We start from the raw sequence: 144179 nt of genomic DNA on the forward strand, positions 1-144179 counted from the left end.
GTACTATCGAGTCTTTAGAGCTACAGGAAGCTGAGAAAAGCTGAGCAGGCATAATAGCAGGCCTTACATCTATGACGCACTCCGGAGTTTTCTTCACAGAGGAGTTTTTCGGACGAATCTGATGAGTAGGAAGGTCTCTCTCCAGATGGTCATAGAGATTAGAGGGATCGCCCTGAGCCGAAGGTAGGCTGGCAGAGGGAAGGTCTGGTAAAGCTCTTTTTGTAGATGGAGATCTCTCGCTATTCGCTGATAACCTACATGTACATGAAAAGCTAGCAACATTGTTTGTTAAAAATAGCAACAGTAACATATTATCAGTAGCAAAATGGCTAAAAACTTTACTGGGTGCAGTCAATAGTTCCACTCTGTCGATAGCAACAGGATAAAAGAAGGCGGTAAAGTCACCGATACCATACAAGATTAAGGTAAACATTTCTCCTGGATATTTATAAGATAACGAAGGAAGATAAGACTATGGCCATATCATTTCTCAACCTATTCCCCCGTCCTCATGTGCATAAATACAAGCACTAAACATGTTATCAGAATAACGTCTACACTCTAAAACAAACATATAATTATTTCCTGAACAAGCCAGAGACAAACAACTCCAAATATAAGCTGCTACGCAGTATGAAAGAGTCAGTCTAAGTGCATGACAGTTAGTCAGACTTAGCAGGATTTAGTGATCAGAATAAAAAATGCAAACCGAGTGAGTAATAGCCTATGAGATAAATTATCAAATGGTGGCCTTATTTCAACTGATTTATTGAGTCAATATTTATTAGTAATAGATAAGAATATGACACTCACGCAGTTAGTGACATACTAGCACACGCCTTGCTTACAAAGGCTGCACGTGATCTTTGCTCTTTACAATAAAACCTAATGAAATTCAAAGGCCTCAACGCAGTTAGCGAGTGTAAGGGTAGTTATCTAGTGCTTACTTCCTCTTTGATGCCCTAGCAGCGATTTCTGTTATAGCCACTAACCTTGCATTCTGCTCTTGGGGTACATCAGGCAACGCCCTGTCTTGTGAGCTCAGTCTCGACTGCCCTCCAGAAGCACGAGAACTCCTCTGGCTGTTAGACGGCGATACCTCATTAACAACCGATGCTCTTGGAGTCACAGCACCCCCTAAATTGCGAAATGAGAGTGTGCATAATCATCAAACGGTCTCAAGTCACAGACCAGGACCACACAACGGATTGATTAATACCTGAGGAGCAAATACACGCAAGAATTAAACTGAAGTAATTTAGAGAAACTGAGTAGTTGTTTCATAGCCGGTCTCTTAGATGTAGTGGAAGGATGGAAAGATCGAGTCAGTGCAATCATAATCTTGTGCATGCGTCTATAGAGCCACAATAACATAATATAAATTACAACCAAAGGGAAGAACATATTAGTAATACAACCATAGTACCCACTCAGATAGAGTGCAAGACAGACAAATACATGTATATACCATTAGTCAGAGTGTCATTCACATCAGCGACTGGCTGTGATTCTGTCTCATGCAAATTGGCAGAAGAGCGAGGCGTTTCCTCTTTCTTAGCAGTGACTGCGTTACCATTGACTATGACGGTGGCATCCCCTGAGTCATCAGCCTTTTTCTACGAGTCATATAAGGAGGCAAACTGAATAATGAAGAATGGGCAATGAATACACCCATTTGATGTAACCCGAGATGTCTCTATTATGTGAGGCATAAGGATAAATATCCAGTCACTAACAAGACCTGTCCCTAATGATTTGTTATTGGACCTATTAGCTAATCACTCTGAGGCTAAACTCCATCATCCAGACATTGCAATGACAGCAATGCAAACATATAAACCTTGTTATATCATTAAGCTGATGGAATGGATATGAAACAAAATCTGAGGTTTTCTGAGGTTTCGATATTTGCATTGAATGTCACAACCTTAATATGCTGGAACAAATATTTTTATAGGAATACATTAAATTTCATTTAATTTAGTCAACTTGACAATAAATGCTCTAGGTGATCAATTAGCCTTTTTGATACAATTGATACAAAACTGTAAAAACTAAATAACATAATAATAAGTTGAAAGAACCTTTTGTTGCCATTATACCTTCATGTAAGAGACAAGCTAATTGAAGGGTAGCCAAGACAAAACACGGAAGGAAAGATGTATAGGAAGGTGGCCCGGGATGTACACGGGTGGGTAGGTGGCACTGCGCATATGGTGCTTGCCTAAACTAGAACAAGTGAACTTCAAATTAACGTAGCTTGTTGTTCATTTATGTTTTGATATTGTATATTATTTACATTTTATTTTCATTTATCAAGACAATTCTCCTAAATTTCACGTATCTTGGTCTTTTTTGCTGCGTATCACTTTCACTTTTGGCCTCGCGACGACTGCTGGATGGTTCTGTGGATTTGTTAAAAAAGTGATCAGATCTCTGCTCAAGTGTTTAAGTATTTGTTTTTTTTCCAAGGTTAAACTTGTAAAATAAATCCAGATGTAAATGATGAAGCTCATATTCTAAAAGAAAGTGGAGTTATGTTTCTCATTAGAACATCAGAACATGATGTTTTTTACACGAATATAAAAACTTTACTCTAGTGAATGCGTAAGAACCTTGAGTGATCTATAACGTTCATAATAATTGACAATATCTGTAGTAGATATGCAGCTGGATCTTTGCAGTCAGAAGCTAACATGATAACTGAACAAAGCTACCACCTCATGTCACCACTGACAACTCACCTTACGAGTTGAATTCTCCTGAGCCTTTTTTGATTCCTTCTTTTTGTGAGACGTAAGCTGAGGTTCAAGACTACTACAAACATGGCAGAACCAACAGTAAAAAAATTACTAAGGAAGGGAAAACACGAGAAAAGCCCAAATTAGCAAAAGCATTACATAAAACTTGAATTATTCTAGCGACCAGGCTGAATGGTAGAGCAGAGACTGCCATGCTCAATACAATAGAACACGAGACTAAAATTGGCCTGGCTAAAGCATGAGCAAACAGCCTTGCAACGGTAAATAGCGAGAACAACCACATATTTGAGAGAAAAATATTGTATCATGAGTGACAAGCCTTTATGCAATCTATGCTCACAGACTTTTATTGCAAACGAAGGAGTAAAGTTGGGCGCTACCGGCGCTTGTTATAAACTTTAACTTAATCCATTGAATGGTTACTGAGAGAAAACAATTACAAATCAAGTCCGTAGCAAATGAAGCAGTGCCATTATTGGTCAAATAAAATGTGGCACTTGTCACTACGTTTGTATATCTCATCTTAAAACTCAAAAAGTGCTAAGAATAACGACTGCTGTCTAACTGGTTACTGCCTTTATCTCAAACTTGCAAAATAAAACAAGTGGATAACACTACATGGGAGACTCAGGACAAAAACTAAAAGGATAAAAGCAAAAATAATAAACACAAGAATACCAGTAAAACGACTGATTAGAGTGAGAGAGTAGGATGGCAAAATTAGAACTAGCATAACATATTCTTGCTAACTTACGTCTGTTTTTTGTCCAGACACAGAAAGAGAAAGGCAGGAATGACGAATAATCCCGCAATAGCTAGCCCCAAAACTGCCAGAACAACCATTGCGGCTCAAAGTCAGTGTGCACGGATAGAATTTGTTATGAAGCTCATTTCTTGTTGTTCACAGTTATGACCGGTTTCAACAACCATTGCTCTAGTCTGCCATCTACAAATGATACTTCAATGAATAGCAGGTAAGATCGTTTTAGCATACATGGAAACAATGACCGTGTATTGCTTCTCAACTTTAATGCATAGCTTATGTTATGACATTCTGTGATAAAAGTATAAACAGAATCAGCCAGTGCAACTATTGTCTCAGTAGAGTCAGTAGCCATGCAAGTTCAAAACAATTACTAGCTCAGAGGCGTTACTGGAATTCCTTCGCCAGCATATCATACATATAAAAAATTAAATGAATACAAACATTTGCACTGTATAAAGCCCTTTCGAATGAACATTATTGATAATTTGATTCAAGAAATACACTTACAAAATTTTACAATCTGTTTACATCAAAAATTTACTATTGATCTTTCAGAGCTTGTCTCAAACGATGAGAAAAAACTTGACCAATGCAAAATATTAAACTAAACAGAATTCAAAGTTGAATAGACAAAAAATTTGCTTTATTAGCTATGCATTACACTTCTTTGTAATTGCAATTAGTGTTGGCAATTAGTGGTCTTGGCCGAGCTCACACCTCTGTAGATGATGATTATCAATATTAGCAGCCATTTAAAAAAGTAAACAAATCTAGTAAGTCAAATTTAAAAAACGAACAGACAGTAGCTGCTCTCCAGCTGCTCAACGTTTTTTAAATACACTAGGTGAAATGTGAATAATTCGTAGAACCAACACCTACAAAGACCTTTTACACAAGAATAAACTTGTAATGCATGAAAAAAATGCTCACCGATACTTATTTCTCTTATGAGCAACACCAGGAAAAGTGAAGTGCTGCTAATATTTCCAGGTAAAACGGTTCATTAAAAAGGTACGGAAGATATGCCTGACAAAAGCCTAAAATCGTTGAGAACAGCTTCACAATTTTATTCGGCATCTCACTTGACAAGACATATGCTAGCTCAACTGTAGAATATTACTTTCTCTGATTCTTATCTCAGCCAATTGCAGGTTATTTGTGGAGGACTTACGATTGCCACAAAATCTCCACACGGAATACTCACTGCACTTATAAACACGCGTGACATATTATTGCACGAATTATACAATACTCAGTTGAATGTGAGTAAACATTTAACAAGAATAACACGCGTCTATTCATATCACGTATTGTAAACTTACAGCTAGTAAGTTGTATAAAATCACTTCCTTCCAAATGCAAGCTTTTATCACTGTTCAGTTTCTGAATTATGTATAAAATGAGATCATTATAAATCTATAAGTATTCTGTCGATTAGGTCAAGTAGGAGCTCATTGAGCGACCCCAAAATATTAGCCATATATCTTAGTAATGAATACGTCGACCCGATTAGCGAATTATCTTCTTACTGCGGATTGTGGGCAACCTCTCTTGTATGCTGCGCTATCTGAAGCAAAGCCGAAACTAGACAGAAAACTTTGCTGGTGTTGGAAAACTTTACCTGTTACATGCGAATTAAAATTTCTGAACAATTATGTTTGCATAAATCAACAAATATAACAAGGCTGCTACGTTTAAGAAAGTTAGAATATTGAAGTTGTACGAATGCGACGTGCGAAATTATTCTAGCTTTGAAGGCCGTACACATGTACAGTCAAACATGGATAACTCGAACTTCAAGGGACCGAGCAAAAGTGTTCGAATTATCAGAGCATTCAAGTTATCAGAGCACTGTCACAAGTCCATGTATTTACTTATTTATTAGTAGATACATGTACATATGCAAACTATAATATAAATCAAAAGCACAAATGGCTTGTTTCGAATTAAATGCTTCTAATGTAAAGTTTAAAACGTTTTTATCAAAGAATATAGAGATTTTTCTATCACTTGAGATTGGTTTGTTGTTTGAGGTGATGTTATTGCCAGGACGTTTTTTTAGATTGACATTGGCAAAACTTGATCGTTGTTGAAATGCTCAAAAGAAAAGACATCTTTTTCTTTTGAGCGTTTTACCCACGATCAATTTTGCCGAGTTTTCTTGAAGTTTATGCAACTTCAAGAAAAAGTTACCAAAGAAAAATCCCTTACTTTACCTGGGATTCGTTAAGAGCAACACTCCGAGGCAGTTCAATTAAAAGTTTTACGAGGTTTAACGGTACATTGTATATCACTCACGCTTTTTGAATGGATAGTTATTGAATGTACACACGTATTCTGTGTTTAGGTCAAACGATGAATAGTTTTTTAGCTATGACAACGTATACGTTTAATAAAAACAATTTTAAGACGTTTTAAACATTCAACACTCCGACGTTGATTCAACACGGAATCAACGTCGGAAAACTATTCGTCACGGGCTAGCCGGGTCACGCACTCAAGGATTTTCGCCACGCACATACAAAACAACATGCTGTTTTTGTTTTGTATGTGCGTGGCGAAAATCCTTGCGCGCGTGACCCGACAAGCCCATGCTATTAATCGTATAGCAGTATAAATCAAATTTGACCAAACCTTTAGAAAAGTCGTTGACAAAATTATTTTGCCGATGGTGGTAATAACAACGCTTATGAATTACGAAAAGATGAGGTTTACCTCTATGGCTTTGAATAAAGTGATTTTCTAAAGCGATAACAACCGTTTCGGTAGCCGTTGGGCAAAAAAACAGTTCGAATTAACAGTGTTGAGTTCGAGTTATCTATAGCAATTTATCATTACGTGGGAACGGACCAAAGAAACCGTTCGAATTAACCATGTTTTCGAGCTATCCGTGGCCGAGTTATCCATGTTTGACTGTATATAGTTATTGGCCATTATTATCTTGTCGGACGCCAGTACATCCAGGATTTTCTAACATAAAATTCCTTTCGAACTGCTTTGGCCAATTGGGGTTTTCACCTAATGCCTCGTCCTACTCTCGCTCCATTCTCTTCTGATATTATGCCAACCTACAGTGGGCATAATAGAGTTGCCTACAATTCTCTTACAAATTGTGTCGAGAGCGAACAACTTCTACACACACACACACACACGTATACACACACACGTATACACACACACGTATACACACACACGTATATATGTGTATGTGTGTGTATATATACACACATATATACAAACGTATATATATACGTGTATATATATATTGTATACAGATATGTGGGCACTGTGCCAAACTCACCAACATACTGATATATTGATAATAGTTATTTTTGCCATTAATTCTATACTCATGTCTGGCCTGAATATTAACCATATGATATAGGTGCATGTATTCGAGGTTAATTTTGGTTTCCTATGTTGGTCTTATGGTAAAAAAAAAGAAGCAGTACATCCAATAGCAAGCAACCTTGTTTATAAATGGGAGTTGTAACATGCTGTCTCATGCCTAAACCTAACCTAGGTTACTTCAGATTCTTCAGATATAAAAATTTCTTACTCCATATATTTAAGTTATCAACAATGGGAAATGAATGTTCATCAAAAACTAGACTCATGATACAATTTTTCTAATTAAATGTCTTACTTCTAAAATATATCACTCTTTGTGTCCTGATAGGTGATGTTTGCAGTCTATTTCGTCTTAATATCTTTAAGCATTTTTATATTGCTTTCCTGTTTTTAACTTGTATTTTTATGACAAAAAACTGCATACACTATTCTGAACTACTCAGTTCATTCTCTCAGTAAAAAGAAACATCAGTGAGATAATAAAATAATTAAAATTAATTATTTTAATTAATTTCAATTAATTAAAATAATTAAAATCAGTTTACTACTTCGTATCAACTACGGGTATAAATCTTTTGAACATATGATTTAAAATTTGACCCTGAAAGATATAAAAAATAAAATGTAAAACATATGGAGATACTACTAAAATACATAGCATAGCTTACTATAACTTAGCTAACTAACATAACTTAATATATCGCTATAATCTCATTTACCTCTAAACCCACACTTCTGTTCATGAGTCTTCAATAACAACACCAACTTCTTTATTGATTCTCACATGGTTATATATAATGAATTTGTTTATTGGCATGTGTAACCCTCGTAGTTAATATTATGGAGTTATTGATTTCTGGGCTATGTCCTGAATTACAGTGTATTCATTTGTGAAGAGTTGCTCCAACATGCAATGGTTTTAACATTAATAAATTTAATTTTGTGCCGGTGTGCGTGCCTGCGTGTGTGTACGCGTGCATGGGTGCATGTATGTGTATTAGTCTGCATAAAAATGCGTTTTCACATTTTTTGGCCGACTTGGTCCAAATTTCAAAAACATGCTCTCTGCTTTTTACCATTTCACCAAAGGGATTTGGTGTCAAGACTCGGTCTGGTTCCCAAGAACCATTCTTGTAAACACTAGAGCTGCACGATAGCTCGATAGTCGACTGCAATCGTCGGTAGTTGTCTTCTCGATATGAATATAATGCCTATTTCTAGCCAATCAAAATATCCGAAACTTATATATCGTTATCGAATAATACGGTAAAAAAGAATATAACCCTATAGTTTTGCAGATATGTAGTTTTTGTTGTTTTTTCTGTTGATTTTTTCTGCTGCTTTTTCTTTTCCTATCCCTCGATCCTAATCCTCAATCTTTTCTTGCATGATTATACGATAGTTTTACTAGCTGCCAAGTCACGCGATAACTATCGGTGAACTCTGTCTGCTTCTAGATAGTTCGATAGCTTTCGCTATCGGTAGAACAACTCCAATGATAGTCGATCACACCTTTCCAAACTACAAATGCCCTCCCTAGTAAACACCCATCTGTGGGCTATTTGATTAAAAAAAAAAAAAAAAAGGAAAGAAATTTCAGGCACTGCCAGCTTACTGCTAGTACTGGCAGTTGTAGCAGGCTAGTAGCTGGCACTGCTAGTACTAACTAAAGTCTGGAATGAATGTATTTAGAAGTTTGACAGTATGTGTTCAGATCTAACGTTTTATTATTCATATACTATGTTCTTGTCATTTTGTTTTGCACTCTCATTATAGTCACACTTGCACGTGCCAGTCTCGAGCATATTTCATAGAAGAGAGATAGGAAAGGTTATCATCATTATAGTGATAACCTATCTAACATAGGTAGTGCCTATCGGATAGCAAGTTATCTGGTTATCTGTTATCTGGTTTCTATGTAAAAAGCAACTAGGCCTCAGTGAATTTAAAAATTAATTTTTCAAATTGTATGCTGTCTTTCTCTACTTCTTTGCTAAAATTGTCTTTGTACATTTATATGCAAATGAACTCAGCATATCTACATGTGTAAGATCACTAACATAACCTCTAGGTTTTGCCTGTGAACATGTCAATAGATTTAACACCTTCAGAGTAACAGTGTTCTTAGGCTAAGTCTTACTGGAGTCTCTCTGCTGGTTTGACCGAAAGTGGGATCAGCTGGTTGGACTGAATAGAAATTCTACATATGCTTATAGTGGTGAATAGTGCTGCAGTTCTATGAAATATCTACAAAGCTTAGATGAGAGGTGTTGGCATAATAACATGCCGGTACATACAGTAAAGCTAAAAGTAAAAGTACATTGCAGGGGAGTACTATAGCAAATATATGTTAGACAAAAGTTGTATATGTGATACCCATGTGCAAAAGACTAGGTTTATGCCAAAATTATGTTTTGGAACCCAATAACAATTTACTTGTGGTCATTATAAACATAAAAAAAAACTATGCAGTTGCAACCTGAATCGCAAGCTATCCAACTGTTTGTGCATTCTAGCAAATTTTCACATTGATTGTTTAATCACACTAGACAATCTAAAAATAAATAGACTATGTAGAATACTTTCTGAAAAGATAGCTGTAGTATTTAAATACATGTATGCTAGTTAATGTCTATCAATATTCGAGTTCGTGAGTGTGTCTTCAAATGATGGTATGATTTTAGTTGTGGTTGAGGTGTTATTTGCAGTTAGCCAACTATTGCTGGCATCTATAAGATAAATTAATCTATCTGACAAAGAAAACTTGCAATATTTTATATTTATAAAATTGCACATGCCTTATTGCTTGCTGTAGATAATCTAAGACAAATAAGTGCTTTTGGAATCAATGTGGTGTCTATAGCTGCATATAAGGCTTTTGGCTGTTCAGCTCACAATACAACACAAAAATATTGTAAAATGCCTAAAATGTGATTTTCCAAAAAAGATCTTTGTTTATGGCAGCATTCCCATTCTGATAATGTTGCTAATGGGCATCATATTTGGAAAAAGAATGCTGCTATAAAGACAGCTATGAAAACTGATTTTTTTATAAAATAGAATTTCTGTGTCTTGTTTAAATTGTTGGAAATGGAAAGGAGCTTACGACAACATCTGCTAATGTTTTTGTATTGTTTCTGTAATGTATGCCATCAGGCACTGGCTGATTCGATCTGACCAAGCGGGACCTGGCTGTAGTTGTCCTCTCTACAGTTTCAAGGGCACATGTCTAACACGCGCCACTACGACGAGACGTAGCGATTGGATAAATTCTCCGATTCCGATATTCAACGAATCGTTGTCCATCTCTGCAGGTTTTCTAGCGATCATAAAAATATTTATAAAATTGGCACATGTTCTGCGTGCATTCTGAACAGCCAGTATGAAGACATTGATTAGGTAGTATTTCAATTTATTATTACAGAACTTGGAGCTAGCTAACTGGTCAGTTTACTAAATAGACCGGCGTTAATGAGAACTAAAAAAACAATCGCCGACATTACTGAGCGTAGTGTAAATGTTCAAGTATCCCTACGTTCACTATAACATAACGTTGCAAGATTCGTCACGACATCTATGAATAAACAAGAATCTTTATGAAATCAACAGTTTCCAAACAAAGAGTATACAGGTTTACCGACACTTTCAAGGATACTCGTCAATATTGTCATACACCAGCAATAGTGAGGAACAATATGCTATCTGTGTTATACTGAATAGTTGTATCTGCATATATAGTCTATCAGGGGCAGACATTAGAAAAAATTGTGCGGTGCAAAATTTGTGTAATATATCTGGTCTGGCTCTGCGCTAGCGGAACTTTTTGAAATTTAGGCATCTTACAAAGAAGGAGAAGTGTGTTTGAGCCCAAAAATGTGTAATTATTTGTTTGCAGCAAACAACAAGTTTAGAGGTAAAAATTGACATTAGATATGATTGATTAAATTGGTGTTTTATAATGTTTATTATACTATGTATATCAAGATTACATGTAAACAGAAAGTTAACAAACAATTGTGCAATAAAATAAAATCGAGTTTCCAAGCGCGCAAGCAACGCAAAGATCTATTATGTACATGTACATCTATAGCTATAAACTGATACAAATGCAGAAAAATTACTGAATAATGTTTGTCTTTAAACAAAGATATACTGCATGTTGTTTAGATGACTAGACAAACTGTCTGCTAAACTACGAAACGGCAAAGAGAGAAAACAAAATCCATCACCACAAGGACATCTCTATTGTCATTCTTCTTGGCTTAGCATTGGCAAATCTAGCTGCAATTTCTTTGTAATCCATAGAAAAGTTGGAGTGAACAAATAGCAGCGCTAAGCTTGAGAGCCAGTTTTAAGATGTAGTGGTCCTCAGACATGTTTTGAGCAGTTTTACCTAAGAATTTCCTCAACCCACCTCGCGTGTAGTTACAGGCACTGTCAACAAAATTTTCAGCAGCTTGTGAACATTAGGGTAAATGTCCACATCACACTTTGCGGCAAAGTCACTAATGGTGTCAGGAAGTTTATTTTCTTGGAGGCATCCTTCAATCTATCTAGAATACTGTACTCTATATTCATTTGCGATGGTGAAGGAAGATCATTATAGTAAAAGAGCTCTAGCTTTTCCAGTTTTTCAGAACTTAATGGTGGGTTAGTACCATCAGGACAAAGCTTGCACAATAAATTCATTCTAACTCTGCTCTCCGTGAACCTGCTTTCCATCTCACTCAGAATATGGTCTGGAAAAGGGGTGAAGATTGTCACCCGAAAGTAATCTTCAGCAGGGTCACAATGATGCTTTCTTTGGTGAACCTGTCTTGCAGCAGTCTTTGTTTTGGCCAGTACGTCATAAACACTTTCATCCAATTTCTCAGCCTCAGAATACCAATCAGCAAAGCTTGTTTCATCAAAACTACGCAGGTTCCTAACCGTGGCATCCACCAACTGGTTTGCTTTCAACACATCTATGGTTTCACCCTGCAACTTTATACTTAATGGCTGTACAACTGTCAGAACATTGTTTAGAACCACGGAAGCAATTATAAACTCTGAATTTCTCATGGCCTTATCAAAAGAGGCAGCCTTTGCACGAACATTTGGATCAAATGAAGGATCTAATTGCATGCTGTCAAATGCAGTAACAAGGATGGTAAACAGTTCTACAATGGTAGCATAGGTTTCATGCCTCTGAGCCCCGCATGTTCTGCACACGTCTTTCAGTTTTCTCCGCTTTCTTTCCGGGGCATTTTCTGTAATGATGATGTCCAAATATTTCTCATTTTTTGGAGAATTGGAGAATTTTTAGATAAATTGAGAAATCTCACCCATCACTGCAATCACATTCCTGATTGTTGAAATGCTACAAACACTAACTATAGCTAAGATCAGTTTGTGGGAATTATAGTGGGAATAGATAGCAAGGTCATTTTGAGCTAGTATTCTTCCTGATACTCTTTTTCTCATTGAAGACATGTTTGCTGCACCATCACATCCTTGTCCTCTCACTTGCATCTAATTCTAGGTCTAAGTCTAGCTTTTCGATCAAAGAAATTATGTTGGTAGCCAACACCTCACCCGTTATTCCCTCAACCTCTATAAAATCTACAAACTCTTCACAAACTGTATGGGTCCCTTTTATAATGTCAACAAACCGAAAACACACACACAACTGTTCTTGGTTAGCAGCATCGGTCACCCTCATCTGCTGAAATAGTGAAGTTTTCAGCCTTTACTCGTCTCACAATGGCTTCTCTGACCATCTAACCCATGATTTCCAGCAATTCATTTTGGATAGTCTTACTGGTGTACCTCTGATTTTTCTTACAACTCTTTGAATGCTTTGCCAACAAAAAATCATTATCAGCACAATTGTGAAGCAGCTGAATAAAATTCCCCCAAGTTGCAGTGTCACTAGTGCTATATTGTCTCGGTGTCCACGAATTCCTAGTCCTTTTCATGCAAGAGAATGAAGCTTGCTAATCGCTATGCCTAAAATGTGCAGGTTCTCCTTACCAATCTTTTCTGATGTCACACTCAGTTGGTTAGTAATTTTCAGACTAGCATTCTTGGTTGTTTTAGCAAAATTCTTAGCATCTTCCATGGCTTGCATATGTGACTTATCTTTCCTGTGCCTGTTAAAAGCTTCCCCACACTTTTGAAACTCACGAAACACAGTTGTGACAAATATTTTAGCATTTGAGTTTCTGGCAAAGAGGGAGCAGTAAATACAAAAGCCTCTATCCTGAGTAGGTGAATATCTGAGCCATGGTTCTTTTGTCAACCTATCCAATTTGAATCTTCTCTTACCTCCAGCAAAAAATTTGAAAGGAAACTCATATGAAAGTACAGGTTGAAAGTGGTTTTCAAGGAGAAGTCGCTGAACATCATTCAATCTTATCCTACTAGCCAAAGCCTGGCCAACGTCTGTAAACATAACAAACACTGCTAAGGCTGGTTCAGCTAACTGTTCAACATCACTTTGCGAAACTGGAGCTTCAGCAACAGAAATTAACACTGAGTCTACAATAAGAAGGTGATTGAAAAAATCTAAAGATGTGGTTCAGTCCCTTAGGCCTACTATATGTTTGCCAAAAAAAATAAAAACTTAGCTCTCTCTTTTGTGCTCAACAGAACATACATATTAAAATAAATGGTCCCTGATGCCACTTGTTTCACGTAACCATTATTGTTTAAAGTTTATTACAATCGCATGCTCAACAGCATTCTTGCTTTCCATTAGACTCACCTCAATTTGGATTCATAATTAAAACTACGCAAATGACTGGTATTTGCAAACCTATCACATTTTATACATAGCTAACTTTATCAGACATGAAATCGATGAAAAAGCTCTGCCGCATTCTGAAAAATTTGAAGGTCTTCAATTTCTCCTACTAGCTAATAAACATTATTGATAGTCATGAGAACATGGGCAAAATCAACTATCATATCTTGACTATAATTTGTCAAAGATTCAAGTCAAGCTTTAACTTCAACAAAAAACTAACAACATGTATTTTTTAGCAGTGAGGAAAGATAAGGAAAAGTGGAAAGCAAATAAATTCAAACTTTATTAATAAGTAGCCTACTGAAGTTCTCAAGAGCAATTGTGGCCTTTATGACCATGACCAGTTTGGCAGCAAACATGCAAATAACTATAAAAATGATTGCAAAAACGTAGCCATGCAATTCTAAATAACATTTCAATTTGATAAACTATTTTAAAAAGAGATTGTTACGTTTAACTATGTATGCATGTCTTAGGCAAGCAATTGGGAACTAAGCTAACGGTAAGCAAACGAAGGAACTTCCAAATATGCAAAGCACTTACCATCACTGGTACGGCTGTGTCTTTTGATATCCTTAAGGAAGACCAAAGCTCAATATTGTGTTGAGCATGCCTACTAAAAACACTATTACATTGCAGAGAGAGAATAAAGCTAAAGCTTTTTATAAAATGACGACAGACGGGTGCCCTGTTTGGCGGATATTGGTAAGACCAAAAACAATGTTCTTCAGTCTTAATCTTTGTCTTGTAAATATGTGTACTCCAGCAGAAATTGTTGTGACAGGTATGTGTTTGAAGACGCTTTCAACTTCAAAATGCTTATCATACAATTGTTAGTATACAGAGACACCAACCCCTGACAAAAAACCACAATTTGACATTGTCTTACGTTGAAAGTCATTATCCAGTTAGTAGTAGCTAGAACTCAAGAAGACTGGACTAGAGTAGAAGTGAAATTGATCTTTCAATTTTTTTATTCTTTCACACAAAAGTGCATTACATTCCACTGTCCCAGCTTTTATCATTCATTCTTTTTAATTTCCCCCTCCCCTCTACCGTCTATAAATTGATCAGTCCAGTTGTGCTGGTGTGGCTATATTAATTCAGCCAACGCTATGAGCCTAACTCATGGGCCTCCAGGTAAACTGTTAATGCTCCTGTAGGGAGGTGATTGATACAAAAAATTACCAGATCCTCCGGGGCCCATGGTATAACTATTAACCCTTTGACAGGGGAAACGACCAGAATGTCGTTTACCGGTTGCGTGGGGAAACGACATTTATGTCTATTTCGGTAGACGTTTATAAAGCTGCCGTCTAGTAACGTTAAACAAAGGATATGAACACTAGTAAGTTTTAAATATCATCAACAAGATATCAGTCGATGATTTACAATATGAAACGATTATCTGAGAGGCGTTGCTTTATGCTAAAAGCTAAACAAATCGCAATTCCTTGGAAAAGATTAAAAGTTGGAAAAACCAGTCAACATCGGCTCGACTTTCAAAACGGTAAAATAAAAGATTATTTTATCCTGCGATCGTTAGTGATTTTTTGTCTGATCAGAATAAAATTAATTCAAATGATAGAAGTGATGTAAACTTTTTTGGACTTTTAATATACTTGGAATATGCAGAGAAAACGATCGTTATGATGGCTCGCACGGCTACGTTATAGCGTTTGACTCTACCGAAAAAAATGCTTCCAAGCATTTCATACAGGGACAACTGCACATGGTTGTAATTTTTTTTGAGTAGTAGATATGTGAATAAATGTATATGTACAAAAAATTTTGTTCATTGAACTAAATTTAAGATTTGAGCTATGCATGTTCATAAAATATCGATTTTATTGAATTTTTGAAAATAAATTACACGAGTCTCAGTTGTTTTTGGGGGGGCTTATACCTGGTCAAAGGGTTAATAATTATAAATGAAACAATAAAACAAGTTTATTGGTGACTCACAAAACCTCAACAGCCATTTGGTTTGGATTTGCAAAAATAAGCCATCATTTCTGCAAGCTACCATTAAAAATGTTCTGTAGTATTAGTTACACAACGATGCTCTTATAAAACAAATTTAGTAGGGCATATAATTTTTGAAATTGTTTTGTTGTTGAAAAAAATGATCCAAAGTTCATTTTTGGCCTTTCTTCTGAGACATCTTGCTTTTAAATTGCTTGTAGTACTTCTTTCAAAAAAGTTGTGGCTCAATTGGGGATGTCTATTGGGACCACCCTCATTTGTTTATAAGTTAAACAAGTTCAGGTCCAGGTTATTAAAACTTGATCGTTATAATGAGCTCTACTAGGCTGTTTTTGTTCATTTCCCCCCAAAGCAAGTTCCCAGTGAAATGAAATGCAATTCACTCAATTCTTGATGGGTTTTAAATCTTTATTTTTTGCCATATTTAGGGTGGTGCATTTGCACCATACGCACCACAGTAAATCTGCCCCTGCCTACATTATTTTCAGAAACGTCTCATTATGAGACATTTAGACATTTCATTATAAACAAAACCCGAACTTGTGAATATTATGCAGTAAACCTAATCTATCGAGTAATCAAAACGGATGAAACGTGAATTGATTGAAATACTTTTTATTTTGATATTTACTGTAGATAGCAGCTGGCCTTACGTGGGATAAGACTGTTATTGTTTTTCAAGTGCATTTGCTTTAATACTTTTTGGTGGGCATGGTAGCTGGCTATGCTCAAATTGGTATAAGTCTATTGTACTTACTTATTTGCAAGAATGATAAATCTGCTCTATTATAGGTAGATTGGAAAAATTATGTTATGCATAGCTAATCCAAATCCACAAACAACATCAGTGTTGAATTTGCTTTGTCATCTTATTCTATTTTGACTATGTTTAGGCTGTGCAGTTTTTCTTAGCTTATGGGAGCTAATACGATTATTACTGGTTCAAGTAGGCCTACTAATGAAGGTGGTTAAGCAATTGTAAGCAATACTGATATGTACCAGTAAAAGTTGTTTTTTATTCTTCAAGTCCAACAACTAAAATACACAACTAACAACATTCTAAAATAATACCAATGACAAAAGGTTAAAATAGCTAATGAATGTTACACCCTTACTCGAACAGTCGTCTAGGTTCGTTTGCTCAGTTCCATACAGCTTGAGTCTTGACAGTCAAACAAGAGTCATGACAGTCCATTGGTAGAGAGTTTCAGAAAGTAGTCAGGTAAAATAAACTCCACAGGCAGGCGAGAGAGAGGCTCCTCAGCAAGCAGAGGGGAGAATGCCTAAGCAGGCCCTAATGAATGAAACCGAGTCTTTAGAGCTATTCTCTTTTATAGATGTTTAGCATGTGGGAAGGCTAGCCTGTGGGAGTAGGTTGAGTGTTAGGGTTCAATGCTTTATGTCAGATGTGTGAAGATATTTTCTTTGTGTAGTTCTTCAGCTAGTGTACGTGATGTAGACATGTAAAGTGGAGCTTGTGACTTACTCATGGTATCTAGGTCATGTCTGACAGAGAATGGCAGATCTGTATAAGTGTAATAATTTGATTAATCTCCAATGTTTCTTTAATGGTTTTCAGGTGGTAGTTGGTAGATTCAATTGCTTCTGCATCCCTTTGGCTGTTTCTCCAGCTGGTGTTAACACAATTTTTATGATCATCCCTCCAATTTTGGAGTTCCTAATTTACCTTTGACGTTTTCTAATTATTGGATCTTTTGATGTTTTTGGGAGTCATACTGCTTGTACGTAGTGTACGTTTATCTTGTGGTCTGTCTACATTCCCTTTTGGTACGTTGTTTTCGTAATATTTCCATTTAACAGTGTTTAAGGAAAATCTAAATGTACCGCTTGAACAAAACAGGAAGACAACAAAACTGAAAACTTGTCTTCATGTTTGGCTCGAAAGCTGAAAATGGGTAAATAACTCATACGAAAAAGTCCATAACATTTCCCTGTTTCTTGGTACGCTGAACTGTGCCTAAAATTCTGCTAACATCATTATACTTCACCATCTACCATGGCTCACTCAGAACAATGCAGGTGAATATTGCGTTCAACTTGTCTTTTGTATAGAGGAATCGAATTATTTGGAGATTTAGCTTTTCTGCATTTTGCACTTTTCGGACATTTTTGACTGACAAAAATCATTTGTCTTCTAAACATTTTTAGACAATAACTTTTAGTCAATGGTAATAAGCCTTTAGTCATTTGAGGTTAGTGTGTTATATGGGCTATATGTTCTAACCTAGCCCTAACTTTTACACTATTGGCGATACGTGATGCATGCGCCATATTGGAGAGTTAACCGTGTACTAATGTAAGCAATACTATTTATGTAAACAAACAGTGGAAAATGACAGAAACGTACATGTTAAATGGTTATTTTCCACTAGGTTGTTATTGACAACTCCTCCTACACAACGTTTAGAGCGCCCTGATAGAAGAAAACTTACAACATATAGAGTAGGATATAATAAATGATAAGTAGATGCAAAATACATTTTAGTGGACCATATTATTCATACAAACTGCTGTATTACGGATGCATAAACCCAGCAAACGATGTATTCAGGCAAATAACAACTGTTCCATTATATTACAGATGCATAAATCATGATGGAAAAACTTAGCGCATGAAGTATTTTGATAAAAGCCGCACATTTGCTGCGAAAAAAGAAACTGCTTTCATGATTTAAGTGATAATAGCTCATAAATGTATAAAATGTATGATACAGTATCTGTAAAATGTGGAATAAACTAATGCAACAACTAAACGGAAATTAAAAACAGCTGTAATAGTGGATACTAGAAATAATGCAAACAATGAAATGCAGGAAGTAGTGTAATCAGATGATTAAACCTATACATACACATTACAGAAACTGTGTAAAAGGAGATTTGTATATTACTGGATATTGAGCCAAAGTTTATTAGAGTTTCATAGAACTAAATCAAATGGCAGTACAACAGCTACAGATGAATATTACAGAGATTACATTGTTACTGGCCTTTAAAAAGTACTTCTTTAGTATTCTTATGTCGCAAAGATGCACCTTGCAGTTTGAATGTACGGTTGTTAGCATAATGATGCTGTCTGAGATCATAAAATGACTGAATGAGGTTTCTCATCAATGAAGACCAGTGGTTGAATATGTCATCTGCTGTGTCCGTAATGTGTTTCCCAAGGCATAGCGCATCACTAGATCCTACACTACTGATAACATACACTGCACAATGAAGTGGATCTGGCTTTGCGTTAATACGAAAGTATCAATCTGCAGCTAGCAGGATCCTGATGACACCGTCTGATAGATGCACCAAGCCTCCATTGTTTTTTCGCTCGAGTAGAATATAGAGTTGTCAGTACTGGATACTTGACTTAGTGGTAATCAGTGACTGACGACAATTGTTACATGACGGCACTTTAGTTAGTTTTCGCAAAATGTAGCCAGCTATATAGACTATACTGTTACCTATAACAGAAGTTTTGGCATCTGAAATCATTGTGGGCTCCACAAACTGATCAACTTCTGGAGTAGCCTGTATCATGAGAATCTCGTCTTGAGCAGTAAAATTACCTGTCTCCCTAGCATCCAATTCTGCACCACATCTACTGATAAGTTTGCAAAAAGTAGACTTAAACCGAGTAACAGTAGGAATATTATTCCAATCACCTAAACAAAAATATCAATTATAACAATTACATAAAATCAACAAAAATGGATGTCTTCACACAGTACAATTAAGATACAATAATACACATGTTTTCAAAGCAGTTTAAAAAAAGAAAAATGAAAAATATGAAAATTAAAGAAGTTGAAAAATTATGTTAAAAATTCAAAATTTTTTATGACAAAAAACTGAGCACTTTTGAGTGTATCTGCATTTATTTTTTAAGGCTTCATACGTGATACTCAAAAGCTGATATTATTTATATACAACGCAAAAGGAATATTTGACACTCCATTAAGTATCACCGTTTTAATCGTAAATCAAGACAGAAAATGACTTCTTAGGCTACCATAAGTTATAGAAAAAAGTTCACCTGTTCAATTATTGTTTATGCTAGCTAGGCAGTAATATATGTTTTTATTAATTATTATTCTATTCTCTTGATTTTTTCTGATACTTTGTCTGGTATTTGACTAAAACATGATTGTTATGCATAAAACCTGTATCAATTGGAATCACATCTGTGACTTTTTTTGTATTTTATGGTAAGTTTTATTCTCAGAACCACTGACACAGCTAAAATGCAGCTCTTGACAGGCACCACTTTGCACACAATGAATTTGTTGAGTCCCTTTTGCTCCTACGACACCTTCCCATGTTTGGTTTAAAAAGACTCCACTTTTGCTAGTTTTCTCAGGCTTGATGACAATAATGCTTGCCTCTGATGATAAACCTTGAGCATTGCAAGAATCTGCATCTTTTACATTAGCTCCACCAAGGACCTTTTGTCTTCCCAACCTTTTGAAGCTCCCTCCCAGGCCATCTACAGGCCATTTTCCATGACCAGCGGCGAAGAAGTTCTACTTACCTAAATTCCACCTCACTTTCAAACCAGCTTATGTTTAAAAAGAGGTAGCAAATTTTTAACAGCCAGGCACTCCCATCCGAAACTACTTTCATCTACTTCTGGACATAGCTTTGATTTTTCAGATATAATACTCATGAATTAGAGCAGACACTTTCCTATGGTGAATATGGTTCGAATATTACACAGATTCTATTTACACCTTGAGGTGTTTGAACATAGCAATTTTCAATGTATCTTCAAGCTCTCTCAACATTAGTTTTACCCAGGTTGGCTCATAAGTGAAACTGATAGTGTAGCAAATGCACTATAAAAGCTGAAAGTTATAGTGTTAGTTCTGTTGTATTTATGGAGAAAGAATTCACTGAATATTTTGCTTCTTACAGCTAAACTATATTAGAGTCATCTTGATGATCCTCTCACCAATTATGACACACGAACATAATTCCAAAATTCAGATTCATAAATGGATTAAATCAATATAACTCATTAAACTAGGGGTGTCACATCATACATATGTATGAGGCCCCTAGTTTAATGAGTTTTGTCACATCATACATATGTATGACGTGACAAAATTAGATATTCCTTTATTGAAACTTGATGAGGCCAGCAAAGAAACTCTTTGGTATATTTTAGATTAGTATTGTAAAGATCTGGCCCCGGTAGCTGAGCCAGCTTTACTTTTCCTAGCAAGGCAGTGCAGTCTGAACACTGGGCCTTCCCCTCGTCGGCCTGCCTGACACACCTAGTGGTCGGGTCAGGCCGCGGCTGGGTATCCGCAGTTCAGGCTCACTTGGAAGGCTAGCACGGCCTGCTCTCTGAGACCCTATCTTGGCTAGTTTAGGTCCCGACTACTTACTGGAGGGCCTGATCCCCAATGCTATCGCATTTCTGATCCGGTCCGATCGTAACGTAGCCCACCCCTAGCCTTCCTTAGGTGTCTCCCCCAAGCAGTTCGTGTTTCGAAGCCAGAGCAGTTCTGGCGGAAGGATCCTCCTTATGCCAACCAGGCAGGCATCAAACGTAGGCAGTTTATAAGAATAAGTATAGTGTATTTAGCGTATATCAGTACATGTATAACTTCGTCTTGACAGTATAAAATCCGTTAGCAGAATCCCAAAGAGTTGGCTTATGCCTTCTCCTTTTATACTATTTGCTCCGCCCACAATTATATAACATTCATTGTTTCACATCAGGCCTGTGAGGCAGGCCCAGACAATAGGCATAATGGGGTGCTAGCAGGCCTGTGAAGCAGGCCCAAAAATGTAGTATTATATAATGGTTTTACCAGGGTATTATCATACCCGGTTAAGAAATAGGTTAAGAAATATACAACAGGTTACAGTTAACAGGTTAAGAAATATACATAAGTGACTAGGCATAATGTGGTCTCAAGCACAAACATATGGTTTAGTATAGTCCCGTCCTCCACACACTCCCCCCCAATTGTTTGGCCTGGGGTCAACAATTTACCCGAGGTGGAGTCATAGATGCCTAGTGATATTGGTTTACACAGTTGCGTAAGCGCTGTACCTCTTGGTAGCTAGCTCAGGCTAAGCTTTGATATCGCCGGTACTCCTTTTCCTCACGGTCGGCCCGGCGGAGATAGATTTCCCTCTTGTTGGAGTGGTGAGGCTTTTTCTCTCCGCTGGTTGGCCTGTATACCTTTGTGATTGGTTCCTCTACTATTCCCTCCTTATCCGCCGCGCTGGCATGGATTTCCAACATTGGCTCTTTTTGTTGAGTATCTCCTCGTTTTATTTTTTTTGGAATAGTGTATCCCGAGAGGAAGGATCGACTTGGTTCCTCCCTGCCTTTGGTATCCTGGCGATTTTGTACTCGGACTGTCAGGTTTGGAATATCTGTCCCTGGTTCTGTGGCAATCGTTGGTTTTGTGGTTTCTATTTTTCTCTTTGCCGTCCATCCTTTCCCATCTTTGACCGGCATGCAGGTGCCGAAAGGAGGGCGGTTCTCCCACCCAATGTATTTGCAGAATTCCTGAAAAGACTCTTCGTCCACCTGAAAAACCACGCGCGAGTGATTCTCGATGTCTTCCTCCGTCCGTTGGTGCTTATAGATGGAGAGAAATGAAGAATTCTTCTGGCATTTGCACCAAAATCGCCAGAAGTGTTGCCTGATGTGGCGTCGCATCACCGGGCTTTCTCTATTCTGGAATCCACATAATCGACACTCTCCCTTTTCCTTGTCCTCTGCGGCCTCCATCTTTTTATAGGATTCGGGCGTATACCAAACGTTCCTGGGAGAGTCCTTTCGTTTGGCCGGGTTCTGGCTTCGTGTCGGCTTTTCCTTGGCTGATGTCGTTCCTAGCCGGATCACTCGCACATTCATCTCATCGTCCTGATTTGGTTTGGTCCCTTTATATGCCATTGGTGTGGCCTTTGGATTTGTTGAAGATACGCTGACACGGCGCTCTGGATCTATGCCTGTCTGTGTGGCTGTTGTCCCCGTCTCCTCAAGTATTCCATCAAGCTCCGTGAGTAATTGCTGCAATTCTTTATCTTCATACTGGGTACTTCTCGGGTCCATGTGGCTAACGTAGCTGCGAACTGTCTGGGACAGAGAGCAGTCGTGAAATGACGTGTATGCGAATTGGCTAGGAGCAGCATTGTGGTTGACTGAGCGCAATGGCGGCCAGTTTCCGGTGGAGCCCCGTCCTTGACCCGGGTCAACTGTGTCGCCAGTAGTCACCGGTCCAGATCGTCCCTGGCCGGAAAATCTCTCTCTCGGAGATTTCTCCGGCCTCTGGCATCTGCGATTCCAGATCGTTCGTCCTTTCTCACTTGTTTTGGTGGTTTGGATCTCTGCAGTCATCGCCCTCTCCAACTCCTCCATAGAGTCTTTCAACGTTCGATATTGTAACTCTCCTTCCTCGTCGAGGACAATGTTTCCTTCTTTCAGCAGCTCATCTATGTCCTCCAAACGGCTCCTTAACAACTCGTATCTCTCTCTCTGGCTGCTGGGCTACTCTTCACCTCTTCTGAGAGTTGGAATTCTTCCATCTGTTCCCTTTCTCCTGTTCCCGTGTTCTGGCTATTGGTGGTCAATGTTGCCTCTAACTCTTCCATGGAGTCCCTCAATGCTCGGTACTGTAATTCCCCTTCTTTGTCGAGGCTAATGCTCCCCCTTTCGAGAAGCTTTTCGATGTCCTCCACTCTCGCTCTCAGTATCTCGTACCTTTCTCTGTTTTCCTGTGTGTTTCTAATCTCTTCCGAGTATCGGCATTGTTCTTCCTCTTTCTTCTCGGGTTTGACCTGGTGACACACCGCCTGCCCATACCGGATGGGTGGTCTCGTAATTCTTCGGGGCCTCCCATCTCTTCTCAACTCCACGGCTCTGTTGGTTCCAGTGGGCTCCGTCTCCACCTGCATTTCTCCCCCGGTCGGAACCGGTCTAGAGTTCATGGTGGGGGTCGGTTCTGCCTGTTCAGTCTCTGCAGGGGCCTGTGGTTCTATAGTCAATTCCTCTCCCTGTCCACCCGGTCTGTGAAGATCGAGGGGGGCCATGGGATCGGACTCGGCTCCCAGGTCATCTTGTCCTAACTCCGAGGGGTCTGTGCATCCTGGCGCATTGACGGGCTCCTCCTCAATACTGCTATCCACGGGAAGGGGATGCTCCTCCTCCGTCAGGGCTTCCAGTAGTCGCCTCCGGAACGTTTCCCCCTTACTGGGTGCGGGAAGAGGGTGCCTGTCCCTAGGCTGCAGGGGTGGTTGGAAAGCGGGTTCCCTCGCGTGGAACTCCAGGGTAGGCAACAACTCGATCGGTTCTTCTCTACTTCTCCTATTGCCGGTAGCTCCTCTCATGTTGGGGCGCCGAGCCGGTTCCCTGGTGGCCGGGGCCCTACCATCTGCTTCTGGGCATGCAATATAGGGCTTCAGGCGTTCCTCGTTCTGAACGGACACCTGACCCTGCCGTTCTACTTGATAGGTATTATTAGAGTGACGCTTGGTGACCGTGTACGGCCCCACGTATTTGGGTTGGAGTTTGGGGTTTTCACCCCTCCTTCGCCGCTTATTCACTAACAACACCAAATCTCCCACTTCAAACAGGGGCGGCTCTTCCTCATCCTCTACCCTTACTTTCATCTGGCGCTCTCGGAGAATCTCGTGAGTTTCTTCTAGCCGACCGGCCAATTCCAACACGTAGGGCTGGATGGCTTGGTTGTCCGTGGCTACTGGTTCGGATAGCTGGTCGGGCAGACGCAGCTCCCTGCCCATCATCATGAAGTTCGCAGTTTCTCCGGTGGCGGAGTGAGGTGTGGCCCGAAACGCCCTCATGATTTGGGGTAACAACAGGTCCCATTCTGTTGGTCCTCGGCGGAGAAGTAGGGCCCTCAACGAGTCTCCCAGGCTACGGTTGTTTCGCTCTACGATTCCATTTCCTTGAGGGTGGTATGGGGTAGTCCGTGTCTTGGTTACATTCCATAACTTGCACAACTCGCTCATGAGTTTAGATTCAAACTGGGCTCCTTGGTCCGAATGCAACTCCTCCGGCAGGCCGAAGTAGCAGAGTACCCTCTCATCCAGGGTCGTGGCCACTACCGGGGCAGTTGCATCCGGAATGGCTATGGCGTCCTGCCATCTTGAGAAGTGATCACTGATCACGAGAATCCACTTGTTCCCCTTCTCAGTCTCTGGCATCGGTCCCACCAGATCCACTGCCAACTTCTGCCAAGGTCGCCCGGCATAGAGTCGGTGCCGGCTCTTGGTGGCGTGGTTCCCCCCGGTCTTGGCTACCTGGCAGACCTCGCACGTCTTGATCAGGCGACGTATGTCTACACATAGGCCCGGCCAGTACCAATTTAGTAGGACTCTCTTCGTTGTCTTGTGCACCCCTGCATGGGCTAGCCGATGAGTTTCCCAGATGACCCAGTTTCGGTCTGCTCGGGGGCATAGGGTGCACCATCGAGAGTGGCCGTTCGTTATTAGCCGGATCTCCAGGACACCGTTGGTTGATAGCCGCATGGCTTCTCGCCTTCTGTGTAAGATTCGGAGCTCATTGTTTCCCAATGTCAGTTCTTCCTCCGTCAATTCTTGGTCATTTTTTACAGCCCAGTACATTCGGGCCACGGCCTGGTTCCCTTCCATCTGGCTTTGTACCAATTGACGGAAGTTCCGCTCTCCGAGCAATTTGATTGCGGCCACCTTGTTAGGGTCTTCCTTCATCATAGCCTGCTTACTTGGACCTCCGTCTCTCTCTCTTCTATGCGGGTGCATTGCCGGCAGTCCTCCGGGCAGGCTTGCCGACTCAAACCGTCGGCGTTCCCGTGTTTGGCCCCGGGTCGGTGTTCCAGTTGATAGGTGAACTCCGACAGGATCTCCAACCACCGGGCTACCTGAGCCGACGGTTCCCTTCGTCGGCACAATCATCTCAAGGAGGCATGGTCCGTTCTGAGTAGGAAGCGTTGTCCATATAAATAAGGTCGAAAGTGTTTTACGGCCTTTACCACCGCTAACAGTTCCTCACGGGTGACACAGTAATTCTGTTCTGCAGGGCTGAGCGTTTTACTGTAGTACGCTACTACTGTCTCCCTACCATTCTGGTTCTGAGACAACACCGCCCCCCACTCCCACGTTACTAGCATCGGTATCCAAGATATACTGGTTCCCGGGGTTGGGATAACCCAGGACCGGTGCTGTGACCAACCCCCGTTGGAGTGTCTCGAATGCCGCTTGCTCCTTGTTGCCCCACTGCCAGGCTTTCCCTTTTCCTGTCAGAACAGTGAGTGGCTTGGCGATAGTGGCATAGTCCTTCAGATACTGTCGATAGTATCCAGTCGTCCCTAAAAATGCTTGTAACTGTTTCACATTCTGTGGAACTCGCCATTCTGCCACCGCCTTGATCTTCTCCGGGTCAGTGGATACTCCTTGCGGGCTCACCACATGTCCGAGATATCTCTCCTTCTCCTGGAGGAGTTCACACTTGGAGGGCTTTAGCTTCAACCTGGCCGTTGCCAGCCTCCGGAAGACTTCTTCCAGACGAGCCAGGTGTGTTTCAAAATCGGGGGCGATGACGATAATGTCGTCCAGGTAGAGCAAGAGAGTCTTCCAGTGGAGTCCTTGCAACACAGATTCCATCAATCTCTGAAAGGTGGTGGGAGCCGATGTTAGTCCGAACGGCAGCACTTTCCACTTCCATAGCCCACTTCGGGTGGTAAAGGCAGATCTTTCCTGGGCTTCCTGGTCCATTGGCACTTGCCAGTATCCGCTGGTCAGGTCTAGTGTGCTAAAGAATCGACTTCCAGCCAGGGCGTCCAGGCTCTCATCGATTCTTGGGATTGGATAGGCGTCCTGTTGTGTGATGGCATTTAGTTGCCGGTAGTCCACGCAGAACCGCCACCCGCCGTCCTTCTTCCGAACCATCACCACTGGTGAGCTCCAGGCCCCATTGGCAGGTTCGATCAGGCCCTTTTCCAATAGGTCGGTCACCTGTCTGTCCGCCTCTGCCTCCTTGAGGGGCCCCAACCTATGGGGAGGTTGTCTAATGGGCCTGGCTCCTTCAATCAGCGGGATACTGTGTTTTACCAGATCGGTCCGCCCCACATCGCCCTCGTACTTACTGAAGACATTCTGGTATTTAGCCAGCAGGGCGGCCAACTTCCGCCTTTCCTGGTTGTGCGAGCAACCCCGGACGGCCTGATCGTAGAGCTCGACTAGATGTTTGGGCACTACTTCTCCAGCGTATACAGCTGTACACCCTACTCCAGTTACTTCGGTGTTGAAGTTTTTTGGTTCTGTCCAGGGTTCGGCCTGCACATCTTCTGCCCCGATGGCAGTGTACAAGCCTATCACTTGTCCAGCCGCCAATTCGATGGGGTGGTTACCCGGGTTTAGGCATTGCACGGCCACGGCGCCCTGGTCTCCGGGCTGATTCAGGCTACGTGCCACCGGAAGGTGCGGGTCGGCTCCCTCTATTATGCCTACGGGTACGTAATTTCGGGCTGACACCCTTCCTGCTACCGTTACTTCAGACAATGGTGGAATGGTGACCTTCTTCCAGGTGTGTACCTTCGACACCATCAGTCTGCCGTATCTATCGGTACAGGAGAGTCTTCTGTCCCCGATGGAGATGACGGGTTGGTCGAAGTCCATGTGACATTGGTGTGAGATCAGGAAGGGCATCCCCAGGATGGTGTCCTCGCTGATTTGGCTCACAATGAAGTTCTCCTTGATCGGTACATCGCGGACTCTCCCGGTTAGTCGGATTAGTCCGTAGAATTGGAGCTTACTCCCGTCTGCCATCAGACCGTATCGGTCATTTTCCTCCAGTTGATCTCTAATCTGGGCTGGCATTTGGTCGAACACCTTCTTTGACAACAGGTTCGTATTGCAGCCGGTATCTATGAGAAAGAGCAGGTCCTGTCTCTCCATTTTCCCGGGCAAGAAGTAGCTAGATTTGTGGGGCTTTTCCAAGGCTCCGATTCTTGGTAACTCATTCCTTTCGCAGGTGTCGTTAGGCGCCCCTTTGGAATATCTTTTTCGTGGCAGACGCCGAGGCCTGTCCGGTGGTGGACTCTCATCGAGCTGGTCCGCCAGGCTTTCCTCGGGAGCAGCTGGCGTTGTGCTCTCCCCGTACCGGCCTGTCGGACCCGACACCGGGCTCAGGCATTGGCCTGGGTCTCCACCCCGGAACGGGTCGACTTGGTTCGACTTCCGTCCTTCTTCCACTCCTGATCCTGGGGAGCAGTAGGCTCGATCCCAACCCCACCCATTCCTGGATCTGCGACCCCTTTGTCTCTGGAATTGCTCCACCATAGCTGGTTCTTCTTCTACTCCCGATCTGGAGGGTATAGATCTCTGGAGAAGCTCAGCTCCGGATGAACTGGCTCTCGCTCCCAATCTACCCTGTCCAAATCTCTGGGAAGGATTAGCACTGGCTGGGCCTTTTTCCCCCGACCTAGGTCATCCTGGTTCCTGGAAGCGTTCGCTCGAGATTAACTTCTCCTTCTTTCCCGATCTGCGTTTAGGTCTCTCGAGAGCTCCAGCTGATGCTGGATCGGCTCTTGGTCCCGACCCTCGCGGTCCAGATCTCTTGGAGTAGTTTTTCCCGATTGTACCTTCCTCTAGACTACCGACATCTCCTGATGTCGCTTTTTGTCTAGCTTGCCTTTGGGTTTGGCAGACATACCGCCTCTGGGCCTGTCGGGCCTCCTGCGGCGATACTCGAGGATCCATCTCCATGTCTTCTTCGTCTTCGGCTAGGCCTTCTAAGCTCTGGTAGTGGTTGTAGGTGGGAACCTTCCCTACCGGAGGCCTCTGCGTGATAGCTACCGAATTCGCGGAGTAGGACCAGCCTTCCGGGTCCACCTCCGCCTTCCTTCGGCCTGCCCCTCTCACCTTTTTGTAATTATTGGTTCTTGGTGCCCTATTGCAGCCAGCAGGTTGCCCTACTGCTGCGGGCGGTTGGCGTTTCCCTGGTTCTGTCCCTGGGTGGTGCGGCTACGGGGTTGGTTCTTGGGGCAGTTCCTCCTCCAGTGGCCTGCCTGATCACACCCCCAGCATTTCCTTACTCCTTTTTCCCGAGTCACTTGCTGTGGGGGACCTTGTGAGTAACCGACTTGTCTCTTGAGATCGGCCATTTCCTTTTTTAGATCCTCCATCGTGGTCAGGAGTAAACCCAACGAGTCGGGGGCAGCACGGACTACTACGGCCTGCTCTACCTCCGCCTGCTCCTCCATGGCCTGCTCGAGCTCGTCCGGCTGGACTGCCCTTACCCCGGATCTCGCTGGATGGTTCTGTCGAATGGTCATCTCGGGCCGTATCTGTAGGTACTCATTTCCTGCTCTCACGGCGGCCTCCAGGGTGGGGGTGGGTACTGCCAAAAGGTGTCTTTGTAGGTATATGTTACCCAAGGACCCGCAGAAGGTATCCACTGCCATCTCCTCCCTCATTCGATCGGACAACTCCTCGAATGCAATGCCCGTAAGTCTTTCTATACGGGCAGCATGCTCGAATAACGTAGTGCAAGTTTCCTTCCTCAGGCCCTGCAGTTCCGACCTTGCCTCCTTGGGGGTCATACTGAACCTTGCCCGGAGGGTGTTGAACACCGCCTGTAGTGTATGTCCATGCCCACATTCCTTGGCCTGTTCTTTCAGCCTTCCTCGAATGTGTAATAGGGCGGATCTGGCTCCCCAGTCATTGGCGACAGCCACATCATTGAACTGCCTTATGAAGGCCTCCACATCACCGTTCCCATCGTACTCAGGAGCCTTGAATGTCTCTCTGGGTACCGGTGGCTCCGGATTCCTTTGTGCCTCTTGGTTCACAAGCACCCTCTCTAGCACATTCGTTAATCGCTCTAGTCTCTCTAGTCCTTCCCTTTGGGGGACTCCCGGTCGTCTTGCGCTACGAGTGCGTCTTGCCATGATTGTGCCTTGCTAGTTATCTTTGTGGGTTTTCTTTATCCCACTGCTGCCACCAGTGTAAAGGTCTGGCCCCGGTAGCTGAGCCAGCTTTACTTTTCCTAGCAAGGCAGTGCAGTCTGAACACTTGGCCTTCCCCTCGTCGGCCTGCCTGACACACCTAGTGGTCGGGTCAGGCCGCGGCTGGGTATCCGCAGTTCAGGCTTACTTGGAAGGCTAGCACGGCCTGCTCTCTGAGACCCTATCTTGGCTAGTTTAGGTCCCGACTACTTACTGGAGGGCCTGATCCCCAATGCTATCGCATTTCTGATCCGGTCCGATCGTAACATAGCCCACCCCTAGCCTTCCTTAGGTGTCTCCCCCAAGCAGTTCGTGTTTCGAAGCCAGAGCAGTTCTGGCGGAAGGATCCTCCTTATGCCAACCAGACAGGCATCAAACTTAGGCAGTTTATAAGAATAAGTATAGTGTATTTAGCGTATATCAGTACATGTATAACTTCGTCTTGACAGTATAAAATCCGTTAGCAGAATCCCAAAGAGTTGGCTTATGCCGTCTCCTTTTATACTATTTGCTCCGCCCACAATTATATAACGTTCATTGTTTCACATCAGGCCTGTGAGGCAGGCCCAGACAATAGGCATAATGGGGTGCTAGCAGGCCTGTGAAGCAGGCCCAAAAATGTAGTATTATATAACAGTTTTACCAGGGTATTATCATACCCGGTTAAGAAATAGGTTAAGAAATATACAACAGGTTACGGTTAACAGTTAACAGGTTAAGAAATATACATAAGTGACTAGGCATAATGTGGTCTCAAGCACAAACATATGGTTTAGTATAGTCCCGTCCTCCACAGTATTATCATCTTACAAGAGACAATGCCAAAGTTTATATTCTAAGTTAAATTTGTTCACGTTGCATCAACTTTTATATATTTATCATGTATGATGTGACAAACATATTTCTTTTTATTTCATCAATTGGACCAGAGACAAGTTTTCAATGCAATTATGCTTTTCTATCCTGATTTTAACAAATCTCAATATTACCTAAACAAAGATTTAATGAATGTAATATGAGTTAGACTTTGTTTAAAATCTGCTATAGAACCACAATATAATAAGAAGAAAATGTTCACATTTTTAGAGCTGTTGATCCTAATTTTGTGAAATTTTAAGCATGCATTCGTGAATATGTTTATAATAAGCATACAAAAAAATCCAGCTTAACTCATGTTTGCAAAATGACCTCTCGGCCCCATATTTGATGGCCCCATTTGTCTCTAGAAATGCATATTCACCAATCCAATTTATGGGCTTGTCTAATCTACTTGCAAGAGCAATTCCCTTTATACCAGACCATCTGTAATTGTAGACTTCTTACCACTCCAGTTAACTGTTGACCCCACGTCGGATTTCCATATTTTACTGACCCACAGACTCCCACCTCAATGTTACTCCCCTTGTTGCAAAACTTCTGTCTTCAAACTGTTTTACATAAGTGAAGTACCATCCATAAACACATCCTTCATGTATACATGTCGAGCTTTGTAGAATGGAGATATGTAGGTGCCTCCAGGATTAATATACCAGGTACCAGTATTGTCGTATTCAGTTTTGTTGGATAGCTTCTGGTGGAACAGTAACCTTTTTTATACACACACGGTTCTATGCAAGAATTATTATTATTCTACATATTCAAGATTTTTATTTTGTTTTCTCAGTTCGTATTAATTGTATCATTACCGAATCATCTTTTATTGTAATCATAGCAAAACCAATTTATCTTAGCTACTGTTAAATATTTCACATTTACTTCTAAAGTTTTTTATAGTCATTTTAATTTTTTTAATTGATTTGACCTGCACGAGACATTTTTCTCATGATATGAAGTTTAAAAGTTGTTTGACAAAGTCTGATAACCTTTACAGTGGTTTTTATTTTTTCTCTTGATTTATTTCAATTACACAAAACGCTTTTCTCATGATATGTAGTTTGAAAGTTAGAATGGCAAATGTTGTTACATGTGACCTCTCATGTGAAAATCAACCAAAATGAGGGATTTTCAGATTTTGAGTTAGTAACACAGCCAGATGCAGAATTTTGTAGAGAATTTAAAGCATTTTGAGTTAGCTTAAGTAGTTCATGAGATATTGCGAATTTTTGGAAGGCACGTCAGCCAAGACTTTCAAAATCTAAAACGGAGAAACTGGCGAATAAAGACGCGACGCACAGAAATAGGTTGTTTACGTTAGGTTCTCCTTGGATACGGCCATTTGTATTTCACTGACTGAGGTGAAACTTGGTCTATAGGGTAAGTAAGCATGCTGAAACAGCTGGTGTACACCATTTTAAGGGCAAGACAACAGAAGACTGATAAACTCTGCTCTCAAATTGAAAAAAAGCTGAACATTTTTACGCATCCGTACTTTGCACTCACCGCACATTAGGAATAAGATGAGAAGCTCTTAGGTATATCACCATTAACTGATAGGCTTCAGGATTTAACATCACATCTGAAATCTGTACTGAGATTTATTTTGCCAAAACAGTGAGTCTAAAAAACACAAGGGGTATCAGACCTAAAACCACGATTACATTCCTACTCACATCGAACTCAGATAAAGGCTAAAATTCATGCTATGGTCACGTTTTACGTCTTTTATCATGAGGCTTCAGGCAAACTAAATCCTCAGTGCCAGGACGGCAAAATCCTCGAATGTTAGTATGCAAGTATTCTTGGCGGTCATAGTTTAAACCTTCAGGTTTTATCACATTCGGCATTCCATTGATACCTGCAAATCTTACATTATACATCACGGCAGGGGAGTCTAGATACGTCTGAACTTTTAATTTTCCTAAACAAAACAAAAGCATGGCTGTGCATCAAAGTGAGCATGGTTAGCAAACAGTACGCAAAACAATCTATGAGAATAACCTGTCATTGTACCGGGGTAAGCTTGGCTGAATGAAAACTTGTGAAAGCTCTTAATTCCAGTAATATTTTTAGCGCTGTGGAAGTATGAGGCCCAGTCATAGACGGGTATAATTTGCTCACCACTCTGTGAGCCGACAAGCTGCGCCAAATTAGGCCGAGCAGACTTCTCCACTACCCAAAAGTATCAGCCATGTATCTCCAGGCTACAAGTTCTTCTCTCTATATGGTGTGAACAAAAATTAAAAACAGTCCCATAACTATACTCACCTGTACCAAATCATCCAATGATGAAACCATTGTTCGTCGGCAGGTCTTCTTTACGGCACCAAAAAGAGCATCGCAAGCAAACTTTGTGTGGCCCGCAACCAAGAAGTTCATTTCTACCTCTGCATGTAGATTCTGTTGTCATCTCCAAACCAAGTAAAACATCATGAAGTTGTTTTTATTCTGTCCACTGAAAAGATAAAGGGAGCTGTGATAATAGGAGTCTGGTTCAGTCGAGAGTATTGCCCTCCTATGGGGAGGTCTCAGGGGCACACTGAGTGAGAGGAGAAAAATCATTACTGGAGCTTGGAAAGCTTAACAAGAAGTCAAGCTAAAGAAAAATAGCACTTCTACCAACCAGCAGTTGTCAGCATGAAGAATAAGCTTTTTTTCTCTCAGGCCATAATGGTCCAAAAAGTGATGGATGTATGAAATAACAGCATTGGCTCCCTTAGTGGTCAGTGATGCCTCGTCTATTAGTTAGTTGACTTTTTGTGGCACAGACTCATTGCAGACTCCAAACAAGCCAGTTAAAATAGATTGGACCCGGTTGCTGGGGATCATTACGGTAGTGGACCTGCAACATGCATGAAAGAAAAAATTATAATTACTGAATGAGGAATGGGGTGGGGAGAAGGTACTCTTTATCAAAGATTGTGCAGGGCATCACAGTGGGCTCGGAAAGAAAGCTGTTTAAAGCGACATGTATGTGAGTACATTGGTATGTGTGACAAACGCTAATCCCAGCAATTAGCCACTAATCCTGTTCTTAAAAAGCACATAATACACTCAACACCACAGGAAAATCATAATGAGAAAGTAATACTGGCATTATTAAAAGCGTAATCTCCCATATAGCTACACATGTGCACACAAAGTGGTATGATAAACTCACAAATGATTGTAGAGGCTGAAAAAGAAGGTATCACACTTGTATGAGAACCACGTACTAAGGGAAATCAAAAAGAGTGACTTTACTGACATTAAGGATGGACTACTATCCAACAAGACTACATACTTGCTGAGCACAGTCAAAACTGTAGTGAGCGGTTGCTAGACCAGACAATGGTTGGTTGCACCCAAGAACTTTTTTAGCAGGAAGTTGACCCTTAGTCTCACAAGCACTGATTCATGTATTCTCGAGCAGCCTTAGCATGGCGCAAATGGTCAGAATGATCTTGCAGTAACTTTAGCTTCTCCTCATCAGTGTATGTCACAGATCTACAAGTTGGTTCAAAGAATTAAATCTCTCCTTCAATATTTCGAACTGAGGTTTTTAGAGTGTCAACTTGGCAAGGTGATGTTGGAATCCTTACCTAGAAATGTAAGTGTTGTTTCGATGGCATGTCCAGCAGAGATCTGTACTGGGCTTGGAGATCAAGAGGAATGGAAGAACTTCCAACCACACCTTGCGGAATGTGGTGATACCACGGGCTACTACACCATCCTCAGTACATGCATTTGTATAGTCATCGTGCAAGGAAGCTATAGTAAGACAACTAGGCAAGACTTTGACTTCCTCTTTTTTGAAACCTAAAGCAAAATTACCATCCACTTTATTCTTACAGTCAGCTACATGTGCAGACAAGTTAAAATTACCCATGGACTGGATGGGAAAAGCTAACATAGATTGGTTACCTACCTGGAACACGGCCTGGTAGAGCCAGAGCATTAGCCTCCGCTGTGTTATTGAGAAAGTCAACAATCCTCTGAGATTCTTCCAATGAAATGGACTTGTGAGCACCACTTTTGTAAAAGAGGTCTCTTGGAGTCACACCAGGATTCGACTCATAGGCTGCTTTCAGTGCCTTGAATCTACTGCTCTTGATAGAATTTACAAAGAGGAAAAATTCTCTGCACACAACAGTGTCTGAAAAAAACAACCAGAATGGAACGTATTTAGATTGGGAAAATCTAAAGAATGAGCTAATGAGGTGATCGGCAACACATTCTGGCTCTGAGACACCTTTACGAGTAATAGTCTTACTGGCCTAGTGATTGTGTGACCAAGGGACTGATTGCTCATGCCATAGGATTAATGTGAGCAGGCAAAAAATAAACACAAGCATTAACACATTGATTAAGTCATGTTGTAACTGGCAATCAATTATGAGTGAAGACATACCTACCTCAGGCCAGTGAGTACGACTGATCACTGAGTCATGTATTGTATGATGTAATTTTATGTGACACAGGGAGGCATGCACTGGGCCAGCAACTAGTAGGCTACTACACCCATACTATTACTACCAAAAATAAACAGGGGAGATCAGAAAAATTCAATAAAACTCACCATGATATCTAAAGCTGCATCTTGCCCTTTTTCTGATCTTCTCCTTATGCTTGAAAGGTTTTATGGTGTTCCCATCATCCACACAAGTAGAAATTCGACCCATGATAACCAAATCTAGCGCTGTCTTTGACACTCCTTTATTGTAAGTCAGCCAACTGGAAATCAGAGTTCTGTCAAACTTGTTGATGCACTCACACTTGCAACTGAAGCTAATATGTTCATCAGGCACCTTAAGATGAGTTGGTAAACTGGTGATTCGGAGTCATTAACCGGAGTACTATACGAGTGAGTAACAGTTAATCCTTCGGTAGGTTTAACATCGTCTTTTCATCGTCAATAAATTCGGGCATCCGAGCTTGCAGGTTATCAGTAACACGAAAATCTGGATCTCTAGACATTGTTTATCCATTATCAGCATCAATTTCATCGAGCAATGTGCCAAGTTCCTCAGATTCATCCAGATTAAAAAAGTTTTTCGAAGTTTTATAATCTCCACGAGTCGCCATTTTGATGACGTCATGATCGCATAGCAACGATTACGATCGCAAAGTTTTGGCATAAGGAGCCAATGAAATCACTTATTGACTTCAGAATTAAATTCCTCACACTCTGATTGGTTTAGGGTGAAAAAATAAACAAAGTAGCCATGTGCTCCCCAATAAACCTAATGCAAACTTCGAAGCTCCATTACTAACAATAAAGAATGCCGACATTTGGTCGATTTTCACATGAGAGGTCACATATGTTTAATACAAATCAATTTTCTGACCAAATACTTCTTTATTTCCTGGGCAATGCCGGGTAGCAAAGCTAGTAGTGGTATATGAGGCAAAATCCAAATATTATATACAGTTTTAATTCTTTTTCAACCGTAAATAATATACTTTACTATAAGAATTTTGTTATCATACATTCTGTATTATATATAACCTTCGGGGTGGTGTCCATAAAATACCTCACAGTTTAGTTCTCGGTGAAGTAGTGTTAGCAGTCTTTCATGTGTCACATGTTTTAATCCAATGAAATGCGTCGTATATAAAAGTGAGAAAAACAGAAAGCATCAAATAATCAGATTGCAACAGTATAAACAAGGTATAAACAAAGTTACATAGAACAAAAAAGTAGGCAACTTCAATGCATATATATATGGTATAATGTTGTGTAAAGTCGATAGAGCAGGGGTGTCAAACTCATTTTCACCGAGGGCCACATCAGCGTAATGGCTGTCCTCAAAGGGCCAGATGTAACTTATAATATTAACGACATGTAATCGAATAATGTAAAATAAATTTAACTACTCTTTGATATTAAATAACTCTGACTTGATTACTTAAAGTTGCAAACAGAACAGTTGCACAGCAAAACATGCAGAACACTTTTTTTCGGGAAAAAAATCAAAAAAATTACACAATACCCATTAGCATGGGCATAATTTCAGTAAAATAAAAAATTGGGAGCTGCTAAGAACATAAATTTGTCTGCACACACACATTAAACCTGCAAACACTAAATAATTGCAACAGCAGCGACACAAAATCAGTATGTAAGCAGCTAAAAACAAAAAACTAAAGGTGGACTTAGTTCACAGCTACATTGTTCAAATTAAGTTCAGGAGGAGATGCTGCCTGTCCTTGAACACACCAAGTAGATCTCCTCACTAGCATTCATTGATCATGTTCTGAAAATAACAGAAAACAAAATGCACGCACAAACTTTAAATTCTTTTTCTTGTTTGAATTAAATTCAACTACATTCTAATCAAGTTGAAAAAATGCTTACCTTTGTGTTTTATGGCTGGATGTCTTACATCGTTTTCCTGTTACCAGTGTGTCAATATCTGGTTTTAGATCTTGGGCTGAAGCAATCCTTAGGATGGCATGGAGTTTGTCATCAGTGAGGCGGGATCTGTGCTTGTTTTTGTTCAGATTCATTGTGGAAAACATCTGTTTGCACAGATGTTTTCTCTCAAACATGTACAGAACGCGGGCAGCATGAAGTCGAAGCTGTGGCATTAAACTAGGGGCAGAAAACGATAAAAGTCCTGGGATGGATTTTCCTGGACTTTTGCTCTCAGGCCATTCCCACTTTGAAGCTCAATTAACTCCATCTGAAGATGTTAGGGTGCAATTAATATATCGGTGGTGAAAAGATTGTCAAATATGTCAAAGACAGCCTGCTGTGCTCCGAATTCAGAAAAGCATCGCATGAACTCAGCCTGTAACTGGCTCAGTTTGGTAGCCAACTGGGGACATGAAAAAGTTTCGTGAAATGAGGCTGACACTCTGACAAACAGGAAAGTGGGCAAGGTTTTCCTGTTTCACATCGTGCATCCATAGGTCCAGCTTGCGCTGAAAAGCCATGATAGTGGTGGACATCTGTGTGATAACTTGTTTGCGTCCCGGAAACCTTTGATTCAGTTGGGTGAGATGCTTGGTTATGTCACACAACACCGCAAAGTTACACAGCCACTTTGGATCTGACAGTTCAGACAAGGGTTTACCTTTACTCTGCATAAAAAGAGCAATGTCCTCCCTGAGCTCAAAAAATTGCTTGAAGACTGCTTCTGCTCAGCCACCACACCTCTGTGTGGTGCGGCACATCTCCGGTCTCTGAGCCTATTTCCTGCAAAAACAGCTGGAACTGACGGTGATTCAGGGCTTGCACCCGACTAAAGTTCACTGTGTTCATTACTGTGGTCATTATGTCATCCATCCCTAGTACTTTCCTACACAAAGCTTCTTGATGGATAATGCAATGATACGTTATTAAGGGTGTGTGACAGTTCATTTGTTGCATTTTACACTCAATTAGTCTAACCAAGCCGACTATTCCTCCACACATTTCCGGTGCACCGTCTGTGGTTAATTCTACCAACTTTTTCCAGGGTAATGTATTTTTACGTGTGGACTTCTCTACCGCATCAAAAGTTCCCTGCCCCGTCGTGTTCCCGTGCATTGTAGTTACATCAAACAGCTCCTCAGTGATAGTGAGATCCGGCTTCACGCTTTTAATAAAAATAGATAACTGCGCCGTATCCGTGTTATCTGTGCTTTCATCCGCAGCTAAGGAAAAAGCAACGTAACTGCGCGTCTCCTCAGCCAGTTGTACTTCAAGAATTTCTGCTAGTTCCTTATCTTGCCTGACAATGGTATTTCTTGATAAGCTGACATTTTTAATATCTCCAACTAGTCAACACACACTTGTTCACACACCTTCAGCATGCACTGCTTCAAAAACGATAATTCTGAAAAACATTTAGAAGCGTGAGCGATTTCTTCAGCCACAATAAAACTAGCTTTTACTGCCGTATTGTTTTTGGCTGTGAATTTCGTTAACACACGCTGTTGTAACTGCAGTTTGCTTTTTAATTCTTGGGCAGTTTCTTGTTTTTCTTGAAGACTAGCTTTTTCACACTTCGCTCAGTTTTTGGTGTGAAAATGCTGATGCAGATTGTACTCTTTGACAGCTGACACCGCCTCGTAACACAAAAGATACACCGGTCTTTCTCATTGAAGCACAAACAAGTACTCGTCTTCATATCTATCTTGAAGCAGTCTTCTGTCAGCATCAAATTTTCTCTTTGACACTTTGGGATCTCACTTCCACTCATCAGCATTTAGCAGCGGAGAAACACTCCCGCCCAGTGGCACTGAACTGCCACTCCGTGGGTTTTGGCATTGAAAGACATTGTGGGACTTGTAGTTTTTTGTTAAATCGCTCTTGTAACCTATTTATTTTTACACAATTAAACCTTTCAAGCTTTCGCGGGCCACATAAAATGTCATGGCCCCCGTGGGCCTTGTGATTGACACATGTGATATAGAGGTATACAACATTATGCAGATGGTACAGTCCTATGATAGATTTCATTAACAGTTTTGTGGATTGCTGGCTCTTGTTTTTGTTAATTGATTCAGGATTTTCTTCTTTTCCAAAAATATTTTCCATTGTACATTTTTAAATATAACTTTGTTGGAAATCTTTGTGGCCTTGAACTTTAGTAAAAAACAAATTGTGGCGTGTAGTTTGTAGTATGGAATTGCTTTAGGAATACCAGTCAACAGTTGATTTGCTTTATAGATGTCTACTCTAAAGATTGCAACATGAGCTTCTTCTCTTCCATGCTGTACAGATACGTTTGATTTGTGCCTATGGTTTTTTCATGTTTTATGTTGTTATATGAACATTCACCAGTTTCTACGGTGAATGGAAAAGAAAGCTCTTCAATATGCCATGATATATATACACATGGCGTTCAAAGGTTGAAAGGCTATTGGCGCCCTATGCACCAGGCACTCAGCCGAGCTAGTTCTGGGTAGTGAGAATAGTAATCGATGACATTGGAATACACCTGCCCATTGAAGTGCCGGAGATCAGTTCCAAGCATTTGCTGGAACCAAATAACAGTTGCAGTTGGTTGAAAAGGGTTCAAACGGCTTGGTAGCATGTGTTCTGCATATATTACAACGTCCACCATCTCTTCAATAGCTTCAGACATGCCTGGTCACCAATGGAGGCTCCTAACTTATGATTGGCGTTTTGTAACACCGAGACGTACTCTGCGGAGATTTTTCAGCATTTGTTCTCTTCAATTCGGTGGCATTACTAATTGAGAACTGAGCATCAAAAACCCTTTATTCATTGTTAACAGAGATTTTCTCTTGTAATAGGGTTTCTGTAATGTATTTTCTTCAATCCACTTGATCACCCAAGAAGATGTAATATCTTCTCTCTGGTGTACTCTTAACCTTCCTAATCGAAAGGCTTTTTAATGGGCCTTTTTATCTTGCCTATACACACCTCATCATTGCCCTTTAGAACTGCTGATGTGGCTCAGGATGTGATGTTCATCACTCCCATGGTGTGTTTCATGTTATGCTGAAATCTCTGCAGCCTACGTTTAAAGCAGTCACTAACAACTGATGATTCATTTCAGTTGTTACAATACATTGTCCATACCAAGAACATATTTCTAGATTTGCCTAGCATACTGCTAAGCCTCCCTTTTCAATGGTAACACATCTTTGCGCTGTCTCCATCACTGAACGACCTTCAGCAAAAACAAACCTTCAAATACTATCTTCTTGAATCTGCACCTTGGCTAACTTTGCTAGCATTTTAGGTCACTATGGTCTTCCGGTTTAAATTGGTATAGAACACAGCATTTGCATCAAAACATTTCAGCTGCATTATGCAGCAGCTGAGAAGTCACTTATAGTCCGAGTTGTGTATTACTTCATCATCATTGCATGCTATCAGACTTGCTATGAAGTTTCTTGCCAGCTGATCCAGTTTTTTCACCAAATCGTGGCTGTCCTTCAATTTTGCTGACTTTACACCTAGCTGTGATGTATATAGAGGGTCAACTGGATAAGATACTTTAGCGGTCTGGATGTTTCCTTCGCATTTTCTTTCTTGTCTTCACTTACATCCACTTATGACTCTGTCCTTTGTGGTATCTGAACACTTCTTATTGCTAACCTTCCAGTTTTTGGTACTCTTTTTATATTGGTGCTGTACATCTTATTGATATCCTTTTATGTCTTTACCAGGCATTTCTACCACATCAAAATTTTCACTAATGAGATCATTCCAGCCGGTGTAGAGTTCTACATGGTCCCGCTGTTGTTGGACCCGCTAAATTCTACCTAAATCTGTTGTAAACCCAGATTGGAAGGCCGTGTTTCACATATTCCAGTTTATCAATAACTACAAGAGCATATAGGAACTGCACCATTTTTTTCGGTTTGGCATAGACAACCATCTGAAAACAAATACAAACATTTCACACTATCAAGTAAGCAGTTTTCTATATAGTGTTGCATACAGCTGGCGACCTCGTTAACGCCATGTTTGGCTTGTTTTTTTGCCATGAGTTGATTTTAATTTTGTTTCAATATGTTCCAAAAACACAGAGCCACCGTTTTCACATGTAGAACACATCGTGGGTGGCATTATCGGCCAAGAAATGTTTTGCAAGTTTGATGCTTGTTTTCAGTTCTTTCCATGTTGTACAGAAACCTCACTGGGGCTGCCAAAACCGCAGTTGAAGTTACCCTTGTAATGCTCGTAGTATAATCGGTACTTAACTTCACAACTCAGCTTGTTAGGATTTTCCTTGTTTTATATCGAAAAAATGTTCATGGTAGTTCGCCTCCAAGGACATAGTGTGCATTTTCAGAATGTTAAGTTTGCATGATAAATACTGGTATTTGTTCCTTCGTCTAGCATAATGACAGACGCGAAAAGGAAAGGCCCTGATATGAGGATCTACTTTTTGCCGAGTATTATCAGGGATGTGAGTGTGAAAGTTATGCTTCCCTCTCTTTTCTTGCGATGTTTGGCCAACAGCTGCTTGATCTCTTACTCTCACTCTTTTCATCCTTATTCCATAAAAACTAACAAATCCTTTTCTCATACAACCCTTTTGGCTTCTCCAATTTTCACCTTGTAAGAAAACTTGAATGCCTGACTTTGGGAAAGCTTTTCATCTGCAATGCGAAAATTTATATTAGTCGAGTTGGTAAACTTAAGCCCATTGTTAATTTTGATAATGACCGCTTGTTTCACAATGCTAGTTGATCATATTGCTGAGTAATACTTGGCTATGATAGGGCTACCTACCCAAAACACCTGGGCGTCTTATTGTTGGGGCTAACAGTGCCCACAAGTGGGAATTTCGGCCATCTTTAGTACCAGTAGCATGGAAATTTTTCAAAACCTGATTCTTTGACGCCTTTAACAGATTGGAAAAACACTCTCTTTTGCATCTGCAAAAAACAGTATTAAAAATATCAATCAGTCATGTAGCTATTATTACACTCTTGATACATTGATAATAGTTACATCATTATGATTTACACTTTGTTTATTCGTATTAGATATCATTCTTGTATATATAGTAGGATTGCTACTAATCCTACTAATCATTCTTGCTATACAATTTTTCTCATTCATTGGTAGCAAGTAAAGAGACACCCGACCAATAATACTTAATAATAGCATAGACATGAAAATAGGATGACATTCTGGTAGCTGTGTTATTATTATTTATTGATATTAACGTATAGAGAATTATATTTCTACATGACAAAGCAAGCTATCCTGGCCTCTTTGTCAGATTTTTTGTATTTGTTATCTATATTGATTTGAGTTTTTTTGGCATGGGTTAACTGTGAACCCTGATCCAGATAAACGACTCTTGGTCAGCTTTTTATATTTGTGAATCATAACGCCATCAGAAAAGAGCTGGTATCTTAAAAGAGCACCTGTTCAATAAGGTAGTTCTTTTATTTTCCTTACCTACAAGCAGCTCTTGTCTTTTTGACTTTTGAACACCTTTGCTATTGGTGTATGCTTTCCCTTTTGATCTACGCTTTTTGCGGCATTGCTGGCCCACTCTGCTTCATTCCTTTTTTGGTCTGATTCCATCATTTTCTTTTTCATTGATATTGCCAACTTGCTCCATCGCTGTTATCTTGATCTAAACAGGATAGCAGGAGCCTTCCAGTGGCCAATTTTTATTGCCTACTAGAAGGCTTGGCGGCAATTTCGCACAGCAACACTCTTGCGGTGCTAGGCTCTGTGATTTATGTTCACATAAACCACCCAGCCGAACCATCATCAGCGAACTATGTCGCTGATGATCGCCAGGCCACTATGGAATGTCAATTCCACTCTGCGTCATCAACAAGTCTCAAGATATTCGCGTGACATCAGGATTTAATTTTCTTTTTCAATTTCTGCTCTTTGCGTATTAAGGCCATGCAAAAAAATGTCTCACTTTGTTTTTGTTTTTTTGATTGTTTAAAGAATAGCCAGATTATTTTTGTATAGCTTATTTGATATAGTATATGGCATCTGTGAACAACAAACAAAATATGCTGAGTTGTCTAGTTTATATTACCTCTTGACTGTCTAGCTTCTGCCATGTTCTTTTTCTTGCCTGAGGTGCCAGAAAAGGTAGTATTTTTTATGTCGCAGATGTAAATATGTCGGATAGGGTGTCTCCGCTGGTGCAGAGCCAGGTGTGGAAAATTCATCAGACTGGCGGCAATGAAGATTGCTTTACTGCTCTCATCTTCTCTGTCTCATTCGACTTGAGCTTCCAGTTCTTAATATGTGTAATGAAGAATCTTGCCGCCTCAAACTCTGGCTTTGGTTGGCTGATATCCTTTGCTCCAGATCTAAAAGCACTGAGAGATATTCCACAGTTCATCTGGTTAATAGTTAGCTTTTGAATCAACATAGAAAATGCTATAGGTCTTCTAGAAAAACTACTAATCCGTATCATTCAACTACCTCTTCTATCTTTCAAGTATTTAGAGAACCTTGCCCGCAAGTTCCTATATCTTGTTTTGCACTCCTGTGCGCTCAGTGCTAACTTGTCAGAAAGCTCCTAGGTATTTGCCAATGTGTTTGACTTTTTTAGAATTTATCTGCAATATTTGAATTTAGTTACAGAAATGCCCCATACTAAACACTACATACACATTTGACAAAGTCTTCTATATGCATACACCAATAAATGAATTAATATAGCCATACATATACAGATATATATTATATATAATTTAAATTTTTATATGATAGTATACTGTTTGCATGTGTTTTCAGTAATAGTTCATGGTTGTGTCGTGGTGTATATATATATATATGTGCATCTCGTTGTCCGTTATTATTATCACAATTTTTAATATTTTCTATGTGTATAAATACAAATTCTACTTCTTTTTTTCATCTACCACCACCACTATTATGATACTAACTAACTCCTATCTAATTGTAGAAATCTTGGCTTGTGTTTTGCTTTTGTGAAAATACGATTGACCTCCACTCACCATGCTTTTGGCCTCCTTGGCCTAAATGGCCACTGTTTTAAGACTCCATGGTGTAAGGTACCTTGATAAAGAGATTTTGTTTCTAGATAATCATTACGTTATAACTTGAATAATTATCCTTTGACTTTAAAGATACTAAATTACCATTAAATAGTTGGCTTTTACAGAGGAATTTGCAGGAAAGTATGAGCATGAAATGAAATAAATATGAATACCTATAACATCTATACTCAGCCATGGGTGTATGCATATGAATGGAACGGAAAATATATATCTTAGTAGTATATAACATAATTTCCTTCACAGATGTATGACTGGATTAAAATACACTATAACTTTATTACAATCTGAAAGATGTGAATTGGTAATTTAGCTGTCATATTGATCAGATTTACTCATAGTAGATCAGATTTACTCATAGTAAGTCTCTTCATTTTTGTAGTTAACTGGCAAAAGTTGGCTGTGTTTGTTATCTCTCAAAGATGGCTGCCAGCCATGAATTGGTGGACAATCAAGATGAAGACGCTAATGGTGAGAAGGCTCAAGAGATTCTGTTCAATCCTCCATTATATATTCAGAGATATGACGCTGTCTGTAAACTGGTAACAAAATACCATGACCGTGGAATGAAGGCTGAACAGGTATTGATTAGTTAATGCACCTGCTATAGAACATCGATTGAGTGTACATATCATCATTAGACTGGGCTTCTTGTTTTTTGTTGTTTGTTCATCTTCACTGTTGGATATTGCTCATCATCATCATTATTATACCATAGTATTTAACTGAAATACTATATGAAGGCTTACATCGCTGAAATCTGTAAAACTTACAATCTGCGAATTCATGACTACTACGATACCATGTATCTCATCATAATTATTAGCTTCTTTATCGGGAATATTTATGTTTGAAAATTACTAGCTATCATAGCTGCCTGCTTTTCAAATGTTTCAGAGATTAAATTTAGGATGCGTTTGTGTGTGTCTATGCAACAAATAACATCTGGTCATTGCCTTGAGGTATTTTTGCATTGTCACTTACACAAGCAATGATCTTTGTGGGCCTTCGAAAGTAAAATGTTCTGAATCTTCCTAAACTGAGGTTGGTATCAAGCGGATCTGCACTCTATTTCTGAATTTTTCATATAACGTTATTGTTCTCAAATTATATTGGCTATATTTATTTAAATACAGCTCCTAGATGTCGGCTGTGCAGAATGCAAGTTTTTGAAGAGAGCAGTTAAGCTGCCCTTTCTGAAGACGGCCTATGGTCTAGATATTGATAAGGAACTTCTCCAACAAAAGGCAGGTGTGACCCCTAACTGTCATAACCATCTTTGCTTCAAGGGCTCCTAAAGTAAAAGTACTAACAGTTTACCATCGTTCTAGCTTACCGCCTGCTGCGATTGAATGTAGGAACCTTGGAGCCTCTGATAACAGACCATGTGCGTAAGAGAAGGTTTGATCTTGATGTGAAGGTCTTTGCTGGGAGTATCGTTGATCAGGACCCACGTATACTTGGCACAGATGTAGTTACAGCTATTGAAGTGTAAGTCTTCTCTGATTATCTGATAAACTGTCAGGGCTTACAGTCAAACCTCTACTTACACTCATCGCAGCATAGGAATTTTTAGCGTATGATGTGAAATATCAACAAATACTTGATTCTGCAACAAAATAATTTTGTTGTCATCTGACACTTTTCTAGAAACATTGCTATTATAAGAGTAAAAGTGAAAAGCTGATGAAAACTACTAATCAGCAAAATTGAATATAACAGTTATCAAAAAGTCATACGCTAAAATAGTTTTAGCATGATCCTAACCTAGATGAATTAGAGTAGTTAAGCAGTATGTTTCTATTACCATCTTTACTGTATTTTTGAACTTATACATTGCCAAATCTATACAAGTTTCCAACTTGATTATTATTTTAATTTAGTATTTTCCTTATAATTTACCGTAAAACATTTATTTGAATGCCATGGCGCTGTATTTTCAACCTTTGCACTATAATGTTGTTTAATTAAAGGTGACGTTCAATTAGAAGGCGGCGTTCAATTAAACATTGAACGCCGCCTTCTAATTCTGGTGTATTAGAGGGTGGCGTTCAATTCAATAGTTCTCTCTAATTCATGATACTGGCCATTGACATGTAAGACAACCAAGTTCATGACTATATTGAGTAACTATGCGTAGGTTTAATTTACCGCAAAACCTCTATTTGAATGCCATGGCGTTCTATTTTTAACCCTTGCACTATAATAATGGCGTTTAATTAGAAGTGATGTTCAATTAAAGAGTGGACCTCTAATTAGAAGGTGGTGTCCAGTTAGAAGGTGCCATTCAATTTTCAACTAGCTGATCAGAGTTTTGGGAAGATAAATTTATTGATAACATCTAACATATAATTATTTTACAAGAAATATACTTCAAAATAACATGATGATTAGTGGTAAATAATCAAAAATTCACTTAGAAAAATCAAATGACACGTCGCTATTGCAGGTTGCAGCCATTCTCTTCCTTCTCAAGACCTTCTGTATCAGCGTCGAGTAGTTGAATACTTTCATATTTATTGGGAATGCCAGCATTGGCTCGCGCTTGCTGGGGAAGTTGTGGTGTAATCTTAATCAGGATGTTTGACCTGAAACAGTGGATCTTGTTATCCTCAGCCGTTGAGGTCGGCCCACATCCCCATCCCATTCAGTAATTGACTCCAAGCATTGACTATCTATTTCAAATAAACTTCCATTGATTCTGCTCGCATGTGCTGTGTAGCTCTTGTCATCGTACATCATCCAATTCTTGTAGAACTGTCGGATTTTACTCTTTAATGGAGCGCTCCAGTAAATGCCGGGGGCTTGTAGATGTCGGTAGATGTCCAGTAAATGTCGGGGGCTTGTATAAACTTGATGCAGCCTGTTCTGATAATCCAAATAGACGGCTGTCTCGTTTGCAGCATAGATGTATATATAGTGTGGCACTGCTGTTTGACGAAAAGTTAGCAATTAATGATCTTCTCGGCATACTCCTGGCTCCTTTTGGCAACTCATCGTTGGAAGACGTGAGACTAAGTTGTGACGAAGCAAAGACATTTTCAATCAGCCATTGCTTGCTTGGAAATGTTTTTTTGTCATTAAAGTGAGCGCTTCTCTTTCTCTGAATCGTCATTCGACTAACACAGAGTTCCTTCTAATGTTGCTGACGAATCCGGTTGATTTCAGTTGGAATCCAGTTCGACATTCAGAGGATGTCCTGCACCTTGGAGTCGCTTGCTCGATGAGATAGTATAAGAAGATGACGGTTTCAATTGAATCTTGAGTTGTACTTTTTGTTTCATTCAAGCTTAGAGACATGAATGAGGAACCTTCTTGTCTTTTGCAGCCTTTGATTTATGGTATTGTGTCTCAGCGCACGCAACAACATCCAGCTTCAAGTGCAGATCATATTCCATTCGTTTCAAAAGATTAGAGTTCGCTCCAGATTCATAACTGGAGCGACTCCAGATTCATAACTTCGTGCTTTGCGGAAGTTTAGTACATAAATATACGGTTGGTATATTTTAATTGAATGACAAGTTTTCAATCTAGGCTACCGTGCGCATGACCCATGAGTGTTTACCACATGTTTGATGCGTGATCAATGCATAGCATATTGGTCCACAAGACTCAAAGTATTAAAGTCTAGCGAAACAGCAATGATCCTCTATTACAGTACACGTAGGTTAGTACCTTTGATTACTAATCAGCATCATGAATGTCAAAGTGACCATCTAATAGAGGTGGCGTTTAATTAAAGGTGGCATTTAATTAAAGGTGGCGCGGTATTTTCTAACCTTTTTTATAGTGTGGCGTTCTATTAGAGATGGCATTCAAATAAAAATATAGGTTTTACAGTATATTTTCACATCTTTTCTCATTTTATAGAATGCGTGTGTTTCAACGCTAAATGCTATTTGTGATCAGCTGTAGTATTTATCCAAGAATCATCATCTATTTTTAGCGGTGGAATAGTTTAAAGGAGTAAGTGCCTTAGGGGAATGTTCGCTTCAACATATAACAGTTTTAATATACAAACCAGAACTGGAACAAGTAACCTTCGTATGTAGAGGTTTTGTTGTATATCGCATGGGTTAGCTATCATTTCTGCAAGGTTGCGCTAATTACTTTGAATTGTTTCTTATTTAGCTATCGGCCAGGTGATACCTAAACCTTGAAAACATTTCGGAAGATCTTTTGCCTGTCTTTGTAGAATAGAACACCTGCATGAGCCAATCTTAGATGGTTTTGTGGAGACAGTGTTTTCCTATATTCATCCCAAGCTCATCATCATTACAACTCCAAATTCAGAATTCAATGTCCTATTCTCTAACTTCTCCGGCCTCAGACATTGGGATCACAAATTTGAGTGGACGAGAGATCAATTCAGGGAATGGTAGGCTTATGTCTTATTCTTCCACCTCTGATACCTTGTAACAATCCTGTCTCTAGCAGAACCTTCTATATTAATTGCTGACTTCAGTCATAAGATTTTAGCATTTTCTCTGCTGTAGTACTAATGGGTCAGGATCTTATTTAGTTAGTTATGGTCTTGTTTGTAGCTATTTGCGTAGTGATAGACGACTTATTATACTTTTTAGTTTTTACATACTCTCTAGCTGATATATTTAAGACCTGCTGCGACAAAACCTGGAAGGTCGTGCACATATCTTTTTTACAGGAACTACTGAAGTATACAGAAAAACATCTTACACTTTTTCTTTGCCAACTCTAAAAACACTTGCGAAACATTTGTATATGTTCTCAATCCAATCGGAATACTCCAAATACCGAAATTTGGCATTTCAACCCGTTGCTACGTGAATTTCCAGTTTCCATTACAGCGGCCTGTGGTCGTTTTGCGGCTCATGATGTGCTTAGAGTTTTGATAGTTGTTCTGCTGAAAGTGATTACGACGATTCTGAAATAGGTTTCAACAACCGAACAATTTTCTCAACTTAATTTTGACATTCAGCCTACGAACAGACCAAATAGTGTAGGATTTCTGGCAAGTACAAGTATCTTTGTTAATATACACATTGGATGTAGCTGTACGATAATTGCTTCAATTGCTTTAATCAATTACTAATATACGGACTGCCCAGATGTCGATCTTAAGAAAATTGTCATTGCATCAACTGTAAAATTGCAAGCTTTAACCCGCGTCGACAGTTTAACTAGTGTTATACTTTTTAATTAGTGTTATAGCGTTTTTACTAGTTATTATTGCTGTCATAATAATTGATTATGACAGCAATCAATTATTGCTGTCATAATCAATTACCTGATTGATTATAACAGCAATAATCAATCAGGTAATTACCTGTTACCTTGACTTTTTTTAAAACTTCACATGAATGGTAAAGATACGCTAGGCAACATTGTGATCATCAGTTTAAAAAGTGAACGGCTGACTGTTGGTAAAAATTCTGGTGGCAGACAAATTAATAGTAAGGCTCTATCTTCAACTACTACTGAAAGTGTATTTAATTTGCAATCTCTGTGAGGAGCATGGTATCAAGTTTCTTGGCAGAATCCCTGCCTTTAAAAACTACCGCATGACTTTGCTTCCCATGCCCTAGCTGCTTCCCAGCATTAATCTATGTTGTTCATTTACACGCCCTTGCGATTTTTCCATGTAGGTGTAGTTGTGAGCCCAATGGTTTATTTCTATGCACACATAATTTTATCTAAGGCAAAACTGGTTATTATGATACGAAATGAAAAAGGTTTATTTCAGTTAGAAAACAATTTTTTGCTGAAAAAGTTGATGTAGAGTTGTTATATGCAAAATAAAACAGGATATTCATAACTGCAGAGAACGTATATGTATGTAAGCAATAATTTCTGCCACTATTTTTAATCTCTAGTTTTAACTGCAAGTTTACCCACGTTACGACTGCCTATTGCATATGAGGTCCTGTCATTCTTTTTAGTATAACTTTTGATAGTTTGAATAGTCAAACCAAATAGAAACCAAAACAATTAGGCTTTCTGAAGATACCGAATAATGCAAATGTGAAATTTGTCCAACATTCTGTCACAACAGGTCTTACATCTATTTAATAGAAGAATAGACTTTAATAACAGGCATGTGGGTAAAATTCAGTCAACCTTAGCATTAGGCATATTTTCACTCAATAATCAATTGTTACGAACAGGTGTAGCCAAGTCAGTAAGAAACATGGCTACAGAGTCGAATATGATGGAGTAGGGGATCCTCCTGTTGAGTCGTCCTCTCTTGGACCTTGCTCACAAATAGCAGTGTTTAAGTTGGCTGATGAGGCTGTAGCCGCTGGTATATCTAGCTCCTCTGACAAGTATGAGCAGGTGGGTATTGTTAATTTGTCATCATATTAAGCCAACTCATCCAATGTATGCCTAACTAACATTTTTAGGACAAAGCTTGTCTCTATCAAGCAACTAATTGGTCTGATTAAGATATATTAAATGTGTAATCTATTTTAGATATACTCTGCTGTGTATCCTGGCATCAATATGACTGATTCACAGCTGTTAGACATGGATATAGAATACCACCTCAACTCTCTGTCGTTTAACTACATACAGGAGAATATTATTGACGACCTATCGCAAACTCCAATTCCTCTCTCGTTCCTTCTTAAATCTAGTTCCAGTCTCAAGGAGCAACTGAACATAACTGATTTGTGTGAGCGTCTAGATAAGTTAGGATACATTTTAACTGCTGATAGACAGTCAGTAATACTAGATATGGAGAAGTCATCATCTTCTGTTTCCTCTGATGAAGAATATGTTTGTCCAGAGCAAATGGATTCTTCTCGCTGTCTTGAAGATGTGACTGAAGAATTGTGGGATTGATGCAACGTAACTGTTATCTTACAATTGTCCAGGTTTGCTTATCATGCAGAGAAAACAATATATTCACATTTTGATCAGTTACATATTATAACCATTTGAGCATGGGCCTGCTTGAAGGTAATTCTCTTGTCTCACCACAAGTACAACAAAATAGGTTGTTACAACTTTTCTCTCCATATAGATGAAAGATGCGTTTTGGGTGCGTATAAGCTACACGCATTTTATTACGCTGTACACCTTGAGATACGAGCATAATGCATGCCGAGCCCATATGCTTGTATGTCAATTCACGCGTATATCGAATCAAATTCTATATAAACTAGCTAAATACAAATTAATCCGCTCCCATCTTTTGAAAAAAAATTAAAGACAAGATATTACAATGAAAAACATGATTTGAATTGGTGTAACTCATCACCTACACTAACCATGTATTAAATACCTATTTAGTGATTATGTACAGTACTGTATGGAGTTCTTACCTTTGAAACAAACGGTAGTGGCTAAGTGTTGTGCAAGTGGCTTGACATCAACACTTTCTTGATAGTTTTAAACTCTCGAGCAGTTAAGCAAAATGGAGCTTGTTTTCAATTATGCTATAACGAGCTCATATTTGCAGTATAGATATTTAGGAATTAGTTGTAGCAGGTAGTATGTTGACAGAACCTAAAGAGCTACATGTACTTGCCTTCTGAGGAATATCTAAAAAGTAACTCTCAACAGGCTTTTTAGTGTAGTTTGCTAATGAAACGCTAGATCATTGAATTAGACTTCAGAGGCTGTGGTTAGCCCTAACTTATTGTATAACAATCGCTGGTAATCTACATGCTATTGTAGTCCTCTTTGCACATAGCTTTATCGTGAGAAGTGTGTTGTTTCATTTTCTTATTTTTTAATTGGGCACTTCATAGTGTATAGACCAAAGTAATTCATCGTTTTATTAATATTTGTGTGCCACCAGCTATCGTATATCATAGGTAAACTATAGTTAATGTAAGATTCGTGCTCAATTTTTCTGTCTACTGTTGTCTACTACATTCTACTATGTCATATTAGTCATTATGCAAATTGTAGAATATGACTGACAACTCTATATGTACATGATACATCTGTAAATTAAATGTAAATCTTCAAAGTAGTTTGTAAAAAAAATTGTTTAGTTTTTGTTGATTGTTTTTACCTTTTGTGGTATTGAAAAGACCATCGATTCTTATTTTGTATTGATGCTAAGTCATTGTGAGATTATCAATATTATGTATTGAGAAGCTGTTATAATAAAAAGCTTGGGACAGTTTTATTAGTCTTATGAATAAATGGAGCAATACGATTTTGTCTGAATCAAGCATGGTGAACACAACAGCAAACCGCTGAAGGAGTGCGCATGTGAAGGCAATGATTGAAACTCATGCACCCACCCACCACAATTGTGGCTCACCCAACTAAGACGGCCCTAAGCTACTATATTAAATTCAAGATATTGGGTTTGGAGTCAGAGACATATATTTTACCAGTTGCTTGGCTAGCATTAACTAACGGCAAAAGAACATAAGAATAAAGCCAGAGTGAGGACTAGGTGCAACTTTGATTGTAAAAAAGTAACAACCCTAGAAGTAAATATGCCAGCATTTAGAATGCTTTATAAGTTCTAATTGTATACATGAAAATGTGCAATTTTAATTGAGAGCCTATACTGATCACTGGTTTATTTCTATCTGCTTTTAATAACCAGAATGAAAATTATGCTGTTCACTACATAATTTAGCGAATCTTGGAAAGCTTTAGTTCACTTTCTATGCTTGGTCACGCATAAAATCTGAATTTTGCGTGACTGGGTGTTTTGCTTCAAGTTTCATTTTACTTATCTATGAAAATGAAAAAAGTGAGTGCCGCCTGTGGAGGTGTTTTTAAAGTTATGATGTACATGTATTTGCAAATTAGAAGTGTTGGTGACAAGTGTCGGCAGTCTGTATATTATCTATATAGCAGCACTAGGAACTGACACATCGCAGCAATTTAGTGAAGATTCTTATCTAAGGGGATGCACACTGACGGCTATTATTTAAAAATGATAGCCAATATAAAAACTCACAAAAAATTATTTTTCTGTAAACATTTTGGCAATAACAAGACCGCGCAACCTCTTTAATAAGTTAGGCCAAGGAGTGGCTTGTCTGTGTCACGGGGGACATCAGTTTATATGAATATATACATCTCAGGGAGAACCGCCTATCAACTAGCGCATAATCTAGATAGTTTGAACACCGTGACAATTTAGAAAGAGAAATATATGTCCCAACCACTCATAGTCCATTGAACGCTTCCATCAATAGCCAGACTTTTCATCCTCTTTGTCGCCATCATTTTATGGAAACAAATTGCTAACAGCAAAAAGAAGTCGGTGTAACCATTAGATCTAACCTATTACAACTACAAATTCTGATGAGCCCATCAAATGAGTCAGTCTCAACATGGTTTTTTGGTTTTTAAGTTATTTCTCTTAGAATGCTAAAGAACACAATATACATTTTTTCAAGCCTGAAATACTTGACTATTTATTTAATTTCAAATTATGTTTAGTTATTTACGTTCGTTTATTATTTCTTAAATGACATACATTTATTTACAAGGGCCCATAGTTGAAGGCCAAAAGTTGCTTATATGAAAGTGCTCTATTGCAATATTTTTGGCAAAGACAGACAGGCAAATTGCATCCATTAAAAATATACATAATCTCAAAATGAAATGTGCTCAGTAATTGAGGCAGGTTAGTGTTACAAGTGTGTCTGGCACCTCAGAGCTAACAGGCGCTGTGTATGGTCCCGATCAAGTCATGGCAAGTTCGAAGTGAGAGAGTCATTTTCTATAATACGGCCCAGTAGTGGGTAAAGGCGGTACGTCAAGCTATACACATCTAAAGACATACAGGAATAGATTCTAAAACTAGATTCAGCAAGAGGAATGGAGTTATTTATAAACGTCTTCACACGATGTTGACAGCCAAGATGCTGAAAACTGCAATGGTTTAATCCGGTATCACCATGTGACGAGGAGATCTCTTGAACAAGGAAATATCAGATGGATTTGCTTCCTGTGGTTCATAACCTGAGCTCCATAAAGCAACACGGCCTGGACTTGCCTTTTGGCGTTGCCAGGAAGGAGTCATGGGATCGCCTACAAAGCATGCTATAAACTAGCAATAAGGATTTAACGTATTCGAAAGAAATTCATGAGACTGAATAAATGAGGCTTGAAAATTACTGGATCCACTTTTGCCAAAGTCTATGGATGGAAGGCTATCTATTATTCTTTATTAGAATGCTATTTGCTATTCAAATGTTATTCGATTCTTACAAAGCTTTTCAACAATCAATAAGACTGCAAAGATGTACCTGCTGGGCTAGCAGATGGTGACCGAGTTGGAGAGCCATGAAATGTTCTGGTGTCATTCAATGAGGCATTAGCTGCTGAATTCCGAGCACCAAACACCGCAAAGTAACCTAAAATATTTTCGATTGACAAATGAAAAAAACAATAGCATTTTGAGCTTGACATAGACTCAAAACACTTGACCTGGCAAAATACATTATACAAGCCACAAGGTTGGCTTGGTTTAAACCAATGGTTTAAACCAATGGTTTAAACCGAGTGGTTTAAACCCAGCCCGAAAAAACCGGGTTTTATGGTTTTTCATTATTTTTTGTGAAAAACATAATATTTTAAGCTCCTAGTGGTTCATGTGCGGTAGAAATGCAATTATATGTAATTATCAGCTGTGGAAGTTTATTTAGGACACAGTAGTAAATTGATGGCAGAGCTCAAGTTGAAACTACTTGAAATCCTAGCACAACAATGAATTAGTGAAATTCATTTTCAATTGGTTTTGTCAAGTGATATGATGATCTCTTTACTGATGAAATATAAAAACCATGTGAAATATACTAATCCAATAATCGTCTCTAATAATGAATGAATACTTTCTCAAGTCTGGCCAGTGAGAAGGGATTACTTATAATTAGAAATTAAAACAATAAAATCCTTTTAGGCAAAAGCTTCGAGTTTGCAAACTAATATTTCATTTATTGGGCACAAGCCAAAGTAGTTGGATTGTTAGAATTCATTTTATAATGTGTTTTGAAAAGTCAAAGTTGTGCCTCAAATTTCCAACATGCCTCGCAAACAGGATCCCGTTTGGAAGTTTTTCACTCGAACTGCAAAAAGCAAAGGTTTTAAGGCAAAACGTAATAGGTGTGCCATCGTAACGCGAGGTCACGCAGATAGGCTTAAAGCTCACGTAGCAAAATGTCAAGCTGACAACACCATGTTAGACAGTGATGCTAGTATTCAGGTGATAGAAGTTGAGTCATCTGCCACGGCTCCAAACACTAGCAATGCATCTGGATTATGCTCTGCTCTACACTACCACACGATTAAATTTGGATTAAAGTTCCTACTTATACATAGAGCTGTATGTAAAATATTCACTTTATGTGATAAGATTTCTGCTCTGTATTTCATCGACCATGTTTGATTTAAGATTCATTCTAAAATTTCCATTTGTTTTCTCTCTTTTTTTTCATAACAACTCCCACAGTACCATCTTTAACAGATGATTCCACATATGTATGTTCAATACTCAATCATGCAGCTATAGGAAGTGATGTTAATTAGATTTGAAATTGCAAAAACTTTGGTAAAATTATAAAAACCATAAAAACCGGTTTAAACCAAAAAAACCTGGTTTTTTCATAAAAACGGTGGTTTTTTCCAACCCTGACAAGCCAAAAGGTTTGTGTGGATTAAAATTCTTAACTATACTGTTTGACATAAGCCATAACCATATACACAGTCAAACCTCTACTTATGATCACCTTCGAATACAATTTTTTTTAGTTTCATACAGTTTACATCTAGTTTGGTCTTTTACATAGTCTGTCTAGTTTAGTCATTTACATAATTTGATATAGTACATGTTTCAATGGTATATATAGTTACCCAAGTATTTCTTCTTAGAAGTAAAGTAGTTCTCAAGTATAAACCTCAGGACCAATAACTTTTCATGTGGAGGGTTTGGCGGTATTTGGAATTGTCTTCATTATTTTTAGCTAGTAAATAAGATGCTTTGATTGCTACTGATATGGCAATTCTTGCTTTGGCCTACATAACTGACCTTGTTTTTTACAAAAGCTGTCACATACCTTGGCTGACTTTGGTGATGCAAAGAGAATAAACAATAAACAAAATAAATATTATCTTCACGGAAAAGATAAAATATGGCTGCAGATTTCATAATTATACACCCACTAACTCCAGCGATGCACAAAGGTTCTGCAGTCAATGACTAAACATAGAATCAGTTCTACAGTGAGATATTCTATAGAGATGTTGGGTGAAATAATAATCTGAATACAGAACTTATATGAGACTAACCGAATGCCTGGCGTTGTAGAGGTATTAAAAACAGCTTATAAATAGTGGCAGGTAATGTAGTTGCCTTGCACTTGCCATTAGCCTGGCACATTGCCAATGACTAATTTGAGTAGGCTATTATTCGTATTACTAAACATACCAACAAGAGCCATGAGGGCAAGCTTTAGTGACGTTGCGTAACGGAGCGTGCTATGCATATTTTAACCGAGATAATGACTGAAATCGCCTAGTGAATCCATTGCATCTCGTGTAGCTCAATTGGTTAGGTTATCGCCTGGTGAACGGGAGGTTCCGAGATCACATCCAGCGCAAAGGGGATTTTCTATTCCAAGACTTTAATAGCTATTATAGCGGTACAGACTGAATGACAACAGACTTAGAGATTTATATACAGATGTATGTAATCAAATAAGTACTGGAAGGGTATCCGTAGTACAAAAGGTTTGTCAAAATGAGCTACTGTAATGTTGTGCGTGAATACAACGTCATTTCACATTCACAACTGTTGAGATTCAAATGATTAACGCTAAAGGATCAGTAAAAGAAACAATCCTGAATAAAATGTAAGGAATTTGTTGGGCTGTGAGTCAGACAATAAGTGACATACATGCTTGCAGTTGTACTAACCTAAGAGAAGGCAAACTGTCATCACTACAATGCAGGCTATGACAAACATGAGTAGGTCAGTGTTGTTCCAAAGCAAATAGCCAACTCCTGTAGCCTGAGGATCTGCAAAATAGAGTCATACAGTGTACTGCGACGTTTAAGTCTTCATGTACCATTTTATACATTCTATAGATTGCTAAATCAAAGGAAAACACAAAAAGGTAGATGAAATGGAGTTAGAAGCAATGTTTAGATATCTTTGCAACTACATGTAGTTTAGCTGTAGAGCATTTTATTAGACAAGTTTCACAGGCTTCACTTTTGTCACTATGGCACCTGGTAATAATCATATTATTAACAATTTAAACCACACTTGAGACTAATATTACTAGTGTCACCATATTTTGGCAGAGGGAACGTAAATACGCCAATAAGGTATCTATAGCAACTATATCTGCAAACTTGGCCAAATCCTTGTAACAAAACGGCCAAGGTATGGGTAGCATAGCTTTAAAATAGAGAAAGAGACGTTGGAGTACCTGCAGTGACATGCACAGCTATGTCATAGACCTGGCCTGTGAGCTTATCCTGCAAGGTGATGCTACCCTCGGTTGTCGCTCCATAGTAAGTCGACCATCGCACGAGTACTCTATATAAACCACTACTCAGACGTTTCGCTTCTGAATGATGCAACACCGAGGAGAGTCGACCTTCAATCTATATTTGATAAATACGACGTCAAGTATGGCTTTAACAGATATGGGTGACACGGGCTTCACTCTTATAAGCACGAATGAACAAAGAGAAAATCGAGGTCTGACTGTCTACCTTAACACTGAGGTAAGAGATGGAGCTTTCCGTAGCAGAGAGATCAATGTGAGATACCGGCTCAGCACTAGTAAGATATATCTCTTTGGTAAGAACGTGAAATGGAGGTACAAAAGAGAGACTGAGTGGATCAGACGATAATAGGTCATCATATCTGACAGCTGTGAGAGATAGTGAGGCATCCACAGTGCTCAGTAGTGCCTTGAGTTGTGATGATATATCTTTGGCAATCAAAGAGCACCCGTACACGCCTGCAGAATAGAACTCGCACTAAATATAGGAGCAAAAACTAGCACGGCTTTAAATAAACCACAGCAGGAAGCTATGTGTCAGCCTATGCATTGAAGGGTTTACGTTTAAAAGGCTAACACATATTCAGATTGCTAACGTGTTATCAAGGGAAGATTAGCATTGCTCATTACAGCGAATAGAAAAGCCCTAGGCTGTTGAAATTTACTCACCGGTCTCCTTAGACCAGGTAGGAGTGGTGGTGAATAACTGGTTTACATTGTACTGATTCTGAGACTCTTGCGTAGAGAAATCAGCAGACAATTGGCATCTGTATGGGAAAGAGTCGACAGGCCGAGGCACGCCATGACAAGGGGCTAAGAGAAATAGCATTATAGAATGGAAAAAACGTGATATGGGATCTACTTAGTGTGACATTAGTCTGGTTAAAAAGACCCTCAGAAATGCCAGCCCCACTGAAGGCAACCATAAATAATGCATTCATCAACCATACACAAACAGGGAGATTTAAAATATGCATAGAAATAGTGGGTGATAGATGCGAGTTATGCACTCACTTTTCGAGGCGCCGTTGAGAATGACGGAGACACTATATGTGTCCCCAGCAAGTGTGACCGAGTGGTTGAAGGTCGTTTCCAAACTCAGACTGTCAACTTCATCGATTCGCACCTTCAATTTAATCAGATCTGCTGTATGGTCAGTATTTTAAAAGTGACTGGAAAAAAATAAACATGTGTGAGAAGCTGCCCTCGTTACTCACCTGGTTAGATGTAACCTGTAGGGTCATGTTATAGTTGACAGACACAGTACCAGGTGCAAGGGCTAGGCCATGACCGCTTACTCGATCGATATGGAGTGAGTTAGGGTCGCTGGAGCTCCAAGAGCCTGACTCACCTACAAGAGTGAACTTTCCTACAGATAATGAGTCATAAATCCTTCATCTATGTAAACCTTGAATATCGCTATAATTATGAAACATGAGCTCTGAGCAGACCAAATTTATATATAGCAAATATGCTTAAAAACTCATAGTTACCGTACTTTTTGGACTATAAACCACACCCCTATATAAGCTGCATCTGCCTTATTTTCCAAAAACCCGATAATAAAACAATACATAGGCCGCACCTTTGTATAGGCCGCAGAACTTAGGATGGTGATCTTTAACATGGCAGCAACTTTGCTCTTTAAAACGGGACAGTGCCTGACGGCACTGTTTCGTATTAACCGACGCTTTTTAACCTAGTGCCTAACGAAACAGTACCGCTAGGCATTGTTTCGTTTTTTCTTTCACCGCCAAAGGCACATTAACTGGAGATTCCGTTTAATGCGACCTAGCGGTGAAAGAAAAAGCCACAGAATATTCGCACCCTTATATAAGCCGCATGGCTCAAATCATCAACCAAATAAAAACTTGAGATAACACAGAATGTAAGTCGTACCATGTACATAGTTAAAACCAACCTGACGAGGCGAGAAATTTGGTGGAGAAGCATATAACATCCCCAACAACATAACTAGGAGAAGCGATGATACCGCTCTGTACGTTTATATTAACATAGTCAGCTATTCTTGGCTGTCTGGCATCCCAAGCCTGAAAAAAATGTGTAATTCGATGTATGGACAGCAGCCAGCCAATCACAGCCTGTTTAATAAATTTTCAAGCTAACTCATCAGTTAACCAGACATACAGAAGTTTATGCTTAAAGCTAGTAACATCACATGTTATTCTCACACATTAGCCAAGCCATTTGTTTATTTTTTTAGAGATTGATGATATATTCACAGAATTGCAGCGCTTGAAAAATACCCTTACACTGAGTGATCGCAAAGGAATGACTGCAAGCGGGTTTCAAAACAGAAAAGATCATGTGTAACCAAATTTTATAAATTTTAGCTAATTATTGTATCCAAACCAAAGCAAATGTATGACCAAATAAGTGGCATTCACATTTTTCTTAGATGTTAACCTGTTCCTGTTATCTACAATGGCAGTGGTAGCCTTTAGGAGTCTATCAATGGGGTTCCATACAAAATTACATTAAATTTTCTTTTAATAATAGGAACTTGATATGAATAGCCACAGCCGAAATTACATCATGACGCTTTGAGCAAAGACTGAATATGGCTCTTGGCAATTGAAATATTTGAGAACTTAGTCTATTGATGAAGTGATCTTTTGTAAGATATCTTGTAAAACCTTGAGATAAAAGCTTTCGTTGATGTTTTAAATCTTCATATTTTCGTACATTTCCATGCAATGAACAGCCGATCCTTTAAACACGGAACCACAGTTAACGTACGCTTACGATTTGATTGTCAGCTAAGGCTCTGCTCAGGTTCAGTGTTGCAGGTTTTTCAATGCAAGTTCAAATCGGTTAATCATTCTTAACAAGATCCTGAACTCCTTTCTATTTATGAGTTTTTATACGTAAAACATTGGTGACAGAGAGATGGTGATAAAGAAAACTTCAAAAACAAGTCCTGAGAAACACTGATATTCAAGCAATAAATTACTACAAATCATTTGCTCATTCAGATACCTGAGACTGATAAACATAGTTGATATTCAATAATAGAAATGAAATGCTCCCTGATATGTCCTTTGTTGAATACAATCATCACATTATTGTGAATCAGCCACACGTAAGTTTCGTTATTCCATTGTTTGTCTCTAATTGCACTAAACACTTCCTCATTGCACATAAATAACAGTAAAGGTGCTGACAGCTTCTCTGTCCATAACTAGATGAAGATCAGATGTTACAAACTTCTACTACCTTGAGGATGGTGCCTCCCCATCTAAATGGTGAGACACTGGGAGCCCTCACAATAACTGTACGATTCTCCGGCCCTGAAGTTACTTGCAGCAAATCAAACCTGCGAACAATCCAAACAGCTGATAAGTTCTAAGGAATGAATACTAGCTCGTAACCTAATTTGTAAAATGGTTTCTAAGAATAAATTTGCTGCAAAGAAAGAATTCATGAATGTGCACTTTTAGCAAAGTCCAATGATATAACCACCAGACAGAACATTGAGCCTAGAATTTATACAGAAATCATCTATTAAAATTTTCCTCAAAACAATCTACCTAAATATTTCTGCTATATTTCTCAGAAAAGCTGACAGAACAGATTTTGCTACAGTTGTTTTGTTTCTCTGCCGTTATCCTGTTTGTTGTATAAATTACCGTATGGTAAGGCCTGTCTTATTTTAGACAAGCGATGCTAACCAAGTGACCTAGATAAAATAAAATGTACTTTGGGTAAGGCCAACTTTGTTACTTTCACAACACGTTTACTTCTCCTGCTGCTATTTCCATCAGTACGTCCCTTGTCGGTAACGAGTAGAATATGTCATTTACATAAAATTCTTTCTAAAAAATCACAGCTCTGACAAAGATCAAACTGGAATAGCGATTATCAGAATCTATAACATACTTCAAGTCGACCTGGGAAGCATTCTCAGTTGCCTCTTCAGCAACTACTTCATAGCATATAGAATATTGACACTCACCTGTTTGGTCTGAAGCGAATCTGTGAGTTGGTAAAATCAAACCGCTGACCAGACTCGTCATGGCTGCTGACCCTGAATTGGAGGACTGAGCCAACAGGTATGAAACCTAATGGTATAGCTGTGTTCAGTTCTGTCTCACAGTTCAGCATTATGTAGCACACCGGCTTCACCTGACAGTCCACGAACGTATGCACCCATTTTAATGAGTTTACCAACACTGATATAACTGTAGGTTAAATTTCATGAGGTTCCGATTCTACTAACCAACCACAAAACCCATTCTAAATCATACGTTAGAAACCTTCACACCGATTCACAGCTATTATAATGGTAGGTTTACATATATATTTACAGACATTGAACTGGCCATGAAGCAAGTCCAGGTAAAGAGCCTAAATTGGAAGGTATTTGTGATATGGTTTCAGGTATTTCATATGCACTTTCTATTAATGATTAAATTACAGAGTTAATAAGAAATGTGACCCTATGAACTTCTAAATATAAACACAGGTAGGAATAATCATACAGATTTACCAAACAGGGAGCATGCAGAGCAAGTTTTTATTAGAAAACTTCAGAAGCGCTGATGTCGTAAGTGAGTCACTTGAAGGTACAGGACTTGATACATCCTATGAGCACACATGTTTTGCTGCAGTGTGGACATGTACATAGTGGTGTAGACATGTACAGAGTAGTGTAGACATGTACAGAGTAATGTAGACGTGTACAGAGTAGTGTAGACATGTCCAGAGTAGTGTAGATGTGTACAGAGCACTGTAGACGTTTACATAGTAGTGTAGATATGTACAGAGTCATGTAAACATGTACATAGTAGTGTAGATATGTGCATAGAAGTGTAAACACATACTGTGTGTCCTAGGATTACAATGTCCCTATTATACAATTTTTCCGCCTCACGAAGTGGACCACGATAGTTTTGCTTCCTCAAACAAATCCTATTTCGCCATACGAATTCAACAGAAATTTCGGTTGAAATTCAAATTTGGAAGTCGTTGTGCTTATTACATCAAAATAACGAAGATGCTGATATGTTGTTCACTCAAAAACCTTCTCACAATGCCTGAATGAGATACGATGACCAATTGCTGCTCTCAGTTCAGCATTCCTCGTGTGAAAAGTGGTAATTCTTTCCCTTTAAAACCAGTAGCAAGGTTGGAGTTGCCATCCCTTCAAACAGAGGGTCAGGGATCAGACAACTTCCCTTAGTCTGCGAATAGAAATCCACTTCATTACGTATTAAATTTATTTTCAAGTGTACAGCAACATAATTAGCATTATTACGTTTTTTGTCTCCTCTCTGCTCTACTCGCTACATGTACCAGCCAAGTCACATCACTTCAAAGATACAGCAAGAAAAATTCATTTTTCCTTTTGATGGCCATTAAATGGTCAAGTATGCAAAAAGTCGCATTCGAGAACAGCATCGCTCGGGTTTTATTGTCAAATTAAGTTGGAAAAGATTTTAATGAGGTCAGCTAAAAGTTACAATGAAAACGAAGCTGGAAGCCAATAGATGATAACATTATAGCGATGAAAAAGATGAAGTTAAGTAAAATAGTTAAAATACATACTAAAACTTAGCTTTCAATGTGTGTTCAGTAAGCTAAATTTATTTAAGTTAAATTCAAAGTTAATGTTATTCATCTGTCTCGAAGGTAAAAACTCCCCACAGTACATACTGCTGCTACTGCACACACATGTTGTACATTGTAATGTTACATTTTATTGCAGATCATAACTACTAAATACACTAAGTTACTGTTAGTAACTATAATTACCAAGGTTAACATATTATTTTGTTATTTTTTAATACATGTATGTACAGTACTCAAATAAAATTTCGCTGATTTTTACCAAGAGATGCTTGCATTATGTAATTACTATGGATTTCTATACCCTTCTATACATTTTCGGTATATGTCAACCCAGGACCGGATTAAAACCGTATGGCAAGGGGGCACTGTACATAGTGTTTTAAACCTGTACATATTAGTGTAGACCTGTACATAGTAGTGTAAACCTGTACATATTAGTGTAGACCTGTACATAGTAGTGTAAACCTGTACATATTAGTGTAGACATTTACTTAGTAGTTTAAAGATGTATACAAATAAAAGGAATTTATGTTACTCTGATAGAGAGGCACCATTTAAACATTTTCATGGATCAAAGAACTACAACTAAATAATAAAACAGAAGGCATTTACCACACTTACATTGATGAGCAAAAGGAGGGTTTGATTGGTTCGAAAGCTCTCAATAGCTGTGACTATAACAGACACACTCCCAGCCTGGTCACCACTCACAATCTCTCCTACCAAAACAAGATGGATATAAGAATTAATATCAAATCAAGTTTCAGACCATCAGGATTTTCACATCGCTTACCTTGAAAGGTACTCCACCTTCCGATCACAAAGCTGTCTTATCCATTCAGTTAATAAAATCACCAAATATTAACCACAAATTCATGTTTTGCGGTTACGTAGAATGTATGCGGAGTGTAAAAACTTTCAGAATTTGTTAAGCAACATTGAAAATATATAAAAACAGATTGCTCAAGAGCAGTGCAAACAAGACTAGCAACAGCTAGCAGTAATAACCCACTACTAATGACTTGCAACAGCTACCAGTAATAACCCACTACTAATGACTAACAACAGCTACCAGTAATAACCCACTACTAATGACTTGCAACAGCTAGCAGTAATAACCCACTACTAATGACTAGCAACCGCTAGCAGTAATAACCCACTACTAATGACTAGCAACAGCTACCAGTAATAACCCACCACTAATGACTAGCAACAGCTACCATTAATAACCCACTACTAATAACTAGCAACAGCTACCAGTAATAACCCACTACTAATGACTAGCAACAGCTACCAGTAATAGCCCACTACTAATGACTTGCAACAGCTACCAGTAATAACCCACTAATAATGACTAGCAACAGCTACCAGTAATAACCCACTACTAATGACTAACAACAGCTACCAGTAATAACCCACCACTAATGACTAGCAACCGCTACCATTAATAACCCACTACTAATGACTAGCAACAGCTACCAGTAATAACCCACTACTAATGACTAGCAACAGCTACCAGTAATAGCCCACTACTAATGACTTGCAACAGCTACCAGTAATAACCCACTAATAATGACTAGCAACAGCTACCAGTAATAACCCACTACTAATGACTAGCAACCGCTAGCAGTAATAACCCACTACTAATGACTAGCAACAGCTACCAGTAATAACCCACTACTAATGACTTGCAACAGCTAGCAGTAATAACCCACTACTAATGACTAGCAACAGCTACCAGTAATAACCCACTACTAATGACTAGCAACCGCTAGCAGTAATAAACCACTAATAAAACGCTGATCCAACTCACAATTTTATTTTGACATCAGATTCGATATCATAAACACTGCGACTCTCAAACTAATGCAAAGCCTCTATCTGTGATACGAGTCTTGATTTTTGGCCACTATCCAACCGCAAATGCAAATGATTCTACCAACCTTTGTCAGCTTTTACCAAAATACTATCGAGACATTTCGTCGGGTAACAAATAATAAGCCCTGATCTCTGCAAGCCAGTGATAAAATTAGAAACATCAAAAATATGTTTTGAGCATTATGCATGTTAACAAGTAGGTAATCATTTGACACTAGCAACAACAAAAAACAAAAACTGAGATTGATCAAACTTTTGTGGGAAAAGCTGTATTATGTTCACACATTTGAGTAAATCTGTTTTTAATTCAACGTGTATTGGTTTTTAATTCAATGTGTATTGGTTTTTAATTCAATGTGTATTGCACCCTCAGAATTAGCATGAGCAGTCAGCAAGATCTGTCATACTGTAAGAATATGAACAAGCGCATACCGTTTGGTCCAACAGTTACTAGGTCGCTTTGACCTTGAACCTTGTAGGACATAGTAGCCGAGCTATCTCTGTTTGTTCTCAGTCGAGCTTCAGTGTTAGGAGTCATCAGCACTTGCCCAGAGCAAGTAGCAGGAGTTAGCAACTCCAAAGTGTCAAACACCTAGAAAGTGAAGACAAAATAAAAACAAGCTATGTTCAGTGCGAGAAAACGCTAATGCCAAACCCCTCCAACATCATTAAACCATAAGGAACAAGACAATGAAACATTTATTCAGGTATTCCATAACGTTTCCACCAAAGCCATCCTTGTAATTCTTTGTCGATAGCGTTAAGCAACTTCTTGTTTGGCCATGATACAGCCAAGCTTGAAGAAAGTACAGCAACACAGGCTGTTCTTTACACGTCATCAACTGTGAGAAGGAAAACTAAATGAGTAAGGCGGAAAAAGAAATGATAAAGGCGGAAAAAGATGAGAGAGTTGATCTTTGATGAGCTCAAGTAATCAAGGATCTGTTTACAAGGATTTGGGCAAGAGAAAACTTCATACTTGACCCTTTGGTGGGTGAATTTATCTCCAGAGTTTCCCCTCTGTGAGCAAATCAATTTGGTAAGAACTATCAAGATGTTTTACGTTCATCCCCTTGTTTTATCACCTGTCACAACTCAACAACGCTTTGTTTGATCATTATGAATCCACAATTAAAACTGATCACAAGAAAATCCTTACTTACCTATAAATTAATACTAACAATGACTAGATTGCATTAATATACATAAAATATTATCGCTGTTATCGTGGTTGCCTTAGTTTTAGTAACTGTGTACCCGAGAGGGTTGATTGTCAAAGTCATCAGAGCTACACTCTGATTCGGAGTCACTAAGGTGTACATCCAATCCATTGTTTTCAGATTTGTCCAAAATCTGACCTGAAGACTTTAAAATGTTTAAATGAATGATTAGAATGCTCTTCAGGAGTGGCGTACGGCGTATTTCAACTCCAAAGTTTTAGTTTTTCTCAAAATTTAGAAAGAAACATGATCGAAATGAATAATACTCTAGTATTCAAACATGTTTTACTTGAAATAGTTCCCTGTTACTTGAAGTAGTTCCCTAATTAACTCGGTCTGATACATTGACAGATATGAAAAACTGTTTTAAAACAAATGCTTACGCCGGTGACATGAACGTCGCTATGCCTGTTATAAGGTTAAAGATTGACTTGCAACAAAGTTCACATTACAGTTATTTTGGTATCAAAAGATTCACCATGTCTTACTCTGTTGTGTTGTAGGTGCCAAATATGTGGAAATGTGATTACAAGCTCTTAAAAGCTCAAAAACGAAAAGCCGCCGTAGATTGGAATCAGTTTATTTCTCTGACGTAGTCATGACAGTTTGGTTAGTGTCTTGTCACGTGATGTTCTCACATGAATTGAAAAGCCAATAAAAAGCTCAATATAAAACTTATTGTAGCACTAGTTTATGACAAACACTTCGGGTTTTACCGAGGACCCTGTATCAAATATAGATGCTCGCTACTTTAAAGTTTTGTTTCGGCTTAATCTAATCGTCAAGTCGTAATCTGATCATGGGACCCAATACTTCGCAAATAATCTTTGCAGCACTTTTCGATTATCACAGGTGACCAACAGGCTCGTCATGATTATCAGACAATGATATGTACTCCTTCGAGTTAAGGTTAAAAAGTTAAATGAATTTTTACGGTAAGTTAAGATACCAGTGCTAAAAGTGACAGCATTACAATGACGATGAAATAGACGCGTAAGAACAATAGAAATGGTTTTATTGAATGCGTGAAGTATATTTGTGAAAAGATTTCGACAAATGAGGTTGCATGAAAGCGTAAACAAAAACCATCTCCCACAACTACGCCACATTTGAACCGTTTTGGAAAGAGAATCCAAACTACGGCGGTCTCGCGTGGCTGCGATTAACTGTTCGTTTTTGAGCTTTTAAGAGCTTGTAATCACATTCCCACATATTTTGCACCTACAACAGATTAAGACATGGTGAATCTTTTGATATCAAATAACTGTAATGTAAATTTTGTTGCAAGTCAACGTTAAGGACAGCTGGCTTTGGAGGAAATCTGACCTGAATGTGTGCATCATCACTGATTGGTTGATTGTTGTTAATCTGCTGCAGTGCAGGCTTGGCTCCTATCTCCTGCACCTTCACCTCGAGTTTCACAGTGACATGACCTTCTCTTCGAGTGACAAGCTGCTGAGAGAATCGCGACTCTTCCGGCATTTCGATATTACTGCTGTGATAGACAGACTGCAGAACTGCCACCTCTCTGCCAAACACACGAATACATGTCAGACCAGTCATGCTTCTGCAGTCTTGATATTGTACCTTTTGTGTTGGAGGTAACAATTGACATGACGCCGATTCCCAGAGTAGCTCCACCCACTCGTCACGTGACCAAGCAACTAGTCGACCTCCGACAAGCATAAACTAAAATGGCGGCGGCTAGATGAAGTTTACATTGTTTACCGAGTGATTTTGGTGAAAGCTTTTTACCGTATATTCCAACTCTTAGGCAACGCATTCAAGGAAGAAAGTATGCAAATGAAAGCTTCTTTGCATCAGTGAATGTGTTTGTTAAAAAAAAATGATGAAGAAAGTACTGTAAAGGCGACAACATACCGGTCACAGCGAAAGAATGAGAAGCCGCTGAAGGTCACTGATGCACACTGTTCTTGTAAAGCGGGGTGAATTAACTTTTTAATTCTTACAAAAATAAGTGTATGTTTTAGTAATATTCACCATGACTGCCTCATTTTCGTTCCATGAGTCCGATCTATACCAGGTACAGCACCTGTCATGATTAGACCAAATAATTTGTATGTTGACAGTTTTTTTTACGATTTTTGATATGGCAAATGGGAGATTGAAAGAATTTTGTGCAACATGTTTATTGATATTATTTTAGGCACGTTACTGTCAAGATGTGCATTAATTGATACATTTAATTTTTGATTGAATTTAATTGAGGCCCATTATTTCATAATAAGACATTTAAATTTCAGAGCTGGCGAGGAATGAGTCCATGTCTTGGGACTAGTTCTCAAGTTGACGGACTGGCTAACCAGTGGCCAGCAAGAAGTTCCCAGTGAACCAGCTTGCACATCAAAACCGCAGGAATGGGACAGGCCAAAGGGGAGAAAAATCATTGCAGAGCCAGTGTCCTCCATGATCATCAGTCGGCTGGTAAATGAAGACCGAAAGAAACGCCCACTGACTGCAGACATAACTGACAATAGGTATAAAATTGAAAAAAAGTAGGGAGTTTCAACACTTTATTGAAGACACTGTGTTTATAAATAAAACACATGTGTTTTAGTTACAATGCTATGAATAAATAGTCAACAATTCTTCAAGTATGAATTGAAAAAGCGTTCCTTATAGTAATAAAATTTTAATGTTAAATCTCTAAAATATATACAAAGTGTGATAATACATTCTGTTTCACTTTATTTCAGAAAAGTTCAGCTGTTGAACAGGGACATTGAGCTTCTCGTCGCTATGAGGGGTACACCATTTGGGTACTCAACATCCAAGCCATACAAGACAGTGGCCACCAGCAGTGGTGAACAGAATGCTGTCTCAACGCTAGAGCTAAATATATTGGATGTATATATATATATAGCCGAAATATATTGACAATATTCATTTCTCTTTAATGTACTTGTGTCCAATTATTTATATGTGTGTTTCAAGTGACCGGCTATTTTTCTCATTCGGATAAAAAAATGACTGTTGGAATAATGATTACTTCTGCCCTTAGCATAATGTACATGTATGTATGTTAATGTTTGTTCTGTTTATTGTATGAAGTCAATATTTTGTAGAAATTATTTTATTGAAATTCAAATAAATTCACAAAGTCGAAAACGATGTCAACGGAGTCACAAAGACCCCATTGACATCGTTTCAAAACTTTAAATCGTCAAATAAACGGTAAAAGTAGAAACAAAATTAACGATCAAAACAACATTCACTATTGTTGTTTGTCGGAGGTCATGGCGGATAGCAACATCGGTTGCTAAGCCTCGTCGTATCTGGACGCTGATTGGTCAATAGGTTAGTTTGATTGACATGTCACGTCATGTCAATTGGGTAGGGCTTTATGATAAACTTACACCAAATTTTGGTAGATTTGATCATAGAATATCGGTATTTTTCTATCATTTGTGATTGTTTTTGCTGTTTGAGGTGATCTGACTGCCAGGATAGAATGTTTCAGGATCAAAATCGAAAAAAGCTTGACTGAGATTAAAACGCTCAGAAGAAAAATTTGCCGAAATGACGTCTCCAGTAGGGCGACTACTTGTCTCTTCGGTTATTAATATCAGCTAATGCGTTCAAATTGCAACATTATTCTGTCAGTCTCTATGCCAAAGGGCAACTATATACGTCATAATCGCACTTTTGCTCGACTCTTAGCGTTTTGATCAAGTATTGTCGATTTTATTTTGAAGCATCCTGGCAGTGAGATCACCTCAAACATAAAAAAGAATCACCAATGATAGAAAAATACCAATACTGTCTGATAAAATCTGTTAGAATTTTATGTACGTTCGTCTTTAATGCCTAACACAAGTAGTAGACTCAAATTTTTATCCTTCGAAACCAAATCAGTGTTGGTAGTACCATGCATAGTTAATCAAAAACATACATATACAAAATTCTGTTGCCATGTTGACTTGCCTCTGTAGTTGATCAGCTCCCATAACAAAGATAATACATATAATAACATATTCTACGGTGCAACTTAACTATTGTAAGTTAAGTTTGCTTAAAATACCAGCAAACTTAACTTACAATGATCCAGCATTTAGACTTATAACATAAAAGAGATATTAACCTGTCTCCCTCGTTATATAGCTAATCTTTAAGTAATAAAAAAACCACAAGATAACAAATAATTTGGTAAAACTCTTACCTCATTGAAAATTATCTCATGTTAGATGCTATACTTGGCATAACACAAAGCATATTGTCTCATGCTGGTAGCAGGTAAACATTCATGTCTTGTTACAAGGTACAGATGATAGCTTGCAGAAAATTGATGGTTTAAGGAAACAGGCCATACCATATGCGAAATCTTGTTTAAGAAAACGGGCCATATGTAAAATTATGTTTGGGAAAACAAGCTATATATCTGCACAACTCTGTTTAGGAAAACAGGAGACAGGGGCAACTTTGTTTAGGAAAAAAGGCCATACAAAAAACTTTAAGAATACAGACTACATGCAGAACTCTCTCACTCAAGATCTCTCACTCAAGGTGAGTGAGAGATCTTTTTGTTAGAAGTATTGCTCCAAGTTGATTGAAACAAACTTTTCACTTGATATAATGAACTTCCATTTCATGAAACAGAATTTATTTGAACCAAAAATATTCATGCTGTTTCTAAAAACCTTAAAGCACATAAATTAAATAATTTTTTTATTATATATTTCAATACATCAGAGTCTTGGCATTCGAATGAGCCCATATTCAATACACCAAGGATAATAGAATTATGAAAAACAGGGTGTCAAAAGTATAACCTGCCAAAAAAACACTTGGTTCAGGTTCTCAAAATGTGATGTCACAATTATTATTTAGCCATAGGTAGTCGATCCCTTTCGCTGCTATTGAGGCTGTGCTTTTCTGTGACAATCGGTGCTGTTAAACCAAGAGAGCGCTAATAATAAACTAGGATTCTAGATAATCAACAATGCCCGAAATCGTGCTAATGCCCGACCAATACAAACACATGTTCTGGGTTAATTAATTATGCTTCAATAAATGTACTGTCGTTGATAAAGGTAATGAAATCACATCAATTACATTGTGACCTGCGCTTGCGTGGCCCTAAGACTACATGTCAATCGCACTTTTGCGAGATCACGCAATGCTTGAAACTAATTAGTCTCAGTCGCGACCCTCAACATCACAATAAAATGAGAGGGCTAGTGCATAATATCATCGGGAAAACATAGTATGGTGCTTGGAATCTGCGTTATTTATTATAGAAATAATCTGTACATGGAGAATTAATGACACTGATTCCTTTGTCATCTTCATTGGTTCTCTGGAGTTGTCCTATCTTCGCCTGACACTAGCGTCATTATCGTAGTTGATAAATATAAGCGGTAAGCAATAAAATAGGCGGTAAGAGCACACAACACCGCATAAGAAAATTGTGACGTCACAATTTCCGAGCCTATGCCGGTAAACATTTTTGCGGTAGAGCTCTGGGGAAGTCCTATAAACACCAACCAATGTCTGTCTCACCATGGCAAACAATAGCTCATTCGAAAGCCAAGACTCTGATGTAATGAAATATACAATAAAAAAATTATGTAATTTATGTGCTTTAAACAGTAGCCATAGAGCAAGCACCTCCCCAGTCATAGAGTTAATGTGGAAAAATTGGTCAGGCAAGCACCTCCCCAGCCATAGAGTTAATATGGAGAAATTGGTCAGGCAAGCACCTCCCCAGCCATAGAGTTAATATGGAGAAATTGGTCAGGCAAGCACCTCCCCAGCCATAGAGTTAATATGGAGAAATTGGTCAGGCAAGCACCTCCCCAGCCATAGAGTTACTATGGAGAAATTGGTCAGGCAAGCAGCGAACCAAGCCATGCTTAAAATGTTAATGATTAACTGACAATTTAGGTGTAAGAAATGTAGGTGTAGGGAATGTAGGTGTAGGGAATGTAGGTGTAGGGAATGTAGGTGTAGGGAATGTAGGTGTAGGGAATGTAGGTGTAGGGAATGTAGGTGTAGGGAATGTAGGTGTAGGGAATGTAGGTGTAGGGAATGTAGGTGTAGGGAATGTAGGTGTAGGGAATGTAGGTGTAGGGAATGTAGGTGTAGGGAATGTAGGGGTAGGGAATGTAGGTGTAGGGAATGTAGGTGTAAGGGATGTAGGTGTAAGGGATGTAGGTATAAGGGATGTAGGTGTACGGAATGTAGGTGTAAGGGATGTAGGTGTAAGGAATGTAGGTGTAAGGGATGCAGGTGTAAGGGATGTAGGTGTAAGGAATGTAGGTGTAAGGGATGCAGGTGTAAGAGATGTAGGTGTAAGGGATGTAGGTGTAAGGGATGTAGGTGTACGGAATGTAGGTGTAAGGGATGTAGGTGTAAGGGATGCAGGTGTAAGGAATGTAGGTGTAAGGAATGTAGGTGTAAGGGATGTAGGTGTAAGGGATGTAGGTATAAGGGATGCAGGTGTAAGGAATGTAGGTGTAAGGAATAAAGGTATGCGTTAAAGGCCAGCCGATATCAAGTAACCACACCTTACCCTATTTGATTACTACAACATATGAAGCATGCTAGCCTTTGACACCAGTCATGACACCAGAAACAACAGTTTGTTATACAAATCAGCCGGGTGAGGCAGCACAATATCAAGCAGCGTAGCAGCATGACTCACCTATTGGTGATGGACCACTTGAATGTTAGTGGAGGAAAAACGTTGCCAAAACTGAATGGTGTTTGCTGTTCATCCAAGCCCATAGCGTAGAGAGGCATCTTGGTGTTGGTCTGCAGCCTCGAGAGAGGCGCATACAACTTCACTCCGGTCATCTTGACAACATGAATCTATAAACAGACTAAATTTGCTGATCCGCTGTATAACAAGTCAGCATGATGGGTGTTGACCACTCCCTACTAGCAGCAGCAATAGCCAGACAGAACAAAATTAACAATAGCAATAAAGAAGAGTTCAGTTTCCATGAATAAGTCAGTTCTTTTTAGTAGAAAAGCAATATTTCCAGCCATATAAGTCGTAACAGGCTCACAGCCAGAGAGTCAGAAAGACGCAAGGACAAGGAGACAGCAGTAGACAAGGACAGAATGGGACGGGTGATTGAGTTAAGCTCTGGGTGATGGCAAACATGAAACATAAAAAATAATAAAAAGGACATTGCTTTTAGACCAATTTTTTTACATCAAATATTAGAAACTGTAGAGCGGGTGAAGGATGAGGCGTATTATCTTGGAATGAATAGAAAACCAGCGGGAACATTTCAAATTATTAATCGTATGAGTCGCCAAAACATTGCAGGGATGCTAAGCAATCCAGATGACATTGTTGCTGGGTCTTGTTAACATTCCCTTTAAACAACACAGACACAAGAGTGACAAGTAAGGAAACAGGTCAAAAAATCAAACTGAAGCTAAAGAAATAAAAGCAGACTATTACCTCCCCCTGATCTTCAGAATAAACTATCAACTCTCCTGTTTCATCGTCGGTTCCAATAGCCTGAGCTTTTATCCTCATTGAGCCTATCGCGGACGTCTCCACAAGTCCATTACCAGATACGGTGGCTACACCTTCATGCTTTCCCAGCAACATGTATTTGATGGATGATTGGGGATGGGGGCCCCCTACAGCTTGTACCTGGAGAGCTGCTCCAACTAACAGTGTAACATTATGTGGCTCGAGACGCAGAGGGGGAAACACCTGACGGGTAAATCAACAGAACTGTATGCATATCAACATAAGAACAGTATCACAAACTCATAAAGAAAAGCTCTAGAGGCACCGTTATAACAAAGGATACCACAAAACACTAGTAACATAATATGGCTGCCATGGATGTATGTGGTTGTATCCTGATAAGGGGTTTATCGCTCAGTTAGTCAATAAATGTTTAGTGCAAGCAACACCAACCTGCACTTCTTGCACATTGCTAGTTATGAGAGAAGGCAGCTGCGCTACGAATGATAGGCCTGCTGTTCCCAGCTGAACACCGATCACTTTAAACATGGCGGTATATTCATCATCAGTCGTCTCCTCTTTGACTGAGATATATCGGCGGGATGCTGTATCCAGTTTAGGCTTCAGGTTCATCAGCCGAAAATGGCTGGCAGGCAGGGGATTTCCATCATGATCGAGTACTTGCACTGATGCAAGAAGAGAGTTTCCCTGTTGAACCTGAACGTATGCATCCATTGAGAAGGTGAAATGAGGAAAATAGGCACATTGCATACACTAGTCTACAGAAATGGGTCAGATGTAATACAAAATCTACTTTAAAACAAATAACAACAAGCTGGCAAGTCAATAAATAATTGCTGACTAAAACATGAATTGGCAGCAAACCACTTACTCTATTCTACAAAAGAAACTGGTTAAATGACAGGCATGTGGAACACATGGACCCCTTATGAGTAGACATACCAGCCTTTAATAAAGATTCTAAAAGGTAGGTGGAAAATCTTTACGAAAATCAAATATTCACCCAACCAGCTGCCACAAAACCAGATATAAGACTTGAGTCTATTGAGACTATAGAAGTCTGAACTATTCAAAGAAAGAGATGTCAAAACCACTAGAGCGTAAATTACAAACCTTATTTCTAACTTGTAGGAGAATTCTGTGGGCACCAGATATGCGCACAGCGGATGTGCTAGGAGGCTGAGAGAACAGACACAAATCGTGCACATGAACACGCAGGTTGCCATCTCGTACTGGACTGATCAAGACTTGACGTGACTGTTCAACGTACTTGACCTTAACAAGCCGATCTTCGTCATATCCCACATAAAAGTAGCCCGAGCCTGTGACACCAGGAGATATGCCAGTTATTATGGAACTGAAGAAAATGACATAAGTGGTGGGAAGCAGGTGATGGAAAAGAAAATGTGACGGGTAATGGGAAAGAAAATGTGACAGGTGATAGGAAAGAAAATGTGACAGGTGATGGGGAAGAAAATGTGACAGGTGATGGAAAAAAAATGTGACAGGTGATGGAAAAAAAATGTGACAGGTGATGGAAAAGAGAACGTGACAGGTTATGGGAAAGAGAACGTGACAGGTGATGGGAAAGAAAACGTGACAGGTGATGGGAAAGAAAACGTGACAGGTGATGGGAAAGAAAATGTGACAGGTGATGGGAAAGAAAATGTGACAGGTGATGGGAAAGAAAATGTGACAGCTGATGAAAGGGATGCAGGGACAGGTAATGGGATAAATACAGGGACAGATGATGAAATAGATGCAGGGACAGATGATGGGAAATAGGATAAAATAGGAGTTCAGACAGGTGATACTAATTATGCCCCGCCCATGCTTGAAACAACCCAAAATCAGCTGTCATAATTCTTCTCACATGGTTCTGCAAATCTGTTCAGCAAAATCTGTTCGTTTTCCATTATGATTACTGTACTTTTCGGACTATTAACTGCACTCCTATATATGCCGCATCTGCTTTATTTTCCAAAAACGATAATAAAACAATACATAAGTTGCACCTTTGTATAGGCCGCAGAACTCAGGACGGTGCTTTTTAACGCGGCTGCAACTTTGCTGTTTAAAACGAAACAGTGCCTAACGGAACAGTACCGTTAGGCATTGTTTCGTATTTTCTTTCACCACTAGAGGCGCACTAACCGGAGATTCTGGTTAATGCGCCCTAGCGATGAAAGAAAAAGCCACAGAATAGCCGCGCCCTTATATAAGCCGCATGGCTCAAATCATCAGAAAAAAGTAGCGGCTAATGGTCCGAAAAGTACGGTATTCAATTCGTGCTCGGCTAGTCTATTTTAGTTAAGCACAAGCTTTCAAGACAAATCATAGACTATTACTAACTATGCCCATCGGCTTAGTTGTGCTCCTTTCCAGCAATCTTGGCACTTTCTTGCAACTCTCAGTCAAACAAGAGCAGCTGATCTGTCTATGCTACACATTCCATAAACTCCCACCCTACATTTACACGAAATAGACTTGTTTGAACATTACTACCCACATTCTTAATATTCAGTATCACCTTGCGTTTTAACAGAAGTTCTCTAAACTGAAGTTGTCTGCTCTACATAAACATTTGTCGCGATAATGCCTCATTGATCCCATTCAGGTGCTTGATTTTCAAATGGCCTGCCATACCGCCATTCTATAGTATATACAGCTTAGTTCATGTGCTAATAACTTTTTATTATAACAAATCCTTTGAATATAGCTACTTCTATATAAAATAATGTATTCCTTGATATTATGGTACAACTAAACATTGTAAAGAATCCCAGGTTTTCCATGGCTTTTCTCATTCAAACAAATTTTGTCAATTTAAAGAATGGTTCATGGAAGCATACTGTTGGTCCCAAGAAGCTCATTTCAACAACTACCGAAAGCAGACCAACCAAATACATTTGAAAATGTACATGCTAAATACTCAAAATAGAAATTCACTCCAGTCTTCACCACTGACACATTACATGCATGAGTGCAGTGCTTGTAAACTTCCATTCAGGCGACAGGCATCGGTTCCTTTGGCAATTCGACTTTGAGCAGCGTCATAAAAATTTGGTTAATCAAATGGAACTATTGAGCAAAGAAATGCCATTGTACGCTCACCACCAATAATATCAAGTTGAGCCGTGCTGTCAGGGTGATTAAAAAGGGTCACATCTCCTGGCTTGAGCGTTGGATCTTCTAGTAGTTGAAGTTCCAACTCGGTGTTGAAGGTATGCTGAAGCAGGAGGGAGACGGTAAGACGACCCGTAATCCTGTGAGGGGTCAATGTCTGGAACCCTGTCAACAATTAATGTGTGTTTTTATCAGTCACAGGTTTTTGATGGACAAACATAAAGTGATGAAACGCTGGTACTACCACAGCTAACACACAACAGAATACAGACTAGAGTGACATGTTATATCTACATATCCCAGCAGAATACAGGCTAGAGTGACATGTTATACCTACATATCACAGCAAAATACAGGCTAGAGTGATATGTTATACCTACATATCACAGCAGAATACAGATTAGAGTGACATGTTATACCTACATATCACAGCAGAATACAGGCCAATCTAATGAATAAACAGAAACAAGTTTTACTGATAAAACCCTGATTTCAGACTGTCTAAGTGAGGATGAGTGGGCTAGTGTGGTGCCAGGCTGTTCTGATCATCTCATGACACCAACTGCGCGCTGTGGCAGACTTGAAATTATGATGGCCTGGCTTCTGCTATCACAAGTTGTAAAGTTCGTAAACGAGGTTAGAAAGAAAAGTGAAAGAGAACCTACTAGCTCCATAAGTTGATCGAGACTTACAGGTGAAACGTGACACGCTGAGATCCCCATCCTCTTTCCGTACACTCTGTACTCCACCACTGTTTAGAGTTGCCAGCGAATTGTCAGACAGTCCCCAAGCAAAGTGCAAAGAGCTGATGTTGTCAAACTCTCTGCCTTCATCATCAGTGACAAGCACGTGGACAGTAAGTAGTCGATAATTGTGGGCGGGTATGGGTAAGCCCGAATCAAGAGTAACGGGACATGGTGGAAGTAGGTTATGGACTGGTACTTGCGGCACAAGCTGGACTTGAGCCGGCTCCTTGCAGTAAATCCTGTGGAGTATTTACATAGGACTATAATTATCTCATATTTACACATTATTTATATTTACACATTTACCTGGTTTAGTGACAATACCGTCATGACTGAACAATGGTTATAACAAAAATAAATAAATAAATAATAAAAGCAGATGAGATTGAACGGCATCAATGGGAACAGCACACGAGTGACTGGGTTGTGGTGTGAAGGGAACGGCTGAAGAAAACAGCATGTAATCAGACTAGCTAGTTTGTGAGCGAGATGTGCAGAACTACTATGAAAAAGTTTATGAAAGGATTTAACTGCGATGCATAGATTCGAAAACGGTAGCAACAAGAGTCATTACAAATATTGTCAAGTATGCTGAGTATGAGCTGACAACCCTGGTAGATCACGTACATGACAGTGGCAGAACGTTCGGCAGGATGCTTGTTGGAAGTAGAAGGACGGTTGCCGACAGTCAGCCTGACCTTTTGCTCCCCTAGTTCAAGACAAGATGCTGTCAGCCTGTGCACAGAGTTGCTTGCCTTGTGCTGCTTCAACGACACAACATTTCGGTCATCTACTTCACCTGCAAGTAAGACGATACAGGCCATGGCTCACTGTAGCATGCGGAGACTAAAGGCTGGTTCACACTATATTACCTTGTCAGTAGCTCACAGTGCAATAGAAGCCCATATGGGTCGTGGTCACAGAAACCATGGTTAAGTCGCAAATCACGAAGTTGAGTTATTCGACTTTAAAGCTGCACTAACTGAATTTATAATTTTGGTAAGGACTTTTGTAAGACGTGCTTCTGGACTAATCAAAGAGTGATCTTTCTGAATCTGAAGTCAATTTAGATAATAAATGTCTTAAAACCTCGGAAAAAACCCTTAAAACTGTTGCTATGCTAAACAGGAAGTACTGAAAAATGGCGTCCGAAAAACGTAATCGTTTTTTTTTTTATTTGAAGGATAATTCTGACATTATAGACACTTATAATGAGTACTTTGGTATTCCAACTGATGCCAAAAGCAGTGTAAGTAAAGGGAATGACCATGATATATTCCTAACTATTCTTATAAGATTTTTACAATATTTAATTATAAGAATAATTACTCGATTTTATAAGATTTTATTATAAGAAAAATTATTCGAATTTGCAAGATCAAAGTATAGAGTGACCGATGATGTGCAATATGTTACTGTTATTATTTTTTTAAACATTTTGTTTATCATACTACGGTTGTGCTCAATATCGCGGCACTGCCAAGCCGTTTTTAATATCTGCAAAATTAGGTAATACATTTTCTTATAGATATACAGCCATTTCTATGACAACCAGCCAAAATCTGTTTAGATTTTTAAATTCAGCATAATGTTTTTGATATAAAGACAGAAATCTAGATAAATATCACAACCTCTTAATATTGGTTGCTATGACGTTTTGAAATGTAAACAAAACTTTGCATCGGTTTTTGTTTCTCAGACTTTAACACCAGTTTTCTCGGAACTATGTTTTTGCACTGATGGTAAACAAGCATTCAGTTTATTGACCATAAAATCTGCTGTAATTAAGCTAGAATCAAAATTTTTTTTGCAAAATAACTGAGAAATTTCTCCTTCTGTTAATGCAGATAACTCTAAATCTTATAATCCCGACTTAACCATGGTTTCTGTGATCATGACACATGCAGTTTCTGTTTACAATAAACAATTGAGTATTGTACTTGACAAGGTAGAAAGGCAAGACAAGCCGACTGATCGGTATCTTAACATTTACCAGAACCAATCAGAAAAAACCAAAAGGTCTATCACTCTTTTACCAGAATTGTATATTGTCCATTTTGTCTTACGCTGCTCCAAGCTGGTCTTCCTATGTACCAAAAACTGATAAAGAAAAATTAGAGTGCTTCAAAAAATTTTGCTTTTGGGGTTATACAGCAAAATATAGACAGGTTAGGTTAGAGATATGAACAGTTATGAACAGTGTCTAAATGCCCTTAATGCTGAGGAGCTAAATGTACTATCAGATAGTTGCTGTTTAAAGTAGGTACTTTAATTGTATCTCCAATCTGCCTGACCATCAATCCATTACATTCTTACTTCTAAAAACATTTACACCTTATACCAGACACCAATACTTTGCCAATTTACATTATAGAACATCGTTACGCAAAAAGAGATTTTTCCAAAACACATATTTTTACTTTGCTATATTATTGATATGATTTTCTATCTCATGGTCTAATTTGCTTTGAATTTCATTGACCAGTGATAATAAAGCTCATACCTTAAGTGTTCGTGATTTAAAAGCAATTTTTTGTATTGTTGAAATTGAATAGTTTAGATCACAGGCTACCTGCACAAAGGAGACCTAGTAAAAAATCAACTTGGAAGGCCTAGTGCTATGGGAGCCTGCATGTTGATAACCTCAGGCTGAATAGACAAGTGTGACCTTGTGATAGCCACAGTCAATGGTTCAAAAGACCAGTCTATTACAGTTGTTGTATTTAGTGAGTGTGTCAGCTTCAACAGGCAGAATAATTCTTTTTCCAAAGGTCTACACATACACTAACAAACATGGTTAGATAATGTTTGCAATTTGGATAAAACAGTATTTTTTTCTCATGACCGGCTCTAAAAACTGAACATAAAGGAAATACCTGTCTCAAAATATTTGAGTTTGTCAAGAACCCAAGGTTGTGGACCACCGGTAAAGGTCAGCACCCTAGTAGAGCTGACAGCAAGCACACTTCGCTCCGTTGGATCTGTGGGCTACAAAAAGCAGTTAACATTTACTGATAAAGAAAAGAGCAGATATGAAAGAGCAGAGAATACAACCAAGTGTTTTAGATTTCATGAAATAATTGTGTAATACGCAATAGACAAGCTGATATAGGTCAAATAGGATAGGTAAATATATATGTCAGAGACATGGTAGATAAATGTCAGGGACATAATAGATATGTGATAGGGATATGGAAGATATACATAAGAGATATGCTAGGTATGTCAAGGACATTGGAGGTGAACATGAGAAATGCAAGAAACATTCTAAAGGTTAGAGTTAATTAGATACGAATTGTTTGTGATTATAACCTATTGAACACATTTGCTAATAACTTGTATCTATTTGATAACCTTGATGATTTCAAAAAGTAACCAAATATCTAGGATGTGGCAGGCGAATAGTGCTTCTTAAATGTAAAATGGTCGTTTATCTCAGAACTAGTGAACGCACAATCTATTATACAGTCACAGCACTAAACAGAGTGCAGAGCACAGATCTGTAATACGAGGGCGATTCGATAAGTAAAGATAATTTCTTTGTAAGTTAAATTATTATTGTGATACAAGCATAGTTTTTGGAGTTACAGTCTTTTAGGTGTTGTCTTTCGACTGTAATATTTTTTAATAGCTTTGAGGCTATAGATTTGTGGAAAATTTTTTTAAATGGCTGCCTCTTTTGACATTTTCTTACTGTTGAACAGAAAGCTGCAATAATAAGGTTTTTATCAAGTGAAGGAGTCAAACCGAGTGGCATTTATAGAATAATAAAAGCTCAATATGGTGACAGTTGTTTAAACCAAAAAAGTTTTCAAGCAGGTTAGAAGTTTTACAGAGATGTTACTGTAGCTAATATGATCCCTCAGTGCTATAAGTGGGATAGCTGAGATTCAATTGATTTTAGCGCATTTATTCGTACAATTTCAAAGTGCATGCTGTTGAAATAATATTCAGAATGCTAGATTAAGTCCCGCTTGTCGCACTCGGTTTGAGCCTTGGCATTTCGAGTTGAATCAAGAATGTACACTGTACACTAATGAGACAAACCATGAGCAGTTTTAAAGGACCTCTATCGAAAATGGACCAAGGTCAAGTAGGCCAAAACATATGGCGCCTTACAGTGCCTCGCGTTGCGCGTTCACAACTCGAGTTGCACAACTCGAGTTGTGAACGCGCAACGCGACTTTTCAAAAGTAAGGTGCAATATACTGGTATTACGGTAGCATAACCGTAGATCTGGTTATATTAACAATGGTACATCAATAGGCACCCGTTAGCTAATAGAAATTAAACTATGTATTCATGTACTGTAAAACTAGAGCTAATGGCGATTTATAGTGTGCCGAGTTTGTAACTCGAGTTTGTACAACTCGAGTTTGTAAATATAACTCGAGTTGTACAACTCGAGTTGCACAACTCGAGTTCATCAAAACCCAAGCCGAGTTCTTTTAACAACAACTCGAGTTCAACAACTCGGCTTGAGAACATCTCATCATTTCATTTTCTCTAGCTACAGTATATTTTTATATGGAATTTTTTTGGTGCATCATTAAACGTCGTTGACATAAATTCTATGTTTGTTTATTTTCGGTGTTCATTCAGTTTCTTGTCAGGTTCTAGAGAGATAACTCTTTTTTCATTTGAAAAAGTACTGGCCTACCTCCCACAAAGATTGTTTTTAGTTTGCTTTTTACATTCTACAATTGTTTTTGTCTCGTTATATTTATAGAAACAAATATGCGCAAATATCGCCAATATATATAAGTTAAAAGTGAATATATATTTAAATTATTATTATTATTAAATTTCTGTAAATGTTCTGTAAATGAGACACCCCAATTACTCACTTTGCTTTCTTTACGAACCTGTGTTAGTTTTGCGTAACACAACTCGTGTTCATCAAAAACCCAGGCCGAGTTGTACAACACGGCAACTCGAGTTGTACGTTGTACAACTCGAGTTGTGAACACGCAACGCGAGGCACTGTAAGGCGCCATAAAAACAGGCAGCCATACTAGCCAATTTGGAGACTGTGGACAAGCTTGTTAGGGCAAACAGGAGGGTAAAAGTAAAGAAAACTGCTGAATAATTGAGCATCTCCATTGGAACAGAACATTCCATTCTTCATGAAGATTTTGGTTACTCAAAGGTGTGCTGCAGGTGGGTACCCAAAATGCTCACTTATGCCAACAAAGCCAAGCGATTGGAAAGGTCTAGGAAAAATTTAGACAGAGTTCAAAGAGACGGAGATTTCCTTTTAAACAGACTTGTAACTTGTGATGAGACTCGGTTGGCACACTATGAGCCAGAGTCAAAGCAGGAGCTATTTAGCTGGAAACACCCATCATCTCCTGTCACAAAGAAGTTCAGAGCACAGTGAAGAGTTATCTCTTTGGTGCTCTAAAGTCCTACATCAGAGGCATTCATATGGAGACTCACGACGGGGTCAAAGCTACTGCGAGTGATTGGTTATGAAGGCAATCTACAGAATTTTACGCTGATGGAATCAAGAAACTAGTACGAAGATGGTAAAAATGTGTTGATTTGTCTGGCAATTATGTTGAAAAATGAGAATAAAATTAGTTATCCAACTCAACTACAACCTGACTTATAGTAAAACTATCTTTACTTATCGAATCGCCCTCATCATGTATGTCGGGCAGCTAAACAAGGATTCAGTTTCATGCCTTGATGCTGTTTGATGTGCCGAATTTAGTTAATGTAACATATTGTATATAATACTCCTTACATTATAGAATAAATTTTTTAGCATCGTGTGGCAGCTTGTATAAACATACAGTCAAACCTCTCCTTATGACTAACCTCAGCATATGCATTTTCGAGCGAACAATGTAAAATTTGAACAAATGTTTACTCCACACCTGAAGTAATTTTCAATACAAAAAGTACCAAGTTTCTTAAAAAATCAGAGTTTTGTAAATAAATGTGAAAAGACTGAAGGTGAAATTAAAAAAAAAAACCATAAAAATCATTAAAATTTGTATATACTAACTTAACTTAAACATTATCTAACGTAAGTTAGAGTAAATCATCCTGTATATTTCTATCACCATCTCTACTGGCAAACCTACGCGTTGCAGAACCTACAATTTCATTCTCCGGTCTCTAAAGTAACAACAAAAATCTCTTTTATAGATTACTCCTTTTTTAACATAATGCATATTTATATTTCTTTTAAAATGCCCAAATTTTACCTTTAATGAAAATTATCAGCACTATGTATTGAAAATTTATAATAGGTTTTTGGATTTTGAAATGAATTAAGCAAATTACTGTATATTCTAAAAGGAATATTTACTCCAACGTATGATAGTTTTAACATACAAAGCCGTTATAGAATGAACTAAATTTGTATGTAAAGGTTTGACGGCATCTAATTTATAAAATTCCCATGCAGACATGAAAAATGTCAGTGAGGCTAATCAGACCTCACCAAGCCGAATGCTATCAAGTACAGTAAACTCAGTTATTAGAAAGAATATCGCTTCAGTTAAACTTTACTTTACAGTAGATAAAAAGGCTGAGTGAGTAGATACAGTATAAGCTAAAACTATGATTAACATAAACTCAGATAAGTTAGTGGGAGACTTGGTCTCAATTCTGGTTGAGATTTGATTGGTTCAGAGACATGCAATGCCACAGCAAAAATCCGGCAAGGATACGGCTGGAACAAACGGTCAATGACTGACCAATACTAGCCAAGGTTGACTTGCAACAAATTTTACATTACAGTAATTTGGTATCAAAAGATTCACCATGTCTTTCTGTTGTGTTGTAGGTGCAAAATGTGGGAATACGATTAAAAGCTCGTAAAAGCTAAAATACGAACAGTTAATCGCAGCCACACGAGACCGCTGTAGTTTGGATTCTCTTTCCAAAACGACTCAAATGGAACGTAGTTGTTACAAGATGGTTTCTGTTTACAGTTTCATGCAACCTTATTCGTCAAAATATTTTTACAAATATACTTCACGCATTCAATAAAACCATGTCTATTGTTCTTACGCGTCTGTTTCATCGTCATTGTAATGCTATCACTTTTAGCACTGATATCTTATAACTTACCGTAAAAAATCATTAAACTTTTTAACCTTAGCTCGAAGGAGTAGATATCATCGTCTGATAATCATGACGAGCCTGTTGGTCACCTGTGATAATCGAAAAGTGCTGCAAAAATTATTTGCGAAGTATTGGGTCACTTTATTAGCATACGACTTGGTGATTAGATCAAGCCGAAACAAAACTGTAAAGTAGCGAGCATCTATATTTGATACGGGGTCTTCGGTAAAACCCGAAGTGTTTGTCATAAACTAGTGCTACGATAAGTTACATATCGAGCTTTTTATTGGCCTTTCAATACACGTGAGAACAACACGTGACAAGACAATAAATAAACTGTAATGACTACGTCAGAGAAATAAACTGATTCCAATCTACGGTGGCTTTTTGTTTTTGAGCTTTTAAGAGCTTGTAATCACATTTCCACATATTTGGCACCTCCAACACAACAGAGTAAGACATGGTGAACGTTTTGATACCAAATAACTGTAATGTGAATTTTGTTGCAAGTCAACCTTTAAGAAAACCAAATATATCTGTAAACATTCGTATAACCTCATACACCCCCTCAACTTATGAGCCTTAAAAAAAAATTAAGCATCACATTAGAGGGTTTAAAGGAGAGACAACTCCAAGGAGAGACAACTCCAACCTGACTCAGGCTGCTCACCTGAAGAGGATCAAATGCAGCAACGGTGATGGACGCAGAGAGATGGATGGATTGGTCAATATAACTGGCCTTGAGTACAGTGTAGCCACTCTTCTTGGCTATCAGGCGTATGCTTGTACATGACATGCCATCAGCTGGCATTATCATGGGTATGTCGGTATCGTATGTAAACACGCTGTTGTCAACATCAACAGCAAACGCCAGCTGTCTGCAGTCGGTGAAGGCTCTCCGCTCTGACCATACAAAGTTCAAGGGTAAATCAAAATAGGCAACTGATGGTTCCGAATACTCTATCAGTCATCACTAGTTCTACAGCTAGATCAGCTATTTGCTAATCTAAATTTGTTTATCATAAAGAAAAATTAGTAAAAAAACAAAATGATCCTATTTGGTTTTTATTTGCTCTGCAAATCTGAAAAATTTGTATTTTCGCACAACAGAGAATATCAAAACAAATCCAACAATCGCTGCAAATGGATTAATGTTATAGCAGATTTGTGAATAACAGCAGGCCGATTTGTGAATAACAGCAGGCCAATTGGAAGACTTGCATAGCATGCCAGAGCAAGCTAGGATAAATGCCTGTGAGGATATTCTCAACAACAATTGACTACAGTTTCGATTAGGGATGTAAATACAAGAAGTGAAGAATGAACGAACACGATATTTGGGAGTGCCACTAAGTGTATTTGACTGAATATGCTCCCAAGCCACATCTGCATGAAGAATAATCTAGTGTGATAACTCTTGACAAAGCAACGATTGAGATTTTTTTTAAGTCAACTCTAAATCACCTACCTAGCGCTAATACGTGTGGCTTCTCAAAACTATTAAGAAAAAAATGGCGCTACTAACAGAGCTTAAATGAAAGATGTTGAGAAATATTACTACAGTAGGCGCTCCTACCATGTAAATAATCTGTTCAGGGAATGTTTACATTTTAGGGATTTTACATTATACGAACAGTAAAATACATGTTAATTGCCTAATCCATTCCAAAATCTTTCCAAACTAACCCTTTGGCCATACAAAAAACTAGACTTAAGTTTTTAATTGTCTAATTAGTCTCCTAAGTATGGCAAGAACAAGGAAGCGACGTTCTAAGACTAACTACAAGATTATTGTTATCCAAATCGAATTTGAGAACTTCCCCGATTTGACATTTTACGTTATATGCATGTTTTTACATAGTACAAAGCATAAAATTAACACAAGAATTTTACATTATGTAGAATTTACGTTATAGAAGATATATGTTATAGAAGCGTCTGCTGTATAGCTTAGATCTAACGTCGACTTACCGTATTACATTTATTACCACATGATAGGTATATTCCCCTAAACTAATTATTACCACTTTTAAAATGAATTGTTGTATTAGTAGGTTCTACTGTATCTAGGTTATACTGTTTCTATTACTAATTGTTAGCACACAGTAACGATTAACATACCACCGTAGGGAGTTGTCAGCACACAGTAACAACTAATGCACCACCTTATGGAATTGTCAGCACACAGTAACAGCTAACATATCAATTTAGGGAGTCATCAGCACACAGTAACTATTAGCATATCATCTCAGGCATTCGATATTAAAATAAAGCTGTTTTGTATGAAGGTATGACATCATTATACGCAGGTGGCAAATAAACGATATCAACTAATATAGAATACCATTATAGATTGTTCCAAAGACGGCCAATGGAATAATCAAATCATTTCCAACCTCTGTTTCAATGACTTCCGCATTAAAAACCATTTCATCAGGTGGGAGCACATAAACCTGCAACATTCAGGGTGAAAATCAAAATATCATGGACAAAGAAATATTTTTTGGCAAAATAAGAGACTTCTGTGCAATTCTTCTAGAATGTGTACACATCCACCCTCCCAAAAAGCTAATCTAATCGTTTTAGAATCACACACTAACCACATTCTGAAGAATAGCAGTTATACTCATCACTAAACATAGCCTGCCAAAGTAACAACACCCGCTCACAGTGTTATGTTGAGAAACAACCTACCTGTGCAGTCGCAAAGTGTAAAAGGTTTCTGACATCAGCAACTGTGACTGAACTGAAGCCTACAGTGTTCTTCGTCTTGATGGGGGCAAGTGAGCCATTCTTGGGGCCGAGATCAGCTATAGATGAGTCATTAGTAGACCACGCATAATCTCCGCTGCCACCTGACGCCTATAGGTGAGTAGAGTACAGTTCATACGCCATCTAAGCTACTTCAGTGTGAGCATGACAGAGTCAGTTTCCTTCTTTATACAAACTAATAACAGACACGTTCCAGGCGTGATTTGTAGAATAAACTAAATATAATGCCTATATGAGTTCGTTCCTTATAACTGGGCTAAGAAACAGCGAATAATTATAAACAATGGCTACTTGCTATATTTGCTGAACAAAGAATAAATTAGGAGTTATTCACTCGCTGTACGTCCTTATTCATGTCATTGTTTTGGTATTATTTGTCTCTTTTACAAATACATGTCTGGTTCATAGCAAACTATGACATGGGAGGTGATAATAATACCTAAAATACAATCGCGTTGTAACATCTGAGTTACTGACCTTGAACTGTCCTGTATAGACTATATCCTGATCTGGCACCCAGGGAAAGGCCAAGACATCTGGCTCCAAAGCCAATGGATTATATATGTCTACCTTCTGGCTGTTTTCCACTGAAGGATTGATTTTGTAAACTGTTCCGTTCTAGTGAATTAACAAATCAACCAGATAAATGACTCCTAGTTCATCTTCAAGTTGGGCATAGAACTCTTAAAAACAAATTGACTCCGTAAAATACAGACTTATAATTGCTGACTGCAATGAGAAAGTATCAAACCACTTCGAGACGTGTGTTCCGCTGTCAAGTGAACAGTCTACAGGCTACTTTGAACATGTTTTGCTTTTTAATGGAAGTGAAAAAGTAGAAGTGATTGAAAAACCTGGGTTAATGAAATCTATTGCCGTATGAATAAGATAGCCAACCATTTGTATAACGGCGCTGAACAACTTGCAAAAGGATTTGCCATTCCTCATGACTCCTGCGATAGCCCTCATTCGTTAGCGCCCTCAAACAATGCAGTTGCCGGACACCTTTACTTTATCAAATGTTCTTAGTTGTCTTCCCGTGCCAAAATGAGCCTGCAAGCCTTTGGGCTTCATTCACGTTAGCCGTCTTCACCAACCAAACCTTCCACTCTTGAATGATTCCCTTTGGTGTCTGAGTTCGACCATTTTAGAGCCTTAATTATGCAAACAGTAACTAGCCGTGAATACCAACTAAAGGAAAAACAGCACACTCCTAAACTCAGTTGATTACCTGACGAACTACGCTGTCAAGAACGGCTGTGATCTCAGTGCGGCCTGGCGCTGTCGCCGTCACCACATGATATGATCCATTGATACTGCTATGAATTATGTCAAAGTGCTGTCTAACCATCTCAGTCACCAGTCGCACATCCTGTAAAATCAGTCATCCTAAACTAGGCGACCTAAATTGGTTCACCATAAGAGAAGACTTCACAGTAAATGTTTGTTTAATATACATAAACAAAAACGTATGAGTGGGGGTCCTCTCATGTTTTGTGACGATTCTGACGACCCGACGACAGGGATATTTAAAAAGTGACAGACGAGACGACCATTTACCAATGTAGGTGACGAGGATTGCGTGAATAGGATTACTAAAGGTACGGCTGCACGTAACGAATTTTTCGTTGGTTCGGAGTTCTGGCCGAAATCACGAAAAACGCAGAATTAATCGGTCAAAATTCACAGAATTATTTGAGCTGTGCATGCCCACCGAGTTCGTCGACGAACGCTTTTAACAGATTAAACAAATTATTAGCGAGCACGATTCTAGCAGCTTTAACAATTAGTATAGTCCAAGACATGTACTGTGACACACAATAAAAATACGAAAGCATTTCAACATAGAACACACGATGTAACTGCCTAAGTCGCGCTATTATTAGTTAGCGAACACGACTTTAGCAAATTCTAAGATATATGTAGTCCGAAAACATAATGCAACACACAAGAAAATTATTACAGAAAGTTATCATAGTAAATACGATGCAACTGACTTGTTTGCGCTAGAGATGTCGACATTCTCTACCACAAAACTTTTGCTGCTAAAAAGGAAATATAATTAAAAAAAAAACAAATTGTAGCTATAGCGTCCAAACAATATATACATTCAATAACGCAATCTAAGCAGTTGCATCGTGTGTACTATGTTGATTTGCACTTATACTTTTACTATTGTGTGTCATTATACGTCTCTTTGACTATACTAATTGCAAAAGCTGCTGAGATCGTGCTCGTTAGCACGATTCTAGCAGCGCAAAATAATTCTGTGTGTTTCAATCATTTCGTGATTTTGGTTAGAACCAACGGAAATTTTGTTACGTGTTGCCGTACCGTTACCAACTTATTAATTGTTCATAAATCACCACGGTCAACCGAAACTTCACTAGTTTTGGTTTGAAGCATCTGGCCCAGCATTTATAGACTGCCAAATAATTAAAGCAATGAAATGCCACGACATTGACAGCAAATCCGTTTCCAAGTCTGTGACTGACAGTGATTGTTAAAGGCAATCTCGGTCTATTTTCAGTACAAGAAATATAGCTCTAAAAACCTAAGACGGCTGTCACTCTTCGCGGAGTAATCAGCAATGCTCCCAAACATCACTAATATTTTTGTGAAGGTCGCTGGTTGAGCCATGCTTTTGGTTAGCAGAAGTTCAAACCTAGCGAGTTTCAGATTTTTAACGCAACCTAGTGCCACCAGTAAAGATATTTGTATTAAAATAACGAATGTGAAGAAAGAGGTTGTTTTGATTACCAATTTGAAAAAGGTGACAGCGATTTTAAAAGTGACGACAGTGATTTTAAAAGTGACGACAGTGATTTTAAAAGTGACGACAGTGATTTTAAAAGTGACTATTCTGACGACAGCTTTGTGTGGTAGGACCCCCATGAGTGGCTTATATAATTTACATCATCAGCAAGAACTCTACCTTACAGCCACTGTATATCGGCCAACATGAACACAAATGGTTGGTGAGAATAAATACTAACTATTAAAAATAAATCGATTGGGTGAGTTACCTCAGAAAGATGAATTTTATGACGATCCTTGTCAAGAACGTGGACTGTCAGCTCATAAGTTCTACCTGACTCCAACACCCATTTCTCACCAGGCTCTATGCTGAAAGCTGCAAACACCCAATAGAATATTATTCTTCTAACCAGAATAGGTGAAACGAGGAGAAAACGGTAGGCCTCGATAGTCACAGTAAAAGGCCATAGATGTATACAAACACTGTTATAGACAGCAAAAAATAGTATTTGACTATGAAGATTATAACAATCCCAGAAGTTCATAAACAGGCAAGTAATAACTTTAATACTCATTGGAGAGAATAATACAAGAATATTCACCGCCAATCAAATCTTTATATATGGTATATATAAAGATAAATAAATATATATATATATAAATTCTAAACTAGCAGCACAGAGTGACTGCATGTAGTAATTACTAGTTCTCTTGAGACGTGTTCAGGTCTATTCTTCACACGATTTAAATCTGAATTGCAAAAGAGAACAATGAGTTCAAGGTAAGATAATGCAAAATGCTTGATAATCACCTAGAGCGACTGGTAGGACAACATGTATGGAAGCAGACGGCTGATGAACTGCTTCAAGTTTCGCTGGCATGTCTGAAAATAGAGAAAAGTGTGCTGGTAAGCATTTAGGCTCTGTGGTAGTCACCTCAAAGCGCTTTGAATAAATTACACGGAGTTAAATCCAAGCGTTTGCAAAGACCATAACAAATATGACAGCGAAATTTTGCAGAAATCCAAAGTTGTAGCTGACCTCTGTCAAGTAGCGCAACCGATGAACAGTGGATAAGCCACTAATTCGACTGCCTCTATTACTGGTCGACTCATACAAGTAGTGACATAGAAACTGTAAATATTTAAACATGATATAATTTTTTATGATATAACTTATCTAAAAAACTAAATTTAGGTTTGCCCCCTTTTTCTGCCTGTCGTGTGAAGAAATGTTCAAGAGCTGCCAACTATGTCTTTGTACAGCGCTTCACATTGGCATAGCTAGCAAAAAACTGATCCACTTTTATTTTTCTACTGCATGGTAAAAATAAAAGACTTTGCATGCTCTGCTATTATAACAGATAGCTACATAAAGCCCAGTTTCCACCCCACTGTGATGAGAGGCGGTGGTGCAAACGGCAGCTGCTGAGAACCAACAGACCGGTAGGAGCCGGAGGCAATTTTTTTGCCGGCGATAGCCGCCAGCAAAGCTTAATGAGTTGAATTCTTGTACAGTCCCCGGCGTATGTTGCAGGATGTTGCCATTAATAAGAACCGTGCACCAGCGGCCTACCTGCACCCAGAATACATTGTGCTAACGATTTCCACTAGTGGTTTGGCGCAAAAATTTAGCAATACACCGACTACCACGCACATTCACCATGCTGCTACGTACCTACTACGTTCTCTCTTATCACTCACGGTTGTTATTTATCCAACAATGGCTCAGCAGATTAGCAGCAAAGATGTCATGGAAAACATCAAGCTATATCCATGCATTTATGATAAGACTAACGATTACTGTAACAAGCGGATGAATGAGAATGCAAGATGGAGATAGCAAGCAGCCTGAAAGTAGAACTGGAACACATTACCGCATCACAGATGATTTTGACCCGGAAACACGTTATTTCTTAACACCATCGTAAAAGATACCATTGTCTACGAGCAGACAATTCCTTCATTGCGTTATCATCGCAGGTATCTAAGCGCTGAGAACATACAGCCTACTTAGTACCGACGATGACCGCAGGCACACCACCAGCTGTTCACTGTGAAGTGAGAGCTGGGATGTGTAAGAGAGCTTAAGTGTGGTAAGAACAAAACCAAAACTAAAATTAATAAAATTTTCAAACCTTTAAAACATTGGAATAACAGCAGAATATGGCTCGTATGAATAAACACACGGTAAACATTAATTCAAGTCTAAGGAAAGATGCGTAAAAAAATTTCGATTGAGAAAGGCCGGTCTCAACATTAAAAATCGGATATACATTTTTGTATTTTCCTGATGGAAGGAACTAAGGCTACAAAGACCAAGGCTATAACACAGACAATCATGGAAAACTGTGCAGATAGGCAGATGGATGTGAATAGCAAGAATCCTAAGCTGTTACTAACCCGTACTAAAACCTTTGTACCTTTCTGCTAGCAAATCACTCTAGAGGAAAACAAAATTGTCCATCCCACAACCACTTTTAGCAAAATGAGCAGACCTGGCCACTGTTACACCACCTTTAAAGATATGGTAAACATTGCGTGGGAATATTGAGATATCCTATTAATATTGAACAAGTTGAAAGCGTGCTAGGTTGCAATGCTTACTTGAATCTCGAAGAACAACATGAGTGGAGCCAAGTGCCTCCCCATAGACCTCAGAAGAAAGAGCCTTGAGGGAGCAAACAGTTTGGTTCTTTATCTCCAGTTGATGATGCGCGGAGGGTACTGGAAGTTCTACAAACAACAGCAGTCGTTCAATGAGTGGGACCACAGACAATGAGCTCATAGCTAAGTTATTCCGCTATATTTTCTTTCCTAGTTGCCAAACCCCCACAAAATAAGTGTATGATAAAATATGGACCAACCCTAGACACCTATCACTAGTAGAATGAGATGGTGAAGACAACTCACTGTGCATAACTCTCTGTTTGATGACATGTGCCTCGTATCCAAGAGATGTGAAAAGAAGAATGTAGGCATCGGGAGGCGACAATATAATGTTCGCAATGATTACCAGCCTAACCTGACTCTCCTTCACATCCTATTGCAACAAAGCAATGCTTATTCTTTTACAAGCCAAGAATGAATGTTGTTGCAAATATTCAATGAAGCAGAGCAGTAGGTACCCTTAGAACAGCTGCAAAACTTTTTGCTGAGATGACATGGAGCAAAATATGTGCGAATTAAGTAATTAGTCATTTACCTTGTAGACAGGGTCTGCCAGACGTACACTAACGATGGCGGAACCAGTTTTTATGCCTTGCACTAAAATTGTATCACCTCGCAATCCTTGCGATTCCATCAACTCAATGTGAGAAGGAGTATCGTAACTCGAGTCAGCAAACGTAATAAATCTACAAAAACAAAGAAAAATTCACCAACATAGAACAAACAGATAAAATACATAACCTATTAATTTTGTGGTTTTGATGTCTAGACCAACCTGAGAGTTTCCTGGGCATCAAGATACGCATCCGAATCACTCTGTTTGTCAGACAAAAGTTTCCAGTCAAATGGCGTATTATGCAGAGTGCTAAAGGTATTACCTTCAATAAAATTTTGATGTTTAAAACAATGCAAAGTGAAATTTAATACACTTTTTACATACAACTTTTAAACACTATAGGTGGATTGAATTACTGATTATTTACCTTTGTCATCATGTGCCAACATTTGAAACTTTTCAGGAGAATCCTCTAGATATAGTTCCCTAGTTGTAGTCTCAATAACAATAGAAGTAATAGAATCAACTATGACATCACAACGAAGAATTTCTCCAGTTTGCTGGCTTTCAGCAAGTAGAAAGGCTGTGACTCTTTCAGGAACTCTATGCAATGCAGTCACTGTAGCAGAATTAGAACATGTAGGATCCCCGATTTCAGAAATCTCGACGACATCTGGACGAGATGATTTCCTACAAATGGCAGGGCCGTCAGAATTTAAAAGTGCAAAAATATCAGTAGCACTACTAAAAATGACAGTTCTACAGATTAAAAATGAAAAAATGAGGCAAAAGCTACACTATTAGCACGCTAATGGTAGCCATTTATGATTAGTTGTAAAATACACAGTGCATGGCGAAGGTAGCCAAAACTTCACACTAACCAGATGAAGCATCCTCTAGCTTCATGAATTTCTATCAAATAGCTGCTAGGAGTTTTGCCACTAAAATACGGTAGCAAAACTTTAGGTTCGTTCAACTTGGCGCCATATGTATTGTCAATCCTCAGCGTTACTAAAACGGTAGAAAAGATGATGTCAATGACTACTTTCCACATTTTTTCTTTTTGCGCCGAGGATTTGACCTTCACATCAAAAAAGCCTGTGAGAGCAATTTCTATAGAGATAATTTGCGTAATTATACATGTACAGTAGGTACATACTACATACTACATACTAAGTTTCAAACCGAGTAATAGTTGTTTCTATTAATCACGGTAAAACAACTCCAGCATTTAGCGTTGGAGTAATAAAGTGATTCAGCTTGAAATTATTGTGATATTGATTTACTATACCTTTGATTAAAACAAAAGGTTGAAAACTTTGTTTGTTAGTGCATATAAATAAAAAGCTTTTTATGAGTACGTACTAAATGCCTCACAACGACACAAAATATTGTGTCATTGAGAGCAATGGTATACAGGGGCTGTATATCATTGTTGAGAGGCAGTTATTAAAAAGAGGCAGTCACAATAATAAGTTATCTTTAATAAAAAAAATTACTCATGATAATAAATCATTACGTATGATATTAACTCATTACAAGAGATCACTTACTATTGTGGGACTTCTTAGAAAACTTTGGAGAAAAAAAGAGGGCACAACTCCCACTTCAGTTTTGGTAATCTATTAATTCTCTACGTGTATTTATGTATATGCACTTGTCTATAGTTAGCAGTGGACTGAACCCAAAACTTTTTGTAGTACAACCTGCTGAACCTAACAGGACAAAATTTAAATCAACTTATTATATTGTGCTGAAGCTAACAGAGTGACCTTTATGACCTTTTGGCAATGATGATCTGATAGTGTTCACTGTTAGTTTTATAGTTGAGCTGGTAAGGCGGGTGACTGGGTCACCGGAGCTACTCCAAATGTACTCTAGGTAAAAGCTACAGATTGAGTACTAGCTACTCAGCATTCACACACCATACTCTATGATGTCAGAAGGATTCTCAAAGGTTAATGTACTGATTCTGGTCATTGGAAGATTGGATGTTCAATATTTGATGAGATAAAGATGAATAAATCTTTGGTTCCTGTGCTGCTTAAAAATAAAGAGCTTACCTAAAGTAGAAAAGAAGTTTAAATAAGAAATTCAATTTATTTTTTGTTGCAGCTGAAAAAAACAAAAACATTGGCGAAGATTGTTCTTTTGTTGAAAACTATTGGTTCTTGGAGAAATGATATTTACAATAACTTAACATTTGATGATGAAACTGATCAGTTGTATTTTTAGGCAGTGAGAGGCATTGACTGATCAATCTGAAATAAGATAAGAGTGTATTACAGTTGGGTGAATCTAAAGATTTACTTGTATTCCAGACTATTAAGGAAGGTTGACTAATTATCACCTTAAATCAAACGAATGAATCAGATTTGTGTCAAGCTGGTACAGCTGCATAAGGATAACTTACTCTAACAAAGTAACTCACGTGGCACATATGGTAGATCTAGTCGTGAAACCTGAACACATCAGGTTTGAAAGAGTAAAAAATAGTCAAGACTAAACTGAATTAAAGCTTGGTCTGATCAGTAACGTGGCAGCTCACTCCACATGTGCTGAACATTGCAGTAACAGCAAACAGTTTAGTCAAATATTACCCTGATGCATTTAATGTACTCATTGTAATACCAGGTGTTTATGACGTAGATATATATGAGGAGGAAAAAACCCCAATGCAATATCAACCCAGATAAATAGATTATCAAAGATGATGTTGTCAAAAAAATAAAGCAGCTGGAAAAAGTAGGAAAGGTGATTTGATTGGATGTACCAATTGATGAGATATCTTTATGGCAGCAGTAAAAAACCGAGCAGAGTCTTAACAGTATGAATAAAGCCAGCGACCTTTAATAAATACTTAATACTTAGCACAGATGATGTATTACCCAACAAAAAGAATGCTTACCGTAAGTACTACTGCTACTTAAGTACATGTAGTTCAGTTTTTTAGATAAAAATGATGGATTGATGTAAAAGAGTTGCCACCTCGCTCGCGGCTGCTGACAATGTTCTAGACACAATTTTTTAAAATATTGTTGGAGCTGTACATTTTTGGTTTAAGTTCAGTATCAGAAGATTTTTTAAAGTCAATTTCATAAGCTCTTGATGTCATAGCAGTGATAGAGGTAATTGTTGAGGCTCAATAATCTATGAATGTGGTTATACATCTATGGTTATACAGATGATGAAGGCATCGCAAATCATAGCAAAAATATAACATCGTTTGTGCAGAAACTGGGGTATTTTGGTATCAAGATCAGCAAAAGCAAACTGAAGTTACATAAACAGAAAATAAATCATATAGGATACATACTCATCTCTAATGGAGAAAAACTAAATTCAGACAAAGTCCAAAGCATAAATGATATACCATACTCAAATCACAAATATGGAGTGATGAGATCAACTCCCACCGAGAGTCCATACAATCTCACTAAATGAAATGTTGACTTTGTTTTTGCAAAGAGTGAACAGAAGGCTGTAGGTAATATCAAGCATATGGTACTCAAGGATATCACATAGAGGTACATTGCGGGTGTGAAGAAGCTTCCAAGTGATTTATGCGATACAAGTTATTTCAAACTTGAAGCATCGTTGACTCAAAATAGGGAACTTATGTCATTTATTTCAAGATCTCTAAATGATCTGAGAAAAGGTACCTATCCTAGAGCTTGAATACTTAGCAGTGCTATTTAGTCCGACTATTACATAAATGCAAACATGAGTATGACAGTACTTTAAAACTATCAGCCTTTAGCGACTACAGTCAAGGAGTCTATCAGTGAGGCTGACGTGTGAACTCTTACAGCTACAAAAGTACAGACTTTATATATATAGAGGACCAGAAAGGTTTAGAGCAGGAGTTGGGTGAATTCTCTGTCTAGCACTTTTAGAGATTGCAACTGCAAGATGAATCTAGAAGTAGAGATATTATTCAACCTTGTAGATGATAGCAATGCATGTGAATACACAGAGCTAACTGATCCTAGACTTGATGCAAGAAAGATGTCAGAAAACGAATTTATATTAATAAATGCGATGAATTTGCGCACGTGTGTGTAGTGTGGGTGTGTATGTGTGCCCACATGTGTAGTGCGGTCCGTCTGTGTGCATGTGTAGTGCATGTGTGCACATGTGTGATACCTGTAGATTCCATGTGTGATACCTGTAGATTCCATGTGTGATACCTGTAGATTCCATGTGTGATACCTGTGAATTCCATGTGTGATACCTGTGGATTCCATGTGTGATACCTGTGGATTCCATGTGTGATACCTGTGAATTCCATGTGTGATACCTGTGGATTCCATGTGTGATACCTGTGGATTCCATGTGTGATACCTGTGGATTCCATGTGTGGTACCTGTGGATTTTATGTGTGATACCTGTAGATTCTATGTGTGATACCTGTAGATTCTATGTGGGATACCTGTGGATTGTGTGTGTGCGTGTGTGTGTGTGCGTGTGTGTGGGTATAATTTCATAACTTTTTCTGGAATCTGAAAATTTGCCTCTTAAACACCCACTTATTGGTTATCTAATTAAAAATTTTGGGAAAAATCCCAGGCATCGTTGGACTTATTGTTTGTAGATAATAAAACTCATAAAACCATTTGATGAGGCTGATATTGTACAAAGAAAGAAGAGTCTGAGTAGGTAAACTAGTAAGTAGATCATGAAGGATGAAATGCCATGCATGATGAGCTGGCGCTTAATAGTGACCAGCTGGTTATTCCAGGTGAGTTAGTAGTAGTGAGAAATAGTGAGCCTTTTTACTACCCTGCATTCAGCACAGCGAAGTGCTAAAATATCTTTGGCAAAGATGAAACATCTTACTTTGACTAATGAATTCCACAAACAGCTGATAAGAGCAAATCATGTTTCTACAACAGCGCAGCAAACTCGGCTCAACTCTGCACATATCATTCTATTCCAAAAGAGCCATTCACAAAGGTTGAAGCTGATATATGCCACATTAAAAGACAGCTAGGTATATCTGGTCATTGTGATTTATGTACATAACAATTACATAGAAATAGAGTTTCTACCTGAGAAGATATCACTTACAGGTACATCAGCAGACTCTTCTCATGCCACAGAGGCCACTTTTGTTTGACTCACTCATCAAACTTCCCTAGTCACCGTTACAAAAAGTCGTAAAAAATAAGCTTTACACATCACTCAGTCAACATATTACCCAAGAAGCAGTGGAAGGATTCTCATCCCTCACATACACTGGCAGAGTGTTGTAACTTGTTGAAGAGAGTGAGTTCTGTGTTCTGAGTTTTGTGACTTCAAATGAAAGAGGGCTAGATTATGAAGTGAGAAGTTTAGTACTCTTGACAAAAACTCATCTGTAGTGAGGGTAACTGAATTTGAAACAGCCATTATGTAGAGAACTAAGCAGCAGCGATAAATGCAGCACATCCAAGAGTGAGAATTAAAGTCTTTGACGATAGGACGATTATAGCTCTTAAGACAGGTAGACAGGTATCACTCGAACAAGCGGAAGACAAAAAGGACGATATGACCCTTATCAGGTGGATAAGGGTTGAAAAAAGGATAAAATAAATTTTCGTGGATGTGTGCCAAACTTTGGACTATAGTCAAATGGCGAAGCCAGATGTTACTAACTCAGAGGAAAAGGTTTCAAGGGTATCTACCAAAGGACTAGTGAATCCACAGTATGAAATATGCAATGTCCATTTGAATGGCTACTGCAAGTAATGCAAGTAAGCCAAGCTTGGCCTATTTTTTACATATTCATCTTCCAGTTACACATCCTTGTAAACACATTAGTTTAGGACGCAACTACTCACAATGAACAACCATCAAGAAAGAGAACGTGGCAAGAAGCGGACTAATAACCATAAATTATTATTTATTGACTGTACATATCTATGACTACACATATCTATGGCAACATCGTAATCAAGATTACTGAGGAGATGAAATAGTCGATAAATGTTGATCAGTAAGTCGACAGTCGAACCTACAGATTAATTAGAAACTGGTGAGTGTACAATACATTACTTGATGCTCATACAACCAACATTCAGATATATGGCGTTTCTTGTGATGTTTTATTAGAATCTTTGGCTATATCAGAATCAAATAAGACCATTGTAGAAAACATCTTGGCTTTATTTACAAAATTTTCTGAAATTTTGCAAAAGCATTGGTAGCCTGCTACATGTTAACATAAGAACAGAATCAATCACAGCGATGCACAACATCTATATAATGTGTTCTTATGGTTAAACATTTTTACAACTACCTGGTTTATCTATAGGTGCTACTTTAATAAATACCAAACACTAACTACTAAGGTTCTATAAAAAATAACTTTTTTGTCACAGCTTTTCTATTTAATTATTACATAAATAATCTCAAAAAAGTAGAGCTATGCTGGCTAAAGATAGGATCTCAATATTAGCCAAGACCAATAGTCAAACCTATGTTATGGGAAGGGTGTAAAACAAAGTTGTATATCAAATCCAATGAGTACCTAATCTAATAGACTTGACCTATGCACTAAATCTAACAACAATAGTTCTGATAACCGCAAATAAATATAAAGTGTAGCAAAATAAACAGTCTAAACGTTGTGAACCGTAATCACTATCCAACACAAAATAGACACAAAATATGAAAATATATTCAACTCATGATTTTAAAATTTCCTAAAAAATGTTTAAAAACTTTCTAAGCCAAACTCACTAATATTTGGAGTTGCGACACCTTAGTAATATTTCAGCACCAATAGATTAGTTTTAGCAAGAAAAGTTAGGTTCAATTAGCCCATAGATATAATTTAGCTGTTTTTTGGAGCTCTGGATCATTATAGCCTGTCAAGGTAGCCCCGTAAAGCTCCATGCGGTTGTAGCGAAGAGATGGTTGACAGGCTATGAACTCATAGGGGGAAACTCTTGAGAATCATTAAGATTTATAATCTGTGTCCCAGCATCTTCTTTGTCAGTGTCTAAGTAATAGAAAGTTGCATGTCATGGACAGATAACTTCATGACTGCATCTCGAAAACATGAAATAAGCTTTGTTTTGATGATACGAATGACTAGCATTAAAACCTTAACATCAGGGTATAGGTGGTCTTGTACCATATGAACCCTTACACATTACCCTCATGCCTTACCTACTCACAATTGACCAAGCAAATGCGTTACATGTAATCTAGACAAAGACTTTTAAGGTTTTGACTGTATCAAAGAAATGATTCTAGTGATTGCTCATTGGATATTTGAGGTCAATTTGAGGTCAGATACCTTTGTTATGCAAACCTACGAATCAGATCAGCGAGAAGCGTGGAAGTATGTAAAATAGTTCATGATCATTTATCTCCAAACGCCTTTTCGTAGCTAAACAATGCAAATTTACCCACCGACTAAAGCTATCAAAGCTTTATGAAGCTCATGTACGCTGGGTGAAGAAATTGTACCCTTAAACGTCAGTGATCTTAAACATTTGCTATAAATTACTCTCTGTTTTTAGGCTCGAGGTTTCAAAACTAGCTGTTTTACAAAGTAGCTATTCGCAAATTTATGTTGCAAAACAATTGGCTCTAATCGAATTCTCTTGCTTCATAAAAATTAAGTGCAACATTTTCTAAGCTGCAGTTTTTGTGATTTGAATAAAACCAAAATTGTAAGGTGACATTTATCTCTTTGACAAAGACAATGAACTACTGTAAGGCTTGCTAAAAATACAATGATGGTAACATAAAGCTTGCTGACTAAACCTGCTCTACGTGCATAAAATGATTGACTTGCGCAGGTGTGAAGCAAACGCCAAATGGGGCTAACAAAAGGTGAACTAAGCTAACGTGTGCACTGCACAGAACAAAATGACACAGCTAATAGCCTTCATTGTAATACCAACATTCATAGAGGGTTTCCTACATTAGGGGTTAGTAAGAAATATAAGTGTTATGAGTAAGAGACAAAGGTGCTAAACAGTAAAGACAGAGAGCTGGGAAAAGAAAGGTATGTGTGAGCTGGAAGAGAGATCAGGTTGAGCTACTGTTGTGAACGACACAAACAGTCATTCTTTTACTTGAGTACCAACAACCACCAACAACCACCAGCAACAAGAATTGAGAAAGTGTGTGACACCAACACGTGACCACTTTGTCACATCTGTAAAAAAGATGGACAACTCCACACAACTCACCGCATGCTGTTACATTATCTACAATCTCATTTAGTCGCTCCGAATTCGTAGATGGGCCATCTTTTTTCTCCTGCTTGAGTTTGTAAGCGTAGGTGGCATCCCTGATGGTCTGCTCAGTTTGAAACGTCTCAGCAGAGACTAAAGAGTTTAACAAGCCCCTGGTTAGCGTACTGTATCACTTCCACCGGTTGTCATGACGACTTACCAAGTTCAAGCTATTGCTAGACGTAATGAAACTGGTAAGTCCAACTACATAATCAGTTCTACACCACCTTTAATGATACAATTCTACACCATCACCAAGTTGGTGGCGTCTACTCCAGTGTGCACCGACTAACCACCAAGACAAAGGAAACAAGCAGCGCGACAGAAAGGAGCCTGACACACCGGTAGCATACAAAGGACAAGAGTGCACTACGGAAATAACTTACCAGTGACCTGGCGCTCTAGCTCTTGTCCTTCTAGCTCCTCATCACATCCTGGACTTTCGAGCCTACAAGCAGAGAAGTCGTGTGAAATCAGTTGACCAGATTACTGGGCAAATGAAAATGGGAGATTGTTTTGGTTTCTACAAATCATCTCTCCTACATGCAGTTTATTAATTTATGGTGAGTAAAGCTGAAAATGGCAATCATACTGCCAGGCTAGTAAGCAGCTCTAACCACTTCCTTAACACTTTGACAGTATTTTATGCATAAAAGCTCAAAAGAAAAAATATAAATATTTTCAGTTGAACAGCATGTCAAATCAATTATGTTGTCAGATAATTCTAACGCTTCAAACAGACTACGCTAAAATTCTGTACTGCCCAAATGGTGAATTGTACACCTGAAAGGTAGGAGAACACCTTGACAGCTACTCATCGGTGTGTTTTTGTTATTAAGCACCTAATGACTAAGAAATGTGTAAATTTTCATGAATTTGGCCAATAAAAGTGAAATAGTAAAGAGCATGATTTTATTAAAAAAAGAAAACTGCTTTTAACAAGTGTCTATTCTTAACGATGAATAAATTTCCTACCGCTTGGTGCTCAGGAGCTCGCATTCCCCTCCTTCCTCAGCGTTCAGCTTGAAAATGTGAACCAGGCCATTCTCATCAGCCACCACAATGTATGGGAGTCCTTTGACAGACACAATAGCCGTCACCGTCTTATTGCCCTCTGTAGAGAGTCTAGCCGTAGCAAAAGCTCGTAAAGCATTCAGAGCAGTGCTGATGGTAGCAGGTATCAATGATGCTGCCGAAGCTGTTACAGCTGAAGACAGGTAGTCAACCCACCCTTCAGTTGATGGTTTCTCTAACCTAAAGCACATCCAAATTATGTGGCATTTTTTAGTTAAATTTAAACCAGTTTGAGGTGACAGAAGGAACCAATCTTTACCAAAAAACCTAATTTTACAAGTGTCTTCCATAAAAAGCGTAATTTCCATAGATGTCTCAAGTGTACATCTATGGAAATTACAACAAGTGTCCACCTGATTGCTGCATAATAAGGGGTGAGGGCAGGCCCGAACCTAGGCTCATGAAGTGGTGTAGATTTTGGTTATCCTCTAAGCTCTATGAAGAATATTTATTTAGTGCTCTCACAGCTGAGATTACATACGGTATTTTTTCAGCGTTATTGAGCGTATTCTGTAGACAACAAAGCCCTTATGCTGACATGGAGTTGTCACCATCATGTTAGCAATAGTCTGTGAGAAACAACAACTCATAAATCTGGTTAGTAACTGTATTATCTGATTTCTTAGACACAATTTCTGATCTGACCACTTTGACGTCTCATACAACAGAGTAGAATAAATGCGCCATTTTATGGAAATCAATTGATTAGTTAGGCTAGATGTTTCTTATTGATTTCTAGAGTAGTGAAACGTACATTTTAACAAATAAACGAGGCATAGGTGAGCCTCGTCTCTTTGTTGAAATGTACTTTTCACTACTCTAGAAATCAATAAGAAACATCCAGCTAAACTAATAAATTAATTTCCATAAAATGGCGCATATATTCTACTCTGTTGTATGAGATGGCGAAATAGTCAGATCATAAATGGTGTCTAAGATACCAGATATTACAGCTCTTAACCGTTCATACTAAATCAATTATTAAGACATAACATTCTCAACCTACTTGTGGAAGAGGTTGAAGATGTGCACTGTCTCTGTGTTGCTCGAAGCAGCCAGAAAAACTCCGTCTTGACTAAAGGCCAAGCATGAGATAGACACACACCTGTAATCAAATTATGCTTACCAAGTAGAAGACACAAAGAACCCACTCTAGAGAGTGACCCAGTGAACTAGCTATGAACTAGGAAGTACTTGTTGTCATCAGTCCAACTGAGTATTGATCAGAAAAACCACAATCTCTGTCATCATAAGATAAGATTAAAGCCACATGATGTGCAGCATGTGAGATATTTTACATGTTCAATGTCATCTCCAATCACTGATCCTAGGGAATGATGCTTTCAGGAATATTAACTTTATACGCAGTCCCTCACCATAGAGGCAAGAATGGGAGCCTATAAACTTCTCCGTGCATTTAATTTAAAGGCCTGGTCACAGGCTATGATCTCTGTAAGCATTCACCTTTTCATTCCTCTTCTCAACTCGTGTAACTTGTCACCAGTGTCAGTTGAGAATGTCCTAATCACAGTCCCCTACAGTTACAGTTATGCTGATAACTATACATGCAGCAGTAATGAGCGTTGTGATCATCTAAGCAGATGAACTTGCAGCATGCCTCTCGTCTAGGACTAATTCCAGTCATATTACGGTGCGCGAATTAAAATATTTACTCTAATATTTAAACTTAGGCATGCGAAATTTTATTATTTTTATATGTCAACAGTAGCTATAGATAAAAAGTCGATAACTCTTAAACTCACCTTGGTAGATGCTGTGGCAATCAAGTCTGCTTTTTGACTGAATGCGATGGCAGCAAGGGGGCTGTTATGGGCATCCAATTCCAGGGTTTGAGCCTGTCAAGCGCACACAATATTAAACAAAGAGATTATTAGAGAAGAGAGACGAATTCAGATCATAATAGGTGTGCTGCATTTGTAGTGTAGTATAGAGTTTTTTCTTAACTATAGCTATCTTTGAAATTAATTATATACTAGGAAGCCTACCATGAGTAGCGCATCGAAAACGATGAGAACACCCTGCTGGTCGCTGCCGGGATAGCCAATAAGTGCAGTCTCACTAGCGACAGAAAGAGCGCACAGGCCTTTGGGATTGCATACGGAGTCGTGAATAACATGCTGCTGTACCATGTTTCTTATGTCGTGGATACAGTACTGGTCCACGAGACATACTATCAGCCTCTACAACAGGTACCGTATGCATATTTATACAGACTGAAAACAAACCTGAATCATGCATGTGTTTAATCAGAGAATCGAATAAAATTATTAGTTTTAAGTGCCACATAAACCTCCTCGGTGGTAAGTAATTTAAATATGGCTTGCTGTTCACAGTTTGCAAGTCATTCTTGATTATGTATTCTGTCAATTTAAACAGGAAGTATTGGTCAAACATAATAAATAGGCAGTGGTAAAACAAGGCGTATAACCTCAGTGCTACAGTAAGAGCACGCATTAATTCAACTAAAAAAGCCATCAACTTAATCAATCATTACAGCAATACTAACCACAAATTTAAATGGTAGTTATTTACATCCAAATATGGCAAGAAAAGACAACTCAAGCCTTACACATAGATTAATAAAAAGCCTAGCTAGGATGTCATTGTGATGGGGTGATCTCTTCTTGTCTGTAACAGCTGGGTATGCTGTCAACAAGTAAGTGGAACGTTTCAAGGGTCAAGTAATAAGAAAAGAGCATCTACATATGGTAACTATCGCTAGTAGAACATTAGACTTCCATATTAAATACTGGCAAAATTGATGGAAGATTAATAACATGCTGGTTGATGAAGTAACTAGGATAAAGGTTTTACTAGTTACAGTGGAGAAAAATAAATACATTCGGTAAAAGTACAAAATACTTTCAAGAATATACTTTGTTATATAACAATAATAACAAAAACAGAACAGACTGTTTATTAACTGCTGCACTGCTAAAGCTAGCAATACTCATAAATTCCCTCCAACTAGCACACATGTTTTCCTCGTTGTGTATTGATGTAACCATCTCATCTTAACAAATCCCTTGCCTATTTCACTGATTTACTGTTCCTACCTGCATAATGCATTATTTGAATGAATGGAAGTCTTTCATTCGCTTGCAAAGATAACTCAGTCCATGCAAACAGTTACAGACAGATTGTTAGCTCAAATCAGCCAGAGAGGTTTTTGAATGATAATAAAATGGCCAAAATATTTCTGCACTTACAAAGGCTACAAACTGCCTGTAGGTAAATAACAAACACACTTTGGTCAACCAATGATCTCTTTTAAAGCTTTGGTGCTTAGCAACAGAGCTTTTATATGTCTATTTAACTGATTATGTAACCTGGACTTAAACAGCTTCTTACAAAAATGAAAATTATATGAAATTCTGTCACACAAAAAATGTGAATACAGACCAGATAGTTTGACAAAAACAATTTCCAGAACAGCTTACTAGAAACTTCCCTTTTAGAACAACACAGCTTTGAGAGAACACCGCAAGGGTGATAACTACCAACAACTAGGATTATCCAAGAAAAGCGTCAATTACCCGCCCTTCTATGCATACATTGAACTCCTGCATTACTCGTAATTGGCAAGCTGCCAGCTGATGCAGACTGGCGGAAAGTTAATGTCCCATAGCACAATGTTATTTGACAGCTGACTGCACACCTTTGCAACAAATATGCAAGGAACAATTAGCGAAGTAGCTGCAAGTGGCTGCAAAGCCGCTGCAATCACGCTCAGAAGGCACACTGATGAACAGTGTTTTCTAGAGCCAGTAATAGCTCAGAACATCCCCGCAAATTTGCAAGAACTCAAAAAACTTTTACAAACACCAAAGAATTGCATAGCTGCGAAAGCTCTGTCTGTTTGTCATGCCAAAAACATCTTTAGAGTTTAGTGGCTTACAGCAAGGTTAGAGTGTGATCTAAACGCTAACCAAATAAATCGTCTGCCAGCTTGGCAAAGGATTACTTATTACATCACAAAGGTAAATATCACAGATGTAAACTACTCTCGGTTTGCGAAACAAAACCTTGGTAACTATTTCGGGCTCGACATGTTCCTGAAACTGGTTACACAATTACAATATATCTTTTACAATGAACAAAACCTTTGAAGTAGAGTATGAATTCTCCCACTAGCAAATGTCTCCCAAAATGTATGTATATGCCGTAACTTACACAAATGAGAAACTATTAAAGTATTTAATGACTGCCATGGCTCTATTCAATGGACCATCTAGTAGCAGGTGATCTAGTTAGCTGTCACAATATCACAGTTTTCATAGATTATTATCTGCTGTAATAAATCACTGCTTTTCCATGCTTCAAATGGGTTCTGAGTTGCTTCCACTCAGAATCATGCAATGGTAAAATCCGAACGCACTTGACGACATTTCACTTACCTAAATTTGTGCGAAGGCAATCGCTGCGAGGGTACCTTGACATCATAGAAACGCTCACAACTGACGTATTCAAATCGATAATATTCAGCTAAGCTCTCCCCAGTGGCGGTAAAAGAATTTCAGCGTACAACCACACAACTTTCTGCTACGAAAATGTTCTACTGCTACACACTAGTGTTTCTGCTTGACCTTTTGTCTTCACATTAACATTTACCAATGATGAGTTGCTTGTACAAGGATGACACAATACTTACTCTTTAGTGCAACTAGTTGATTGTGCATGAATTGAAAAGTGACCGTGACCTGAAACCGAGTCTATTTTAAAATTTATTGTTTGGAGGGATACACTGCGAATTTTGGAAAAATCTATGGTGCAACCCCGAATCGTTGAAACAGTACGGTGCAAATTTGTCTGAAATCAGCACATCCGAACCCGTTCAAAGCATAGATATGTGGTGATAGTTATTATACCACCGATAGTTATTATAGCATCATCAAAAACATTACCTAATTACTCTACTTTTTTATTTTATGCATTTTCATACCGACCCGTTGGTTTAGCCGAACAGAAAGGATGTTGCTGGGATAGCTATATCTGCAAATCTCACTTCCTTTGAGAAAGTGGCAGAGTCTGAGAGAGCAGGGATTTTCTCTGTCGACCAGTGCCACGAGATTGCTTGTGAACAGTCTCTCAGCTATCTGAACGTGCTGCACAGAGTCTGCAATATATCAGTTCATTCAAGAGTTTACAATAACTCAAGAATACAATTTAAACACTATGATTTTATAGCTCACACTACACAGTATTATCCACACGAATGGACGGGTGCACAAAAGTTTTTGTCAATTTTACACCCTACAAGTATCTTCAGAGTCCAAAAACACTCAAGGCCCATTAGATCAAAGTGATTTAGAAATCATCCAACGAAATGATACACATTCTTCTGACAGAAATAAAGGAAGCAACTATCTCTTGCCTATGATTACCCTAGAGGATGCTAGATAGCAGTCCAAGGGACATTTCTATTAAACACAATGATATTAATAGTCAAGTCTCACCAACTAAATAATAATTATTGGTTTTTAATACCAGACAAGTATAGTGTTTGCACTCAACTGTATAAATGCGAACTGTCAAAGCATGACATGTTTGTCATTTGGAATGCAAGCTGCCGTTATGCAACTTGAGAGCTTCCAGTTAATTGCCAGCAAGACAAAGAACAAAAGCACCAAGTTTACAGCATGTCATAGCAGATGGTGAGCTTTACAGATCACCATGACAGATGGTTAAGTTTACAGATCACCATGGCAGATGGTAAAGTTTACAACCCACAATGACAGACAGTTTAGAGAGCACCACGATAGGTGAGAGGATTTACAGAGCACCATGGCAGAGTGCCATAATAGGTGGTGAGATTTATAGTCCACGGTGGCAGATAGACATTGATAGGTATTGACAACAATGAATGATGATGGATTAGTCGAACACTCATCTGCCATGTTGCGGTCATTAGTTACACTCACCAGTGATCAAACAGGAATGGCATCAACGGGTAATAAAGAAGGCTGTTTCTTAACAGTAAGCAGAGTTCAGTAAATGTTTCATTAGGATATAATGATATCCAAATTTGAATCTTTCACAACAAATACTTTTAACAAAAGGTAATTACATTAAAAGGTATCTGACTCCAAAGCTGATCACATTAAGCCAATTCCATAACTATTTGCTACTTCAGTAAACTTTATCAAAGGCTCATTAAATCAGTTAACGAATCCTTGGAGAGCCGCTGCACACGCCCACCTAGTAAAGACAATCAGCTATCATTTACACACTATTCTCACTTATTGACCAAATAATAGAATCACACTCAGTGACAATTGGTGCAAATTGTGACAGTGATGTATTTATGCAAAGCAATATAAAAATGCAAGGAGGTCATACAATGAAACTGTCTTCTCTTACATTCTTTAAGCATTGCATTAAGATTTTCTTGGCAAAATGACAATAGATAAGAGTGCTGCACTCACAGCATCTCTGGTTACCTGACCTAGTTAAATAACAAAGCTGTTGTAGAGTTGTACTACTTTTTAAGTTGTACATGAAAACACAAAAGCATGCAAAGCAATGTAATAGACAACAACTTACCATCAAAATGTAGCCTTTCCAATGTTCCACTTTGCACGTTTTTTGATGTGAATAAGTGGTATCCTTGCCCAGTGCAAAAGGCTAGTGATCTAAAATGAGCTAAGTTAACAGCTAGGCACTATGGTGAGAAAAGACATGTGATGCCTTTTCTATGATAATAAATATATGTAATGTATATAAGAAAGAATGGGCCAATGCACTCTTGCATGTGAATCGCATCCCAAACCGCAAATATGAAACCACCAATATAACCAACATACATTAGTTAAAAGTCACAAAACGTAATCAGATTTAAACTTAACAACAAAAACTTGATTGGCTGTTGGGTTTAAACAAATTGATGTACACAAGTGCCAACCACTTACGAGGAATCCTGATTGAAAGACACTGATGACATCTTCTAGCAGTCACGTAGCTAACCCTTTGACTATAAAATAAAATAGCCATCTTGTCATTTCATAAGCATTTGAGACACCTAGCTTGCACATCATCATTCAAACAACTCATACATCAAAAGTTTCTAAAGGATACCAAGTTTTTTGATGAATTATGGCAGACTAAGTGAATTTTCATATAATCTATGATTCAATGCCACTATGTGATAACCAGGATCTTTTGCAAATGAATGCAAAATTTTCTCAATTTAAAAAAATTGCTACCAGCTTGTGGCAAAAACTAGAGTCGCCAAGAAATTTTTGTAGCATCCTAAAAAGCAACTCCAAATCTACCAGCACTCCTATTACAAACTAACAAGATTTAGGCTGCCATTTTATAAACTTCAAGCATTGTTTTCACTACTGCTGTGAACAAAAGAGAGTCTGATGCAGTTTTACATATCGAGTTTAGATTTCAAAACTACCTATACATTATGACCTGTAGATAAAAATTAATTTATTAGCAGCCTAGAACGATTCGACTAATATATCTACTGATCGTACGGCTAACATTAACAAATTTAATTCCCTGGTAACTCCAGTTTTGTGATACGTATTTTTACTAAATTATCCACTACCACCGTAAGAATTGTTGACACTAACAGAAATTATATGATTATCGTTGATGAACTAAATATTTTAATTAATTTAAGCGACTACAGGTATTCGCATTAAAAAGCAGCCGATAGTGATGATCAGCACGAAAAGTTCGTCAAATATTTAAATGTACCATCCCTGCAATAGGACTTTTGCAAAGACTCAATAGGTAAGCTTGAATTTTGAGCAAACTGACCTAGGCGCTGTTGCAGCAGTATCAGAATTTCCCCAAACAGCTGTGTTGATTATAGCGAGTAATGGTTCCATGTATTATTTACATTGTGGCCGTTGTGGGAGTTCATGGACCGCCCATTCTTGCAGGTAAGAGCTCGGGTGATATTTTTTACTCATAATCTATTGGTCGAGATCTAACCGTGTCAAGTACGAATACGAAGTACGAGTACGAATACAAGGTTAACATGGACAAACAACTTCAAATGTTCAAAACGAGGATCGTAGTTGGATGACTCCTATATGAACACCGCTGATCATTTATGTTTCAAACAGCTTATGTAGACAACCTCATATGCATGAAGTTTGTAGCTTTAAAATATAACGAAATATTCAACTAAATAATTGGGAACAAATAACAGAGCCCTGGTCAAACATTAACTTGACTATTCACCTCCATTAGGGGAAAGACTGGCAGTGTTATTTAGCCGTAACAGTCAAAACTAGGTGCTTGAGGTTTGGTGTTGCAGTTTCTGAGGCGACATGTGCCGCACGAAATTTAGGAGAAGTAGAATCTTATACAATATTCAATCAGTAAACGGTTTTTTTGTATTTTCTACGCTTTCCAAAACATATTTTATTTTATCATATTTCATGCCATAAATATCTGTGGTTCATGGCTACAACATACTATACTAAAAATTCCACTGTCATACAGCCCACGACCAAAATGATATTGGAAAAAAAAGAAAGGGTACTGATGGTTGAGAGATGCAGTATTAGCAGTCAAACAGGATAACTGCAATGGTAGCTGTACTGTATTGGGTGTGGGTGTTATTATATACAACAAATAGCAATAATGAAGGGAAAAGATTATATGTTTATATCTCTCCCCTGCAATTGGAGAAATGCAATATTGGTCAATATTAGAAGTAGAATGCACTGATATTATTAGAATAACCAATATTATTTATATAGTAATAATATAAAACCAATGCACAATTTTTTTTACATTTCAAAATGGCATAGCTAACAATATCACAAAGTTGTGATATTTATATAGATTTTTAGAAAATCTGTACTACGTAGTCATTGTTCTGTAGTTATTCAAACTTATAATTAGTTATTGTAATAATCTCATAAGAAACATTAAAAAAATATCATCGTCATTTGCTTTAATTACACTGCGTTGGACATCAGTTAGAATGCGAAAGTATTCAAATATGTCGGCAAATGAAATTGAAAATGAAAAAATTGAAATCGGCAAAAATGAAACGATTTCTGTACTCCTATGTTAATTGCCAAAACCTTCGGCAATGCGACAATGCTATAGACTTGTAAAAAGTGCACGTTATTTTTTCGTGAAATGCGCAAGACTTCATCGTTCTATTATCTGTCGCTCGCCGTTTCAATTTCCGGTCTTAACTTTTATTAAACCAAGCTTTTCAAGCGTTTTGTGGCGATTTTCGTCCAAATTAATCTGTCTATTTGTGTATAATCCAATCAGATGGGTTAGTTTTAGGAATTTGTGGTAACCCTTCAAAGGCTTGGTAACATATTTAAATAGGTTTAAATGTGTTTTGTATCGTGATTATACTTTAACGACTTTACAAAACGATGCTTAAATTTGTTGATGAAATTTCTTGACGAGGGTTCGTCTCATTGTTGATGAATAATTTTCGTAAGTTATTATTCTTATTATTAGCAAGGGAATTATATGCTATCACATATAATTTCCCTGCTAGAAGTATTATTTGCTTTGCTTGTAACAGGGAAGGACATCATGTTAGGGATTGCTCGAGTGCTAGGTGCTATGTTTGTTCAAAGAGAGATCACATTTCTAAGGATTGTCCTCGCAACAAGTGTATTGAAAGACAAGAGTCTAGACGTGATTGTAAGAGATATAGCAGCAGTGGTAGTAGTAGAAGCCCATCAGGGGATAGGTACAAGTCTAGTAGACAAAGTAAGAGTTTTAGAAAAATTCCACATAAAGTGAGATTCACCAAAAGCAATGAAGATGGGCTACGTAGTAGTGACATTAAACAAGTTTTAAAAGTAAATGGAAAAAATGTTGAGTTTACACTCGATACAGGAGCAGAAGTTTCTACGGTAACAGAAGATACTAGTAAAATGCTTGGTCTGAGTTTGAGTAAACCTGAACGTAGTATATATAGCGCAGATGACTCTTCTCTATCTGTAGCTGGAATTTGTAAAGTTGAAATCAAAAGCACTTTTAGGTCAGTCGACACTTCCGTGTATGTTTTAACAGGTTCTAGGAAAAATCTTTTAGGAAAACATGAGTTACATCAGCTAAAATTGCTTGACGTTAATAGTATGTGCAAAGATGATTTTGACCAAAGGGAGTTTCCTGACGTTTCTCAGGGTTTTAAAATGAACTTGAAGAAAAATATGGAACCTAAGTGTTTATCAACACCCAAACCAATGGTGTCTGGTCTTAAGGATCAAGCTAAAAGAGAATTAGACATAATGTCAGCTAGCGAATCAATTTCTCGATCCGGTGCTAGTTATGCCGGTGTAATAAAGAACAGTGGAAAAATTCAGAAAGTTTCTATATTGAAAAAGGTTAATGAGCTTTTAGACGCAATAGAAAGCGACAACTTTTTGGATGAGAATAAATTTGAGGAGAAAAGGAAAAATATTAGGTTAAGGAGAGAGAGGTTACAGTGCAGGTTTGAGGAGCAGCTTATAGAGTTAGAGGAGGAAATGGAATTGAATGAGGAGTATGAGAGCTCTGTCGCCCTCCAAGGCGTCTTAGCTGAAATGGCCAAGGTGAAAGCCATTTGCCCGCTAGATTTGCAAAGGCTAGGCCCGCGGTGGACAGCGTTTCTGCCGGCGCCCATGCTTAAGCAGAGAAGGCTGCTGGACCTGGCTCTTGTAATCCAAGCCAGAAAGGCGATTCCAGGGAGGAAAGCTTGAGTGCGGAGAAGGCCAGGATACAAACTGTAGCATTGCTAAAAGCTCCCTGGAGGAGTCTTTTGAGACCCCAGGGTTGTATAAAAGCAGAAAGCCTGTCAGTATGACAGATGCCTGCACTGGTCAAGAGGAGTCCAAGACCCTTGACCTAGCTGTAGAGGAAGAGTCCTTGGGAACCGAAGGAGATGATAGAGTATTTGGGATAAAGGAGAATTGTAGTTTTAATTTTGGAAGTTTGTAACTTGATTGGAAATGACAATATATGAAATTAGGATCTTCTAAGCTGGCCTTTTCCTAAAAGAGGGAGCATGATGTGTAATCGTGTTTTGAGGTGTTATGTAGTCTAACGATGTCTAAGGCAATGGTGAGACAAGTCGAGGTAAGTGATGCTTTTGCCATGGTATTAAAGCTATCAGATTTACAGCTTTATTGGCTTCTCGGTGCTATGACATATAAGCTATACAGCAACTCATGGATCAGCTCATTCTACAGTGTCGTATCAAGGTATGTACGTGCACGTTATTTAACAGTGTGCACATGCATTTATCATAAAAACTCCCACACTTCACTCCGCTCGTTTGGTCATGGGATTATAAATTTTTTGCTTTCACTGCATTAACTATGTTGCACATAATGCACTTTAATATTGCTGGCTAATAGAAGTTTTTTTCAATTCAATACAATATAGAATTTCATCATCTTCATCATAAATGACCAGTGATTTTAACATTTGAGTTGACAGATAATACAGAACCAGTTTGTGTATACTAGCTTCTAATGCAATGAGGAAACAACATAAGCTATCAAGTATTTGTAGATGTTATGTATTTCATATGACCTATCAGTTACGCAAAATAAATGAGTAAACATATATCTTCAAATGCTAGAATAATCTTGAGCATATTCCATAGATGAGCAATGTGCAATTCAGAGACCATAATTCGCTAATTATTGATATAGACTTATCAAAATCATTATGTGATATACTAGCTGCTGCAGTGCATTCAGATTATCAAAAAGGTTATCTTATAAATCACACAAAACTGTGAATACAAAAACATGACAGTAATGATCAATTCCGGTAATTATTAACTGGTTGCTCAGTGAGAAAGAAATGGCTGGGGTCCTTTACTTGTTTCTTGACAATCTTCTGTTTGTTGCTTGACTCGACTAAAAAAGTATGTCAGGAACAGCTTACTTTTTTAAAAATTGAGCTATTTATTTGAGACAACATCTTCTTTACGACACTTGATATATTACACTTCCTTGGTCAGATATAACATAACTATCTCATTTTTGTTAATCTTTAAAATTATTTTATGCTGAACTTACCTTTTCATGGCTTAAAAAATAAATTAAAAAAATGATATGTAATTTTTTTCTAATGCATGATACTAGCCAACATTTCAATTCATTCAAGCCAGTTTTCACAAACTTTGTTCATAGCAGTCAATATCGAGCAGGCTATGAGCACGCAACTCTAAAAAGCTATCTGCTCTGCAATTAAGGATTTAAAACTTGTAAAATAACGCAGTGATTATATTATACTGGTAGCTAATCATAAATAACTAGCAGTAAGCCTAGTTATGACTCTTTTTTCAATCAGATAGCTGGCAGGTGGGTGGAAAGGCAGGTTCGCAGGTACCAAATGGAGTTTTGAAGTTGAGTATTGTTAGGAACGTGAGTTATCCTTCAACCATTCGTTTTTATACAAATCATATGTGGGCACACATCCGGTTCTTGTGAATTATTATTTTAGTAATCCTGCGCAGGTAATCATACTTGAGAAGTAAAAACAATCAATTAACCCTCTGTATGGCGCCTTACAGTGCCTCGCGTTGCTTGTTCACAACTCGAGTTGTACAACTCGAGTTGCAGAACTCGGCCTGGGTTTTTGATGAACTCGAGTTGTGTTACGAAAAACTAACCCGGGTTTAAAAAAAAACAAAGTGCATAACTGGAGTGTCTCATTTCATTTACCGAACCGCAATTGCGCGCCCTCTAGTTGCCGATAAGAAGCAAGGTTAAGGTACAATATTTTTTGAGCAGGATGGTTTTTTATGCACACAATCGGTTGTGATAAAATTTTAATTCTTCTTGGCGAAAATGAACATGAAGTAGAAATTTTCTTCGATGTTAGCAAGAAAGTTTAAACGTTTGATTTGATATGGAAAGCAATGAAGTGTTGTAATAAAATGGAAAGTTTAATATGTTTTTTTCAACTTTAGCTTTTGTCAAGGAATAAGCTTCAGATGGCTATGGGCATCGGTGTATTTGGAGGTATAATTTACTAGCAGTTAGAGATTAAAGGCCTAATTGTCCAATATGAAGGTGGGCTTGAAACATCAACCACTGCTCAGTAGAGATAGATTATATTTTTAATTTAGGTAATTATGATAGTTTTTAACAAAACACAAAAAGATTAGACCTGTCAAATTAAGCGCTTCGCAGGCAATTTTTTGGGCTGTTTGAGACCCCCTGGGCATATTAATTTTTCAAAAATCAATTAAAAAAAATCCCTGATACAGTCTTATTTATAACATTGTAAACGTGTATTACGCATTTATGATACAGGTAAATACAAATAAACGTGTTTCAAATTATTTCTTCTCATAACTGTTTCTCTAGCTATGGTACTTTTGGAAGCATGCAGAAGCTGAAGCTGCAGTTATTGCTAAAGAAGCACAAAGGCCATATAATATTTTTAAATGTTTCCTTCAAAACACACCAGTATTCATATTTGGAGTTGTTAATCCTGCACCGTCTCCTGTGCAGTTCTTTTAGTCACCACTTGTGTGAATGATGTTTTTGCTATACTTTTCAAGTTCTATCTATCACGATGAGGCTCTAATTTAAATATTTCCAATTTCTTTCTCTCGCTTGCTCCTCAGTTTACTCCTGGTTGGTGCAATGCCAGCTGATGACCTATCTATTTATAAATGCACTAATCTTCATTTTAGAAGAGGTTATGACGCCTTACAGTGCCTCGCGTTCCGTGTTCACAACTCGAGTTGTGAACACGCAACGCGACTTTGTAAAAGTAAGTTGCAATATATTGGTATTACGGTAGCATAACCGTATATCTGGTTATATTAACAATGGTACATCGATAGGCACCCGTTAGCTAATAGAATTTAAACTATTACCGTAATATGTACTGTAAAACTAGAGCTAATGGCGAATTATAGTGTCCTAAGTTTGCAACTTGAGTTGTACAACTCGAGTTGTGAACGCACAACGTGAGGCACTGTAAGGCGCCATACCCTCTGGCTATGGCACCTTACAGTGCCTCGCGCTGCGTGTTCACAACTTGAGTTGCACAACTCGAGTTGTGAACACGCAACGCGACTTTGTCAAAGCAAAGTGCAATATATTGGTATTACGGTAGCATAACCGTATATCTGGTTATATTAACAATGGTACATCGATAGGCACCCGTTAGCTAATAGAATTTAAACTATTACCGTAATATGTACTGTAAAACTAGAGCTAATGGCGAATTATAGTGTGCCGAGTTTGCAATTCGAGTTGTACAACTCGAGTTTGTACAACTCGAGTTTGTAAATATAACTCGAGTTGTACAAATCGAGTTACACAACTCGAGTTCATCAAAACCCAAGCCGAGTTCTTTCAACAGCAACTCGAGTTCAACAACTCGGCTTGAGAACATCTCATCGTTTCATTTTCTCTAGCTATATGGAACTTTTTTGGTGCATCATTAAACGTCGTTGAAATAATTTCTATGTTCATTTTCGGTGTTCATTCAGTTTCTTGTCAGGTTCTAGAGAGATGACTCTTTTTTCATTTGAAAAAGAAGTTGCCCGGCTCCCTCATAGATTGTTTGTTAGTTTGCTTTTTACATTCTACAATTGTTTTTGTCTCGTTATATTTATAGAAATAAATATGCGCAAATATCGCCAATATATATAATTTAAATGTGTATATATATTTAAATTATTATTAATAAATTTCTGTAAATGTTCTGTAAATGAGACACCCCAATTACTCACTTTGCTTTTTTTACAAACCCGTGTTGGTTTTGCGTAACACAACTCGAGTTCATCAAAAACCCAGGCCGAGTTGTACAACACGGCAACTCGAGTTGTACAACTCGAGTTGCGAACACGCAACGCGAGGCACTGTAAGGCGCCATAATAAGCCGACTGTCTCACAAATTATTAAGTCTATCAACTTCCAGACTCTATAAACCTAACACAAACAAATATTTTTAGTGATCGGCAAAAAGCCTCGAGTATATGCGTGTAAAGTTTAGATAGAATAAGCCAAAATATGTAGAAACACACACTAACACGTAGACCCATACACACAATGACAAAGTGGGATCTATTGATAAAATGTGGATTATACTGAATTATGAAGTAACCTTAAATGTAACTAACCTGGTTTTGTGCCTAGAAAGTGGTCGTAATTTTGTACAATTATAATCGTTTTATCTGTTATGGACATATTTTGGCTGTTCTTCGGATACCAAATCTTTTTCCCATTTTTAAGCACTAAGATTGGCTTGTCGATAGCATGCTGCAGAATTGTAATCACAGCGTCTAAGTAGTTCACGGTTTTAGAAAAATAGCCGTCTTGCCGGCACTTGATCAGGAGACGAACAAAAGCACTTTCTCCTCCTTCAAAGAATAGTGAGTAATATTTAGCTTTGGCTAATCCTTGACTACAGACGACCTGACGAAGGTAACGGTAGTCTATGACATCGTCAGGAATTTGCAGGGCAACAGCATGAAATAAGCAGTCCCCATCACTCGATACTTCAACAATCTTTCTTCCAAACTCCTCGACTTGTTGTGCCAATTCATCATCTACAACATAAGCGGTTGATCAATACTGAAATCTGCGAAACTACCGACATTTTAGGAATTTTTTTTCAAGCTGATAGATGCTACAAGCAGTTTCATTATAAAAGGGTACTCTCAAATTTATTTCTCTAAATGACACATTTAACTAGGTATTGACATCACTAGTACAATATACTTTGTTTTAGTTGAGAGTAGCAGTGCTTCTCGGCGTAGCCCAGGTTTTGAAAATCAGCTTATAAACAGTGAGAAATGATGAGAGTTGCCTACCACTTGCTATTAGCCTGGCACAATGCCAATAAAAATGGTATTAAAAATCAGCTTATAAACAATAAAAAGTGATAAGAGTTGCCTACCACTTGCTCACTTACCACCATTGGCCTGGCACATCGCCAAAGAAAAATTCCAGTAAGCTAGTTAATAAGCGCTAGACTTCTAATGACGGTACGCATGTAATGACGGTACTTACGTATGTGCGTGCGTAAGCATTGTCTAGCTAGGCTATTCTAATAATAGCTGTAACTGGAAGGACACACATACATATACACATACACACATACTTTGAGAAATATGCATGTATATATAGATAGCTCAAAGTCATTCAGAAATAATTGCATTCTTGGGAGTAATTTATTCATCATTTCATAATATGTGTAGCAATTTAAGAAGCATTTTAAATTTGCGCGGTAACAAAGATAATGATATACTTAAGAGCATGTTTAAATTAAAAACCCGAAACATAATCATTCTCATCAGGGTCTTCATCCTCAGTATTTTCATCCTCAAATTCATCATCATCGTCATTGCAATCACCATCGTTTTCAGAATCCTCCGAGCCGTATGTATCTTCAGTTTCAGTATTTAATAACTCGGCAAACCTTGCATCCGCTCATTCACCTATTATGAAACAGCTGTTTTTAAAGTTAATTTGGTTATTATTAAAGCAACTAACTGATAAATTATTTATTTTATTATTTAAATTTTGGTCAAGCATAGGTTTGTGTCTGTGTTTGTCCAGCTATAGCTATTGATATCTTGCAATAAAGAATCTAGAAGATTTGATCTCGGACCCTCCCGTTTGCCAGTCCGATGCCTTACCAATTTAGCCACACGAGCTTGATGGATTTTCAAGTCGATATATGTCACTCTATTGGGAGCAAATACACTACCTCTCTTCGTTACGACGCAACGTGATGGCGCAACGTGGGGTAATGGAGAGTAGAGTAATTTTATGCATGCTCAATCGTTATAACAAGTAGTTAGCTCTTATTAGTAAGCTTACACAAATTACCCATTGACAATGTGCTAGACCAGTGGTTCCCAACTAGGGGTGCTTGCACCTTCTAGGAGTGCGAGACATCATCTCAAGGGGTACGAGAAGCAGGGCTGCAACTTCTAAGAAATTTTGTTAGTTTAATGAATTGTTTTGCACTTTAAAGGATATGATACCTTTTGAAGAAATTCTAAGAAATTTTTCAAAAAATTAGGTCGATAACATCATAGAAATCCTAAGCAAATAGTATTTTCATTTTTGATTCCTTTTTCATATGTACATTGATGATGAATTGATCTTAATCGGATAAGAACGCCATGACACCAAACAGAAAAAAAAGATTCTTGAGATGTTGCTTCTTTAAGTTCTTGCTGAACGACTTTTCCGCGTTTAAGTGCGATACTGCCAAACGTACAAAAATTCATCATATGATCTATCTATATATATATTTTTAAGCGTTGGTGTGGGCGTCCAGCTATAGATATAGCGCACGCTGATTATTTTACCGATGCGCCACGCATTACGACACCCCTGTTAAGAACTATTTTTCGTAAGGTTCAATTACTATATCTGGGGTCAAGGCCAATTTTTCTCGCACAGACAATTCCATTAAAATATTTTGGAACATAAGTATACGCAACGCCATGCTTCTTCGTCTTTTTTCGTTAAAGCTAAGAGTTCATCTCGAACTTGAAATTTGGCGATTTTTGTACTGATTATATAAGCTACTAAAATATATATGTCGCATCAACATTTCATAGTTTACATACTTGCTATTTATTTTACAGGGGTGCGAGTTATGGGGTATTTTATTTTTTAGGGGGTGCGAGGTTGGAACGAGTTTTTTTCAGGGGTGCAGGAGTAAAAAAGGTTGGGAACCACTGCGCAGCTAGACGAATAGCAAGTGGCAGGCAACTACATTACCTCTCATTGTTTATAAGCTGATTTTTAATACATGGGCAACGCCGGGCATACAGCTAGTCTATATACATAAATGCGAGTGTCTGCTGTTCGTGGGTCCAGCTATAGCGATAAAGCTTTGGGAACGAAAAATGAGCTTCGCACTTGATTCAAACTCAGAAACCTATTGGTCTGCAGACAAGCATTCTAAAACACTAGACTATACAATGAAATAACTGCGCACGTCACACTTATTACACTTGCCGATCTTTAATGACGATTGAGTGAAATACCTATGCTTCCTGTTTCAGTAGCACGCTTAAGATCATGGCGCAATCTTTTCTTTAACGCTGGCTCAAGTTATACTAAAGGCTCTTATTGCTAAGAGCTAAGTTACTCAAATTCATTGGGCAAAAAAATTTAGCCCATTAAAAATAAATTTTTTAAGCAAAACTTCTTTTTAGTATGTGTGCAACTCCGGGAATTCAACTAGTAAATAATTTTTGTGTGAAAATATTGAGCGACCGTTCTTCAGTTGTTAGTGCGCTGGCATATATTCAGTAGGTCACAGGCTCGAATCACAGAAGGACCATTAGTGGTGTTAGGAAGAGCATTCAGTCACTAATCCCATGTGCAGATGGTCACAGTATGTTTAGTTCCAGGATAAATCTGGTTTGTAATCAAGTGCCATACAAGCAGTAAAAAAGGGATTAAATCTCGATAATTAAATTAAAATAAAAGATAATGTTTTCTTTCATCATTAAATGCTGTAGAGTAGATCATGCAAAGTATTGTTTAGAAAACTGTGGAAACTTTTAAGTAAACAGAAGATGGAAAGCAAAATAAACAAACAACAAATTAAAAGCAAACAAATGAGCCAGTAAGCAGATGAACAAACAAATAACTACACAAACAATTAAACAAATAAAGAAACAGAAATGAAATAACAAGCAACTAAAAGAAGCAAACAAGTGAACACGCAAGCAAATGGACGGATGAACAAGCAACCAAACAAACAAGCAAATAAATAAAACAACTAAACAAATAACTGAACAAATAAAGCAAATAATTATCAAAGGGCAAGCAATTGAAAGAAGCAAAAAAGTGAACCAGCAAGCCACTAAGCGAAAAAACAAGCCACTAAACAAACAAGCAAATGAATAAACAAGCAGACAGAAAAATAGATCAGCACCACCTAATCCTAAAGATTTAGCATACTCACATGACATTTTTAAAATAGTTGCAGGGTTTGCATCATCTTGGGTAGATGTAAGAACTTGTTCCGACATCATTTATGAAGTTGTCTGTAATCATTGCAGACATGAGTTATCATTGAGTTACATATCTACCACATCTTTGATAAGTTTTTATGTAATAAAATTACCTTTGTTAAGTACCATAGTACAGCTACTAAGTTTTCTACCCTAGCCTGAGGCCATAAAACTGATTCATAAGCATTTACAACAAATACATACAAGTCAGCTTATAACCATTTTGAGCAATAGTCAGGATGCATCACACAAGTGTGGCTAGATATCAGTTTGCTTCAAGGTTGGAATAGTTTGTAGAATTGGATTGCATCATCAGTTCGATATTGCATGGGAACACAAACTTAATTCTTAATGTGTAAGTCCGCAGCACATTTACATGTAAATCAACAGTTTCCTTAACCAACTTAAAGAGAACCGTGCAGGAGCTAAGCTTAACGGTAGCCTAATTATATTCAGGGACATTAACCTTTCAATAAATACCAGATATAATATAAACAATTTAATCAGAAATACAGCTGTTTATTAAACACACAGTGTTTACCTTACCTTAGAGCTATTGTTCCCCTCTAGCTCAACTGTACACAACTGACAGACTGGACTGGCAGACTGATGACAAACTTGCTGATGGGAAGCTGAACACCTGAACAAGCTAACCAGCTTTAGAGTATAATCAGAGCACACGTAGCAGCTAGTTAGAGAGTCTGTATATAACCTCTAGCTTTTCATGGAACTTACAAAAAGCTTCCAAATTAAATTGCTAGCTTACTGCTTTGTTACACTCTCACCTTTTTGGGTAACTATAATATGTATACAAATGCCATAGTAACATCCATGCTATGTTGAAGCTGCTATGTTAAAATAAAAATTGTGGTGGTCATATTTGTAGTGTTACAGAAAAACTCATTTGAATGTATCTTTGAAGGTAAGGTAAAATTTATTTCATTTCTTTATCTACACATACAATAAAACATTTATTTGGTTGAAAGTATTGAAATGATTGTGCTCACTCACTTATGTTTAGATGTTGCCATTATCAAAAAAAATCATAAAAAACTGGGGAAAAAATTGGTTTTTATAGTGTTGAATGACTAAAGATTCAGCTAAAATTTTGCATTTTTGTATGCTTCAGTTTATATAAACATCCCATTTTTTATCCAACAGTTTTCACAATGTTCTTTTCAGTATGTGTAAAACCTTTTCAAAATGTCATGTTAATAGAGTTGGTTTTGTGGAATCTTTGTGTATGAGTCTTTGTTTGTACACCAGCCACACAGGCATGTATGTTACATCAAGCTGAATCAGGAATAGATATATATATATACGAGTATATATATGATTATATATATATATGATTATATATATATATATGATTAAATTTATATATATATATGATAATATATATATATATATGATTATATATATGATTATATATATATATATATGATTATATATATGATTAAATATATATATATAATTATGATTAAATATATATATATAATTATGATTAAATATATATATATAATTATGATTATATATATATATAATTATGATTATATATATATATATAATTATGATTATATATATATATAATTATGATTATATATATATATATAATCATATAGCTTAATAAATTTATAGATGCATAGAGATAATAATTATACAAACTCACTGTGACACCGTATAATCTAGTGCTACATCAAAATAATGCGCTTTCTCTTAGATTAGCTTTAGTGGGTTTATCATTGCAGTGACAGACTTGGAATATTTATGAATCCGCTTCAGTGCCCCCTAGTTTCTTCCTAGTCTCTCACACTCTGTCAGCAGCACAACTAGGTGATACACCATTTCATTAAGTACGAGTTAAATTATTGCTGCTAAACATGTCACAAGTATTTTATGCTTCTGAACAAGAACAAAAAAAAGAACCCATAGTAGACCTAAATTTCTATTTAGGAATTTTTTTCAGAATGTTGATAATGAAAAAATTATTATTGCACAAATCTCAAAGCTATAATATATTGTATATCAAACGCTTTCATAACTACAGCTTTGTAGAGCACTTTTCTGTACAACAAGATACACGAAAGTATGGAATTACTGGATGCATATGGAACTACTAACAACTAGAAGTGTAGCTACTGGTCATTTCCAAAAAAAGTATCTGGTACTAATAGGCTTCAGAGCAAAATAGTTAAACTGGTTTACTAGTGAGTATTATTAATTAATTATAATATAGCTAATATGCACATATGCATTGATTAAAATGATTAAAAAGTAATGCTGACTTTGAATGTAGAATTGAAAGTTTTCAGTGATTTCAAAACTCATTAGTCAGACTAATCACAGCCTAGGGAACAGCCGTGGTTCAGTGGTTAGTACGCTGGTATACAATCAGTAGGTCAGTGTTTCAAATCACAGAAGGACCGTTGGTGGTGTTAGGAACAGCATTCTGCCACAGTTGCTCCTGTCCCAAATCTGATGAGCAAATGGTTACAGTATATTCTGTACCAGGATATGGTATATCATTTGCGGTGTTGGCTCTTAAACAGAAAAAGCCGAAAGAAGAAGTTAAACTAGCCACATTCACTGTTATCTAATGAAGGTATCAAAAGCTGCTAAGTCACTTGTTATTCACTATTTATAGCTAGTTTTAATGTAACAGCAATATGGCAATAAGTAAAAATATTAATTTGGGAGTTGTCCCAATATAGAAAAGACAACTAAATATTGCACACTAACCTCACTGATTGAATAAATAACATTGTTAATAATTATTTTATTCAATTTGCCTAAAGAGTAAAATAAAATCGGTTTTTTACAGCTTTTATTACATAAGTCCAATTGGAATAAAACATTGTGAAAGGCGGTAAGGCAGCCATTTTTTTTGTTTATATTATACTTGTAACTGTGCAATTATTTACCAGAACTACTTGAACTTAGTTTGATCCTAGTAAAAATATTATTTTGCAAATCATTACTCTATTGTTATAACATTGTTTAGCTTTGGCTGTAAGGATATTTATCAGTCTAATCTTTAAATGTCTGGCGCTCGGGTGTTGATTTGTTATTAGCCTACTTTTATGAATGTATAACTACAAAAATAAAAATGAAATTTTTAAGGAAATAGACAGACTTTAAAGTACATTATAAAATGTCTCATGCAACCTTGAGCATCCATTGCAACCTGTGTTTATCCTGTTCCAGCATAGCAGAGCTATTTAAAAGTAGCTTCTTAACAATTGACAACATGATTAATTTTTCATGCTAAGTTACCAAAGAGGAAATATTTTTTAATAACAGATTGCTTAGTTGCAGTTTTTATCACTCAGTTCACTAAGCGCCCAAGGTATACACACAATGCATGGATTTGAACTTCTTATTACAAAAACTACTCATCTTTCAGAGGAGTTGTCTACTCACAAAAAATGACAATCGCTCGCAGTTCTTTTTTTATATACGTACCACTAGACTGAGTTATAGAACTATCTTCACCATAAAACTATTTAATATTCCGGCTTTATTAATCAAAAGTAACTTATGAAGAACCCGACGGAAACTCTAGAAAAGAGTTGGCTTTATTCTATTGAATAATGCAAAAGTACAACTATGTCACGGATAATATATATTTCTTGTTTCATTCATTGTGGCTCTTAATTATATTCCATCTTAAGCCTTATATGTCATATAGATATGTGCTTAGTTGGAACGTTTTATTGCATAATTTGTTATACATGTACAAAAATACGTATTAAAAATACGCACCTTTCAAATTTGATCTTTTTAGGGGTGTTTAGGTCTAGGTCTAGGTAAAACTCGAGCCTTTAGACCCCGCTCGCGGGTAAAAGAAGGCCTTCAAAATGTCTGTCAAAAATTCGATAAAATTTCATGGCTTTCCTCGCAAGTTGCGGGAAGTCCTGGGCATAAAACTATATTGATAAAAACTCGAATTTGACTCAATGGCGGGGGGTTCCCCGTTAGTTGTTGACCTTGTATTATGATCATGAGTTGTATCTTGTAAATGCTTAAAACTATCAACAAAAGAACTGTGCTTGCTATCTGTTAAAATTTCTAGCATCAATGTCATGCGAGCACTCTTACGCCTTGCCTCCAACAGCTCTAGATCCAAAAACTGCCTTGCTTCCGTAACACTCTGTTTTCCCCTCAAATCTGAAATAAAACGCACAGCCCTTCGCTGCACATTCTCCAACGATGTTATCTGCCTAACTAAATGAGGGTCCCATACCTCACCTGCATATTCCATTATAGGTCTACACAAGGTGAGGTATGCAACCCTCTTCACCTTTCTGGGGGCCTTAAAAAGCACATGCCTCATCATACCCAACCTCCGAGAAGCCTTTGCCGTCACCGAATCAATCTGCAAGTCCCAACTAAAATCACTAGTAATTTCAACTCCAAGATATTTAAAAGCTGATACATTCTCTAACGCTATTCCTCCTAAAAAGTAATCCACAGAACTATCAAGACCGTTCTTACCAAACCTGGTTTCGGCCCTGTGGAGCCTGCTTGTACGGTGTAACTTTACAAAAAACCGTTCTATCCAAACAGTACCATCTATCATACAAATCACATTTTAGTTCAATTTTTGTAAAAAAATACGTTTTTAATTTTGGAGCTGTTTAGTTTTCTTTAGCATTTTTAAGTAGGAAGCAAACTATTTTCTAGTTTATCAGATGAAGTGACCAATATTTATCACTAAAAATGCCACCAACAAAAATATGCAGTATGTATTGCAGTGTAAAGTTTCGTTGATTTAAGTAACACGCTAGTTTTTATACTTCATAGGGTCACCCATGACGTGTATTTGGTTCTTTAATTACATTGTGTAGCTTATTTCGCTACCAATTAAATAATTATCAGTGTCATCTTATAAAATTATATCTTTAAATTATTGGATTGTTACACATGTCATTTAAAGTATTTAGTACATAGTAACTTTTTATGTTGTTTTGCATTGATTGTAATCCGTTTTAATCTCTGGATTTATGTAATACATAGTAGAACTAAACCATTATGTATAAATTTAGTTGTGTAATTTTTATGCTAATGCTCATATTTGAAAGTTTTTTGGTGGGCTGTAGTGAGCACTGTAGCTAGCTTTACGATAAAGCTGAGAAGTTTTAAATAGTCACCGTTAAATACCGATCCCTTAGGGTACGACCCCGTATGTGTCTCACCAAAAGATAGCAATAGCGTTTAATCGTTCAACTTTATTTTCATGTTTTAATTTACAGTTATTATGGTCTACAAATAAGTTATCTTGGTGGTGCTATCAATGAGCACTTGATCTTTTAATTCAAAATGTTCAGCTGTATTTCCTTGCAAGCGATGTTAAGAATTTAGTCATGATTGTACAATACTAGGTAAATAAATAAAGTCCTTGTGGATTGTTTTAGCCTGATGGTTATTGGTCAACCCATTTACCTGCGGTCAAAACTATTATCAAAATATGTATAATTATGCATTAGCTGTAGATTGTCAAATATAAATCTATTCCTTGAAGATTAGCACTTCGTTATATATTGTCTTCATACATGATCAAAAGAATGTTTGATTTATTGGTTGATTTGTGCTTTTATGAACATGCAAATTCTTCTCATTTGTATTTTTCCATTTCTTTGTTTTAGGTGATACTGTCAGTGTGTCTAAAGCATACCTATCTGGAATATGTTTACCTTGTCAATTCGAATGAGAGTCGTATAAAGAGGCAGGTGCTGAAATAATGGTAAGTGCAATATGTTACATTGAACACTGTCGCACATAAAACAGCTTAAGGCTTGTTTTTTAACAAATCCCTTTTTACCTTATGGAGAAATGTTAGACAGTTCTGCACAAAAATCGGCTCATCATAAAAGTTTTCGTTGTGTGTTTATTGCTTTGACCAGTCTTGAATGAATAGATACAAATTTGAGTGTTATATAGATCAGTGCTGGCGCCAACAAATAAAATTGTAAGCTTCCTGCACCAATCACTTTTTTGCTGCTAGACATTCTCCTAAACTGCTGAAATAGGCCCATCAAAGTCCTCAAAGCCCTTAAAGATCAGGACAGCAAATCAAACGATTGTTAGAATATTAGTTTAGATAAGTGCTTATCCTAGTCTGATGAGCTACAGGACGACCTCCGGTTTCCAATGTTTCAGATGTGGAACAAATTGGAATTCAAACAAACTATTTGAGACTTTGGAACTTTTTGGAATTTGAAACTCTAACATTACTTAGATATATGTACTGAAGAAGCCTGAGCACTTTCAATTTTTTTTCTCTCTCTTTATTCATCCGTTGTGTGCAGATATGAGCGTTGTGGTTTACGAAGTACTGACTATAGGCCTATTTTGTCTTTTGTATGGCATGTAATTTTAGCTGTTTGTCAGAATAAGACACAAATTTATTTTAATAAAAATATGAGGAAGTGAGGCTACAAGCTGCTACAGATTAGGCTACACACGTCTCAACTCTCCCTTATTTATTAATAAAGTACTTATGTGAAATTCAGTGTACTTTATATACTCCTCACTAAATATACAGTTTATAGTTTATAACAATGTAGAATTGCTTTAAAAAAGTTGTTTTTTATGTTTTGAAATGAACTTAATTTGGTAACATTATCATTATATTATTATTAAAAGTTTATTATTTATTATTATTATATTTATTTATATTTACATATTAGAAGAAGTTGTTTTGGTTTGTCATCTTGCTTGGTGAACAACCTTATGTTACAAACTGTACAGTATAATATTACAGAATATAATATTATAGTATATAATATTACAGTTTATAATATTACAGTATAATATTACAGTATATGATATTACAGAAAGATTTATCTGTTCTATCCTAAGTGATTGTGCAATTGTTTTTGATGTAGTCCTCAAACTGCTACCTAAATTTGCTAAGAAAGCGGTCATCGAACATTCAGTAAATGGATCACAGATTTCCCTAATGCTTGAGCACTTTGAATTTGGGCGTCCATTTTCATCATTACGCCAATTAGTATGTTACATGGTGTTATTTGACTCTTCTTAACACAGCTTTCAAAGCAATATGTGCGCATGTGTAATCTTCTAAAAGCAGGTTTAGTTGACATGAAATCAGTTTATAGACACTGAGTTTATTCAACTCCTGTTTTGTTATGGGAATTCAGGTTGCCTAGCTTTTAGCATTTGTGCTGAACTTTAACTTGCCAACATAGCTGTGCTTAGAAAAGTAAGTACATGAGGAAGTAACTCTAAATCCTTATTAAAGTCAACATTTTATGAGTAGACATAGTTCATAGACATAGTTATACATTTAATTCTTTTATTGTTATCAGTAGTTAGGGTATTCTGTTTATTTTTGTGCTTGCATTTTTCCCAAGTAAGCAGCCCCTTAAAGGAATCATGCCTTGCCCTCAACGCTGTCACTCCCTACTGTGCTGACACTATGTAGGTCATCTAGTGATTATATTGCTCATCGCGCTGATTTTACATCTTGTAAAGTCTTAACATGGAAGTTACTATTCTGGTGTCAGCACAACAATAAACTTCTTGAAACTGTTAAAAGACTGAAAAGAGTTTTTGTTGGATTGATGAAATAAAATCAACATAAAGTCTGTATACAACCCCTACCTGCTGTAGTAACAATCTCTCTTAGTTCCCCAGCTAGGTATCGAGCCAGTAACAGTTGCCATCATGTGACAGTTGCCATCATGTGACAGTTGCCATCATGTGACAATTGTCATCATGTGAAAGTTGTCATCATCTGACAGCTGCCATCATGTGACAGTTGCCATCATGTGACAGTTGCCATCATGTGACAGTTGTCATCATGTGACAGTTGTCATCATCGGACAGCTGCCATCATGTGACAGTTGCCATCATGTGACAGTTGCCATCATGTGACAGTTGTCATCATGTGACAGTTGCCATCATCGGACAGCTGCCATCATGTGACAGTTGCCATCATGTGACAGTTGCCATCATGTGACAGTTGTCATCATGTGACAGTTGTCATCATCGGACAGCTGCCATCATGTGACAGTTGCCATCATGTGACAGTTGTCATCATGTGACAGTTGCCATCATCGGACAGCTGCCATCATGTGACAGTTGCCATCATGTGACAGTTGCCATCATGTGACAGTTGTCATCATGTGACAGTTGCCATCATCGGACAGCTGCCATCATGTGACAGTTGCCATCATGTGACAGTTGCCATCATGTGACAGTTGCCATCATGTGACAGTTGCCATCATGACTGCATCATACAACTTGCAGATGAACTATAATAACATCTCTCTCTACATTTAGGCTACATGCTCGGTATTCCTTAATTTGTCATGCCTTGTAGTGGTTAGCATTATCATTTCACATATTCAAGTTCATTTACATAGCTTGTGTGTGTGTGTGTGTGTGTGTGTGTGTTTTATTTCACCTTTAAAGATTACACAATTGAATTAATACTCGAGACAAAATATAATTAACCAATGCGTGAAAAAATAACAATAAGTAAGAAATGATGATGGGGCCCATTGCGAAATGGCAAAGCCAGTGGTACGCGAGCCCGAGTCAGCAGCACAAAAACCAGACCGTAACACTCACTCTCCAGACTGGAGATGGTGCCTCAGTTCCACCTTATATTTACCGAGACATTTTATTGATCTTATTGAATTAGGTAGTCGATTCCACAGCGCAGGTGTTGCAAAGTTTGAGGATCGTTGACCGGCTAAAGTTAGATGATTAGGTACGGGAAGAGAAAGTAATTGATGACGAGTATTATAAAATGGTAGTGCTGGATCACATTTTGAGTAAAATAATTTATGGGCTTGAATAAGCAACTTATATTTATGCAATTTATCAATAGTTAAAATATCAGAGGTTTTAAATAAATCGTTTGTTGGAAATCCAAATGGCTTACGGTTAATGATTCTGACAATTTTCTTTTGAAACTGTATTATTTTGCTAAGATGAATTTTGGATGCATTGCCATAAGTTTCTATTGAATAGCATAATTTGGAGTGAATAAGTGTGTAATAAAGCATAATCAGCAATTTTTTTGGAATGAAAGCACTTATGCGGTAAAAGATGCCTGATATAGGCCGTAAATCTAATAAAAGCTTACGAGCGTGGGAAGACCAGTTCAAATTTTTATCAATTGACACTCCAAGAAATTTGACTTCATCAATTGCTTTAATAAAAGTGTTATTAAAAAGAATAGGCTGATCAAATTTAATTTTGCTCTGGTAATTTTTAAAAACAGTAAAACAGGTTTTGTCAAAGTTAATGGTTAATTTGTTCGTTTGACACCAATCAGCTAGTTTTTCAAGATCAGATTGGACTTTAGGTAAATCGTCATTTAGGTTCTTTGAACTCATAAACAAATTGGTATCATCAGCATACAATATAGGAGTTAGATGAGTTAAACAATCACAAAGATCATTTATGTAAATTAAGAATAAAGTCGGGCCTAGCACCGAGCCCTGAGGTACGCCACAAGTCAAATTGTCAGCGTTAGAAAAAGTATCATTAATTTTTGTTGTTTGGGTTCGGCGGGTTAAATAGCTTTGTATCCATCTGATGGTTAACTCACTAAAATTAAATTGCTCTAGTTTTTTAAATAATATTACGTGATCGATCGTATCAAAGGCCTTCCTGAAATCTATAAAAATTCCTATAACACATTCACTTCGGTCAAACGATTCTAGAATTTGGTTAGTAAAAGTTGAGATGGCATCAGATGTGCCTCTAGCTCTTCTGAATCCAAATTGGTTTTTATATAAAAGTGATTTATTTTCTAAATAATCAACAATTTGTTGATTAACAAGTTTTTCCAATATTTTACTAAAGACTGGTAGAATTGAAATTGGACGAAAATTACCGCATTCATTTAAAGAACCCCATTTGTGCAAAGGTAATATTTTAGCTTTTTTAAGTGCATCAGGTACCTTCCCAGTCTCTAGTGATTTGTTAAAAATCTTACATAAAGGGTAAGCAATACTCTGTGAAACCGATTTCATAAATTTAGCAGTAATTTGATCTAGGCCAGAGGCTTTGTTTGAATTTATTGTATCTACAATTTTTAATAAACCAGTTATATCGATGTATTGGAATTCAAAAACTTCACCAGCATTATTTTCAAGCCACAATGCTTGATTTTGGATAGGGGGTTGAGGTACTAAGTTTACAAATTTCAAGGCCAGTCTTTTACCAATATTACTAAAAAAGGAATTGAGCTCATTAGCTTTTTCAACATCCGTTATGGCTAGTTCATCAGGATTAAGATAACAAATCAGTTTAGAAGGCTGTTTATGGCAATTTGTCTTTTGTTTTCCTAGAAGCTCATAGTTTACAAGCTGCCAAATCTGCTTTGAGCTGGTGCAGCTATTGAAAGCTTGCGAAAAATAATTATATTTGGAGTCCCTCAAATTCCTGCTAACATCGTTTCTAAGTTTGTTATATTGGCACTTCAATTTTAAATTAAGTGGGTTAGATAGAAGTTTTCTATGAAGACGATATTTCTTTTTAACGCTCAACAAAAGGTTTTCAGTCATCCATGGCTTTAAGAAAGTTTGATTAGATTTAGTGTTTACTGATTTTTGGTATTTACATTTCTGGGAACAATCAGATAATTTGTCAAAAAAAGCGTTATAGAAGTAATCGACATCATTTGAAAAGATTTTGTCCCAATCAGTGTTTTCAAGCATGATTCTTAGACTTTTATAATCAATTACAGGATATGAATTAGTAGTTTTTCGGGAGATGGGTTGATTATTTTTAAATTTGTGAAAAAATGAAAATGTGGGCAAGTGGTCACTAAAGTCTGCGCTTATAGTTCCAGATGTCACTGTCGGACTAACAAAGTTTGTCAAAATGTGATCCAAGCACGTCCATTTGTTTGAGGGCTTAAAATGGTGGGTTGCAATAGTTATAGTGTTATAAAAACAGTAAGTTGCTAACAAGTTGGCATAGTCATCACTTGAATTGTCTAAATAATCAATGTTGATATCACCAGCAATGATGTGATTACTTGCGTGAGAAGACGAAATGTGGCGTTCAAGATCATCAAGAAATTCAGCAACACCTTGTCCTTGAAAACAAGTGAATGTATAGAATAGTTACAAAAACTAAGTAAAAAGCTGTGATAAAATGAAGCATAACATATATAATTATCTTCAGAAGTTTTTTTATTAACTTATCAAGGCTGAAAAAAAGTTTTATTTATAGAAATACTAAATTTGCAAAAGCAACCCGACTCTCAACTTTGGAACTGGTCACTACAACCTAACCTTTTGTTTTTGTGGTGACTAGTTATCTAAAATACTGGTATGTTAGTTTCTACTGAAGTAATCGGGTTAACATTAATTGCTTTGTCATTCTTCAGCATGATAACAAAATCGCAAGTTTGTATGGCTTTTACACACTGTTTTATTAATATGCATCTCATTTTAAATTTTATCTATTTATTTACGTTTTGAACTGTCTAGCGATGCCTCTGTATAACTGTTAAATGCAGTCGTTGTTAGTATCATAGTTGTTAATCAATACGCTTTTAAATGTTACATACAACTCTGTGTTAACTTCTTGCATTGACAAAAGATACGGTAGTATAGTTCATTCTGATCTTAGATCCATAAAATAAGTAAGTTTCCATCAAACTTTACACATTTGCTACTCTGTTGAGAGCACCATATTAATATCTACAAGTATAAGTTATTAAACATTGTCCAAGGCTTCTATATGCGTTTCTATTTAGGGTACTTTCAGCTTATTAATATTCTAGCCTGTGTCCCTTTACGCGCTGGTAGATAATAAATATGCCCGTGTGTCTGTGAGTAATGCTAGGACATCATTAGGCCTTTGTTCTAGTAAGTTCTATCAAGGTGTAAGCTTGCAGGATTCTGCTAATATTGCGCTATCCGTGTATTTAATCAGCAACTCACAATCGCTGGCTCACTTGAATACTAGCAGTAAGCAGGTCTCATCTCTGTATCGGGTGTCTAATATTTGCATGGCATGGGTGTCATAGTTGGGGTGAGTGCATGAAATACAACTACATTGTCACCACTATTGTATCAGTAGGGGGTAGAGGAGGGGACGAAAAGCCTTAGGTTCCAATTCACATTCTACCAGTGATAAGCACTTTTTGTTCTGTAACTAAGTCTGTTAACTATAAGCTGTTTTAGGTCTGTTTTTCCTCACTTTGTTATGAATTACTTGTATGCCCTTCATTTTATGCGGTTGTATCTTTCTAGTCATTTCTTATTGTTGATATTCTTTCAGCCAACCTTATTTGTATTATATTTGTGATCCTTTTTATGAAGCTTGTATATATGCTGCTGTGAAAGGCCGGTAGTTGTTTGTGTGAAGCCCAAACATAGAAGATTTTAGACTGGCACCAGAGTATGTAAACTGAGCTCATTGCCTCCCATTTTGGAGGTAATGGACTTTACTAGCCTACAATTTAATAATTATTTTCCCTAAATGTTTGAGAGGGAGTTGCGTGCCATCCCGAAGTCCATTTTCTATTGAAACTGTTGATCCTCTGCGGGTTTGAGTTTATCACAACTATGATGATCATTGCAGTCCATGAGACTTGGAAGTGAAGGCTTTAATGAAGATTTTAAAAAGCTCCCTGTGTTAATCTCCTGACTAACATTGGATCTACAGCACGGTTTACATTTAATTCTTAAACTGCATTTCTACATTTTGCTCATAATGAAAATGTATAAGATCTAGGAAAGTTAACAATTCATCTTCTTTTGGGCAGAGAAACAAGCTATGGTTAAAATACGGTCTATTGTACAACAACGTAAACATTTGGACTGTGGTGTACAGTTCTTACTTGTTTTACAATAAAAATGTACAACATTAAATAGCTTTTCTGAGTGTATTGGTAGCTAAAAATTTTATGACCTTCATACGTTGGCTCAGATAAAGTGCACAAATTTGCAAGGAAACTGCTCGATATTCTTAGAATCTGTAATTCTACACTGAACAGACACAATCGGACTGCAAAACACTTTGTCATGGTGTTGATTATGCATCATTATGCAAACGTGTCTCCTTGGAGTTGTAAAGGTCTGGCTAGCCTCTACTGTCAGTAGCATCCAAACACCCCTTTAGGTAAGCACATGATAATGTTAGGAGTTAACTCCTCTCTCTCTTAAATAGATGGCTGACCATACAAGTCTGAAGGAAGAAGGAAATTCTCACTTTAAATCTGGGAACTACTCAGAAGCTCTGGTCTGTTACACAAAAGCTTTAGATATCGGCGGCGAAGCCCCAAGCGCTGCCTTTCAGTTAGCAGTACACAGCAATAAAGCCGCTTGCTATCTGAAACTACAGGATCCAAAACACGCCCAAATAGAGGCTAGCAAAGGTAATAGTAATGAGCTTGTAAAGAGCTTGGGAGTGGCTATGAGAGACAGTACTATGGTAATCTCAACTCCTGTATTGCATAATACTTTTATTTTTGTAGTCCCAGTTTAAACCTTAAAACAGCTATAAAAAAGCTTAAATATGATGTTTTAAGTTTAATCTTAAAACATCATATGCTCTTTGATGAATGTTTGTTTTGTGGCAGTTTTTACTTGGTACCTGCCTTTCTTTCTCCCATTTATCTGTTGATTGTGTCACGCACTGTGGTCATCTCGTTGGCTTCTAGGGAGAGGCAACTCTTGTACCCAACGGGGGACACTGCAGCATGACGTTGTGTTGTGTTGGAAGATTTGCATTCATTGAAAACAGTGGAGCTACAATATGTATTGGACTAATTTATACAATTTGCTTAATTGTATGCGTTGGTATTATCGTCGAATTTGTCCTGACAACCTCAGCACACTCGTAAAGAAGCAAAATATTTTAAAGAAAAAAACAGATGTGTCATGTCTTCTCAATATGTTCCTTTGTAGTTGAGGGTTTTCTCTTGTTTAAGTCAACAGTTAGAAAGAGAGAGAGAGAATAAAAGAGATGTATATCTCTGTTATAGTTCAGATAGATGATAGCTTGTTCATATTCTCATCATTTGTTTATCTCTGTAGATAGCAAGGTATCCATGATATGAGATCCTATTTTCTCAAGAACTGCTGAATGATATGTTTGTAAAGCTCTCATTTAATATAGGTATTGTGTACTAGTAAAAAAAAACAACTCCTAACGGAAACCTAGAATCCCTTCTCTATTTTTGTCGTAGAGTCGTGTCATACCAGCTCGTCTTGTAGCTCTTGAATACAACTCTAATGATGTCAAGGCACTCTTTAGAAGATGTCAAGCCTTAGAACTGCTGGACAGGAAGGAGGAGGCTCTCAAGGATGCTGTTAAATTAAGGAATTTGGATCCTAAGAATAAAGCTATTGTTTCTGTATTGCAACGATTGTCTGCTTGGGCCCAGCAGAAGGTAATGTGAACTGTTGTAGAATGTGTTCCTCATTCAGTGTATGTGCTAGCTGCTGTTTATATTTCTGCATGCATATCTAAGAAAAGTTCATCTATATACATCCCAAAGTTTGTTGTTCGTCTGTCCAGCGATGAAGTTTTAGTAATAAAAAATCACCTTCATACTGGATTTGAACTCACAAAGATTGCAACTGCAAGCATGCATAACCGCGCGCATAACCATTGAATAACAAGCGCGTGTAACCACAAGGCTAAGCCATTCTTAATACAATCAAATTCTATGGTTAATTCCAAACTTTCATATTTCATTGAAGCATGGGGCAACCCACCTCCCACACGTTTTACAAATTTGATAACATTTCAAAAGCACATGATAAGAACCATTCACAAAAAACCCGCCTCACTTACACCAAACCTCTTTTCAAGTCATCATCCATACTACCTATCATTCACTATATTCATACTGCATTATACTTTTAGCCCATCATAAATTTTATTGTAATTACATTTCTCGCACATTATATCAAACTCAATTCTCAAATTTCTGTCTAAATCTCCCACAATCTTCTTCCCGTGCAGGCCATCACATGGTGGATTACCAACAGGCCATTTTTTGGAACCAACTTCCTAATACTATAAAAACATTGAGGTGGCCAGTTTCAAGAAAAACTTGAATTACATTTTTTTACATATTTTTATTTGGTTTTCTCAGTTCGTATTATTTGTATCATTACTAAATCATTTTGCATTGCAGTCGTAGCAAAACAGACTATATTTAGCTATTACTTGCTTATTATTTCACACTTACATTTAAACACCGTTACAGTTGTTTTTTTATTTTATTTATTTCAATTGCACGAAACCCTTTTTTTATGATACGAAGTTGAAAAGTTAGAATGGTAACTGTTGTTATATGTTACACAAAAATAAATTTTTGTGCAGAGATTTTTTTATTACTCGAGCAACGCCGGGCATTCACCTAGTAGAAATATATAGTAGACAAACTAGAACATCATTTCTCTGCATTTACTTACTCTAAAACTCTACTTTGATTTGTTTGTTTAACTTTCTAGGATTTAGGTTGTCAGTTCATATATTCAAATTTATTTACACAGTTTCTCATGGGGACAAATAAATGGTACAAAATTCTTAAAACTAAGTAAAAAGCTTTGATAAAATGGGGCGATAATACATATATTGGCACATTGCATATTGGTTGCTTTGTTTATCGATTTTATATAATATGTGTATAGTTTAGCTGCCTAATATGTTATTCTGAACAATCTATGCAGCCGCTTGACATCAAACTTTTTACTTCATGTTAGAATGACAGGATAGACAGCACAGAAAGTAAAGTGTCTCAGATGGTGGAGTTAGTGTTCTTTGACACATCAGGGAATAAAGAGAAACGAGAACAGGTTAGCAGTTTCTATATAAGTTTGTACCGTCTTATTGGCTATCTGCAGTTTGAGAGTTGTTTTCTCCTCCCTATCTGTTTGGTATCTGATGCTAGTTAGACCAAGCATTTTTGTGTTTAGGAGGCTTTATGGACCTTGCTGCAACTGTCGATGGAATGAAGAACTATTCACAATATTTTTATGTTTTTTATTAATTTTCATTTTATTATTATTTTTCACCATCCTATCTGATTTGTGTGAAATCAATGTTATGTATATCTCTGCGACAAATTGGTGGTTTGGTGGCGCTTTGGCTATAGCCTGAGCCCAAATGTTGAGTAAAATTCAAACCATTCAGTAATTTACTGTGAAATGACCTTGTAGGCACTGAGCAATCTTCTTGTACTGGCGCGAGAGGAGGCAGGCTCAACTAAAATGTTGGAGGCGGGGCTTGTGAGCAAATTTAAGGCTCTGTTGCAGAAGGTAGAAGGAAACATGAAGCTCAATGTTATTAGAATTCTCGCTAGCCTCTCCGTTCACAGCATTGAAAAGGTTTGTTATGTCGCTACGGACACATATTTACCGGGTAACACCGATGTGTCTCAAATCTTTCTTATACACCTCTGCCAACTTTTGCTCTCGAGACATAATGTAAATTCAGTTTTTTTTATTGCATCTCAAACTGTTGATTCAAGCAGTTTTATTTATGCGACAGTACTAAACTGTAATTTGAGTGTTTTAGCTCCAGGCTGTCTCGGAGTTGAACAGTTTTTCCTTATTTAAACGCACTGGTTTTTAGAGCTGTTTTCGAGCCTCTTAATATACAGTTCAACCTCAGTTTTCAACTCTCTCAAACAAATTTGAATTAGAACAAAAAATTAGAGCTCTTTTACTTGGAATGAAATAAAAAAATATGGAGTCTACTAGGGACCCGACACTATCCAGTTGCAGACTGCCTCTCAGTATTTCTAGTGTTCATCCATTGTACACAAACATCTCCATTGTTCATCTATTGTACACAAACATTTCCATTGTCATCATGAAATACTGACTGCATTTTGTGTATTACTGTACCATATTATTTTATCTTTCATTATAATAAGACATGCAAACTGCATGTGAGGAAATAAGAAGGAAACCAAGCTGCAATAGTACATTCTGTAACTTGCTTTATTGATAGAGTACTCATGAGAACTTGAATATACTTTATATATTACCAGCTGTCTTAATATATTAATTAGGGTATAAAATGATGTCTAATGCTTTACAAAGTCATTTATTAAACAGGCTTTAGTAATGCATTATTTTGGTTGAATGCGGTCTGTCTCACATTTACAAGTCTGTCCTCTAGGCAGAAACTGTGTTTGATGTTATGGGACTACCCCTGCTCATCAGCTTGTTCAGCCAGCCGGGTGAGGACGCGTGCAATGCAACGAGCAACCTCTTCCAGTCACTTATCAATGGTATCACAGACTTGCACATCTTCAGGGAAGAGAAAGCCAAGCATGAGATACATAAGGAGAAGACGGGAACACCTCACGGCTCTAAATTCAAACCTCTTAAATTATGTAGGTGGTTTTTATGTCCTTCCAACACTAGTTTTATTATAGCCAGTACCAGGCAGTCTCGCGCACCGTGAGAGATCATCTGTAATAAGTATGTGCACAATTATTCCCAAGTGCAGCGAGGTGATCAAGTGGTGCAGATAGTAGTGTGCCCGGCTGCTAGGCCGAATGTCTGAGTTCGAATCTCATGTGATGCAATTGTTTGTTCTGACCATAGACCTATTAACTATACGTATGTAGTATAGTTAATAATAGTATATATACTATTATATATGTATAATTAATAGGTCTATGATTCCGACATTCAACCATGGCTTTGGATGGGCTTGGCTCTTATTATAGTAAAGACTGGTGGAATGCCCGGCATTGCACGGGTATTAAAAATCAGCTTATAAACAGTGACAGCAACTCCACACTTATAAAACTCAGCTTATAAACAATGCCTCTTGCCATTAGCCTGGCACAGTGCCAATGACTAATTTAAGTAAGCTCTCACTAATACATAGAATGATGTTGCGCCGTAACGGAGAGCGGTAGCGTATTTTCACCCACGTAGTGCCATATATCGCTCAATGAATCCATCAATCTTGCATAGTTAAATTGGTAAGGAATTTGTCTGGTGAAGAAGAGGTTCCGAGATCAAATCTTCTGCAGTACGGAGTCTTCGTTTCAAGATTACAATAGCTAGAACTGGACATACCGAACTACACAAGTACACACAAACGTTGAAATCTATATATAGTGAAATATATATATAAACAGCAATGGCACGTTTACTTCACATCTTTAAAGGAGAATCCTCCTCCAAAACAATTTAGGGTAACTTGACTGGATGAGTTGTCTCTCAAGCAAATCTCTTCTGTAGAGGGACATCGTCCCAGATAGTCCCTTCCTTTTTGTAAAGAATTTATGAAGCGTAACTTGCTTCTCCTTTTGTTAACGAATGTTTCCATGCTGTTTCCGGAGCTGTTCCGAGCGTTCAATTCTAATGCGCATGCTCTAGTTTGGTCAAGAACTGAGTTTATGTTCGAGATCCAAGACGAACAGATCTCAATTTTTTAGTCGAAAATCGAATTGATCGAGAACTGAAGCGTTCGAAAACCAAAGTTCCACTGTATATAGATTGTCTTATTGTTATTGTCTCATGTTGGTTTGAAATGTGAATCAGTCAATAGATGACAAGACTTTTGAAGTGTCAAAAGCACATTGTCACTAAATGTTAAGCTTTTCTAATTGTCTTAGTAGACACTGTCGACTTTGGCTCACATTGTTGTTATGTAACTCTGTTGGTTTATTTTCTATCACTCGCATTTTAGATTTTAAATTTTTATTTGTTTGTAGCCAGCTATCAACAAGATCTGATTGACCAGATCATGCGTTATCTAGTCAAATATATAAACAGTAATAAAGTGTCAGCTTATGGCAGAGACTGTATCATACAGCTTATCATCAGGAATGTGACTTCCTCTGATGGACTCAATTGGACCAAACGATTTCTTGAAACTGATGGTGAGTGTGACTGTTTTCTTAGCATCAGTTATAAATAAGTTATAGCATGAGTCAGTGTATAGGTCAGAAGTCAGCGTATAGTTACTGCTATCTGTGACTGCTTGCTAGGTTCGACACGACTGATGGAGATTGCAGGAATGACATCTGGTAAATCAACTATTCCAGTGAGCAGCAGCACTCGGTTGCACTGCTCAGTGCTCATGTCTAAGATCTGGGACGATACGATGACAGACCAGCAGAGGGAACAGATCCGTACGCTTACTGATGAGTATTTTGTGTGAGTTATAGCAGTTGTCTCCTCTTGGATCATATTTCCATTGAAATCTGAAAAAATGTAAAGAATAGATCTATCGGTGGATGCTTTTGCTCGCCTGTTAAAGCACATTAGCAAAAGAGTAGTAGTGTGAAATAATTTATAGTCTGGGAACATTGGGGTGTCTGGCTTGTCCAAATGCTAGCCTTTACTGCAGGCTACTGTGTTTTTAAGCATGGGCTATTTGTTAGTGCCAACTCCACAAATAGAACCTCTATTTTTGTGCTTGTTCATACAATTTGTTAACAGTCTATGTGTGAGTTTAACCAATGACAGACAATCACAAGAGTTCAGCAGCAAATACATGAGGATCTGTTGATTGGATTGTTCACAAACTGTTGCACTGTGACATATGTACATGTATGTTATTTCAGTGCTCAATTTGAGGACAAAGTTTCCAGAAGCTCCTAATGGTAGGATGCGATAACAAGCTTTTTTGAAAAGCATAGCTTTGCAGTTAATCTTTTGCATTCATCTCAATTTCATAGATTTATTGCTTGTCCGGATCCTAGAAATTTTTGTAACATCAGAGCCCTCTACTGCTGCATAGTAGACCAAGACTGTACTTTGTCAGCCACAAACTATACTAACGCTATCGTAACTGTACCTGTTAGTGACAGATTATTATATCATAACAGTAACCTGTTAAGGGTAGTTGTGATCCATCAGTGAGAGACTTTGGTAACATAACTGTTATCAGTATTAGGTCATGCTATTATAACTGTCTGACCTGTAGTCTGTTAGAGATAGACCGAGGTGTCATTCGTATAATCTGTCCTTCAGGGAGCAGTTTGCAGACGCTTCATTTGACAGTAAACTAGATGCCATAGTGGCATTGTCGACTCTACTGCAGGGGCCCACCGAGCTGGGCAACTCGGTGCTTGCTAAGCCAGGTATTATGGATATGCTGCTTGCTCTCGCTGGTTCAAAGGAAATTGCTCATCAGGTGGGTGGACAACTCTCAGTTAATAGTCTCATTGGCTGGTTTGGTATCTCTAGAGTCTAGACCATAAAATGACTACTTCAACACATTAATGATTTCCAAGCCAAAATTGTTCATTTTGTTGAGTCAGCTTTCTGAACCATTTTTGGGGCATGGGCAGGTCCCTCCAACCTGGTTATATTTAAATATAGTCATTTGTGAGTGACTTACATGGTAAACAGCATTAATACTTTTATGCTGACTTGTAGCTGATAGCTGTGGAGGCTCTCGTGCACGCTACATCTAAGAAGGACAAGTGCGTAGGGATAGTTGACACGGCCATTCCAGTCCTTAAACAGCTTTACCAGGACTCACCCAGTGATAACATCAAAGTTCGGGCTCTTGTGGTAAGTAATACACGGACAGGGTGCACAACTCTATGGTGCGAGAGAGAATTGATATGGTTTTTGAACTTAGTAGCTTTGAGAGGTTCACGTGATTTTACAAGTGTCTAAATTTGTGCAAAGTTTTAAATTCACACAAAATTAGATAAATTGTTTTTGTATTTTCCTACGAGATGTGCACCACTTGTGTCTGACCTGTATCTTGCTCTTGTTATTGGGAAGTGTTACAGTACATATCCTTTGTTATGATACGATGTTGTGTTAGATTAATTGATTCACATATCTGCAGATGATGTGCAATAATGTAAGGATATGGCATATTACATTAGAGCATTTGATGTGACACTTTTACATAGGGCAGGTGAAATAAAAAGCATATGATTTACTGCATGATACCACGTAAGTATAATACATATGGTGTATTATACTTATATGGTGTATTATGTGGCTTATGATATTTTACAGGGCATATGATGTATTACATGTGTTACATATTACAGGGCATATGATGTGTTACATGGGGTATATATTTCAGGGCATATGATGTGTTACATGCGCTATATATTTCAGTGCATATGATTTATTACATGCGCTATATATTTCAGGGCATGTGTAAAATCTCATCTTCATCTGGAACAGATGCTGCTGATAAAACTGTGTCTGATGACTCTCAGTTGGCGCTTTCTCGATCTTGCAGAAAGTTAGTCAAATTTCTAATTGTGTGTTTGAAGTGGGTGTTGTTTTTACACACAATCCTGAATTGCCGCTGCTTTTAACTCCTAGAGACGACTCGATTGTCCATAGCTCAATAGGCTCCACTTGTCGCCTCTTCACCAACTCTTGTTGAATAGTTAATCATGGCTGGTCATTCGCATCGCTAGAAGGTCTTTGTTCTGTCTGATGAATGAAAGCCCGTGGGAAGAGCTAGTTCTAGGCATTCATACACCGGAATAACAAAGTACTAGAGCATTGTGCTATTTCCTCAGGTTCCTCGCAAATGAGTCCAAGGATGTGGATTTAAGGAAGTGGTCAGTTGAAGGCCTCGCCTACCTTACCCTTGATGCTGAAATCAAGGAGGAACTCGTCACAGATAAGGCAGCTATTCAGGCACTCATCGACATCGCCAAGGTCAGGTCTCCTTCCTTCATGAGGAATATAGATGTTTCTGCAGGTCTTTGAAGAGAGTTCTGTGAAAGATTTTTTTACTTTTACTACTAAATTATAAAGTAATTTATATTATGGCAATGAAGATCTTGTAAATACTATTTGGTTAGGTTTGCACTAGGGTGTCAAGTTAAGCAAGGTGCTCATAAGCTGTTCTCATTGCAGGTAGGAGATCAGACAGTTATGTTTCCTGCTGCCACAGTATTTGTCAACCTTATGAATGCTTACGACAAACCAGAAATCATGCCTGAGATGAAACAACTTGCCGAGTACGCTAAACAGAAAGTTCCAGAAGATCACCCAAAGGTATTTAACGCTATCTTTAAAATAAAGGGTAATTCTATGGCAATTTAGCATTCATCTATTGAAAGTAGACATGATGCTCTACTAATACTAGTTCTGATATTTGCTTTGTATGTCAAAACCTTTGTATGTAGCAGCGATGTTTTTATACGAATACATGGTATTTTGTTTTAACTGTTTTAGAGCTAGAAACAACGACAAATAGTTTAAGTAATTATGTTTAAAATGAAGTCGAGTGTTTTATGTAAAACTATGTAAAAACTAGAATTAAAAACTTAGATTATATGTAAAATCTAAATAAAGCAATGAAGTTTTTATTAGACACAGGTCAGTTGTAAATGTAGTCTAAGCAATGTGTAAGTTTTGGTAATAGAGTGAGGGATAGACTTGCATAGCGTAACTTACTTAACTTACACTTGTGCACGGGTTAAATCAGTTTAATTTATTTATTCCTTAATTGATTGTACATATTTTTAATTCTGCCCTCTTTTTTACTTTTATTTACAAAATTATTATTTTTAGAGAAATTTTAGATGTTATACATCGGTTGGAAATTATGTCAAGTATTGCGACAAAAATTAGCTCAAATTTTGTGGTCGACGTTGAACAAATTGTTATGTAGAGGTG

The 144179-nt window shown here is 37.9% G+C and overlaps 5 protein-coding genes across 8 annotated transcripts in view; 2 read left to right on the top strand and 3 right to left on the bottom strand.

The window, feature by feature from the left end:
• The window catches only part of LOC137393561 (uncharacterized), a 14912-nt gene extending 9929 nt beyond the window's left edge, over positions 1 to 4983 (bottom strand). The window contains exons 1-6 of the mRNA XM_068080168.1: positions 4851 to 4983; positions 3517 to 3708; positions 2745 to 2817; positions 1469 to 1616; positions 993 to 1137; positions 68 to 254 (exon numbers count right to left, since the gene is read on the bottom strand). Of these exons, the coding sequence (XP_067936269.1) occupies positions 68 to 254; positions 993 to 1137; positions 1469 to 1616; positions 2745 to 2817; positions 3517 to 3605 (642 nt within the window). The 5' untranslated portion in view covers positions 3606 to 3708; positions 4851 to 4983. The remainder of the gene's footprint in view (positions 1 to 67; positions 255 to 992; positions 1138 to 1468; positions 1617 to 2744; positions 2818 to 3516; positions 3709 to 4850) is intronic.
• Positions 4984 to 10228: 5245 nt separating this feature from the next.
• On the top strand, positions 10229 to 52081 carry LOC137393795 (small RNA 2'-O-methyltransferase-like). 2 transcript variants are annotated; one of them, XM_068080485.1, is made up of 7 exons: positions 10229 to 10278; positions 44348 to 44546; positions 45102 to 45216; positions 45324 to 45456; positions 48161 to 48343; positions 50109 to 50277; positions 50416 to 52081. In XM_068080485.1, exons 2-7 carry the CDS (start codon positions 44388 to 44390, stop codon positions 50785 to 50787), a joined length of 1131 nt encoding a protein of 376 aa, XP_067936586.1. In that variant the 5' UTR covers positions 10229 to 10278; positions 44348 to 44387; the 3' UTR covers positions 50788 to 52081. The 2 variants fall into 2 exon arrangements, with proteins under 2 accessions (XP_067936586.1, XP_067936587.1); XM_068080486.1 differs by lacking the exon at positions 10229 to 10278 and adding an exon at positions 43848 to 43962.
• A 274-nt stretch (positions 52082 to 52355) lies between these two features.
• On the bottom strand, positions 52356 to 94363 carry LOC137393902 (nuclear pore membrane glycoprotein 210-like). Its single transcript, XM_068080616.1, has 35 exons — positions 94191 to 94363; positions 93737 to 93999; positions 93529 to 93631; positions 93289 to 93439; positions 92997 to 93126; positions 92691 to 92819; positions 90897 to 90968; positions 90355 to 90461; positions 88560 to 88700; positions 87806 to 87946; positions 87251 to 87418; positions 86901 to 87009; positions 85227 to 85459; positions 80353 to 80464; positions 78104 to 78275; positions 77423 to 77715; positions 76719 to 76895; positions 74718 to 74926; positions 74037 to 74300; positions 73566 to 73826; positions 72795 to 72961; positions 67457 to 67658; positions 65343 to 65502; positions 63654 to 63751; positions 61417 to 61586; positions 60678 to 60777; positions 59362 to 59491; positions 58658 to 58791; positions 58455 to 58566; positions 58110 to 58253; positions 57649 to 57899; positions 57360 to 57537; positions 56842 to 56943; positions 54177 to 54284; positions 52356 to 53958 (listed from the first exon to the last, which is right to left on the bottom strand). The coding sequence occupies exons 1-35, from the start codon at positions 94361 to 94363 to the stop codon at positions 53810 to 53812; spliced, it is 5613 nt and encodes a 1870-aa protein (XP_067936717.1). The 3' UTR covers positions 52356 to 53809.
• A 5072-nt stretch (positions 94364 to 99435) lies between these two features.
• LOC137393726 (WD repeat domain phosphoinositide-interacting protein 2-like) lies at positions 99436 to 110459 on the bottom strand. 2 transcript variants are annotated; one of them, XM_068080401.1, is made up of 12 exons: positions 110409 to 110459; positions 109547 to 109608; positions 109182 to 109270; positions 107585 to 107754; positions 104624 to 104818; positions 104381 to 104473; positions 104082 to 104152; positions 103624 to 103722; positions 102519 to 102797; positions 101930 to 101991; positions 101499 to 101636; positions 99436 to 100294 (listed from the first exon to the last, which is right to left on the bottom strand). In XM_068080401.1, exons 2-12 carry the CDS (start codon positions 109576 to 109578, stop codon positions 100218 to 100220), a joined length of 1305 nt encoding a protein of 434 aa, XP_067936502.1. In that variant the 5' UTR covers positions 109579 to 109608; positions 110409 to 110459; the 3' UTR covers positions 99436 to 100217. The 2 variants fall into 2 exon arrangements, with proteins under 2 accessions (XP_067936502.1, XP_067936503.1); XM_068080402.1 differs by lacking the exon at positions 101499 to 101636.
• Positions 110460 to 127286: 16827 nt separating this feature from the next.
• The window catches only part of LOC137392916 (protein unc-45 homolog B-like), a 22280-nt gene continuing 5387 nt past the window's right edge, over positions 127287 to 144179 (top strand). Inside the window, exons 1-13 of one of the 2 annotated variants that reach the window (XM_068079280.1) lie at positions 127287 to 127327; positions 134752 to 134959; positions 135801 to 135976; positions 137301 to 137393; positions 137757 to 137924; positions 138724 to 138940; positions 140279 to 140446; positions 140555 to 140723; positions 141543 to 141705; positions 141951 to 142088; positions 142691 to 142785; positions 143072 to 143213; positions 143415 to 143555. In XM_068079280.1, coding sequence (XP_067935381.1) covers positions 127325 to 127327; positions 134752 to 134959; positions 135801 to 135976; positions 137301 to 137393; positions 137757 to 137924; positions 138724 to 138940; positions 140279 to 140446; positions 140555 to 140723; positions 141543 to 141705; positions 141951 to 142088; positions 142691 to 142785; positions 143072 to 143213; positions 143415 to 143555 — 1881 coding nt within the window. In that variant the 5' untranslated portion in view covers positions 127287 to 127324. Of the gene's footprint in view, positions 127328 to 133541; positions 133612 to 134751; positions 134960 to 135800; positions 135977 to 137300; positions 137394 to 137756; positions 137925 to 138723; positions 138941 to 140278; positions 140447 to 140554; positions 140724 to 141542; positions 141706 to 141950; positions 142089 to 142690; positions 142786 to 143071; positions 143214 to 143414; positions 143556 to 144179 lie in introns of those variants that run through there. The other variant, XM_068079279.1, reaches the window with a different exon arrangement.

The sequence above is a fragment of the Watersipora subatra genome, chromosome 4 (genome assembly GCF_963576615.1).
Source record: "Watersipora subatra chromosome 4, tzWatSuba1.1, whole genome shotgun sequence".
Taxonomy (NCBI): domain Eukaryota; kingdom Metazoa; phylum Bryozoa; class Gymnolaemata; order Cheilostomatida; family Watersiporidae; genus Watersipora; species Watersipora subatra.

Excerpts from the sequence above, each read along its gene's own strand:
- LOC137393726 (XM_068080401.1), bottom strand. The coding sequence starts at position 109,578 with ATGTCATCAGTGTCTTTCAATCAGGATTCCTC. Across the intron at positions 104,153-104,380 it reads TTGCCACAGCATCTACCAAG|GGGACTGTGATTAGGACATT; the intron begins GTGAGTTTAAGA and ends CTGTAACTGTAG. Across the intron at positions 100,295-101,498 it reads AGATAATGTAACAGCATGCG|ACACTGACAAAGAAGATGCT; the intron begins GTGAGTTGTGTG and ends TCTATTACTTAG.
- LOC137393795 (XM_068080485.1), top strand. The coding sequence starts at position 44,388 with ATGGCTGCCAGCCATGAATTGGTGGACAATCAAGATGAAGACGCTAAT. Across the intron at positions 45,457-48,160 it reads GTAGTTACAGCTATTGAAGT|AATAGAACACCTGCATGAGC; the intron begins GTAAGTCTTCTC and ends CTGTCTTTGTAG. Across the intron at positions 50,278-50,415 it reads CCTCTGACAAGTATGAGCAG|ATATACTCTGCTGTGTATCC; the intron begins GTGGGTATTGTT and ends AATCTATTTTAG.
- LOC137393902 (XM_068080616.1), bottom strand. The coding sequence starts at position 94,363 with ATGTGGAAAGTAGTCATTGACATCATCTTTTCTACCGTTTTAGTAACG. Across the intron at positions 67,659-72,794 it reads AAGTGGTCCATCACCAATAG|AGAGGTGGCAGTTCTGCAGT; the intron begins GTGAGTCATGCT and ends TGTGTTTGGCAG. Across the intron at positions 60,778-61,416 it reads ATTCGCTTCAGACCAAACAG|GTTTGATTTGCTGCAAGTAA; the intron begins GTGAGTGTCAAT and ends GATTGTTCGCAG.